Genomic DNA, 139,926 nt, shown 5'->3' on the forward strand with positions numbered 1-139,926 from the left:
ACACACACACACCCCCATGGCCGGCATCTGTGGCAGGGGTGGGTAGTCCATCACTGGTTCTTTGCCTCTGAGTGATTCAGTCTCCATCCTGTGAGCTCCTAAGGGCGGGACGTATATCCTAGCTGCATTTTGCATGGCCCAGCCCAGGACAGGGAGGTGAGTGGACTCTCTCAGTGTCTGATGAATGAATCAGTAGCTGAGAGAACGGACAAAGGCACATGGGCGACCGGATGCTCCACGGGGAAGGTGAGGGCGTGGGTTCTGAATGTGGAAACCCACCCCCCACCCAGCGCCCTGGCACCGTGCCCAGATGCTGGCATGGCGGGAAGTCCTTTCACCCGGCTGGCCTCAGTCTCCCCATCTACACCGGGGACGGGGGGAGTGCACACTTCACTGGACAGTGGGGAGGGACCAGTGTAGTCCCACATGTCCAGGACCCTGCCCTGGCCTGTTTGGGGTAGGACCACAGGGCCACCTGCCCCAGAGCTGCAGCTGTAAAACCCCAAAGCGTGTATTTGTACACCTGTTACTATAACAGCATCACTCATAAGAGCCGAAGGGGCGAGCCACCCCGGTGTCCACGGTCACATGGAAGGACAAACTGGGCTCTTCGTGCGATGGAATATTATTCAGCTTCAAGAGGAGGAAGCTGACACAGGCTACCACATGGATGAGCCCTGAGGACGCTCTGCTCAGCGAGACAGGCCAGTCACAGAAGCACAAATATCACAGGGCCCCACTGACGTGCGGCGCCTGGAGCAGACGGAATCCTGGAGGCAGAAAGCAGAGCGGTGCTCGAGAGGAGCGGGGCTGGGGGTGGGGGCTGCTGTGTCGTGGGGTCGGAGTTTCAGTTTCACAAGCGGAAAAGCGGTCAGGAGGTGCTGGCCACACAAGCACCTGCATCAGATGCCACAGAGCTCACATTTCACGACGCTCAGGAGGGCGAGCGTTACGTTGTGTTTACTTTACCCCAATTTAATTTGCCCGGCGCCCAGGGCAGCGAAACTTCACAGCAGTGGGGTGCTGGAGGGGTGGAGCTCCGGCTGAGACAGGGGAGGAGGGGGCTTTACCCACCGAGCCCACTGGATCTGCTTTGTGGACTGGGGTCTCTCACCCACTGACCCCACCAGCTCTGCCTTGTGGGTCAGGGGTCCCTCACCCACTGAGCCCACCGGGTCTGCTTTGTGGACTGGGGTCTCTCACCCACTGAGCCCACCGGGTCTGCCTTGTGGGTCAGGGGTCCCTCACCCACTGAGCCCACTGGGTCCACTTTGTGGGTCAGGGGTCCCTCACCCACTGAGCCCACCGGGTCTGCTTTGTGGACTGGGGTCTCTCACCCACTGAGCCCACCGGGTCTGCCTTGTGGGTCAGGGGTCCCTCACCCACTGAGCCCACTGGGTCCACTTTGTGGGTCAGGGGTCCCTCACCCACTGAGCCCACCGGGTCTGCTTTGTGGACTGGGGTCTCTCACCCACTGAGCCCACCGGGTCTGCTTTGTGGACTGGGGTCTCTCACCCACTGAGCCCACCGGCTCTGCTTTGTGGGTCAGGGGTCCCTCACACACTGACCCCACCAGTTCTGCTTTGTGGACTGGGGTCTCTCACCCACTGAGCCCACCAGGTCCGCTTTGTGGGTCAGGGGTCCCTCACCTACTGAGCCCACCGGGTCTGCTTTGTGGACTGGGGTCCCTCACCCACTGAGCCCACCGGGTCTGCTTTGTGGACTGGGGTCTCTCACCCACTGAGCCCACCAGCTCTGCCTTGTGGGTCAGGGGTCCCTCACCCACTGAGCCCACCGGGTCTGCTTTGTGGACTGGGGTCTCTCACCCACTGAGCCCACCGGGTCTGCCTTGTGGGTCAGGGGTCCCTCACCCACTGAGCCCACTGGGTCCACTTTGTGGGTCAGGGGTCCCTCACCCACTGAGCCCACCGGGTCTGCTTTGTGGACTGGGGTCTCTCACCCACTGAGCCCACCGGGTCTGCTTTGTGGACTGGGGTCTCTCACCCACTGAGCCCACCGGCTCTGCTTTGTGGGTCAGGGGTCCCTCACACACTGACCCCACCAGTTCTGCTTTGTGGACTGGGGTCTCTCACCCACTGAGCCCACCAGGTCCGCTTTGTGGGTCAGGGGTCCCTCACCTACTGAGCCCACCGGGTCTGCTTTGTGGACTGGGGTCTCTCACCACTGAGCCCACCGGCTCTGCCTTGTGGCCTGGGGTCCCTCACCCACTGAGCCCACCGGGTCTGCTTTGTGGACTGGGGTCTCTCACCACTGAGCCCACCGGCTCTGCCTTGTGGGTCAGGGGTCCCTCACCCACTGAGCCCACTGGGTCCACTTTGTGGGTCAGGGATCTCTCACCCACTGAGCCCACCGGCTCTGCCTTGTGGCCTGGGGTCTCTCACCACTGAGCCCACCGGCTCTGCCTTGTGGCCTGGGGTCTCTCACCCTCTAGACCAGCATCTCTGCATCTCTAGACCACGGGGTGGGCTGCGGGGAGGTACAGCCGTGCCCCTGTGAATCATGTCCTCGGGGCTAAGGGAAGCGGAGGAAGGAAGGCGCAGGGCGCTTTCCCATCAGCGTGGCTAAATTTGCCCCTTGCTAGCCGGGCGGTGTCCTGCGCTGTGGCCTTGGGTCCAGCTGCAGCTTTCCCCAGCAAGGCCGGGCTCCCGCTCAGGCTCCAGGGAGGCGAGGCTTCCCTGCTGGACAGGGGCGCTTCCTGCGTCCTGGGAGCTGTGGCTTGGGGTCCCCTACGCTGACGCTCAGGCATTTAGGCTCCAGAGGGTTCGGGACCCCTGGTCTGCACAGGTACCCATGGGCTCCCAGGATTCTGAGCCGGGGGACAGGAGGGAGGCAGGTAGAAAGGGCTCAGACTCACCCGGACAGCACCTGCATCAGTGGGGACGGGACCAGGAGCAGGACAGAATGAGGGGGCCTGCAGGACGCCTGCTGCTCTGGCGGGTTGGGGGAAGAGGCAGGGAAGGAAGGCTCCCCAGAAGGGGGCCAGCCTGGGTAAAGACGGTGTGGACATGGGGCAGCCCACGTGGGGACACCTCCAAGGTCTCAGCCTGGCTGCCAGACAGTGTGCAGGGAGGTGAGGGCAGGCTCTTCTGCCAAGACGAGGAGTCGGGTCTGCGCAAGGTGGACCCAGAGGGCCCCCGATGAGACCCCCAAGGGGGAGACAAACACCCCTCGACGATGGCAAAGTCACGGGAAAATGGCAAGATGGCACCTCAAGAAATGAAGGAGAGGTACCTCTCAGCCAGCAATGCCGCCCTGGGACGCGCCCCAAGGAAAGGAAAGCAGGGACCTGAGTGGATACGGCTCACCTGTGTTCACAGCAGCATCACTGCCAACAGTCAGGAGGCGGGAGCAGCCAGGTCTCCAGGGAAGGATGGACGGATGAACAGAGTGGTCCAACCACACAGCGGAATAGGGTCCGGTTAAAAAAAAGGGCAGGGCATTCCGACACCCGCTGCAACATGAGGAACCTGGAGGATGCTACGCTCAGGGAAACAAGCCGGTCACAGAAGGACAAGCTCCGAGGCTCACCTGCATTTCTGCGAGGTCCCGGCAGCTGCCAGATCCACAGGGGCAGAAAGCAGAACTGCGGGTGCCAAGGGCGAGGGGATGGGAGGGGCGGAGGGCAGGCGACGAGGAGTTGCTTCGTGGGGACCGTTAGCTGAGAAAGATGGAAAAGGTCCGGAGACAGGTGGTGGTAAAGGTCTCACAGCAACGTGAGTGGACATAGTACCTCTAACGGCGCGCGTAAAAACAGCTAACATGACGTGCTTTAGATTATGTGTCTTTTACCACAATATGAGACACGTTAATGCAGAAAACACTGTACTTGGTGCTGGATAAAGAATGTGGCCAAACCAGAGAAAACCCACAGAGTCACAGGCAGCCGCTGAGAAGCGACTGTAGGAGAGAGCACGTCCTACTTGGGGGTGTTTCCTGGGGGGCGTCAGGAGAGGTGTGCAGGACGTGGCCCGAGGCTTCACAGGGAAGAGCCAGCCGTGGGGCCAGGGTGGCGGGGTGGGGGGGCCGCGTCACAGACTGCTCCCTCTTCAATCCCATTCTTGCAAAAATGAACATCTGATTCATTGCACGATTAATGATAATAAAACAGACTCCAAGAAACTTAATGAGAGCGAGACCCCTAAAACAGGTCACGTCCCCCTATTTGGGACTTACCAGGTGGCGCCAATGGTCAAGAATCTGCCTGTTGATGCTGGAGGCACAATAGACGCGGGTTCAATCCCTGGGTTGGGAAGATCCCCTGGAGTAGGAAATGCCAACCCACTCCAGTATTCTTGCCTGGGACATCCCATGGACAGAGGAGCCTGACGGGCTACAGTCCATGGGATCACAAAGAGCTGGACATGACTGAGCGTGCGTGCACCCTGTTTAAGGTCCCGGGTAGCAGAAGATGGCACCCAGAAATATGTGGGATGAAGGCAGTGGCCATTCAAAAGGGAGGTGCCTGGGGTCCCGCCTGCCGGTTTGGAGGGTCAGCTGCGAGGAACTCTGGAGGATGAGCAGACTCTGGATTAGAGCCCAGGAGGCCTGGGTGTGTGAGCAGGGTCCTCTCAAGCCTCTTTTCTCATTAAAATTGACGGCATTAGTCAGAATGGCTGCGATCCAAAAGTCTACAAGCAATAAATGCTGGAGAGGGTGTGGAGAAAAGGGAACACTCTTACACTGTTGGTGGGAATGCAAACTAGTCCAGCCACTATGGAGAACAGTGTGGAAATTTCTTAAAAAACTGGATATAGAACTGCCTTATGACCCAGCAATCCCACTGCTGGGCATACACACCGAGGAAACCAGAAGTGAAAGAGACATGTGTACCCCAATGTTCATCACAGCACTGTTTATAATAGCCAGGACATGGAAGCAACCTAGATGTCCATCAGCAGACGAATGGATAAGAAAGCTGTGATACATATACACAATGGAGTATTACTCAGCCATTAAAAAGAATACATTTGAATCAGTCCTAATGAGGTGGATGAAACTGGAGCCTATTATACAGAGTGAAGTAAGCCAGAAAGAAAAACACCAATACAGTATACTAACGGATATATATGGAATTTAGAAAAATGGTAACGATGACCCTGTATGCGAGACAGCAAAAGAGACACAGATGTGTAGAGCGGACTTTTGGACTCTGTGGGAGAAGGCGAGGGTGGGATGATTTGGGAGAATGGCATTGGAACATGTATATTATCATGTGTGAAACAGATCGCCAGTCCAGGTTCGATGCATGAGACAGGGTGCTCGGGGCTGGTGCACTGGGATGACCCAGAGGGATGGGATGGGGAGGGAGGTGGAGGGGGGATCAGGATAGAGAACACATGTACACCCATGGCTGATTATGGCAAAACCCACGACAATATTGTAAAGTAGTTAGCCTCCAAATAAAATAAATAAATTAATTTACAACAAAAAACTCAACAGCACTGCCTGCTTCCCTGTGGACATGCCTCCTACAAGGTCAGGTACCTGACCTGCAGCTCTCGCTGTCTGCACACCCCCTTCTCCTGTGACCCGGGAGGCCTGGATGAAAACAGACAGCCCTGGGCTCAAATTTCGGCTTTGCCTCGTCCAGCTGCGATCTCGGCCACCCCTCGCGCCCAACCCCAAAAGCCCTAAGCAGTTCTGAAGAGTCTAGCCAGGTCACAGGTACCTGAGTGCTCAGAGAAGTAACGGACCAAGTGAAGGCGAGCTAGAATCCTACGGCTTTTATAAGACCTGGGAAGACCCACAGGTCTGGGCCCCAGACGTGGCTGGCAGTTAATTAGCAGAGGCCCCGTCCCTCCTCGGCAAGACCACGGCCCACGGGGCCTCTCTCAGACCCTGCCCTGCAATTGCCCTGCAACTCATTCTCCTCTCGCGGCAGCTCGCGGGCACCCAGGGAAATGGCCTTTGTCGAATAGTAATAGGACCTGGGCCTATTTGCTCAAGCAGAGCCAAGTCAATGGGATCTGAATATTTCTGCTTCCAGAGATGAGGGGAGGCTGGACCGGGCTGGGCCTGATGTTCCGAACAGACCTGGATGCAGGTTTGAGCACAGCAGGTCCACAGGTGAGGGCGACCCCAGGTCCCAGGTAAAAGGAGGGCTGTGGCAAAGCGCTGGCTTGCCAGGCAGTCTGGGGATCCATCCTGAACTTCCTTTTGCCCACGTGCCTGGGAACAAGACTCCCAAACTTCCCAACTAGCAGCCTGCGTGTTGAGTGGGTTGGTTGCCCCGGGGAAGAGAATGATCCCAGCAGGAGGCGATAAAAATACCCGACCGTTGGACACCGCTGTCCTGACGCTGGCCAGGTGGCCAGTGACATTCCCCCCCACCCGCCTCTCTGACCCGGAGCCGCAGATCACCGGCCTGGTGCCGATCCTCTGCAGACTGCTGCGGCCTGGAGCGGCAGCTGGAGCTGTGGGAAATACAACGTTCTATTCCTGGCGTGACCCTCTTTCCCAGAACTGGGGCAGGGAGGGGGCCCTGGCCTCCAAACTAGGGGCCACGCCTGGACCCCCAGTGGTCTCTCTGTACACCCGCCCCCCACCCAGCCCCCCCAGGACAGGGTCAGTGTTCCTGTTTCAGCTTGCCGGGCCCCTAAGCCCTCTGCAAGGATGTAGGCCTGGTGTGGCCCTCGATGAGTCCGAGCTCTTGGGGAGGATGAGGCGCCAAGGAAAACGGATGCCCCAGGCACCCGTGTCCCCTCCGCGCCCCTCCCCCCCACTCAGAGTGACCCGTCCTCCCCAGTCCTGGCCACACCTGCACTGGGGCTTTAACCTCCCCTTGCCCCCATTCACAGATAAACATGCTGAGATTCCTTGATGCCCCCACCCCTGCCCTGGCTCAGCCTGCAGCCATGGGGGCGGGTGGGGGTGGGTCTAGCAGACCCTCAGGAGCCTATGGTCTCCACACTTCCTCCCTGTCCCCTCTCTGGATGCCTCGGCCCCCTGTAGCCACATCATCACCGAACACTTCTCCCGGCGAGGTGCTGTACAAGGTACCATGAGGGCAGACGGGGAATCACAGTGTCTGAGAGGCAGATGGCACCTTACCCAGGGCCTAGCATGGGGCAGAGGCGTGAGTGAAACCCCTCACACACGCCCTACACGCTCACCTCTGCCCTTCTCCTACGGCTTTGTCTGACTCCTACATGGTGGGCCATCACCTCCTTCAGGAAGTCTGCCAGGATTTCTCTTTCACGGCAGGTTGGTTCCCTGCCCTCTGTCCGTTCCCCAACAGCCTCCTAGGGGAGTGCTTTTTCTCATGGTGAGTCTTCCCCACACACTGTCCGCCTTTCTCACCAGGCTGGAAGATTTTGTAGGGAAGAACTCCCTCAAGGTCACGTTCTGCACCAGGCCAAGGGCTCCACATGCTCAAATGAAACCACCTCCTCACCCCTACCCCCAGGGATGCTGGGTTGACTGTTGCCTGTCCATGAGACCCAGGGAGGTGGGGAGGGTCTCCTGTGAAAGAGGAGTGTCCTTTCCTGTGTCGGTCGCCCCGGGGAAGGGGCACGTCCTCATGGAGGAGATAGGAACGTTGGTGGGGGAAATTCAGGGAGCCACTTCCTCCCTGAAGACTGCTTTAAGGGGTTCCCAGGAGACAGGCTGAGGCCCCGCTGTCCCTCCATCACCCCAAAATCCAGAGCAGAGCCCTGCTGAGGTCTCCTGGAGGCTGCAGGGGTGCCTGGGAGTGAGGGGGGAGGGTATAGGGGGGCGAGCAGCCCCCTGTGCGAGGGGTGGGCAGGAATTACCCGCAGGGCCCCAGTCTCCAGCGAGATGTCCTCACCGAGTGCTGATCCTGGAGGTGGCAGGCCGTACCTTGAGAGAGGGATCGTTTCTCTGCAAGTCCCTTTCAGAAGGCTGCCCCGCCCCCACCGGTCACCCCACTCTGCCGCCCCCTCCACGGGTGATGACATCATCCTGTCCCATGATGCCCCGGGCCAGTGGGAGGAGCTGGAGAGAGCAGGCAGGCCCCCAGTTCACAAGGTGAGATGTGGAGGAGAATCACAGATGCACGGAGGCGCTTGGAGCAGGGCTTCTGCTGGGCTCGGGGAGCCGGCTGACCCACATTTCTATCAGAGAGAGGACGCAGCTCAGCAGAACCCGGGATCCGGAGGAGCTCCCGCCACCAGCCGGGTCCCTGGAGCAGGTTTCTCAAGGTCACTTGGCCTCTGTGTGCCCACCTGTAAAATGGGCAGTCACGGAGACCACTCCTGCAGCGTCGGAAGGACCCGAGCAGGGATGCTGTGTGGGGCGTTATGATGATCATTACCACCATTCTCTGCCACCAGTGATGCCAGAGCCCTCGGAAACATGTGACCACAGTCCTCAGATCAGAAGACCCAGTAGGGGAGACACGTGCCCCCTAGAGGGGAGGGGCATGGGGGTGCTCCCAGCTCGGAGCACCTCCCCCCTCACCAGCCGTGTGACCATGGGTCCTGCCTCCCGTCTTAGCCCAGTTGCTGTCCCCACACATCTGAAAATCAGGAGCAAGAATCCCTGCCCCACCAGGCTCTGTGGCATTCCAGACGGGGCCTGGATGACCTCTCCACCCGCCCACAGGGACCAGATGCCCCACAAATGGCAGACACTGAGCTCCATTAGACAAATCAATTGCTCCCGTGGGCTCGGCTCCGCCACCAGCTGGGGGCTGGGGTGCCTGAGGTTGCCAGCACACACCCAGGTTATATTTAGCTCTCCGCTGGAGCCCTGCCAGGGCCGGGCAAGTTCTGCAGGGGACGCCGAATTTCAGACCAGCCCCCAACTCCTCATCGGCCACTGTGAAACCTGCTCCAGAGCCCACAGAAACTGCTCTCTTGCTTCTAACAGTAGATGACGTTATCCCAAGAGTATACACACACACACACAAATCCCTGCATTATGTCAGTGCCACTCAAAGGCCTAGAGCCACATGAGAGTCCACCTCCCAAAATAGAGAAAGAACGCCGTCTGGTCCCTGGAGCAGGAGCCGGCTGGTGCCAGGGGGTCAGACAGCTGCTCTCCACTCAAGCCTCTTGAGACCAATACTGAGCACAAGCCTACCCCCCACCCACCCCCTGTGCATCCTTAAAATGAAGAAGCTGGGAAAATAAAACAGCCAAGCATCAGAAGAAAAAAAAGAAGGCAGAGTTGCCCATAACTCTTGCATTTCAGTGTGTTTTCTGCCTGCTTTGTAGATGACACTGTGTATAAAATTGCAGACCCCATATTCTTCATCACCAGTGCAGACACACGCCTTGTACTCCTCCTTGACAATCGTATTAACGACTGCATAACACTTCATCTTTTATCACCAGTTCCGAGTGTGGTCTAGGAACCCTGGGGTCCCCAGGATGCAAGCAGGGCGCCGGCCAGGTCCAAGCCGTGTTCATAGTAAGACCGAGATGTTATTTTCCTCCATCGTTCCCTCTCCCTCCCAAATGTACGCTGGAGTTTGCCCGAGGCCCCGTAACACGTGGCATCACCACTGACAGAACACAGACAGGACACAGGCTTCCGCCGCCGCCTATGAAGCCAGATGATAATGAGGTTTGCACAGCTGTAAAGCAAGGCCAGTCTGTCTCCTGAAGACACTCATAGTTAACACACAACGGGCTGTTTTCCTAATTCAATGAATTAAATATGCTTAAAAATTCTCCATTTTAACGTCTAATACACTTGTTGTTCAGTCAGTCGTGTCTGACCTTTTATGACCTCACCAGGCTCCTCTGTCCGTGGGATTTCCCAGCAAGAATACTGGAGTGGGCTGCCATTTCCTTCTCCAGGGGGATTATCCCGATCCAGGGATTGAACCCACATTTCCTGAATTGGCAGGCAGATTCTTTACCACTGAGCTGCAAGGGAAGCCCTGTCTAATACACTGCTGCTGCTGCTGCTAAGTCGCTTCAGTCGTGTCTGACTCTGCGCGACCCCATAGACGGCAGCCCACCAGGCTCCCCGGCCCCTGGGATTCTCCAGGAAAGAACACTGGAGCAGGTTGCCATTTCCTTCTCCAGTGCATGATAGTGAAAAGTGAAAGTGAAGTCCCTCAGTCATATTCGACTCTTAGTGACCCCATGGACTGCAGCCCACCAGGCTCCTCCACCCATGGGATTTTCCAGGCAAGAGGACTGGAGTGGGGTGCCACTGCCTTCTCCGGTCTAATACACCAAATATCGATAAATACAATGCACTTAAACAAAAGCTCTTTGGGGTCCCCAGTAATTTTGAGTGAAGGGGTCCTAAGCCCTCAAAGCTGGAGAACAGCTGCTGCATACAGGCAGACAGAAGGACAGTAATTTCCTGACTCAGCATCTCTGGCTGGACACTCACCCTACAGAGCCTGTGACCCCTGCAGTTTTTAGGCACCAATCATATCTGTGCTTCAGAACCCTTCTTCAGAAGATTCCAGAGAGCCACCGCCTTCTACTGAAGGCATGAATGTATTCAAGGCTCTATGTATCTCGCCTAGCTGCTCCAAGAGACCGCACACACCCACAGTCAGAGGCCCCTGAGGCCATCAGCTCTGGGGACTGTGGGATGTTTACGTTCGACTGACTTGAGACGTACAATTTTTATCCTCTGAGAGGTCTTTTCTCTAACCCTCGGATCTTCTACAGACCCCTCAAGGAGGGAAAAAAACAGGTTTCAGTCTCAGAAACAGAATGTTTGAGAAGCTGCCTGGGAAAGCCAAATGATGCCCCCCAACAATATACTTGGGTACTCATCCCTAGGACCTGTGGGTGTGACATCATATGGCTAAAAAATGAGGTGGTTGGTCTTTGCAGATGGGATACAGTTAAGTACCCTGGGATGGGAGGGTCACCCTGGGTTATGGGCCCCAAGCGCATCCGCCAGTATCCTCAGAGACAGAGGCAGAGGGAGACTGGCCCACACACTCGGACGGGGCGGCGGGTGATCTGAAGGTGCTGGAGACGCTGGCCTGGAGGTGCGGGTGACGCGGCCACAAGCCAGGGAGTGCCGGCAGCCTCCGGCAGCTAAGGAGAGACGGGGAGGGGACTCCCCCAGCACCTCCGGAGGAGGCCCCGCCCTGCCGAGACTTGGCTTCAGCCCAGTGACTCGGATTTTGGACTCCAGGCCTCCAGAACTGGGAGAGAATACTTCCGGCTGTTTTAGCCCCAAGGTTTACAGAGCTTCACACCAGCAGCCCCCTTCCCATTGGATGCCCCAGTATTGGGGACTGCCTCCCCGCTCTGTCAGCCCCGTTCCCTGGGCATCAGCTCCTAGAACCCTGGGCACCAGCTCCTAGAAAACCCTGCCCTGGGCTGCAGGGTGTCCCCCAAAGGGGCCCGCTTAGGGGCTCGGTGTGTGCACTGTCGCCAGCAATTTTAATTCCTCTCAGCTCCTTTTCAGAGGCCGTCAGCTGGCGGGGTGCTCAGAGAAGGAATCTGGGGGGTCAGGTCAGGGGGCGGGGGCTGACGGAGGAAGGCGAGGTGGCCGCGGCAAGGGCAGAACAAAGCTCTCATGCGGCAGGTGCGGGGCGGGGCGGGAGGAGGGTGGGTCCCGGCTCAGCCGGAGGGGAAAGAGTGAGGCGGGGTGATGACAGGGCCTGGCAGGAAAGAGTGGTCCGGGCGACGCTGAGGTCTGGCAGGGACCCCTGCCCGAGGGAAGCCGGAGGCGGCCCTGGGGAGCCCTGGCAGGGCCACCCGTGGTCCTCAGCAGGCGGACCTGCCCTGTGGTCACGCTCCGTGTGTGCCCAAGGCCCGGGCCACACCCCACGCCTGTCAGAGGCAGCCAGGGAGGCGCCTGGCTGGACGCTGGGCTTCTGCACACAGATCGCATTTCCTGATTTCCGAGGCCCATCAGGGGTGTGTTCAAGGGAACCGGTGCCTGTAGCCCTCAACCCCATGGCTACGCTTCAAACGCTTGGCAGAAGCGGCCAGGCTCAGAGCTGGAGGAGAACGGTGGGATGCGGGCAGCCGGCGAGAAGCGTGTCACGGGGTTGGCGTGGCCACAGCCAGAGCAGCAGCAGGAAGGTGCCGTCTGGGTCCTGGCTCGGCCCGACGGCCCCCCTGCTGCCTGGCCTGACATCCTGTGCTGGGCTCACAGCCCCTGCCCAGCCCAATGGCCCCCTCGCTGCCTGGTCCGGCCCTTCCTGGGTGACTGGCTAGCTCCGGCCACCCTGGACGGTCCGCTGATCCTCCGTGACCTCCGCCCCTGCGTCTGCTGGCCACCTCTCCCACGTGAGTGCCCGGGTCCAGCTCAGCCTTGCTGCCCCACGTCCCCGCACTCCGGGGGTGTCAGACTGCACTCTCCCGGTGACGGTGCCCCTTACAGGTGCTCAGTAGGCCCCCTCGAAGGCAGAGGCAGCCTGAGGGGCAGGCGGTGGCACCGAGTCACACGGTGGCTCCAGAACCCCTTCAGTTTACAGACTGAGGCCGCCCTTCCCGCGTCCTCAAAGCCAGCCGCGCCACATCCCGTCTCCTCTCTGACCTCTGCGTCTGCCACCGCCTCCCCTCTTCTCTGACCCTTCTGCCTCCTCCTCTCGCAGGCTCCTCGAGACAGCACGGGCCCCCCTGGAACCCCCCAGCTGTGAGATCTCTTTAATCCCATCCTCAAGATCCCTTTTGCCATGTGCGTAACATATCCAACCTGTCTGGGGATGAGGCCAGGGGCATCCGCGGGGGCCGTTACTCAGAGATGAAGCAACTCAGAGAGGGGCAGTGTCCACCTGCAGGCCACACAGCAGCTAGGGGCAGGCACACGGCCTCTCCTGAGCCCCCGGCTCCAGGTCCTGTCCACTGGTCCTGAGGATGGAGGCAAGGGTCTTGGATGTTCTGGGTTCTGGGAGGAGGAATTCCAGCATCAGGGCGTGGGGAGGGAGAGAGAAGGTGGCAGGAGAAAACACACTCGTTTGGGGGAATCACTGGCGAGGACAGAGCTCTGCGCAGTCAGTTCAGTTGCTCAGTCGTGTCCGACTCTTTGCGACCCCATGGACCACAGCACGCCAGGCCTCCCTGTCCATCACCAACTCCCGGAGTTTACTCACACTCTTGTCCATCACGCCAGTGATGCCATCCAACCATCTCCTCCTCTGTCGTCCCCTTCTCCTCCTGCCTTCAATCTTTTCCACCATCAGGGTCCTTTCAAATGTGCACAGTAGGTGCTCAATAAACCAAGTGAACAGGCATTCTAGGACAGCCTTGAGCCCTCGAGGGGCTGCCGATGGCAGGCATCAGAGGTTCCCCCGACAGGACTGAGGCTGGGAACAGCGGTGGCCCCAAAAGGCTGACTCTGGGCCGTATCCGGACCCGTGGGCCCTCTGGGGCACAGCGGCTGTGTGGTGATACCCGCCCTCACCCCACCTCAGGGCTCCCCTGCATGGCTGTGGACAGTCACACCGTGCAGTGTGTATGTGTGTTTGGGGGGGTGGTCACGATCCCAGGACCAGCCACCCCCCCCCCAGTCCAGGACAACAAAGGCCCCAGGGTCTCACTGGTTCTTAGGAGCGTTCTGCACAGTCCCCAAGCAGGAACCCCCACAGCCTGCAGTGGCCACCCACCCATCCGAATGCCCCACGGCTCCCCACCTCCACGCCCCAGCCCTCCCTCTTCTGCTTCCTGGGACCACCTCCCAGGTAAAGCCCCTGCAGCCTCAGCCTTGTCACTCAGAACACAAAGGTGGGGGTGGGCCCCCTGGGAGCATTTGACAGTCTGGTCGCCAAACTGACATGGAGGGGCCATGGGTTGGTCCTTATAATTCTTCCTTCTTGGAACTTCACGCCCAACTGCAGCACTAACCAGGGCCTTGGAGATGCCATTTTCCAGCAAGATCCTGGGGCCCCTGACGTCCAAGCAGAAGCAGGAGGTCAGAGCAGCAGGTCAGAGAGGCCTGACCATGAGTCCTCAACCAGGATGAGGGCAAACAGATGCGGGGTTGCGGGGGGCGGGGGCTGGGCATGAAGCGGGGACCTGAGCTCCATCCATCGTCCATCCTCCACTGGAGGCTGTTCACGGAGCCCTGACTCGAGGCAGCCTGTGGGGATTCGGGAGGGGGATCCACTCGGCTCAGCCCGGCGGGTGTGCACGGCAGGGCCACTGGGAGCTGGCTGGAGTCAGGTGGCCGGATCTCTCCAACCCCTCATTCTGTGCGTGAAGAAACCCAAACCCCAGGCCATCCCAGTGTGCCCACTTTGCGCAGGGGGCAGGGTGGAGCCCCGTGCGCGTGCTGAGGACAGCCTCGCAGGACTGAGTTGGGGCTGACGCCCAAAACGCCACTCAGAACCTGGGAGCAGACGGCTCTCCAGGGACTGGGCTTCTCCTGACCCCGGCACCGGGTAGGGAGTGTAAAACAGCATCTGGTGGGCTGGGCAGGGCAGGCAAGAGAACCAGCAACAGAGACAGAGGAGTGAACTGGCTGGCCATGCTAGCTGATGCCACAGCGGACCTTGCAGGCTTTGCCTTGAGCCCTGGGACAGCTGTAACAACAAAAAACCACCCCAGGCCCCTGGCCCCACAGCCCATTACCTCCAAGTGAGAGGTGGGGAAACCGAGGCAAAGAGCAGTTGTGCAACCTGGTGGCTGGGACCCTAGCAGGTGGCAATTGGGACTGGCACTCAGGTGTTCTGACCCCAAAGCCCTCAAGGCATCAAGCAAGACCACCTCCCTTGTTGCTTAGAAATCTCCAGCCAAGGCAACATGGCACACGAAATCCCCTAATACATCACTTTGCAACAGAACTGGTTCAGCCTGGGTCCGGCTCCCCACTAGCCTGGAAGCTCCCCTGTCCCCGCCCAGGGTAGGAGACACTGGCAGGGGTCAGAGCACATCTCTCCCTCCCCAGGCCTTCCCCTGAACTCGGACTCAGCTGCTCTGCTGGCTTGGATACCAGGCAGATGTCCTCAGAGATGGCTTCCCTGGCAGGCTGCGGAGAAAGGCCCTTAACCAACAGGTCCCCTCGGCATGAAGGGCAACGTGCTTCCTGCCGTGAAACCGTCAGATGAGGTCCACGTGGCCCAGAAGGGTGATCTGAGACTTCACGGCTCACATGGCGTGTTTCTCTGAACCGATGATGGCTAAGCCTCAAACCCAGACGATCTCCCCGCTGCAGTGGGGGGCGGGGGCGGGGGGCAGGAGGTCAGAAGAAAGCAGGTCACACCCCTGAGAATGGCGGTGGCCTTTGTTTTTTCAGACTGGTACACTGAGGCCCAGAGAGGGAAGTCAGCCGGCCCAAGGTCACACAGAGGTCCGGCAGGTGGGCCCAAGAGTCTGGGGAGCTCAGACATTAACGGGACGGTTGATGCCGGCGGGGCTGGAGCTGGAGAAGCCTGGGACGGCCGTGAATGCTTCCCCCATCAGGAGCGGTCAGCTCCAGAAGACCCCAAGGGCCCGGCAGAGGGGACAGCAAGGGCCAGGGGTCAAGGTTACAGGGAGGCATGTGACCCTCTCCTGGTCTGAGCAGTCCATCCCCAGGTGGATCCCTGGGGCCGAGCCACGACCCTGGACAGGAGCGCACTGGAGAGGCAGAGCCCGTCCTCAGGAGCAGACAGGGCTGGGCTGGGGCTGGCCCTGCCTTCTCAGCCACGCCGGCAGGTGCCACACTGTGGAACGAGGCCAGGCTCCTCGGCTCAGGTGAGGATGTCGGCTGTGACTCCCCGCCCCACGCTGTCACCAGAAAGCCTCATCGCGAGGCCCCCAGGGGATCAAGCCTCATGCACCCCAAACACTCAGCCACACGCCACAAAGTCACCAACGCAGCCCCTAATGATGCAGGGAGACAGACAGACGGCGCCCTCACCCCCACCCCCGGCTGGACACACCAGGATTCAAATCCAGCTCTCATTCACCAGTGGTGGGGCTCCTGGGCATCCACCTCCCCATCTATGGGCGGGGACACCCCGGCGATCCTGAGAAGCCCTGAGAAGCCCTCGGCAGAGCAGGGCCTGAGGGGGGCCCCATGAGCCACAGCACCGACACTGAAGCAGGGTGCTGCCCGACACCCTAGAGACAGTGGCGACGGAAACATCCCCGGGTAAACAAACACGCGGCACTCAGGTTGCTCTGCCTGTGTCTGAGCGGCCAGAGGCAGCCCGGCGGGTTGGCACCCGCTGACTAGGGCCCACGGCAGCTCGCGAGACCACACGATCACCAGGAAACATGAGCTGCCATCTGAACACCAACCCAAGTTTTCCTGTCCCAACTATTTTCTGTTTCTCCAGCCTCTCCAGCAGCCATGAAATTAAAAAACGCTTCCTCCTTGGAAGAAAAGTTATGATCAACCTAGACAACACATTAAAAAAGCAGAGACATTACTTTGCCAACAAAGGTCCATCTATCCAAAGCTATGGTTTTTCCAGTAGTCATGTATGGATGTGAGAGTTGGACTACAAAGAAAGCTGAGTGCCGAAGAATTGATGCTTTTGAGCTGTGGTGTTGGAGAAGATTCTTGAGAGTCCCTTGGACTGCAAGGAGATCCAATCAGTCCATCCTAAAGGAGATCAGTCCTGAATATACATTGGAAGGACCGATGCTGAACCTGAAACTCCAATACTTTGGCCACCTGATGAGAAGAACTGACTCATTGGAAAAGACCCTGATGCTGGGAAAGATTGAAGGCAGGAGGAGAAGGGGATGACAGAGGATGAGATGGTTGGATGGCATCACCGACTCGATGGACATGAGTTTGAGTAAGCTCCAGGAGTTGGTGATGGACAGGGAGGCCTGGCGTGCTGCAGTCCATGGGGTCGCAAAAGGCTGGACATGACTGAGTGACTGAACTGAACTGAACTGAGCCTCTCCTGCATACCAGGCGCTTGGGACCCTCGGTCCCTATGGGGATCCCAGAAGAGGTAGCATCAGAGGCTCAGAGAGGTCCGAGGATCCTGTGCCAGCAGGCGGCAGAGCTGGAATCTGAGCCCAAGGAATAGCCCGTGTCTGCAGCACAGGGGTCTTCTGACCCGGGGACCAGAGTCGGGCATCCAAGCAGCTCAGGGTCCTGACAGCTGGCCTGGCCCTGAGGCCCACCAGCAGGACAGACCCCTCCCAGAGGCTCCATGCCACCCCGCCAGCTCCGTGCACCACCAGACTTGCCGACTCCCTCGTGCCGGCTCACAGCTCTCCCACAAGTCAGCTGACACTCTGGAGGGCCAGGGTGTCTGACTGGCGACTTGTCCAGAGTGTGGGTCACACCCCCTTTGCTGAGACAGTGAGACTGGGCTTTCCAAGAGTTCACCCAAGTCAGGACTTGGGTCCAGAGAACATGCCGACTGCCCCCAAATCACTTCTTAGGACAGAAACCAGAAAGGATTGAAGTATCTCAGGTGGTGGGTTAGGAAGTGGCCACGGATGCGAAGGACCAGTCTGGAGATGAGGATTCCCAGGCTGTCCAAGAGCTGCCGGTTCCGGGGCAGTGACCATCCTCCTTAGATGCAATTTCAGATGAATTTCTGAGTCTGGATGATTTGTCTTCGGCTACACCTAAGTCAGATGGTGTCCTCCGTGGAAACTGAGCGCTTGTGTTAAGATCCATGCGCTGCCAACTGGGAGACCTCCATTCGAGCAAAGGAGCGGCCCCTGCAGATGGGATCACCCAACCTGACACCAAGTCATGGGTTTTGGAAGCAGCTCGTGCCGGAACCAACACCTGGAACCAACGCCCTCTTGTTTCAGATTCCTCATTGCAAAAGGTAAGCGCACACAATGAAAACAAAACTGGGGAAGGTGACAGGAAGCGTAAGGATGCCGGCGGGGGGAGCACTGGCTCTTTCGCCGCCTCCAACAGAGGGGTCGCCCTGGATGGCACGACGACTTCCTTCTGGCCTGCTCCCTGCTCCGCTTCATAGCATGGAGGTCGCATAGGATGCACCATTTTGTCCTCGGCTGTTTTCTAAATGAAGCCTTTCTTAGGCACTTCCTCCTAACGTGAGAAACTCGCCACGCAGGTAACGAGGACGTTTTCACCACCCGCCTCCCCCAGGAGGGCGCGGTTCAGGGAGACATGATGCTGCTTGCTCTGGTCTACAGCTGCCCTGGGCCTGGGGCAGCACTGGGCACACAGTAGGGGCTTAGGAAACATCTGTCGACCGGACGAAGGACCCATGGCCATGGCCCGTCGCTCCCCACCACATACACACAGCAGGTTTCTGACTTTCTGCCGCTGTTAGGGATGCCGTGGTGAACGTCTCTGCAGTGACGGCCTTGGATCAGAAATGTGTTTCTCTATTTCAGAGGCCACAGAGGACTGGGGCTTGGGCTCTGCGTCTACCGTACACTCTCCTGGCCGCCTTTCCTTCTGCGGGGCTCAGTTCCCTTCCATGCAGGTGGGTGGCTAGGACTGGAGCATCCCCCAGGCCCCTTCCAGCTCCGCGTTCCTGACCCATCAGCCACGGGAAAAGAAGACGGCTGAGCTGCCACCCAGCTTTCCACCTGGGCCTGCCCTCCCCTTCTGGGCTGAGCTGCATCCCTCCCGCAAATCCATAATCCAGTATGACCGGCGTCCTTTTAGGAAGAGAGAAGGACACAGACCCACACAGAGGGAAGGCCACCTGAGGACGCAGGGAGGTAATGGCCACTTGCAAGATGAGGCGAGAGGCCGCAAGAAATCAGCCCTGACCACTCCTCCATCTCAGACCTCCAGCCTCCAGAAGCGTGAGAAGACACAGGTCTGTTGCTTAAGCTGCACGGTCAGTGGGCACCTTGTTACGGCAGCCCTGGCAGACTAATGCAACCCCCCCACCATGAAACTCACCTGGGAGAATCCTGCCCACCAGACCTGTAGCCACCCGGGCAGGACACACGGGCGCCAAGAAAGCACAGACCCGGTACCCACAGGCGGCAGAGTTGGTTCTGGAGCCCCTCTGGGCTCAGGCTCGTACCTCTGCCTCACCTTGCCCTGCCCCCCGTGACTGCATGGACTGGGACGCTAGGAGACCACCACCAGGCTCACCGTCGTCTCCTGGGCCTCACCTGGGCTCTGGGACAACGCCAGCCTTCCCTGGGGAGGGCCGTCAGGGGACGTGCCCTTGTGGACGAGGGAAGCCCCTGACCTGCCAGACGTGCACAGTGGCCAGGCGTGAGAGCCCAGGTGTGCGCCAGCGGTGCACACAGAGCCGAAGGGGCTCCCTCCATACGGCGGGGAAAGCGGGCCACGGGTGGCTGAACAGAACGTAGCTCGCGTGCGCGACCAGGCTTATCTGACGCAGAATGCCAGCTCCTCCCGCCTCATCGTCCTGCTTCCTCATCTCCCCGAACACTTGCAGCGAATGCGCAGAAAAGCAAGTAGGCACGGGGTCTTGAGGCCACACCAGAGCCCTCTCAAAGGTGCCCTGAGTTATCAGACTGAAGGAAGGCACGCCCGCAGCCTGCACAGCATAAAGGACAGGGGAGCCTCCCAGCCGGGGTCACGGTTCGGGTCCCCTTAGGTGCTGACCGTCGGCTGGTCTGGGCCGCTGGAGACTGGACCACATGCTCCCAGCCACGTGCTGGCGCCCAGCTCTGGGATGAAGCCAGCCTTGCCCAGGGAGGGCCGACAGGGGACCTGCCCTTGTGGACGAGGGAAGCCCCTGACCTGCCAGATGTGCACAAGTGTCCGGCACCAGGGACCACCGTCTACTCTCTCCCATCGTGGCTGTGGGTGAAAATTTTACTGCTGTGCAGGTCACGGGCCGGGCCATGAGCGACAGGTGGAGGGTCGGCGTGCCCACTGACCGTTCCAAAAGCTGCACTGACTCAGGCTGAGGTTCACCGATCTGCACAAGCCATCGAGGGAGGACCCACTACGTGCGGGATTTCCCACTATTACCTCATCTTCTCCACGGGGGCAACGATACTGCTTTCAGGAAGCCAAGCTCAGGAAGCGGTCACGCAGTGTCCAAGACCAGCAGGTGGACACTATGATTCAAACCCCAGTCTCCTTGCCCTCTGGTCCCCCCCTTCAGGGCCCCCGGTGCCCACCTACCCCTGCTCCGTGCAAACACAAATGAGGGGGGAAGTGCCAGGGTTCCTTCCAGGCTCCCCCTGATTACAGGAGAGATCGGAGGGATCAATTACGGTCGAGGAGAGCCTAAAATTACCTGGTGCACCCTGCCATTACCCCCCCCCCACATCCACCATTAGATAAATGTGTCTGGAGGCTCTGCCAAGGTGGGGTGCCCTGCTCCCCAGCCACCTCCAAAGAACAGGTTGGCCATTTCAGAAATCCCCTTCTAGAGAAGTCTGCCTCCTCCAGCCTGCCATTTGCTCTCAGCTTCTCTCTCAACTCCCACTGCCTGTGTGGTCCCTCCTTCCTCAACTAGGAGGGGGAGGGGACAGATTCCTCTTGTGGCTGGGGGTGGGGGGCTCCTGGGAAACATAGGTCCCAAGCAGACGGCATACAGTAAATGGTCCCTAAAGGAACACTCCCTCCCTAGCCCTGTTTGCTCCCTACCCTCCCGCCTCCCTGTCCCCAGGGAGGAATGGTTGTCTCTGGTTTCTGCCGGGTGGCCAGGGGTCCATACTATAGTCTGCAGGCGAGATGGGCTCAAGGCAGGACACAAGAGTCAGGGAGCACCAGCTTCAAAACCCAGCCCCACTGCAAGACCTGAGCAAGTGACTCAAGCCTGGAGAGCTTTGATCGCACCCTGGAAAATGGGGTGATGGCCTCTCCCTGCAGAGGAATGTAGGGACAAACCCTCCAGCCAGGGCTGGGCCCCCAGAAGGCTCTCAAAACGGGGGCTCTGGTCACTCCAGAGTCTCTCAGGAGGCAAGGCCCCCCAGCGGTAGGCCTCAGTTTCCCCCAGCGCACTAGGTGGTGGTGACGTGCGATTTTTCCAGCGCCGCACAGAGGCTGTCAGACCCTGCGGGTGCGGCCCCAGAGGCAGCAGCCTGGGTACGCAGTGGGGGGGACGAGGGGCCGGAGAGAGCACGCGCGGGCATCGCGGAGGGCGGCACACAAACTGCGGGCTCCGAGCCCCCAAGTCTGCTCTGGACGAGCCCACGGCGCCGGAAGGGGGGTCGACCTGATGCCCTCCCTCAACCCACCTACCCACCCAGGCGCTGCAGGAGTCACACAACGGCGGCGCCCCCCTGCCGCCAAGCCCTCACCCCGCGACCGGTGTCACACACCTCTCCGACGCAGGGTCTACGGCGGCCGCGCACCCTTCCCCCGGACCCTGCTGCGACCCCGCACGCCGGGGAGAAAAGCAAAGGAGCGGCGCCGTCCAGGGAGCCCAGCGCAGCCAGGCGGTGCGGCGCTCGGGGAAAGCGGTCCCCGGGCGCAGGGACAGGGCGAGGGTGGGGGGCGCGCCTGACCTGCCATACTGCAAAGACCCTGGAGCGCAAGTCGGCTGCAGCCGCGGGGCGGTTTCCGTCTGCAGGTGCAGGCATCCCAGCCCTGGCGGCGCCGCGATCCAGCTCGGGGAGGCCCGGGTCCCCGCACACTCACCCGCGCTCATCTCAGCGGCAGCTCTGAGTCGGGTCGCCGGGGCGGGACGGCAGCCGGACGCCCGTGTCCGCAGGTGCAGAGCCTGCAGGCGGGATGGGCCGGCCGGCCGCCCGCAGCGCCGCCGCAGCCCCTCGGCGCGCCAGCCCCGCCCCGCAGGCCCCGCCCCACAGCGAAGCCCCGCCCCTCCCCGCCCGGAGGCCCCTCTCACCCCGCCCCTATACCGGATGCACTCTGGGAAATGTAGGCCCACAGCCCCGCTCCTCCTTGCTCGGCGCCTCCTGCCGCCCTCAGGGAGGGACTACAGTTCCGGCAGGCTGCGCGGCCCGCGTATGCGCAGGGGGGCGACGCCGCTGCGGCCTCCCGCAGCCCAGTCGTAGGGGTCTCTGCGGAGCTGTCCGCGCGGCCTGGCTGGATGGCTGGCGGCCTGGCCATCGGCGGCTGCCAAGAGCCCACGAGCGGGCCAGGAGCGCGGCCGGGTGAGGTGCAAGCTTGGTGCAAAGAGCCGCACAGGGCCAACTCCCTCCCTCCCCAGTTTGCAGAAGAGAACCGAGGCAGAGGCAAGCGGGGGTAGGCAGGGTTTGCCCAGTTGCCCCGGCGAGGGGCGAAGCCTGCGCTCCTGACCCCGGATCTAGGGCTCGGCGGCGGCGACCCGATGGCCTGCCCCAGGGTCCCGGAGCGCCGCACCGGCTGGCGCCGTGGTCTGACCCCGGTGGCGCAGTCTGCGGGCCCCCATCAGTCCCCCATCCCCAGGAGCCGACTGTCCTCTGTGACGTCAGTAACCTCCTTGGTCCAGCCCAGGGAGGGCCTGGGTCCCGGGTACAGCAGAGGGAAGGCCCTGGGTGGGAGCAAGGGGACCCCTGGGTGGGAGCAAGGGTACCCCAGTGAGTTTCTGATGCTGTTGGAAGGGGTGTTCGGGGGTGGGTGTGGAGGGTCAGGATTGGCCGGTTCAGAACGTGGACTCCCTGGACCTGGCCCGGCCTGGTGGTGGAGAAGAGAGGGCTGGTCCCAGAAACTGTGAACTCTGAGCAGAGCCCAGAGGCAGGAGCACATAACTCTTCCTCGGCCTCGAGCAGCGTCCACCTACTCCCACGAGGGGCCAGCGGGGAGCAGGAAGGCCAGAGGACAGTGGCTCCTGGGGAAAACCGGCCATGGGCAATGCGGCCGGTTGGCCCCAGCCCCGCACACCCTAGCAACCTGGAAAGCCTGGCTGGTCTGGCTGTTTGTGTAGCTGCCTGGCTCCAAGCCTGTCCGCTGGGGCCTTTTGCCCACAACACAAGTGGATGTGATGATGGAAGGACGCTCACAGGGGTCAGGTGCCCTCTTTTCCACCCAACGGCCCTCTCAGGCAGTGCAGACCTGAGCAGTCCCTGGCCCTCTGTGGGCATCAGGGCCCCACCCGTGAAGTGGTCGAGTGCCATCCACCACAGGTGAGAGCATTAAATTCTGGTGGTTAGTCCTGGCGAGGGCAGGGCCTGGCCAGTCAGGGTGGGGGCCTGGGGGGTCTGACTCCCTCATGGGGAGCCTGGTTTCTTCTCCATGTGCATTGTTAGACTGTGAGCAGTCCCCACCTCTCTAGATACTTCTGAAGCCCCCATGGGCTAATGCGCGCTGGGCCCAGCAGCTGCTGAGATCAATAGCTGTGTCTGATATTATCATGCAGTTGTAATCCCTTCTCGGTGACTTGTGTAAGCCAGGCACAGAGTGGGCACCCCCCAGATAGCCTGCTGAATAGAGGGAGGGAAGGAGAGAGGGTGCTGACCCCAAGCACCCGGTACCTTCCAGGCCATCACCCGAGGCAGCAGGGCAGACGCCCACCCAACATCACAGCACCCACCGCCCCCTCGGGTCCCCTTTAGGAAGCTCGCCATCAAGTTCCCCACGGAAAGGGGTGGACAGGCCCTTGCTCCCAAGTCCCTGTGAGTCAGAGGGCGAGTGTGAGTGGCCTGCTTCCAGAGGTCCGCCCGATACGCAGTCACTGGCGGCCTCCCAGTGGAGCCGGCCCCGCCTCTCTGAACAGGCCCCTTCAAATGGGGCAGGGACTGGGGAATTGTAGCCGTTCTCAACTCCTTGAGGCAGGAACCTCAGGGTCATGTGGTTCCAGCACATTCTTTCACTGGAGTAGAAGCGAAGGCCTAAGGAAGTCCTGCCAAAGTCACACGGCAGGTTGGCAGCGAGGGAGAACCCCGGTGTCCTGCAGCCACGCCTCTGCCCCCCCTGCCCTGGCCCGGCTGGCTTTCCCATGGGAGCTCCCTGCGGGCCAGGCCTGCCCGCTCGTCTTCCTCTGGCACGGTGCCCGCGGAGGCTGGGTGATCTGGGTGGACGGAACCAGGTTTCGGTTGTCATCCTTGTGAACCAGGTGTGGCCTCGGGCAACTCGTTTTCCCTCTCTTGTGTCTCAGCTTCCTCATCCCTCAAACAGCACCTGACCCACAGGGTTCTTAGGAGGATCCCATGAGTCATGTGAATAAAACACTTCGAAGTGCAAAAATGCCAGGGTTCAGGGAATGATGGTTGTCATTACATTAATTGAAACAGGCCAGAGAGCAGTATGGGCCGTCACCAGCCCTCGAAGGGTGTCGCCTTTGCTCACCTGTCCTCTATCCAGCCATCCACCCACCGCGTATTCAGTACCTTTAGTGAACTGGGCACCGTTTTAATAAAGAAAACAAATTTGTTTTCAAATTAGTCATCTAATTCATTGTAGAAAGAGCCCTGAAGGAGGGAGTGTCAGAGGGGGCTCCTTGACACGAGGACCTCCCAGACAGGCTCACAGCCAAATCAAGACCCTTCCAACATCTGCTGTGTGTGTTCAGATGTTCAGAGGACCCGCTGGGCCTTGCTGGGTGCCAGTGGCTACCCCCCACCTTCTCCTGCCAGGCTCACGCCCGCGGGTGGAAGGAATGCCCTGAGGTGACCCAGGCCCCTTCCTGCAGGCAGGGTAGAAGCCACACCTGCTGCTCGGCCCATGTACCCCCAAACGTTCCCCTGGGGAAGTCCCCATCTCATTTCACAGGGACCCCCGTCCAGGCTGTCACGGGTGGGTGCCCCGGGTGGCCCCGCTGGTCCTCCACCTGTTCCTTCCACCCTTGCCCCATCTTTCCTGCCTGCAGACTTAGCAGGCTTCCTTTGGTTTCATCTCTCCCATGACCTAGTCTATCTCCAGGCTTGGGGAGAGGACACGACCTGGCCAGGCTGCTCTCAGGGCAAGTGCAGAGGGGTTGACTTTCCAGGGGGTCGGCCAGGTCCCCTGGCTGCACCTCCGGCAGCAGCGCTGGTCTGCATCCCTCCCGGGATGGGCCTCAGGGCACTCAGACTTCCAGCTCCAAGATGAAGATGGGCACTCGCATGTTTGGCCCCTGCCCTGTGGCCCGGTGCCCTCTTTGTCCAAACCTGGGCTCCAGGGAAGCCAGGGGTCTAATCAGGGCTGGATGGCAGAGCCCTGGGTCATAAAGGACGGTGTGCCTAAGTGCCAGCAGGCAGGTGCCAGGCAGCTGAAGGGGCCTCATGGGCAGAACCCAGGTAGGACCCTGGAGAAGACATGGGCAGCTCCACATCTGTTTCCTGACCACTGGCCAGAGATGTGGGTTGTGCCTGTGATGGAGACTGCAGACCAGGGAGGGGCGGCCCAGCCCCGCCCCGCCCCAGGCCCAGCTGGTCCTACGGTCAAGCCTCTCACAGCAAAGCCTGCTCTCCTGCGGGCACCAGGCTATAATTTGGAAGTTCTGTCCCTGGTGACCCAGAGGTGATCACAAAACAGAAGCGATCAAAGCCTAAGTGTCCCTTCTCAAGCGTCCGCTAGCGCCGTGCTCGGCTACACAGCACAGCCATCCCGGGGGTGCCTTCGGGGAATACGTTTCCTGTGTGGGCTGCGCCAGGTGAAGGTTCCAAAGAAATGAGTCCAGTGACCTACAGGTAGGCAAAGGCCTTTTCTTGACAAACACCCTGGAGGCAGATACAGGCATCTGCTGCAGCTCCGAGGGCCTGGAAAGCCCTTCAGAATTAAGGCCATCTGTCCTGAAAATGTTTACTGCCCTTTTGTGGGTCCTGAAGGCCTTGGGAAGAGAAGGATGTTGAGGGATGAGAGATGATGGGCACAACGCTGACCGTGTGGTCCGGGGCCAGTGGGCATCTGTGCTGCTTTCTTGAGGCCTGCCCAGGAGAGGCTGGGAGGGAGAAAGGTCGAGAGGGGAGGGCTGCTTAAATGGGGCGCAAGAGCCTGGTGGAGGGGTTTGTCTCACCCCCAGTGGGGCCAGCCTCATACTCAAGTAGGAGGAGCAAGGGCTTTGAGGGACTTCCCCGGCAGAACAATGGTTAGGACTTCTGAGTTTCCACTGCCATGGGCCTGGGTTTGATCCCTGGTCAGGGAACTAGGATCCCATAAGCTGCACAGTGTGGCCCCAAAATGGGGGGGTGGCGGATGGCAAAATACAGATGAGGAGGATGCCAAGGGTCAAGGCAGGTGAGGCAAGCAGTCAGGACCACGGTTGCAATGCTCCGGGACCGCTCTGTGCCAGAGAGCCCCCTATTACTATCCTCAGCCTCATCCTTGCACCCATTGAACAGATGGGGGAAATCGAGGCTTCGCTTGCCCAAACGCAAACTAGTCCCCTGCAGAAAAGCTGGGATACACAGCCAGGCTCTTCTGAAGGGTGAGCCGTGGGCCCTGGCATCTCTCCTGGGTCTGCTGGGCCTTCAAGGAGCGCTGAGGAGGTCAAGAGACGAGGCGGGGGGGGGGGGCCGGAACTGAGGATAACGAGGTCGGACCATAGGGACCTGAGGCACTGGAGCCAAACCATGCCAGGCCCTCTCCCCCCTGGGCTGGGGGATGGCCCACCCTCACCTGAGCTCAACGTCACCCACTGGACTCCACCAGAGAGGCCCTCCTTGGAGAAGACCCCGAAACCCCAGCTAAACCAGGGGCCACCTCCACTCCCCAAGGCTTTGGCTGTCCTTGCCAGGTTGCCGTACACTCGTATTGTTTACCCCTCTTGTCCGACTCCCTCACCAAATGTCAGGCTGCCCAGGCAGGGCTTATCAAGGGGTCTCCATCACTTCCTGGGGTCTCCAGGGCATCCCGGGGTCTCCAGCGTGGAGGAGCGTAACCACTGAACTCCAGGGCATGTACCCCTCCAGGAGCATGTACCCCTCCAGGGCATGCACCCCTCTGCCCTGATGCCCCCTTTGCTGACTCTCACTCACAGCAAAAAAAAAGAGGTGAGCCTCCCCTTCCCCACATTCCTGACCTCACCCTGGGTCTGCCAAGACTTCCCGCCAATTGCTTCTCCCTAGAGAGTGCGCGGTGTGGCTGGGCTCACTTGGGGCCTGGTCTAGAAAGGCACCACCCTGGAAACCCAGCCGTGCAGACATCCTGCACCTGGGAGGCCCCAGTCTCACAGAAGAGCCACCTCCAGAGACTCCAAACCACCCAGGGCACCTCTGGGCCTTTTCTTGTCCAAGCCACGTGGGTTTCTCTGTCCTTTCTTCACCTCCAAACCCAGCCCAGAAATTGATTCACTTAACAGCCAAATGGAGAAACAAATGAAATATGATTTCATTGTGGGAGCTTTCCAGCCACTCAATAATTTAAAACCAGGCCATATGAAACCAGGAGTAGAAATGACACATGACTCACTCCTTGGAGCCTCACTCCTTCAAACACGGGTCCACACACCTGGATTATTCTGTAAATTCAGATCCAGCTTCAGCATCCCATGCCTGTCACTCACCCTGAGTTATCCAGGCGGGACAGAAAAGGCCTTGTGCGTTCATCGTCCGTGACGGCTGAGTCTGCTCCGTCATTTGGATGGCCTGGCTAACTCCGAGCACTTTGCAGACTTGGCACCATTTCGCCATCACAGAGAAATTACATGAGAGGGTTCATTACAAGTAATGAAGTAGGACGTCGGGGCCTGATTTGGGAAAGGATGCACCGTGGGCAAGACTTGGATTTTTGGCTAGTGATCAAGAAGCCATTTCTCTAATTAAATTTGGTGCCTGTGCAGCAGAAAACAGACGAGGGGAGTTAGGAGTACGTGAGGGAAATAGTGGAAGGGCAGGGCCAGCTCATTCCCGGACGCAGTGCATCGCGCAGGGCGTTGACTGAGCACTTCCTGCATACCAGCCCCTGTGCTGGAGATGAGAGAAGAGCCGGGCTGGTTCAAGGGGTAACTGGAATGCAAGGTGGCCTGGTGTCCTGGGGCCGTGGGACAAAGCCCCACAAACGGGGGCCTGAACAACAGAAGTTTGCTGTCCTAGTTGGAGGCCAGACGTCTGAGATCAAGGTGGTGGCAGGGCAGCCCCCTCCCTAGGAGCTCCTGGGGAGCCTCCTCCCTTGATCCTGGGAGGCTTCTGGGTCTCCCGGGCACCCTTGGTGTCCCTGGGCTTGGAGCTGAGATTCCCATTGTGTTTGGGGGGCCTGCCCTCCTCCAGCATGACCTCATCTTAGCTAACGACGTCCGTGGAGACTGTATTTCCAAGTAAGGTCAAGTGCACAGGTCCCAGAGGGTGGGACTTGAGCCTGTCTTGGGTAGCGGAGAGGGAGGGGGACACGGTTCAGCCCAATGTCACCCACACAAGGGCCTCCTGGGAGTAAAGCTTAAGTTCTGAGGCCCCCTGGTTGGTGGGAAGAGAGACACCAGGTCACACAGGGATTCCCAGCCACTGCAATCATCTGGACGCCCCAGTCTCTGAAGCCATCCCCTAAGACATCGGTGTTTGTCATGTTGCTGAAGCCACATCCCATTGAAATGTCTTGGGCAGGGTCTACCTCCAGATGGCTCAATGCTGGGATCGCTCTTGACCTAAGCTGCAGGACAGTGCGGGAAGCCTCCCCCCAGCCACCCCGCCACCTGCTCCCCACGCCACCCCACCCCCGGCCTGGCAGGGGAACTGGAGGAATTCCTGAGAGTGTCTGGCTTCCTTGACCCCCATCCGAGATGGGAAGAAAGGCGACACCTCCCAGCTCTGTTCCAGGCAAGACTCAGCAAGAAAAGCGCATGAGCTGTGTGTCAGGGAAATGCTTCAGAGGTCAGCCTGCCAGGAAGGAGAAGCAGGCTCACCGTGGGTATTCCCTGGGCCCCCAGTTCTTCACCCTGTGGGGGCCGGTTAAAAGCCAGTGTTCAGTTTGTGAATGATCATCGGCAGCATGGTCTATATGGGGGTCCCTGGTGGCTCAGATGGTAAAGAATCCGCCTGCGATGCCGGGGACCCGTGTTCAATACCTGGGTCGGGAAGACACTCTGGAGAAAGGGAACAGCAGTCCACTCCAGTGCTCTTGCCTGGGAAATCCCATGGACAGAGGAGCCTGGCGGGCTACAGTCCACGGGGTCACAAAGAGTCAGACGCGGCTGAGCGATGCACACACACTGCCTGTATAGCCTCCTTGGGAAGAGGCCACAGACCAGGAACCCCACTTTGCAGCAAAGAGTGTGTGACGCTGAGTCCCAGACCATGAGCTCTGCTTGTCCTGCCCCCGTCCCCAAAGTAAAAGACATCTCTGGAAGCTGCCAGCTGATAGAACGGCCCCCTCCAAGGCGCAGTGCGGGGACCGCTCCCAGTGGGTGGCGCCCTGTTCGCCAGGATGCAGTACGTGCTCAGAAAAGCAGGCAGTTCACGGGGCCGGAACCGAGGCCAGGGCGCTGCTGGCCCTTCCAGCGTCGTCCTCCGTGGCCCCCTGGAAGGGTGCGTGCCGCTCATCTCTGCGGTCTCGAGCTCTGCTGGACCAGGGGTCCCGGCTCCGCATGCATGGAGGGGACCCTGGCTTCCAACAGGAGATGGAGCAAAGACTCCTTCGAACTTGAAACTGACCGCTCGTGGGGACCTCAGAGCAGTGGACCAGAAGGCAGGGCCGCTCTCCTGCGGGTGGGAGTGGGGCGTGGTAACTGAGCGTCATCAGGAGGTAGGGGCGCCGGTAGAGCGAGCGCAGCGGGAGTGAGCCTGGCACCCCGAGGACCATAGCGGCACCCCTGGGCTCTTCCACCGAGGTGGCAGTGGGCGCAGGGGAGGCGAGCAAGGACCACCAGCGGGGAGGGCTGGTGAGGGTCTGGGCCTCCAGAGACCTTGCTGGAAGTGCCGGCCCAGGGCGTGGAGGAAAGAGAGAATGAGGGTCCCCGGGAGCCCCACCTGAAGCCACAGGGCCACACCCTGTTGTGCTGAACCTCCTGAGCGAGTCTGTAGAGACCACGGGCCTCCAAGAGGCAGCCTGGGGGCCTGGCTTTGACGAGGGTGGTGAGCAGGGTGAAGCCACACCGGAGCTGGACTGTGGGGCACGTCGGGCGGGCTGCCCTGCACTTTGCTTCGATTCTGTCCTGGGCTTTGCTGACACGTGTCCCGGGTGCCTGCGAGATTGCCCCGCATGCCAACCCAGGGGGGCAAGGCCACACTTGACCGGGTGCGTGTGAGTCAAGGGGGTGTGCAAGTCTCTGCACCCACGGCCCCTCTTCTAGGCTCAACCCCCAGGCTTGTTCCACGTGGCTCCTTAGAAGATCTCAGTGGGATCAAGGCCCCGGTGCCTGCGGGCTGACCAGATCAACAGTGTCCATTCATCACTGCCCTCTGCCCTCTCCCCAGGACCCACTCCTGTCCCCAGAGTCCCTTTCACAGTAAACTTCCTCTTCAAAGCCCTGTCTCCCTTTCTGGAGTGGAGTTAGGGAGGGAAGACCAGGCTACGACGTGGAGGGGTCGGAGCCAGCAGGACAGGAGGCTGCCTGGACTGGGAGGGGGTGGTGGGGTGTCCTGAGGAGCCCCGAATGCCAGACGCAGATCCCGGGGGACCAGACTCCCTGGGGAGTCTCAGAATCAGAGCGGCTGAGTCCTGTGTCTGAGTTTTGAGTGACTGTGATCGTGAACCTGACCTTAGGAGAGACAGGGAGACGGCAGAGACCGCAGACCCCACGCGTGTGGGGCGGGGGAAGGGAGACGGAAGTGACCGAGGAGGAGGTGCAGGTGGGGGTGGAGGACGGAGCTGGCCGAGGTCTGAGCCTGGACTCCAGGGAGCGATGCGAGGGCTGTTTTCTCCCCAGGATGCTCGGCGGGCGGAGGACATTCCGGCTGCACGGGGGTGCGAGGGGATTCACTCGTGAGAACGGTGGATGCTGGAGAGCTCTAGAGCTCCATTTTCTCAAGGAACCCTGGATGAAAAAGGCTCAAGGGAAGGAAAAGTCAAGGGATGTTTCCTTGGCCTCAGAGTCCTGCCCCCTGGTCACTGAACTACTTTTTCTAAGCCCGTCCCAGGCTGCTGGGAGGGATGGGGTAGGGGGAGGGGGTGTGGTTCTTGCTGATAACAAGTAATCTGACCTGCTCTCTGAACAGCAAACCATCTGCCTTCTTGCACTCGGTGAGAAGGAGAGACACCCAGCTACAGAGGCAGAGAATCAGTGGCAGCCCCGAAGCCTCCAACTTCTGGAAATGAAAGTGTTAGTTGAGTTGGTCCCTCAGTCGTGTCTGACTCTCTGCTGACCCATGGGCTGTAGCCCTCCAGGCTCCTCTGTCCATGGGGATACTCCAGGCAGAATACTGGAGTGGGTTGCCATGCCCTCCTCCAGGGGATCTTCCCAACCCAGGGATAGAACCTGTTTCTCTGTATTGGCAGGCAGAATCGTTACCATCTGAGCCATCAGCAAAGCTCAACTTCTAATCAGGGAAAACCCCGCACGTGGGCTTTCTGAGCAATGACGCCCACAACCCAACCACCAGCCTCAGAGAACGGATTTCCCCTTGTCATGCTGTGGTCCCTCTCTGGGCCTCACTCTTCCCATCTTTGAAATGGGAACAATGCGAGGGCCCTCACAGGCTGGCTGGGATGCACTGATGAGGTGCTGTGAGCTCAGTGGCCCCCAGTCCCACAGGCAAATGGGGCGTGAGAGCCCCTCAGTGTCTCTGGCTCTGGCAGCTTCAGCCCTCTGGCCGCCGTGGAGCACCCGCACACGGAAGTCCTCACCGTGAGCAGAACAACCACCATACTCAGTGAAGCGCCCTCCCTGTGCCTGGGGGGCTCAAGGGGACAGCCCACCCCCAAGCTATGAGAGCCTTAGGGCCTGACCCTAAAGAAGATCCTTGGGGGGGGGAGTGGCGGGGAGGGGGGGCCGCATGTCAGAGAAAACCCAGAGCTGGAGAGGTTTTATTCTGGACTATTGCAACAGGTCAGTCCTTCAACCCTGAGTATTCATTGGAAGGACTGATGCTGAAGCTGAAGCTCCGATACTTGGCCACCTGATGCGCAGAGCTGACTCATTAGAAAAGACCCTGATGCTGGGAAAGATTGAAGGCAGGAGGAGAAGGGGACGACACTGGATGAGATGGTTGGATGGCATCAGTGTCTCAGTGGACGTGCGTTTGAGCAAGCTCCGGGAGATGGTGAAGGACAGGGAAGCCTGGCGTGCTGCCGTCCATGGGGTTGCAAAGAGTCGGACACAACTGAGCGACTGAACAACAATAATTGCAATGGGGGAACCAGGCTCAGTCCTGAATACAGGGTCATGGGGGTCATGGCCCAGGGGCAGGTGGGGGCAGTGGATGGAAAATCACTGAGGGAGACCACCAGGTTGAGGACGGTTCTGGCTTAACAGCCTGAGGACGTCCTTGCTGAAGGCTGGACATCAGGCATCCACTAGGGGGCGCCGGGGGTGAGGCATGAGACCGGTTTCGCCGGTTCTGTCTTTTGAGGACAAGGCTGGAATGAACACTGGGCCACATAAAACAGATAACTAATAAGGACCTATAGTATGGCACAGGGAACGCTGCTCGATGCTCTGTAATGACTTAAATCTGAAAAGAATCTCAAAATGTGGATCTATGTATATATACGACGGATTGACTTTGCTGTACGCCCGAAACTAACATAGCATTGCAAAGCAACAATACTCTAATAAAAAGTTTTAGAAAGGGCTCAGAGGGACTGACTAAGATTTAGTCAGAGTTTTGGTCACGCACATGCATGTCAGATCCAAAGGGCCCTGCAAAGGCTTTGAAAGCTGAACTGACCCTGAAGCCACCGTCCACACAGACCTGACTGGGACGTGGGGTCCCGCCCACAACGTGACTGCTTCTAGGGAAAAGCATTGCTTTCACAGGTCAGAGAGTGTTTGGAGAGGTGACAGAATTGTTTTCTATTTTCGTGGGTCGAGATGTGTTCAAACTAGTAACGTGGGACACCAGAACAAAATAAATTTTTCTCTAAGTAAAATTTGTTTTAACTTATATGCAGGGTACACCATGTGAAATGCCAGGCTGGGTGAAGCATAAGCTGGAATCAGGATTGCCGGGAGAAATATCAGTCACCTCAGATATGCAGATGACACCACCCTTATGTCGGAAGGCAAAGAACTAAAGAGCCTCTTGATGAAAGTGAAAGAGGAGAGTGAAAAAGTTGGCTTAAAACTCAACATTCAGAAAATTAAGATCATGGCGTCTGGACCCATCACTTCATGGCAAATAGATGGGGAAACAGTGGAAACAGTGACAGACTTCATTTTTTGGAGCTCCAAAATCACTGCAGATGGTGACTGCAGCTTTGAAATTAAAAGACGCTTACTCCTTGGAAGAAAAGTTATGACCAACCTAGACAGCATATTAAAAAGCAGAGATATTACTTTGCCAACAAAGGTCCGTCTAGTCAAAGCTATGGTTTTTCCAGTACTCATGTATGGGTGTGAGAGTTGGACTATAAAGAAAGCTGAGTGCCGAAGAATTGATACTTTTGAACTGTGGTGTTGGAGAAGACTTTTGAGAGTCCCTTGGACTGCAAGGAGATCCAACCAGTCCATCCTAAAGGAAATCAGTCCTGAATATTCATTGGAAGGACTGATGTTGAAGCTGAAACTCCAATACTTTGGCCACCTGATGTGAAGAGCTGACTCACTGGAAAAGACCCTGATGCTGGGAAAGATCGAAGGCAGAAGGAGAAGAGGGCAACAGAGGATGAGATGGTAGGATGGCATCACCAACTTGATGGACATGAGTTTGAGTAAGCTCCAGAAGTTGGTGATGGACAGGGAGGCCTGGCGTGTTGCAGGGCATGGGGTCACGAAGAGTCATTCATGACTCAGCGACTGAACTGAACTGAAGAACAGCAAGAATTAAGGGCCCTCCTTGCGCTGGGCGCAGGGCATTGCTGAACTTTATTTATAGTGCTTCCCCAGCTCTGTGTCATGATCCTCTCGTACAGGCCAGGAAACAGGCTGACGCAGGGAGGGGTCTTCCCAGGTCACGTCGCTGGGGGCCAGGGCTCGGGACCAGAGACCCAGATCTACACTGCATTCTGTAGGGCCTGGCACATAGTAGGCGTGCAGGGCTGGGCTGCGGTCTGGACGAAGAACTGCACCAAGGCCCATGCAGTCCCTGCAGCCATCCAGCCCGCCCACGGAGTGAGCAGGACGTCCTCCCGGGTCGGGGGCTCCTTCCTTCCCTGCGGCTGGTTGACCAGGGTCTTCTTTTACTGCCACTGTTGGCTGTGCTGGGTCTGTGCTGCTGGGCACGGGCTGCTCTCCAGGCGTGGCGTGCAGGCTTCTCACTGCCATGCCGTCTCGTTGCCGAGCACAGGCTCAGTATTTGTGGCGCCCGGGCTCAGCTGCTCTGCGATACGTGGGATCTTCCCAGACCAGGGATCGAACCTGTGTCCCCCGCACCAGCAGGCAGGTGCTACCCACTCTGCCACCAGGGAAGTCCTAGCCAGGATCTTATACAGCCGTGCTTACCTGGCTGTCGCTGGAGCCGCACATGGCTGCCCAGGGCCAAGGTGACCAGGCCTGCCCTCTCGGAGCTGGAGGCTGACAGCGGCGGCGACAGCCAGCCTGGCAAAGGCGGCCCCGAGGAGGCCAGGCCTGAGCGGGGGAAAGCAACCAGCGGCCCTGGGAAGCCCTCTCTCCCTGCCTCTCCTGGGGCTCCTGCCCCCCCACCCCCACCTGTGGCCTTGCTCCTGCTGGCTTGCCTGGGTCCCTGGAAGAGGTGGCTCCCAGGAGGGCCACAGACCAGGCTTCCGCCCGGCTGGGCCGCTGCCGTGACCCCGGGCAAGCTTCCTGACCCCACAGAGCCTCAGCTCCTCCCATCCACAAATGGGGGTGACCGTGTTGGCCTCACGGCGGGGTTGAGGTTGTGGATACAGTAGAAGAAGGGCAACCGGCAGATGGTTGTGCAGTAACACAGGATCTGACTGTGAGAGCAGGGCCTGGGGGCTGTCTATTAAACAGCTTCATTTCTTTATCCTGGCTGCCCTGGGTCTGCACTGCCACACAGGCTTTTCCCTGGTCGTGGAGAGCGAGCGCCGCCTCGCCGCGGCTTCCCTTGCAGAGCCTGGCCTTGGGGCGCGTGGGCTTCAGTAGCTGCTTGCGGGCTTGGGCTTAGCAGCTGTGGCTCCCGAGCTCTAGAGCACAGGCTCAGCAGTGTGGCTTTGTTGCCCTGTAGCGTGTGAGATCCTCCAGGACCGGGGACGGAGCCCGTGTCTCCCGTTTTGCCAGGCAGATTCCTTACCACTAAGCCACCTGGGAAGCCCGGGGAGGTTTTATATTGGTTGAATAAAGTTGGATTCAGATGAAAGGTCACACTAGGGGAACTGGGGCCTTCCAGACAGACTCCTGGGGGCAGGCGGGCGGGTCGGGAGAGGCCGAACAGACACGTGACATGTGCTGTGCCATCTGGTCCACGGGTGGCCCACCCCACCCCTGGGCTCAGCAAGCTCAGAGAGGGCGAGCACCGTGCCTGCAGTCACAAAGCCAGCCACCCTCAGAGCCAGGGGGTACGTGCGTGCCGTGAGCTCAGTCCTGTCCGACTCCTTACGACACCAGGCTCCTCCGTCCGTGGGATTTTCTAGGCAAGGATACTGGAGCAGGTTGGCATTTCCTCCTCCAGGGAGCAGAACCAGGAACACCACCCAAATCAAGTGCTTTCTCATCCCAGGTGCTCTTTTTTGTGAATAGTGGTGACTAAGGAGGCCTGCCAGAGTATTTTGTCAAGTCACTCTCACCCTCGTCCTTCCAGAAAATCAGGTCCTGTTTGTCATTTGCTTTCCCAAGGTGCAGAAAAACAGACCTGGGGCCTCCTTGTGCTTCCCTCTCCAGAGCGATGGGGGTAGAGAGTGATGCTAGTGAAGCAGCTACCACCTGCCAAAGACTCGGCCCCGGAGGAGTGGGCACCAGTGTCAGCGAAACCATCGCGTGTGCTTTACCCGAGTCACGCTGTCTATCTTCCTGGCAGCCCCCAAGGTTGCCCCCATTTCACAGATGAGAAAACTGAGACCCTCCCCAAGGTCCACCCAAGGCCAGCAAACGGCAGAGCAGAGAGGTGCACAGACCCTAAGTGCGGCTGATGCCACCGTCCATGGTCTGAACCAGCTCGTCAGCCTCCCCTCACTGAAACACAGATGGCCTTTCAAGGGCTAGTGATGTTGAAAGTGAAAGTGAAAGCCGCTCAGTCGTGTCCCATTCTTTGTGACCCCCTGGACTTCACAGTCCATGGAATTCTCCAGGCCAGAACACTGCAGTGGGTAGCCTTTCCCTTCTCCAGGGGATCTTCCCAACCCAGGGATCGAACCCAGGTCTCCCACACTGCAGGCGGATTCTTTACCTGCTGAGTGACCAGGGAAGCCCAAGAATACTGGGGTGGGTAGCCTCTCCCTTCTCCAGCAGATCTACCCAGGGACTGAACCCAGGTCTCCCGCGCTGCAGGCAGACTCATACCCGCTGAGCCAGCAGGGAGGCGTGTGCCGTTAGCGGCCCGCTAACATTTCTTATCACACAGTGTCTGCGGATCCAGGGCTCTTGTGAGGCTGCAGCTGGGGCATCGGCCGGGCTGCGGTCTCCTCTGAAGGTTGCTGGTGAGGGAAAGGATCGCTTCCAAGCTTGCTCACGTGTGAGCCCCCTTTCCACAATGGACATCCTGAAGGTCAGAGAGGCTGTGTCTGACTCAAGGAGACACAGCCCGCAGTGTCAGAACCAGGGGAGATTCTCCTGTCCCACGCCGCCCCGCCTCCTGTGAACGGTGGGTGTGTGAGACGCAGCCAGGGGGAATGGCGCTTGTGGTCCCCAAGCGAAGGACCCCTGCTCTGTCCTCCATGGACCTGCTCCATGGATATTGCCCTCCTGAGTCCTGGCTTGGCCGGCTCTTTCGGCATCCCTGCCCTGACCTCACAGATGCAACTCAGGCTGGGAGGGGGTGTCTGTCTGCCCGGGTCTCTTGCTGGGCGTCTGGTGGAGCTGGGACTCCAACACGTCATCATTCTTCCCCATCACCCAGCTCCTCATCTGGAGAGCAGAGACCGCTAACGGCTCCAGCACCTCACCTTGACTTGGTTAGCCGGTGACTGGTCACCCTGAACAGGGCGCCAGGCACCAGGCTGGCCACGGGTCCTGCCAGTGGGGTTGGCGGAGCCCCTGGCGGTGTTAACTGATGCTCACCCCTTTCAGCAGCCGGGTGATGTTGGGCTAACTCTGTCTCCTCATGGCTCCTTCCTGAGAGGGTGAGACCAGAACATCCACCAACGAGAGCTGCTTTGGTGACCAGGCAAGGACCTGTGTGACCCATGTGCCTGGGGACAGCGTCGCCACTGCAAGCCATTAATATGTGCTGTGCATGCTTGCTAAGTCACCCAGTCGTGTCCAACCCTTTGTGGACTGGGGCCCACAGGCTCCTCTGTCCATGGGATTTCCCAGCAAGAATACTGAAGCCATTTCCTCCTCCAGGGGATCTTCTCCCCTGATAGAACCCACGTCTCCCGAATTGGCAGGCAGGTTCTTTACCACTGAGCCACCTGATACGCCTTCAGTTCAGTACAGTTGCTCAGTTGCGTCTAACTCTTTGCAACCCCGTTGATTTCAGCGTGCCAGGCCGCCCTGTCCATCACCAACTCCCGGAGCTTGCTCAAACTCATGTCGATTGAGTTGGTGACGCCATCCAACCATCTTACTCTCTGTCGTCCCCTTCTTCTCCTGCCTGCAATCTTTCCCAGCATCAGAGTCTTTTCCAGTGAGTCAGTTCTTTGCCATCAGGTGGCCAAAGTATTGGAGTTTCTGCTTCAACATCAGTCCTTCCAATGAATATTCAGGGCTGATTTCCCTAAGGATGAACTGGTCTGATCTCCTTGCAGTCAAGGGACTCTCAAGAGTCTTCTCCAACACCACAGTTCAAAAGTATCGATTTTTCAGCACTCAGCTTTCCTTATAGTCCAACTCTCACATGCATACATGACTACTGGAAAAACCGTAGCTTTGACTAGACAGACCTTTGTTGGCCAAGTAATGTCTCTGCTTTTTAATATGCTGTCTAGGTTGGCCATAATTTTTCTTCCAAGGAGCAAGCGTCTTTCAATTTCATGACTGCAGTCACCATCTACACTGATTTTGGAGCCCCCCAAAATAAAGTCTCTCACTATTTCCGTTGCTTCCCTCTCTATTTGCCTTGAAGTGATGGGACCAGATACCATGATAGTTGTTTGAATTTTGAATTTTAAGCCAACTTTTTCACTCTCCTCTTTCACTTTCCTCAAGAGGCTCTTTAGCTCCTCTTCACTTTCTGCCATAACGGCGGTGTCATCTGAGTATCTGAGGTTATTGATATTTCTCAATCTTGACCTCAACTTGTGCTTTGTCCAGCCCAGCGTTTCTCATGATGTACTCTGCGTATAAGTTAAATAAGCAGGGTGACAATATACAGCCTTGATGTACTCCTTTCCTGATTTGGAACCAGTCTGTTGTTCCATGTCCAGTTCTAACTGTTGCTTCTTGTCCTGCATACAGGATTCTCAGGAGGCAGGTCAGGTGGTCTGGTATTTTCATCTCTTTCAGAATTTTCCACAGTTTGTTGTGATCCACACAGTCAAATGCTTTGACATATTCAATAAAGCAGAAGTAGATGTTTCTCTGGAACTCTCTTGCGTTTTTGATAATCCAACAGATGTTGGCAATTTGATCTCTGGTTCCTCTGCCTTTTCTAAATCCAGCTTGAACATCTGGAAGTTCATGGTTCACATACTGTTGAAGTCTGGCTTGGAGAATTTTGAGCATTACTTTGCTAGCACATGAGATGAGTGCAATTGTGCAGTAGTTTGAATATTCTTTGATACACATTGCTGCTGCTGCTGCTGCTAAGTGGCTTCAGTCGTGTCCGACTCTGTGCGACCCCATAGACGGCAGCCCACCAGGCTCCCCCGTCCCCGGGATTCTCCAGGCAAGAACACTGGAGTGGGTTGCCATTTCCTTCTCCAATGCCTGAAAGTGAAAAGTGAAAGTGAAGTCGCTGAGTCATGTCAGACTGTTAGCGACCCCATGGACTGCGGCCCACCAGGCTCCTCCGTCCGTGGGATTCTCCAGGCAAGAGTGCTGGAATGAGGTGCCATTGACACACATTACCTGTCACCAAAATCGCAGTGCTATTGTACGATGAGGAATCGGGGCTTTAACAGGTGGAGAAGACCAGGGTGGTGGCGGGTGGTTATAAGAACACAGCCTTGGGGGGGCTCCTCCTGAGCCCACTGTAGGGGTCTTAGCCCCTCAGGTCCCAGAGGGGTGACCTGTGTGGTGCTTCACGCTCGGTCTTCCACTAGAGGGCAGTGGTGGGCAGGGCTCGCCCCTGGGCTTGGACTGAACACGAAGGTGGGGACCCCCAGGGATCTAATCTGACGTGGAGAGGTGAAAGGGAGAAGACCCAGTGGGAAGGGACTTACTCAAAGCCACTCAAGGAGAGCTACTCCCCTTCCCCAGCCTCCCTGGGGCTCATCCACGCCTGCGCCTCTTCACAGTGGAGGTTGGTGGGGGGGGGGGTGGCTACACCATGAGCAAAACTGGAGGGCGGGGCGCTGAGGGTCGCGAGCCCAGGTCTGCTGAGGACACCCTCGGGCTCAGAAGCTTGCTCAGGAAGGCCTCCATGTCTGAACGTGCACCCTAAGACAGTACCCTATCCACTGTGCTTTTTCTGATCAGAAAATAGCCATCTTCTGTTATAGGAGTGATACACCCTGAACATACGGAAAGAGTCTAACGAACACTTAATGGCCCCGACCTCATCACTCTGATGACCACAGAGAAGAGTTTTGCATTCTTCTGACCCATTCTCGTTTACTCGAAAGAGCATTTTCAAAACCAAAACTGGGCTTTAGTCACCCACGATGTTTTGACATCCCCTCCTCTGGCCTAGCTTTGCAGGTCATGCGTGCCAAGTGACTTCAGTCATGTCCGACTCTTTGCGACCCCGTGGACTGTTACCCACCAGGCTCCTCTCTCCCTGGGATTCTCCAGGCAAGAACACTGGAGTGGGTTGCTGTGTTCTCCTCCAGGGGATCTTCCCAACCCAGAGATCGAACCCAAATCCCGTTTTTCTCCTGCACTGGCAGGCAGGTTCTTGACTGCTGGCCTTCCTTGAGAGCTCAGTTGGTAAAGAATCCACCTGCACCGTAGGAGACCCCAGTTCAATTCCTGGGTCGGGAAGATACCCTGGAGAAGGGATTGGGTACCTACTCCAGTATTCTTGGGCTTCCCTGGTGGCTCAGCTGGTAGAGAGTCTGCCTGCAATGCGGGAGACCTGGGTTCGATCCCTGGGTTGGGAAGATGCCCTGGAGGAGGGAAAGGCTGCCCACTCCAGCGCGCCCTGGGAAGCCCTTGCAGACTACTTTGAGAATATTTTCATGTTGTCAGTGTTGACCCTGCCACCACATCAGCTTCCTACTGTCTGTGGTCTGGGATAGGCCCAGCCCTGGAGGAAGCCCCAGGGGACATCACAGGAGTGTGCTGAGACAGCCCCCGTGACCCTGACTCAGGAACCACGTTCATATGGCCTAGGGGTGTCGCCTCAAGCTCTGATTCCCGTGTAAAGCTGCCTTGCTGCCGCTGGGGTCATGCCTGTTGCAGTCTCAGGCCCTGCCCCTGTTAGCACGTCGCCCTGGCTGCAGGGCACACTGCTTATCCCAGAAGGTGTGAGACCAAGCGCTGTCCCTTTGACTCAAGATTTTGTTTCCCCGCCGTGAGTATCTCGGCCTGTCCAGACTCGCTTGTCTTCTGCAGCCTTCTAGCTTCTTGTAGGTCCTCCTCGCTCAGAAGGGGTCATGCCTGCCCCTCAGGCCACCATCCACCCTTCTCTGCGGGGCTTTCCCGGGCGTCTCCAGGCTAGGGAGACTCGCCCAGCTGACGGCCCTGACTCCCCCGACACCCCTCCATCCTGGATTGCCAGGGTGGCCTGGCCCGCCCTTCAGGATCACAGCTGGTAAAAAAGAAGTTGCACTTGGCTTTCATTTCTTTAAAGTAAGATTTCCAAGATGGTCTTCAAAAGGTTAAGACAGGAGTCTGGGACACAGGTGATTTGTTTAAGTGAATTCTGGCCTCCGCAGCACCAGTCCTCATGGCGAGATGGCCTGCATTTTTCATGCCCATCAGGGAAGCCCTGGGGTTCCCTGCACCAGTTCCGAGCCCATCACAGCCAGGTGCAGGGGGATGGATGTGAGGCTGCTGAGGGGGTTCTCAGAGAGGAAGGAGAGGCGTCAGGGCCCCCCACGCGGGCTCACGGCAGCCTTGGGCCCCTTCACCAGCCCCACCGAGAGGAGCAGTGATACCTGCAGTCTGGCCGGAGCGGAGGCATCCGCTCTGGAATTGTGGTCCCCAGAGGTCTCCCGGCCCAGCCACTTCCCACTTGCAAATGGGGAAACTTAGTTTCCCCAGAGAGACCTGTGAATTGCCCCACTGCACCCCAGGACTGAAAAATATAGGGCTCCATGGGGTTTCCCTGGTTATCCAATCATTGGGACTCCATACTTCCAATGCAGGGGGCGCAGGTTCGATCCCTAGTCAGGGAACTAAAAATCCCACAAGCAGTGTGGTGCAGACGAAAAGAAAAGAAAAGACAGGGACCCATGAGAAAACTAGCAGGGTTACGGGGGTGCAGGAAACAGGTCTCCAGCACTAAAGAAGTTCCAGACCTGAGACCTGAGAGGCGGGAAATCACCCGCCTGAGAGGTGGGACCCCAGCTTGGGGACTTCCATGGGGAGAGTCTGCCCAAGCCACTGGGCTGCTCAGGGCCTTGGTCTCCACTGTGAAAAGGGCCCTGGCCGGGTGCTGGGAATCTAAGCCTGAGCTGGGTGCCTGGTCCCTGCTAGCCCTCGACCTGGGGAAGGGCCCCCGAGGAGGGCGGCCAGGACCTAACTACCTCTCAGCCCCCGTCTGGCTTCCCTGGGGCCAGGGACCGGCACCCTCCCCAGGCCGCTGGATGGGGTCTGTGGGTCAGCCTAGGCCTGGGGCCAAGCCATAGGACAGAGCATAGGGGCGGGGCGGGGGCGCGACTGAGAATTCCAAGGGTCTGAGCTGCTTCCTGGGAATCAAGCCACCAAGCCATGGTCTAGGGACAAGGGTCAGGGTTCAGCACTTGCAGGTCGCCAGCCAGGAGTGGGGGGCGCTCCCAGAGCCCACGGGACAGCATGCCCTCTATGAAGGTGCAGCGGGCCCTTGGTGAGCCGCTGGGGAACACAGCCCTGTAGGTCCAGACGTCCCGACTTTTCAGAACAGCCAGATACCTGGTTTAGGGTGGAATCTCTACTTCCCACTGTTGAAAATGAATCAGAGGTCTTTAAGCCCATCACCTGTGGACCAAAGATGGCTGACACCTGGGGACGCTGCCGCAGCGTGGGCCCTGAGGCCAGAGCCCCGGCCTCAGACAGGCCGGACCATGAACCCAAGAAAGCATGGGGGATGGTGGGGCTTCTGGACAGGAGTGACAGCGGCAGGGGCCACAGGGACAGCTGTCAGGTGTCAGCCCGGAGGGCGTGTGGGGGCGAGCCCTGTGCTCTCATCATGAGTCAAAGCAGAGAGAGTGTCAGGCACCTCGTACCGCATTCACCCACTCGCCCATTCAATCGGGCAGCCTCAGAGTGGACGGGCACTGAGCGGCCAGCTCGTGTCCAGCCTCACGGCCGGCTCAGGCCCAGCCCTTCCTGCCCAAGCCAGCGCTCCTCCAGGACAGCGCACGGCACCTCGTGCGGCCGGGTCAGAGCCACAGGGTGATGATACAACTGCACATCTGGTGTGTGTGCGTGTAATGTGTGTGCGCGCATTGTGTGTGTGTCTGTACTGTGTGTATGTGTGCGTGTGTGTGGGTGTATGTGTGTACTGTGTGTATAGGTGTGTGTGTGTATGTATGTGTATGGGTGTATGTGTGTGTAGGGGTGTCTGTGTGTGTGTATTGTGTGTATGGGTGTGTGCGTGTATTGTATGTGGGGATGTATGTATGTATATGGGTGTGTGTGTGTGTCTGTGTGTGTATATGTTTGGATGTATTGTGTGTATGGAGGTGTTGTGTATGGGGGTGTTGTGTATGGGGGTGTGTGTGTATGGGAGTGTGTGTATGTATATGGGTGTGTGTGTATGGGGGTGTGTGTGTATGGGGGTGTGTGTGTATGGGTGTGTGTGTATGGGGGTGTGTGTGTATGGGGGTGTGTATATGTATATGGGTGTGTGTGTATGGGGTGTGTGTGTATGGGGGTGTGTGTATGTGTATGGGTGCATGGTGTGTATGGGGGGGTGTGTGTGTATGGGGGGGTGTGTGTGTATGGGGGTGTGTGTATATGGGTGTGTGTGTATGGGGATGTGTGTGTATGGGTGTGTGTGTATGGGGGTGTGTGTATATGGGGGTGTGTGTATGTATATGGGTGTGTGTGTATGGGGGTGTGTGTGTATGGGTGTGTGTGTATGGGGATGTGTGTGTATGGGTGTGTGTGTATGGGGGTGTGTGTATGTATATGGGTGTGTGTGTATGGCGGTGTGTGTGTATGGGGGTGTGTGTGTGTATGGGGGTGTGTGTGTATGGGGGTGTGTGTATGTATATGGGTGTGTGTGTATGGGGGTGTGTGTGTATGGGGGTGTGTGTATGGGGGTGTGTGTGTATGGGGGTGTGTGTATGTATATGGGTGTGTGTGTATGGGGGTGTGTGTGTATGGGGGTGTGTGTATGTATATGGGTGGGTGTGTATGTGTATGGGTGCATGGTGTGTATGGGTGTGTGTGTGTGTGTGTGTGTGTCTATGTGCACGTGTGGGTGTGTGTATGTGGATGTATTGTGAGTATGGATGTATGTGTGTGTGTGTTGTGTGTATGCGTGTGTATGGGTATGGGAGTGTGTATATGTGTGTATGTGTGTGTGTTTATATCTGTGGGCAGGGCTTAATTTTGGGCCCTCAAAACTTACTAACGCATTTAATTCTCACAAACGTTGATGAGGGGGGCCGTGTACCTAGCATCTTCCATTTCAAAGACAGGAACAGGAGGCACAGAGAGGTTAAGAGTCTTGCCTCAAGTCACACAGTCCTGGAAGGCCGCCGCCCTGCTGCGGTTCAGGGATCTGAGAAGGGCCAGGGGGCACGTCTGCCACAGGCCCCCAGTGACTCTGCCCGCCTATTTGGATGTCTGAAGACATATCATTTGGGACAGGGGTGCCCCTTGCTGATGACAGGGCCAGCTGGGGTTCATTAACAATCCAGATTTCCAGGCCCTGCCCTGGCAGGTGCTGACCTGGTGGATCTGGCGTCAAGGATCTGTAAATTCAAGGCCACCCAGTGCCTGGTTAGAAGCTCGCCTGGGACTTGCTCCCTCCGGACGCCTCAGGACCTGCTGCTGGTGTGGCCAGGCCCGGCACAGGGGGCCGCTCGGTGGACCTTTGCTGAGCTCCTAGCTACAGAAACCCGGCCCCAGCAAGAGCTGTGAGCAGGCCAGCACCCAAAGGCCCAGCCTCCTACCCCTCTGAGGCACAGACACCAAGAGGTGGCACGTGTCACCTGGTGTCCCCACGTCCCCTGGCACCCAGGCGGTCAGGAAGCCAGGTTCCTGCTGTTGGCGCCTGCAGGCAGCTCCTCCCCGCCCGGCTGGGGAATGCTAAGCCGGGAATTGCTGACTTCCACCACCACCGATAAGGAGGAGGAAGGTCATGGAGGAGACCCGGCCCCTTCCCGGCAGGGCGGGCCGGCTACAGGCGCAGCCAATGACCCGGGCTGACAGCCCTGGCCACCTGATCGGAGCCTGGAGGGGCAGCTTGCTGCAAATGTGTGCCTTCCTGCCGGGACAGGCATCACGCGGCCGGGACCATCGCGAGGGGCCAGAACAGGAGCAGAGGCAGGTGCGGGACCCCAGGAGCCTCCCTCCTTTCCTTCCCCAGCAGGGTAAGTTCCAGACCGCCTACAAAGCAGTCCCCAGCCCCGTGCGTGCGTGCGTAGGCTCACCTGTCAGGACAGGGGAAGCCACGGGAGGGTGTGCATGGGCGTGCGCCCCGAAACCATCCTGGCTGGGGAGAGGCGGGGCAGTGCTCAAGCGGCTCCGCGTCCGGGGAGGGGCCGCGAGCCGTGAAGCCGGACCTCCTCGAGAAGCTGCACGCCTCTCCCCGGTGGGGGTGGGGTGGGCCTCTTTATGGCCCCAGAGGCTGCAGCCCCAGAGATTCCCATCTTGGCTGAGCCCCTGGCCTGCGAGTAAGGGACCCGCCTCCGAGCCTCAATTTGCCATCTGTGACATGGCAGCACGCGTGTTGGGGCCAGCAGAGTGTCCCTAGGCAGTCAGTGGCTGAGTCCAGGGCCAATGGCCCTGGAGAGGAGCGGGAGCCCCGGGGCTGGAGGGCTGGGGTGGGGGCCAGGTCCCTCACCCCTAAGGCTGTCCGCCCTTCCTGGCGATCAGCCCTGGGTGGGGGGGTCTCTGCTCCCTCTCCATCCCCCAGACCCCACCCCAGTCCCCCAGGGGCCAATGTCCCTGCAGCCCTGGGGACAGCCCCTCTGTCCAAGAGGGCCTTTTGGACAAGGAAGGGTCAGAGGGGGGGAGGGGGGAGCAGCTCTGTGTCCGGGTCCTGGGGTGCACTGCCAACTTCATACAGATGGACCAGTGGTAAGGGGACAGCTCTGTGGCCCAGGCGAGGCCGTGCACCTCCGACCCTTACACCCTGTGAGCCTGATGACCCTTCCTCCTTCCCCCAGGGGGCTGTGGGTGTGGCCCCGGGGCAGAGTCTCAGGTGACCCGTGGAAGGGCCGGGCCCAGCGCTGGTTTTCCAGGGTGAGGGCTGGGAGGTCGGGGGTGGAATAACTCACAGTGGCTGGAAGTGGGGTCTCCTCCGAAGGCCTACCTTGGCCTTCCTGGTGCCCCGGGGATGGCAAGGAGAGCCAGGCTCGGCCCCTCTCACCTTCCTCGTGCAGCTGGGGGAGGCATGGTGCAGAGGCGCGCCAAGGCGGGCCCAGGGCCACACAGCAGGTTGGCCTGGGACGTGCCCTCCAGGGTCTTTGGCCTTTAATTGTCCTCTCTGTACATTTCCAGGTGGTTCCACCTTCCTGGGCCTTAAAAAAAAAAAGATGATTTTTTTAAAGAACAGTTTTAGACTTTCAAAACAATCGCAAACAGAGTGCCCAGAGTTCTTGCAGCCTCACGCAGTCTCTGGCACATTTGCAATGGCTCATGAACCAGAATTTGTTCATTATTCCTGAGGAAAGCCCATGCTTCATTCGGCTTCCCTGCGTTTCCACCTAATGTCCCTTTTCTGTTCTAGGACCCCATCCAGGACACCATGTGACATTTAGTCATCACACCTCCCAGGGCTCCTGGGCTGGGATGATTGCCCAGACTTTCCTTGTTTGTTTGTTGTTTAAATTTTATTTTATTGAAGTACAGTTAATGTACAGTGTTGCATTAATTTCAGCTGTACAGCAAAACAAATCAGTTTTATGCATATATATACACACACACACACACACATTCTTTTTCATATTCTTTTCCATATGGTTTGTCATAGAATGTTGAAGAGAGTTCCCTGTGCTAGACAGTAGGACCTAGCTGTTCGTCCAGGCTGTATATAATAGTTAGCATCTGCCAGCCCCCAAACTCCCACTATACCCTTCCCCCATCCCCCTCTCCCCCGGCAACCTCAAGATTACTGTCTGTGTCTATGAAGCTTTTTCCATTTCATGGATAAGTTTCTGTCGATATTTAGATCTCACATGTAAGTGTCTTTCCGACTTACTTCACTTAGTGTGACACTCTCTAGGGTCATCCGCGTCGCTGCGAATGGTATCATCTCGTTCTCTTTAATGGTTGAGTCATACCCCATTGTATATATGTACCATATCTGTTGATAGGCATTTAGGTTGGTTCCACACCTTGGCGTCTGTGAATAGTTGAAACTACTATGAACATAGGATTGTATGTATCTTTTCTTAAAAATTTATTTTTGGCCGAGCTGGGTTTCGTCGCCACATGGTCTCTCTAGCTGTAGTAAGTGGGAGCCGCTCTCTAACTGTGGTGCATGAGCTTCTCATTGAGGTGGGCTCTCTTGTTGCGGAGCAGGGGGTCTGAGGGGTTCAGGCTCAGTAGCTGTGGCACACGGGCTTGACAGCTCTGCAACACGTGGAACCTTCCAGATCAGGGATTCAACCCACGTCCCATGCATTGGCAGGCAGATTCTTAACCACCGCACCAACAAGGAAGTGCATATCTCTTTGAATTAGAACTTTTTCTGGATATATGCCCAAGTGTGGGGTTGCTGGGTCATTCGGTAGTTCTACGGCTTCCCAGGTAGCGCCAGTGGCTAAAGAACCTGCCTGACGCGAGTCTGATCCCTGGGTCAGGGATATCCCCTGGAGAAGGAAACGGCAACCCACTCTAGTATTCTTGCCTAGAGAATCCCAAGGACAGAGGGCCTGGCGAGTGTGGGTCCACACGGTGGCAAAGACTTAGACACCACTGAAGTGACTTAGCACAGCATAGCTCAAGGTAGCTCTGTTTTTACTTTATAAAGAAAATTCCATACTGTTTTCCATCATGGCTGCACCAGTATACACTCCCACCAACAGTTTAGGAGGGTTCCCTTTTCTCCACGTCTAATCTAGCAAGTTTTTAGTAGACTTTTCCATGATGGCCATTCTGACTCCGATACTTTGGCCACCTGATGCAAAGACCTGACTCACTGGAAAAGACCCTAATCCTGGGAAAGATTGTAGGCAGGAGGAGAAGGGGACGACAGAGGATGAGATGGCTGGATGGGATGGCTGGATCACTGACTCAATGGACATGAATTTGAGTAAACTCCAGGAGTTGGCGATGGACAGGGAGGCCTGGCGTACTGCATTCCTTGGGGTCACAAAGAGTCGGACACGACTGAGCCACTGAACTGAACTGATTCTGACTGGTGTGAGGTGATACCTCATTGCAGTTTTGATGTGCGTTTGTCTAATAATTTATGATGCTGAGCATCTTTTCATGTGCCTGTTGGGCACCTGTATAGACTTTCCTCATTTTAATTTTTTTGAGGAGTTTTGGTTTGGTGCTTTGTAAGATCAGTTCAGATCAGTTCAGTTCAGTCCAGTCGCTCAGTCGTGTCCGACTCTGCGACCCCATGAATTGCAGCACACCAGGCCTCCCTGTCCATCACCAACTCCCGGAGTTCACTCAGACTCACGTCCATCGAGTCAGTGATGCCATCCAGCCATCTCATCTTCTGTCATCCCCTTCTCCTCCTGCCCCCAATCCCTCCCAGCATCAGAGTCTTTTCCAATAAGTCAACTCTTCGCATGAGGTGGCCAAAGTACTGGAGTTTCAGCTTTAGCATCATTCCTTCCAAAGAAATCCCAGGGCTGATCTCCTTCAGAATGGACTAGTTGGATCTCCTTGCTGTCCAAGGGACTCTCAAGAGTCTTCTTCAACACCACAGTTCAAAAGCATCAGTTCTTCAGTGCTCAGCTTTCTTTATGGTCCAATTCTTAGATCCAGACATGACTATTGGAAAAACCATAGCTTTGACTAGATGGACATTTGTTGGCAAAGTAATATCTCTGCTTTTTAATATGCTGTCTAGGTTGGTCATAGCTTTTATTCCAAAGAGCGAGTGTCTTTTAATTTCATGGTGCTTTATAAAATGCCCCCACTTAAGATTTGTCTGATTAGACAGAAATTATGGCTTGCATAACTCGATGAGGCTATGAGCCACACTGTGTAGGGCCACCCAAGACAGATGATCATGGTGGAGAGTTCTGACAAAACATCCAGTGGAGAAGGGAACGGCAACCCACTCCAGTAGTCTTGCCACAAGACCCCCATGAACAGTATGAGAAAGCAAAAGGGTATGACAGTGGAAGGTCAGCCCCCTAGGTCAGAAGGTGTTCAGTATGCTACTGGGGAAGAATGGAGGGCAATGACTAATAGCTCCAGAAAGAATGAAGCAGCTGGGCCAAAGCAGAAACAACACTCAGTTACGATGGGTCTGGGGGTGAAGGTAAAATCTGATGCTGTAAGAACAATATTGCATAGAACCTGGACTGAATTAGGTCCATGAATCAAAAGGTAAATTAGATGTGGTCAAGTGGGAGATGGCAAGAGTGAACATCAACATTTTAGGAATCAGTGAAATGGGCAAATTTAACTCAGATGACCATTATATTTACTACAGTGGGCAAGAATCCCATAGAAGAAATGGAGTAGCCATCATGGTCAACAAAACAGTCCAAAATGCAACACTTGGGTGCAATCTCAAAAACGCCAGAGTGATCTCTGTTCATTTCCAAGGCAAACCATTCAGTATCATGTCTATGCTCCAACCACTGATGCCTAAGAAGCTGAAATTGACTAGTTCTATGAAGACCTACAAGGTGTTCTAGAATGAACACCAAAAACAAGGTCCTTTTCATTATAGAGGATTGGAATGCAAAAGTAGAAAGTCAAGAGATATCTGGAATGACAGGCGAGTTTGGCCTTGGGGTACAAAACAAAACAGGGCAAAGGCTAATGAAGTCTTGTCAAGAGAATACACTGGTCACAGCAAACACTCTTTTCCAACAACAGAGACGACTCTATACATGGACATCACCAGATGGCCAAATCAGATGGACTATATTCTTTGCAGCCAACCATGAGCGGCCTGGTCCAGGTCATCAGCTCCTTATTGCAGAACTCAGGCTTAAATTGAAGAAAGTAGGGAAAACCTCTGGACCATGCAGATATGACAGAAATCAAATCCCTTATGATTTACAGTGGAGGCGATGAACAGATTCAAGGGGTTAGATCTGGTAGACAGAGTGTCTGAAGAATTGTGGACAGAGGCTCATAACATTGTGTAGGAGGCAGTAACCAAGACCATCCCAAAGAAAAAGGAATGCAAGAAAGCAAAGTGGTTGTCTGAGGAGGCTTTACAAATAGCTGAGGAAAGAAGGGAAGCAAAAAGCAAGGGAGAAAGAGAAAGATACACCCAACTTCATGCGGAGTTCCAGAGGATAGCAAGGAGAGATAAGAAGGCCTTCTTAAATGAATAATGCAAAAAAATAGAAGATAGCAACAGAATGAAAAAGGCTAGAGATCTCTTTAAGAAAACCGGAGATATCGAGGGAACATTTCATGCAAAGACGGGCATGATAGAGGACAGAAACAGTAAGGACTTAACAGAGGCGGAAGATTAAGAAGAGATGGAAAGAAAACACAGAAGAACTATACAAGAAAGGCCTTAATGACCAGGATACTCACAGTAGTGTGGTCACTCACCTGGAGCCAGGCATCCTGGAGTCTGAAGTCAAGTGGGCCTTAGGAAGCATCACTATGAACAAAACTAGTGGAGGTGATAGAATTTCAGCTGAGCTATTTCAAATCCTAAAAGATGATGCTGTTAAAGTGTTGAACTCAATATGCCGGCAAATCCGGAAAACCCAGCAGTGGTCACAGGACTGGAAAAGGTCAGTTTTCATTCCAATCCCAAAGAAAGGCAATGCCAAAGAATGCTCAAACTACCAGACAGTCGTGCCCATTTCAAATGCTAGTAAGGTTATGCTCAAAATCCTTCAAGCTAGGCTTGAGCAGTACATGAACCAAGAAATTCCAGATGTTCAAGCTGGATTTAGAAAAGGCAGAGGAGCCAGAGATCAAATTGCCAACATTTGTTGGATCATAGAGAAAGCAAGGGAATTCCAAAAACCAAAACCAAAACCAAAACAACCATCTACCTATGCTTCATTGACTGTGCAAAAGCCTTTGTGCAGATCACAACAAACTGGAAAATTCTTCAACAGATGGGAGTACCAGACTACCTTACATATCTCCTGAGCAACCTCTTTATGGATGAAGAAGCAACAGTTAGAACCTTACATGGAACAACCCACTGGTTCAAAATCAAGAAAGGAGCAAGACAAGACTGTATACTGTTATTTATTTAAATTATATGCAGAGTACATCATGGAAGATGCTGGGCTGAATGAATAGCAAACTGAAATCAAGATTGCTGGGAGAAACATCAATAACCTCAGATATGTTTCTGTCACCACAAGCCAGGCTTATCGTGTGTCTGTCCTGGCCCAGTCCTAGAATCGGCCGTTTCTCCAAGTATTCTGTTTACTGGCGCGCGGCTTTAGGAGCCAAGGTGTTTTATCTGCTCTCTGTGTGTGCTTGCTGCACTCGTGTCTTTTAGATCCTCTCGGCCGATATATATGTGCACCTAAACCCATGGAGAGACACACGAGTATGTGTACACATATCCCTGTAAACACACACATCTGTAACTTAGCCTGTACAAGTTGCTGTTTGGTCACTCAGTCGTGTCCAACTCTTTGTGACCCCATGGACTTTTCCTTGTCCTTCAGTATCTCCCAGAGTTTGCTTTGTTTCATGTAATTGAAGCGGTGACGCCATCCAACCATCTCGTCCTCTGTCGTCCCCTTCTCCTCCCACCTTCAGTCTTTCCCAGCATTAAGGTGTTTTCCAATGAGTCAGCTCTTCACATCAAGTGACCAAAGTATTGGAGTTTCAGCTTCAGCATCAGTCCTTCCAAAGAATATCCAGGACTGGTTTCCTTTAAGATGGACTGGTTTGATCCCCTTGCAGTCCAAGGGACTCTTTAAGAGTCTTCTCCAATGCCACAGCTCAAAAGCACCAGTTCTTCGGCACTCAGCTTCTTTCTGGTCCAACTCTCACATCCATACATGACTACTGGAAAAACCATAGCTTTGACTAGATGGACCTTGTCAGCAAACTGATGTCTCCGCTTTTTAATACACTGTCTAGGTTTGTCATAGCTTTTCTTCCAAGGAGCAAGCATCTTTTAATATCATGGCTACAGTCACCATCTGCAGTGATTTTGAAGCTGAAGAAAATAAAATCTGTCACTGTTTCTACTTTTTCTCCATCTATTCGCCATGAAGTGATAGGGCCGGATGCCATGATCTTAGTTTTCTGAATGTTGAGCTTTAAGCCAACTTTTCACTCTCCTCTTTCACTTTCATCAAGAGGCTCTTTAGTTCCTCTTCACTTTCTGCCGTTAGAGTGGTATCACCTGCATATCTGAGGTTATTGATATTTCTCCCAGCAATCTTGATTCCAGCTTGTGATTCATCCAGCCGCTATAAGTTGGTGTGTGTATGCGGATACTAACCTGTCTATATACATATATCTGTAAGTTTGCCTGTATATACGTGCATTCCAACCTGTGCATACACGCACATCTAACGAGTATTTCTACATGTAACACGTGTATCTCTGTCCCGTGAAATTCAAGCCCGCACTGGTGTCTCCATCTCTCAGCCAGCACCCCATGGGTCATTCCGGCTTCCTCTCCTGGGTTTCTGTAACTCCTGCTCCAACAGTGAGAAACCCGTCTATCACCACCAACCACCATTTACTTAGCTGTCGACATCAGACTGCTGGACACGTGAACAGAAGCATTAAGATTTTGAAACCCAGGCCCCGTACAAAACATGGTGACCAGCTGGAGCCCAGGACACAGAGGTGGGGCCTTTACTTTCAGTCTTCAGCCTCCACTCCTCGCCGGGCTTGGGGGCAGACGCCTCTCCCCTCCGGTCACTGAGGCGCTTCTTTCAGAGTACAGTTCACAGCTTTGTTGGACTCGGCTTCCATCCTGGGATTCCCGAGTCGTCTTGAATCTGTTGCGTTTTCATTCATGAAGGTTCGCTTGTGCTATAAAGTTTAAAGACTTTGGAAAAACGCGAGGCATCAGGTAGCGACCATCACAGGACCACCCTGGAAAGTCCCCGGGGCTTCCCTGCTCAGCCCTCCACGCCGCTGATGTATTGATCCTTCCAGCTTATTCTCACAAAGGCAGGGAATATGAAAATATTCTCCCCCCCTTCCGAACACAGAAGGCGGCGCCCAGAGCACTCTGCTGCTTGCATTCCTCACTTGCTGTGGCTCAGAGGCCTTCCCTTGCCGACGTCCTGGCACCAGCTTCACGCTGCTCGTGCCAGTCTGGAGCGTGAATTTTGTGGCACCTGGGTCATTTCCAAGGTGTCACTGTTACAGAGCCCCACTCCCTTGGAGCCCTGCCCTGTCAGAAGCGGACAGTCGTCTGCAGAGTGTTCCCACAGGTGGGGCTTCTGGGCAAAGGGCACTGTGATTTTATAGGCGCTGGTAAGCCGCCCTCAGCATGGCGAGGCCCTGCCCTCCCCGCAGCCCACTGACGGTGTGCCAGCAGACTTCAGGGAGGAGCTGGGAGGTGACAGAGCGTGTCTTGGGACCCCTTTGTCTTTCTAGTTGGGGGCACTGAGCCTCTTTTCATATATTTTAAGGACACAGACAAGTAGGAACTGGGTGCTTCCAGTCTGCCCCGTTTTCTGTGGAGTCATTGCTCTCTTCCTCCAGCATGGCAGGTGAGAAAGAAAGAAAGGAAAGTGAAGTCGCTGGGTCACATCCGACTCTTTGCAACTCCATGGACTTTAGCCCGCCAGGCTTCTCCATCCATGGAATTTTCCAGGCAAGAGTACTGGAGTGGGTTGCCATTTCCTTCTCCAGGGGAATCTTCCCAACCCAGGGATCGAACCTGGGTCTCCCACATTGCAGGCAGATGCTTTACCATCTGAGCCATGGGGTCTCAGGTGAGGTTCAGTTACAAATACCTGCTGGGAGAGGGCAGGGTCCAGCCTGACTCAGAACCAAATCCCACAGCAGATTTTGTTTGTTGAAAATTAAGAGAAAAGGGACTGAGATAAACAGCAGACAAACCCCAGGTGAAGCTCAGCCTGCAGAAGCCCCTGGCCCGTCCTCAGAGCTGTCAAAGTCACGAAAAACACGGAAGATTTGACAGCTGGTCCCAGCCCAGAGGAGCCTAACGAGACGAGATGCTTAAGTGCGAGGTGGTGTCCCCAGTGCCCTCCGGGGATGAAATAGGGCACTAAGGAAAGGCCAAGGGAAGCGAATGAAGCCTGAGCCCCCACCACGTGTCAGGAGCCACGGCTGGCTCTGAGGCAGGGACCAGGTGGAAGGGGAGGCTCGCAGCCGACCCTCAGTGAGGGGTGTGCAGGGAGAAGGTTGGTGCCCACGGGAGGCAGGGGGCAATGGAAGAAGCAGCTTGTTCCACTCCTCCTTATTCTCTCCTGGAACCGGGAGCAATCTGGGAGGGCTCCCAGAGGAGGGGATGGTCAAGCAGGGCTTGGTAGAATGTGTAAGACTCTATCAGGCTGCCACAGGGAAAGGAAGGTATTCTGGGCAGGGGAGCAGCTTGAGCCAAGCTCTCCCCATGAGAAATGGCCGAGTGCAGTGATGCACAGACGGCTCCCTTCTTCCTGCTCCCTGACCGGGCGTGGGTGCAGTGGGCAATGATGCGAGACCCCAGGCAGAGGGCTCCTGGCCTCTTCTGGGCCTGTAGTATCCCTGGATCTCCAGCAGGAATGTGTGTTTCATGTGGCGGGAACCCCCTGGCCTTGCCTGTCTGACCCTTGTGTTCGTGATGAAAATCTAAAACCCAGACTCTGGGGTAGGGGGTCTACTCAGGCAGGAGCCCAGTTGGCTCCCTGTCACAGGCTACACAGTCCTTGGGGTGGTGAAGAGCTGGACACGACTGAGTGCACACATGTGCACACACACACAATCAGCCTCCCATGAGCCGAACCCGCCGTCCCAGGCCCTGAGGTTCACCGGGCCTCCAGCCCTGAGGGCCTTTGGCTTCCTTGTGGGCCCGGCTGCCCGAACGTGGGTGCTGTGATGAGGTCTGTCACCCCCTCCTGTCGTTTGGCCCCACTCATGGGCACCTTCCTTCCCCTTCCTGGTAAGGGATGACAAGCCCTGCTCCTTGCGGCCACCACCCGCCCTCCCTCCTCTCGCCTTACCCTGCCCTGCCCTCTGGCCACGCTGGGACGTCCACCCGAGCCTCCCTTGCCTGCTCTGACCTATCCTCCAACGCTGTTCAGGTCGTGTGGCTGCTCAGTGGTGTCTGACCCTGTGCAACCCTATGGACTGGAGCCCGGCAGCCTCCTCTGTCCATGGGGATTCTCCAGGCAAGAACGCAGGAGTGAGCCACCTTCTCCGTGTGACCCCATGGACTGTGGCCCATCAAGCTCCTCTGCCCACTTAATTCTCCAGGCAAGAATACTGGCACAGGGTGCCATTCTCTTCTCCAGGGGATCTTCCTAGGGATCGAACCCAGGTCTCTTGCATTGCCCATGGACTCTTTATAGTCTGAGCCACTAGGAAAGCCAAGTCAGGTCAGTTGCTCAGTCGTGTCTGACTCTTTGCGACCCCATGGACTGCAGCACACCAGGCTTCCGTGTCCATCACCAACTTCCAGAGCTTGCTCAAACTCATGTCCATTGAGTTGGTGATGCCATCAAACCATTTCAAGCATCAGGGTCTTTTCCAATGAGTCAACTCTTTGCATCAGGAGGCCAAAGTATTGGAGTTTCAGCTTCAGCATCAGTCCTTCCAATGAATATTCAGGGTTGATTTCCTTTAGGATGGACTGGTTGGATCTTCTTGCAGGCCAAGGGGCTCTCAAGAGCCTTCTCCAACACCACAGTTCAAAAGCATTAACTCTTTGGCACTCAGCCTTCTTTTTGGTCCAACTCTCACATCCATACACGACTACTGGAAAAACCATAGATTTGACTAGACAGACCTTTGTCAGAAAAGTATGGTCTCTGCTTTTGAATATGCTGTCTAGGTTGGTCATAGCTTTGCTTCTAATGAGCAAGCATCTTTTAATTTCATGGCTCCAGTCACCATCTGCAGTGATTTTGGAGCCCAGAAAATAAAGTCTTTTCACTGTTTCCATTGTTTCCCCATCTGTTTGCCATGAAGTGATGGGATTGGATGCCATGATCTTTGTTTTTTGAATGTTGAGTTTTAAGCCAGCTTTTTCACTCTCCTCTTTCAACCTTCATCAAGAGGCTCTTTAGTTCTTCTTTGCTTTCTGCCATAAGGGTGGTGTCATCTGCATACCAAGGGAAGCCAAGCCCCTAAGCAAATGTCACCATCTCCAGGAAACCTTTCCTGACTACCAAGCTGAGTTACTCTCTTCGCCTTTGCCACCCTACCCTGCCCATGTACAGCCTCAATTTGGGTCTGTCTGCAGTTTTCCTCATGCTAATTCCGGGGCCATGGGTTTGGGGGAGGAAGGCCACAGAAGTAAAATGCCCATTTCCTTCCGTCCTGGCGAGGGAGCCTGGTGTTGACATGACCTGTCACCGCTGAAGTCAGGCAGTGATTGTCAGGCTTTCTCCCGTGAAATTACCCTTCTCTTCCATTTCCATGAAGTGCTCCCCGGAAGGAAGTCACCTGCCCAGTCACCCCTAAGGACTGGGAAGGGAGATGCCCCTCCCGGGGGGTGGAACAGCCACATAAATCCCTTGGAGCTCTGAGACATGGGAGAGTCACCTCCTCCTCCATTTACCTAGGCAACCTTTGATTTATATTGGTATGGACTTAGGGATATTCCTTTTATTGCTGATGTTCAGTCGTCCAGTTGTGTCCAACTCTTTGCGACCCCATGGACTGAAGCCCACCAGGCTTTTATAACTGGGGTTATCATCCAATACCTACTTAATTGTGTTCCTTAGATTGTCCCAGCTTCGGCCGTTGTGAGCTCTTGTCCGGACCCCGCCCCCACTGGCCTTGATGGTAATCATCACTCTCTTTCATGGGCCCCTCCTGTGCCTCCTCTGTGGGCCCCTCCCTGCATCTCTTTGACTTGGTCCCATCATTGTGCGGGCCTGTAGATCTACCAACTATCCACCCATCTGTCGTCTGTCTATCTATCTGTCTCACTTCCTGCTTTCTGGGCCTGTAAGGTGTCCCAGACTTGCTTACATTTCCCGCCAGAGAATCTGCTTCACATGCTAAGGCCTGGCTCGGAGCCCCTCCTCCAGGCAGCCTCCCTGGCTGTCTCCGGGCAGCTTGGGGGCTGTTTGGTGGCCCTGGCCTCCCTGTTCATCCGCCATCACAGTCACTCTGTTTCCTTGGCTATCTTTGTGACTAGGCTGAGAGCTCCCGCAGGCAGGGCCATCTGATTCATCCATCCACCCAGGTCCCCAGTGCCCAGCACTCGGCCGGGCACAGGGTGGGGCTGGGCAGTGCTGCCAGCAGCCAGACCCTGCCCCCACTGGCTCTGATGATGATCATCACTCTCCTTTGTGGGCCCCCTTCCCCACACTGGGCGGGTGCTGGGCCCCAGGCCAGGGCGGACAACGGAGGCCAGAGAAGTGGGCTCACCCAGCTTCCCACCTGGACGGAACCTGTGCTGCTCACCACCTTAGCTCGCAGCAGGCAGGGTCAGCGCAGCTCAACAGGGCTGGTGTGTGAGGGGCTGGCACCACAGAGCTGCCCTCTGAAGGCAGAAGAGCTCTGTGTGGGGAGGGAGAGGAGGCTGTGCCTACCTGCACGGTGACGGGAGACCCTGGGCTCCCACCTGGATTGGCGCCAAATCAGTGGGTGCTCCGACCACTCCTCCCCACCATTCGGCCTGTGAAACCTACAGCTGGGTGGCTGGATGTATGAAGGGTGCAGAGAGGGCCGCTGCTCAGAGCCTGCAGTGGCCCCGTGGATAAGACCTGAGTGAGTCCCTCCCATCCAGCTGCCCCCTGGAGAGCCAGGAAGAAAGTGAGCGCCTGGAAATGGGCGGGAGATAGGGGGTCAGTGTCCTGCACGGCTTTGCCTGATCAGAGGCGGTAACTTGTGGGGCTGCCCCTTCTGCGTGTCTGGGACAGGCAGGGCCCCTGCACACAGCTCCTGTTCAGGCGCCAGTTAGTCATTCAACAGACGGTTGTAGGTTGCCTGGATAAGAGCCTTGAGGATCCTGAGTGTTAATACAGTGGCACCTGGTTTCAGCCCAAAGGTGCTCGGGGCCCTCAGGGCTGGGGAAGGGCTGGCTTGTCCACGTCAGGCGATGCAGGAGGGAGACTCGGAGACAGACGGGCACCAGTGTCAGCACCACGACGAGCAGGCGCAAACGCGGAGGAGGCAGGGGTCAGAGCGGGCTCAGGGAGCCCCAGGCCCCCAACTGTTTGGAGAACAGGGCAGCTTGAACGTGACAGGTCCGGGGAAACTGAAGGACCAGATGCCAAGTGGCTGGTTCCGCTACTGAGACATGGGGGAAGGAGGGGTGGGTGGTGGGCCATGAGGCACTTATCCAGTTCCACCGAGAGCAAGGCCTGGCTCCGCTCTCAGGGCTGAGTGGCACCTGGACCATCTGAGTTGGGCAGATGGCTCTGAAGTCCTCTACATTCGTGCTCACCCCTAAGGGCGAGTGCAGACAGGGCAGAGCGGCGGGTGAGCGGGAGGAGGGTGTGGTCAGCTGGGCAGAGAGTGGCCGCTGAGGGGCCGGTGAGTTGCAGGCGGAGACAAAGCCAGTGGGCTTAGCATCCTGGAAGGTGCTGGCAGCCTGGATGAGGGCTACTTTGGGGAGTGGGGAGTAGGCGAGGCCAGGCTCAGGACGGAAAGCAGAGCTGGCTGGGGTGGGGGCTCTGGAGGTTTTGCTGGGAAGGGAAAGGAGATGGGAAGCAGCCAAACGAATGGAATGGGGGCTGAACCCAATGCAACGAGGCGGCATCACCCACGTGCAGTTCAGGCACAGCTGAGAGTGACTCTCAGGGGAGTCCTGTGAAAATCCCTCCCCGAGCCCTCCTGCCCTGCTTGGCCTGCCGTGAATGATCTGTGCCCCATTTCCATGAGGGGGTCTTGGCTGGGAGGACACTTGCCCCCTGGGGAAGCCTCTCTAAATTGTGTGCTGGGGCTGGATTAATGTTTGCTTAGCCAAGTTCAAGCTCCACCCCCTGGTTCCTGGGCTGGCAGGAGATCCAGCTTTCCAGGGGGATTGCCGTGCCCTGCTTCAGGAATACCGGTGCTCTGGACCTTGTGAGGGCCTGTGGGATCTGGGTATCCCTGGGGTCTTGTTTATCACTGAGCGACCTCCCCAGGCTCCTGGGGAAATGGCAGCGGGGAAGCCGTCGCCACGCATCCCAGTCTGGGGCCTCCGACTCCTGTCGCCTCCAGGCACCCACCTCCCAACCCCCACCACTACTCAGGGGCCACATGGTCCAGGAGAGTGGGGCGAACCTGTCCTCTGACAGGAGGGCCCTCAGAGGCCCAGCCGCTGCCAGCCTTGTGGCCTCTCAGAACCTCGTCCCTCATTAAAAAAAAATCATTTTATTTATTTATGGCTGTGCTGGGTCTTCACTGCTCTGGGCTTTTCTCTACATTGTAGTTGCTTCTCCTGGTGTGGAGCACGGGCTCTGGAGCATCTGCTCTCAGGAGCTGCGTCGCGCAGGCTCAGCGGCTGTGTCACGTGCGCTCAGCGGCTGCATCACGTGTGCTCAGTAGCTGTATCACGTGCACTCAGTAGCTGTACACGTGGGCTCAGCGGCTGCATCACGTGTGCTCAGTAGCTGTATCACGTGCTCTCAGCAGCTGTATCAATTGCGCTCAGTAGCTGTATCACGCGGGCTCAGTGGCTGCATCACCTGCGCTCAGCGGCTGCGTCACGTGCGCTCAGTAGCTGTATCACGCGGGCTCAGTAGTTGCTGCTCTGGAGCACGGGCTCAGCATTCGCGGCTCCCGGGCTTAGTTGCTTTGCAGCAAGTGGGATCTTCCCAGACCAGGGACTGAACCCACGTCTCCTGCCCTGGCAGGCAGATTCTTTACCAGTGAGCCACGAGGAAGGCCCCTTATCCCTCCTTTTTTAAAGTAAGGGGCTGCCTTGACCGCTACGGATGTGACAAGAGGGTGTGCCAGTCCGGGTCATGCTCCCGTGTAGGCTGGTCCTTTCTGACCAACTCCCTCTGAGTGCCCACGTCAGGTTACTTAGGGCATTGATGAGGGAGCACCCCTCTTCTAAACACAAAGGAGTCCCAGGCCCTGGCCAGCTCAGGGGCTGAGGCGGGGAGACAGGGCAGCAGAATCAGTGACTCCTGGGCAGAGGGCGACGCCTGCCCGGATGGAGCCTGAGCCAGGTCAGTGGGGGTGGCGTCTTCAGTCCAGGGGAACTGCTGACCGCTTCCTGCAGGCCTTCGACCCGGCCTCGGGGGGCCTCCGGTTGTCTGGACAGCCTGTTTGGTCCCGATATTCTTGTTTTGCAAAGAGCGGTTCCTGAAATCACGGGGCCTGGAGGTCTGCTTGGCTTTGACGGGGGCGGGTCTCAGCCACTCAAGCCAGAAACAAGGAACACAGACAAGCCCCTCTGGGCACACACACAGGGTCGCGGCCCTTTCGGCGGGCCCAGCGGCAGCCGGGTGCCAGGCTCCAGGCCAACTCCAGGCTTCTTGCTCCATCCCGGGCCCTGACCTCGGGCTTGGGCGTGCAGGGGAAACTGTCAGAAAGGGCATCTCAGGAGAACTGCTGGGGAGATCCGGGTGGGGCTCAGAAATGCGCGGGCCTCGGAAGGCACGTCACAGATGTGTCTTACAGTCGGGGAACCAGAGGCTGGGAAAGACGACGGGAATGCTGGGTCCACTCCCTCCTGCGACCTTGGGCGATGGCCTTTCTCTTCCCAAGCCTTAGTTTCCCTATTTGTAAACCCAAGGGACTTACTTTGACCTGTCTTTATTGGGAGCATTCTTTGCTTTCTTTTTCCCAGCTGCACCGTATGGTGTGTAGGTCCCTAGTTCCCTGACCAGGGATCAAACCCAGGCCCCCTGCATTTCGGGAGCGTGGAGTCTCAACTGCTGGACGCCAGGGGAAGTCCTGGGGGCTTTCTTAAGGGCTGGTTCTTGGTGACCTTTGACAGTTTAACAGTTCCATCCTAACCAGAGGGAGGAGAGAGGCAGGACGCCGCGCCCGGGACTGTCCTGAGCCGGCGTCCGGCATAGAGGGTCTTCAGCCATCTGGTTGTGGCTTCACCCGCTCCCTAGTGAGGCCCTTGCTCTCCTGACAGTGAACCGTACACAACCTGGTTCCGGGCAGGCGTCCGGGTCGAGGGGGTGAGGGAGGGGGGTGCCTTTGTGCTGACTCCTTCCTGCATCAGCGGCGGCGGGGTGGTCCTGCGATGCTTTTCCAGGAATCCCCACCCCACCCCTTCTCTAGAGCAGGGCCCACAGCCAGGGCCAAGTCCCGCCCCCGATTTGCAAATAACCTTTTCTTGGCGCACGGCCAGGCCCTCTCATTTCCGATCACCCACGTCTGCTCTGGGGCTGTAACAGTGGGACGGTGGCAGAGCCAAACCTCGCTGCTCTCTTTCCAGAAGGCAGCTGCTGCCCCTTGCTCCGGGGCCACCTGTGTGCTTGCTGCTCCTGCCCAGGCTGCTGGAGTGAACGAGCAGGGGGTAGCAGCTGTCCTCCCACCCCACACCCGCCCCCTCCCTGGGGGCCTCTGCATTCCTGGGATTCTCTGTTTATGTTTTATGGCCCGTTGCAGATTAACCCTCAGCCCCCGCCCCCCACCCGGACATCTGCAGTCCCTGGAAGTGGCCGTGGGAGGCTTGACAAGCTGCATGCCTGGAGCAGGCCAGGCGCAGGTACTCTTCTGACGGGCCCCACTCCGCAGGAGGACCTTTAGACCCTCTCTGCCTAGTCCCAATTCCTCCAGATTCAGCCGAGGAGCCTCTGCCTCCAGGAAGCCTTCCTGGATTTCTCCCTCCTCTCCTTCCCCTCTCTCTCTGGCTGCGCAGATGGTAGGACACCACCCCAGTCTCCTTCCAGGTCTGTAAACCCCAACTTATCTGAGACCCCTCGTGTGTGGGTACCTGAAGGCGCAACTGGGGTGATGGAGCTAAGACGGTGGGTGGCAGGGGTGGCTCTGAATTCTGAAGAGCAGAGCAATCACCAGGTGGAGTGGGGATCCACGGAGAGGCTGGACCGCGTGGCCAGGGAGGCTGTCCAGGGGACCCCAGCTGGGCCTGGGGGGTTGGGCTGGGTCACCCCTCCAGGCTTGAGACTGCGCTGACATAGTTCCACACAGTCCCAGGGGATTGAAAATGTTCTGAGATGGCGTGACGGAATTAGAAATTGCTTTTTGTCTTTGTAGGACCACAACTGTTGCTACTTGCCCCACGAGTTAAAAAGATAAGCAGAGGGTAGCGGGTGGGGTGGGGTTTCCCAGGTGGCCCAAGTGGTAGAGAACCCATCTGAGAATGCAGGAGACTGTCAGAGACTCTGGTTGGATCCCTGGGTTGGGAAGATCCCCTGGAGAAGGGAATGGCAACCCACTCCAGTATTCTTGCCTGGAGAATCCCATGGATGGAGGAGCCTGGCAGGCTACAGTCCATGGGGTCACAAGGAGTCGGACACCACTGAGCTACTTGGCACGCAGCACACACAGAGGGCAGGGCACCCCTCAGCCCCTGGCCCCTAGCTCAGGATTACAGCCCAGGCTGCTGTCTGTGGTCCAGGGGTCAGGCGGGAGCCGTCCTGGGAGCTCACCTGGAACTTCTGCCCACGATGGCAGAGGAGAGTCCAGGCAGGGTACAGTGGGCAGGGGTCACTCAGCCCCTCAGAGAAGGTTAAAGAGATGCTGCAGCTGGGTCCCTGGGGAGCAGGTGTAAACATTCCAACAGGAAGTCCTTGGGAGCTCTTCCTCTGACTGTGTGAGTCTCATGGCTTAGGGAGTCGGGGGTCCGCCTTTTCTCCCCTGAAGGCCTTGGCATTGTCCTGGGGGCCGTGTGGTCCAGGGCAGTTCCCGCATCTCTTAAGTCCGTTTGCCGCTCAGGCCAGTGGGATAGTGGCAGTACACTGGGGTGGCCACAGTCCATGGATTTAGTATTTTTAAGTGAGTGATAACTGCACAGTGATGGTAAATCGCTGCGAGGGTCAGAGTTGCTGACCTAGGAGGGTACTCAGAGATCCCCAAGCCCCACTCGCCCATTGGAAAGGGGGGAGCTGAGGCCCAGGGGGTGACAGGCTCCCTCAGAGGGACCCGAAGGCGGGGTTGGGCTGGGGTTGAGACTAGCCTCTCACACGCAAGGCTGTGTGGGGCTGCCCTGTGGGGCCTCCTCCAGGAGGGATCCCTTACTTGAAAGACCCCCACCTGAAAGGCTTACGTTCTTCCTCTGGAAGTCTATTCGGGTACAGTTGCAGACTTGGGGTGCACTCTGTGAGGCTGGTGTGCCGTATGCAGAGTTGGTGTATTCTTGCAGAGTTGAGTAACATTCTGAGAAATTGGAGTTCAACATGTAGAATTAGGGTGTGCTGTGCAGGGTTGGAAAGTCACTTTTCACTTTCATGCATTGGAGAAGGAAATGGCACCCCACTCCAGTGTTCTTGCCTGGAGAATCCCAGGGACGGGGAGCCTGGTGGGCTGCCGTCTATGGGGTCGCACAGAGTCGGACACGACTGAAGCGACTTAGCAGCAGCAGCAGCAGTGCAGGGTTGGAGTGCTCTTGCAGAACTGAGTTACATTCTGAGGAGTCGGGGTGCAACACGCAGAACGAGGGTGTGCTGTGCAGGGCTGGAGTGCCCTGTGTGGAGTGGAAGAACGCTAGGCACGGCCGGGGAGGCTCATGGAAAGCCCCCGGCCTTGAGCCAAGAGCACAGCTGCAGAGGCAAACAGGATGCGGGTCTCGGGCCGCTGCGGGGCACAATGGCCAGGAGAGGAAGCGAGACCAGACCCTTTTATGGATATGGAGCCGCCGGGGGCCTCTTTCAACACAGTTTCCAGAAAAACAGAGCGGGAAGGAGCAAGCAGCTTTCGTTCCACACAACATGGGGTTCTGGAGGGCTGGCTGGGGAACAAGGGAGCCCAGCTTCACAGACAGAGGCTGAGAGGAGCGGGGTGGGGGTGCACCCAGGGCACACCATGGCTTAGAGAAGGGAGGGTGCAGGGCCCAAGCTTAGCTCTTCTTCTCAGCCCCCGAGGCCCCACGGAGCCCGGGGCCAGCCCAGGCCAGGGGCCGGTAGAGATGGGGACTTCTGACACCCTGATCCTTCCCTGCTGCCTGGGGAGCCTGGTCCCCTGCTCTCCCCTTGCAGGGGTCCCTGGAGAGGCTTGGGTATTGGGATTTGTTAGATGCAGAGACACCTGCGTACAGCTGACACCCTGTGGAGGGATTCTCGCCTCTAGACTAACCCTCGTGACAGCTCAGAGCTAGACCAGACAGTCAGATCCCACCCGGGGCCTCCCTGCCGGCCCATGATCAGCACGGCCGTGCCGGCCTTCCAGGAGGCATCCGTGGACGTGGCGGCCTGCCACGGCGGTGCCTGCCGAGCTCGGACCCTGAGGGGCAGCCTGGCTGGAGACAATGGGCCTGGAGCTCTGCCCTCTGGGGGAGGAGGGGAGTCAAGGTGGGGGACAGATGATGGGGACAAAGGCGTATCCACAGGTCGCTGTGCAGGGCAGCGTGGGCATGGATGGAGGAGACAGGCCTGCCCAGGAGGGCCGTTCTCAGCAGAGGCGAGTGCAAGGAAAGCCAAACTTCTCCAGGGCTGAGACCGCTGCAGCGGGTTCCTGGCAATGGGGTGGGTGGGGGTATCACCGTGCCAGGCCCATGAAGCGGAGGCAGGCGGGCTGGGGAGGTGGACAGGCCGGTGTCATGGGGAAGAGGGCAGGTGAAGAGGGCCTTCGGGGCAAGACGGGGCCTTCGGGGTGGGCAAGAGAGCGGAGTCTTAGAAGACTGCAGGTTGCCAAGGTCAGGCAGCCCGCAGGGAGGATGCTGCGGTCAGGCAGGCGGGTACCCCAAACACCAACTCATGTCCCCGGCCTGTTCCCCACTCCCGTGGGCGTCTAGCACCCTGGGCAAGAGGGCAGCCTCCGCAGGTACGTCCATCAGAACCTCTGAACACGCCCTTGTTTGGAAAAAGGGTCTTGATGTGATCGATCCGTGTAAGGATCTCAAAGTGAGATCCACCCGGATGACTTGCAGGGCCCCGGAGACGGTGCGGAGCATCCTTCCAAGCGGGAGTAAGGGAGACACACAGGGAGAGGCCGCGTGATGGCGGAGGCAGAGGGTGGGGGACGCGACCACAGGCCCAGGACAGTCTGGAGACACAGGAGCTGGGGGAGGCGGGAAGGAGGCTCCCGGAGCCAGAGGGAGCCTGGCCCTGCCGGCACGTTGACTAACTTGGCCCCAGAGCTGCGAGAGAATAAACCTCTGCCATTTTAAGAAGCCTGGTGTGGGGTACTTCGTCACTGCCTTCCCTGGATGCTCACATCGTGACCATCACGGCTAGAAAGACTGCTGCTCCTGCTCCATGGAGAGGGCAGGAGAGGGGAGGAGAGAGGTTGGCGGGGCTCCGACAGGCCATGCTCCCTCGGGGGAAGGCGAGCTGCTGGGGGAACAGCTGCCCCCTCTGCTCTGGGGCCTCCTGGTCCCCCGGGGCCCATGGGGTGATGTGAAACCCTCCCCTGCTACTCCACCTGGCGTCACGGGGGACCGTGAAAACAGCCCCCTGCAGCCTCTGCCTCCCGCCTCGGGGTCACCGAGCATGTCAGTGGTGTGTGGCCTGGGGCTGGGCTGGGCTGGGGATGTGAGGGGCCGGAGCGCTGGGCCCAGGCCTGATGGGGTCCCCCCAGTGGCCAGCACTGCCCGTTGAGGGGCTGAGTCTTCACACTGGCCCTCGGTGGGGACCTCTCCAGTGTGAGGCAGCCACAGACCCGTGGCGTCTCCAGCTGTGCCTCTCACGCTTGAGCTCTGGCCCATTGAGGAGGGGAGGGGAGGTTGTGACTTTGGGGTGGCCAAGCATAACGCCAGGAGTTGATTGGATAAAGGCGGACGGCGCGGGAGAGGGGCAACCAGAAACAGCCCGCTTTGGGCTCAAAGCGGATCTCAGCCTGAATGAGAGTGCCCTCAGGGAGCAATCGTCTGGAGACAGGCATGGTTGTCACCCTGGGGTCAATTTCTAGTGACAGAGGCTGGGGACGCTGCCCAGACCCCAGGACAAAGAGCGAGTGCTCCGAACACCAGCAGTGCTGGGGTCAGACACCAGGCTCAGGGATCTCAGTGTCCGTCAGACCTGGTTCCCCACTCACCCTCTGGTTGTCACCAGCCTTGGACCACATCATCTCCTGAGCCTCAGTTTCCCTGTCTGTGAAATGGGCACATTAGCACTTAACTTAGATATTGTTCCTGGTCAGGAAGCCAAACCATGCCTCTCCCAAGCTTGGGGCGGAGAAGGTAGCCTCCTGGGTTTGAGCTGGGGCCAGCAACCGGAGCCCACCCTCTGCCTCTGTGAGGGCCTGAGAGCTGATGGGAGCCCCAATTCAGTTCTTGCTGCTTGTCGGACAGCCAGGAAACCTAGCCCTGCCCCCCAAGCTCAAACCCCTGCTCTCAATCCCAGGTCAGGCCTGGAGCCGGTGAGAAGACAAGGAAGGAAGGAGAGCTTGTAGGCAAACCCCCAGCTTTCCCCAGAATGTGTTCCCATTGATTGTGTCACTGGGTGGGGCAGCAGTGGGAAGAAACCACGTGTCTGTCTGTGTACACACGTGTGGACACATGGATGCACATGTATCTGCATGCACGTGTGCACACGTGTGCATGTATGTGTGCCCATCTGTGCCCACACACGTGCACGAATGTCTGTGTGCAAGTATGTGTGTGTGCACCTGTGTGTAAACATGTGCATGTGTGCACACATGTGTGTGCGTTTGTGTGTGTGCACACGTGCACAAATGTCTGTATAGCATGTGCATGTGTGTGCGCGCGTGTGTGTGTGTGTGTGTGTGTGCAGTAAGTGGAAGAGGAAGAGAGAGCAGGGCTGAGGTTGGCCCAGGGCAGCTGTCCGACTTCCCCAATCCTGCCAGCCAAGGGGGGAGCCTGGGTGGCCCCTGGCCTCCACCTCTGAGCTTGGGCACCAGGCAGCGGGCAGGCGGGTCAGGGCCTGGAGCCGGCCCAGGCCAGAGCTAATGATCAACCAGCCCTGGGAGGCGGCGCAGCAGCTCAGGCCTGCCTCTCGCCAGGCCCAGGCCCAGGCCCAGGCGCAGGGAGGAAGTGGGGCGGGAAGCAGGGGGCGGTGGCGGCCGCTGTGCAGTCCGACGGGCTGTGGGCGGCGGAGACAGCCTGCGAGGCCCGCCAGCAAGGATCCGGGAGCCGCCGCCCGGTGCCCGCTGTCCTACGGAGCGGGGCGCAGGTACGGGGCTCTGGACGGGTGGGTGAGGGCAGCCGAGCAGGCATTGTCCACAGACCTGGGTCTTGCCGCAGGTGGATCTGAGCCATCTCTTGCTTTTCACTTTCTCGGAGAGTTTTCTGAGCTTTCAGGATTGGGAGGGAACAGAACTGGTGTCTGGAGAGGCCAGAAGACCGTGGGTGCTGGCTAGTGGAGCTCCGGGAGGGCCCCGTGCCCGCCGACAGCTACTGTCCCAGTGCTAATGTCAGGTTTGCTAAAGCACCGCCGCTCTGAGATCTCACCTGACCCCACCTCCCCTCGGCCACTCAGACTTGCGTCCCGAGGGTCTGCCCAGGACACAGGAGCTGTGTTGCCAGCAAGCAGGGTTCCGGGCCCAGGGGGCCTCAAGTGGGCCCCCACCCTGGGTTGGCGCCACCTCTGGCAGATACCACAAGTACCAGACCAGGGTGGCATGGCAGCTGCGACCTGGCCACTCTGAGGTCACCGCCCTGGGCCTCCTCTGCATCAACCAATGGGACAGGTGACTTAACTGGGAACCCCGGCCGGACAGCTCTAGGGAGACCCTGACCCAGGCCCTTTCGTGCCAGCGGCTTCCCTCGTGGCTCAGACGGTAAAGAATCTGCCTGCAATGCGGGAGACCTGGGTTCGATCTCTGGGTTGGGAAGAGACCTGGAGCAGGGCCTGGCAACCCCACTCCAGTATTCTTGCCTGGAGAATCCCTGTGGACAGAGGAGCCTGGTGGGCTACAGTCCATGGGGTCACAAACAGTCGGGCATGACTGAGCGACTAAGCACCTGGCCTGGACTTGTGGTCCCGGCCGCAGTGACCCCTCTCCCCGCCTGCAGTGACCCCTCTAGGAGCCCCAAGCCCCGCCTGTGGGGGTTCCACACAGACGACAGATGGGAGAGTCACGCTGGGAGGAGTCAGTGCTGCTGGTCACTTGGGTGTGACCTCCCCCAGCGAGGGCGGGGGGCTGTGGCTGAACTCATGGACGGAGGCAGTGTGGGGGCCAGAGGCGGGGTGTGCCCAGGTTCAGGGTAGGTGTGAAGGGCTGGGCTTGGGCCCACCTGGTCCATAGCTGCTCATGGAGCCTCGATGGCCTCTCTGTGAAATGGGCCCATCACACTCCCCCAGGCGTCACGAGGACAGAGTGAGGATGCTCAGCTGTGCAGGGAGGTGGCTCCCAACAGTGACGGCGCTTCCTGTGTTTATGCCTGAGGTCACTTACTCCTCCCGAAACGCCCGCTTCCCAGCAGAGAAGGGAAGTGCAGGGACCCAGGGCGACGGCTGGCCTGGAGCTGCTGTAATGAAGGGCCACAAACGGGAGCTTCTAACACAGAAGTTCATTCTCCCCTGGTTCTGGAGACCGGAAATCTGAAGCCTCGGGGTGGGCAGAGGGCCCTGGGGGAGGGTCTTTTGGCTCCTGGTGGCTGCAGGCATCTCTGGGCTCATGGGCACGTCACCCTGCTGGCCTCCATCCTCAGCCGGGGTCCCCGCTATGTCTGTGTTCCTCCTCTTCTTACAAAGACCCCTACATGGAGGGCCCTCCAGCCCAGTGAGATCGCATCTTATTATTACTATTATTTTTAGTATTTATTATTTGGCTGCCCCAGATCCCAGCTGTGTGGCACGCTATCATCTTCAGTTGTGGTCTTCGGACTTAGTTGCGGCATGTGGGATCCGGTTCCCTGAGCAGGGGAAGATCCAGCCGGAGCCCCCTGCACTGTGAGTGTGAGATCGTAGCCACCAGGCTGGCAGGGGCATCCCCAGTGACCGCACCTTAACTTCATCCTGTGTCCAAATAAGGCCATCAAGTCTGAGGTCACTGGTGGGTGTGAATGTGGGGGTGTGCTGGTCACCTTCTGTACTGAGGTCCCCAGACAACCCTGAAAAGATGCTTCCTGGGGAGGGGGGCAGTGTCTGCGTGGTCCTCGAGGCAGGACAGGTTTGGATGCAGTCGGGGACACGGGCAGCCTCTCCGGCTGAGTAGTGCTATTTTAGGACCCTCCCCGGGGAGACAGAGCCCACTTCCTCCTGCGGGCTGTGACTAGGAACCCCAGGCTTACCACTGTCAGCGGCAGGCCCCTCGCTGAGCAGGTGGGAAGTCCCCTGAGCCCCAGAGCCTTCCCTGTTCTTGAAAAACTGTCCCTGAGCCGCTGGGGGCAGGCCCGTGGGCCTCGAATGCAGGCACTGGTGGGCTGCTCCTGACTTCTTGGGGGACAGGTGGGCAGGGGCTGGGGGAAAGATGCCTTGGATGTGGGTTGTGCGAGCCAGATGCCTGGCAGCAGAGAGTGGGGGGCGAGGCACCCCAGGTGGAGGCTAGAGAGACCCCACAAACAGGACCCTAGCAGGACGATGGATCCGCGTGCCCTCCCGAGATGCTGCAGGACAGTAGAGGAGGGCAGATGGTGGCCTGGTCCCCACCACCCTGTGGCCAGGGGACCTCAAGGAGAGGTGTGGGCTTTCTGTGTCCAGAGTCAGGAGGGGAGGGTGATGGGCTGGCTAGGCTGGGGGTGGGGGTGGGTGTCAGATGGACGGCGCTGCCTCCTGGAAAAGGCTGGGAGGTCTTTGTGTGACGGGGTGTTGGGGGGACGGACCCCGGCAGCAGGAAATGGGGAGCACAAGGCAGGGGGGCTTGAAACGAAGCTGGACATTGACCAAAGGTGGCTGGAGAGCTATGCGGCAAGGCTGTGTCCCAGAACCCGAGGGTCCATGCTGCTGCGCCCTCTGGACAGGGAGCCACCTCCAGCCTGCTCCCTGCTCCCTGGGGGTGCCTACAAGGGTGCCAGCATCCCCTGGGTGCCACTTGGCCTGGTCCCTGGCCCTTAGAGGTGGTTGGGGGCTGGGGACGAGGTCACAGCCAGACGGCCCCCTATGCCCTGCTTTTCTCTACAGCTTGGAGGCAGGCTAAGGGGGACCAGGGTAATGCCTGCCAGAAACACAGCCTTTCCTACTCCTGTGTTAAATCCGTGAGAGGAGTGAAGCTGGTTCCGGAGAAAAGGAATCAGCAAGCTTGAGATGAGCTAAAGTAGGCCTCCCCAGCCCGGGAGCTCTCTCGTCTTGTGTGGGGGGAATAGAGGGTCTAGGGGGCAGCGGGCCTGGTGAAGCCCCTGTGGGCCAAGGAACCCCCTTGATGCCCCAAGGCCCCCTAGGATGTGAGCCAGTTTCCCTGAGTCGCCGTTGGAGGGGTGCCCCCAGGGGTCATACCCAGAGGCTTTGGGGGCCACTGATGAAAGGGTGTCGGGGACGGTCTGGGAGCCCTGGGTGTAAGGCAGTGGTCCTGCAGGAGCCCCCACCTCGAATCCCCGACGGCCAGGGAGCAGCGTGGTCAGGGCAGTGCTGAGCTCACGCCCCTGTGTGTTGGGTCCATGAGCACGGGGGGAGTAGGGTCTTCTTCCTCTGGGATCAAGGGTTCAGAGCCCCAGTTGCTGCTCAGCAGCTTCCCGGCTGCATGGCCTTCCTGAGGTGCCCACGACTCTCCTGCTCCACACTAGCCTGTTGGGGTGGCCCGCGGCTCTGCTGGCCTGCCTCCGTGGACGGCCGACACTCCACGCCCTCTCATTCTCTGCACGCCTTCCTGTCCCGCACGGGTCCTGCCTCCCCGGGGGCCTTCTCAAAGGTCAGACTACCTCCCCTCCACTTGTGGGGTCAGCAGACTCTCTCTCCCTCTCCCGGAATGTGCCCCATGGAACCAACACCGCCAGACCCCCGCCCATTCCAGCAGGCCTGGGTCACCCTCCTCTGTGCCCCTCGTCCCTGCCTGGCACAGAGCTGGCCACAGGGCAGAGGTCGGCAGGATCTGTTGCAAAACAACCAAAGGCTTTCGAGTGTGAGGTTCGACCTCCTCTGCCCACCCTGCAGGCAGAGCTGACGCTGAAGGCTCCTAGGCCCAGCCCCCTGCAGGGGGTGAGTTCAGGGTCAAGGCCAGTTCTCAGGGGACAGCAGCAGTGCACAGGGAGGGGTGGGCCTGCAGGCACCGCCTGCCCCCTGCCTGCTCCCCCAGATGGTGGGACGGTCCTCAGCCCAGCGCCCTCTCTGAGGGGGTCTCTGTTGGCTCCGGGGGTAGCATCCTGTGAGAACCTTCACCTGGTGGCGGGAGCTTGTGGGTTTGGTGTGAGCGCCTCTGTTTGCCTTTTAAAGACAAGGATGTGGGCACTGATGGGATACGTGTGGGGGTAAGTGAGAGAGTGTTAATGTGAGAGTGTGTGTGCGCGTGTGTCTGTGCACATGTGTGCACGTGTGCATGTGAGTGTGTGCACGTGCATGCATGTATCTCTGTACACGTCTGTGCACACGTGTGCATGAGTGTGTCCACGTGTGTCTGTGTGCACACGTGTGTGTGTGCGCGCACGTGTGTGTAGGGGGTGAGTTGCCCACCCCTCCGAGCCCACCCCGGTCCCCATCTGTAGAAGGGGACAATGTATTCTCCCCACTGGGAACCTGGCCAAGACGCCTGGCGCGTGCAGGTGGGGACAAACTCTTGCGTGCCCTCTGGGAGCCTGCAGACAGTCTCCGCCGTCCCGGAACAGTCTGAGGCCCGCAATTCTGAGAATAGTCTGCGCTGAGTCTAATGGAGGTCAGCCCCCTGATCTTGTTGACAATCCGAGGCGGTAAATGAACCCAAGGCCCCTCGCAGGTCCCTCCTCCAGCGTCTCCTCCTCTGTCCTTTCTGCCCAAACTCAGGAATGGACCTTTCAAGGAGGAAGACGCAGTCCTCTCGGGGCTTAAGTGCTCTGCTGGCTCCTCTTGGCATCTGTGGAGACTTCAGTGCCCTGGGCACTGCCCCCCCCCCCAATCTGGAGCAGCCCAGGCCCCTGTCCTGTGCCCCAGGCTCCCCCAGCCCCCGTGGCCACTCGGTGATGCTGCTGTCGGCCTCCTCGTCTCCCGCCCGTTCTCTGCTGCAGGGTCCCAGGTGAAGCTGGGAGGCCGGCCGGGGGCTCCTGGGGCCCTACCGCCCTGGTGGGCCTGTCTGGGCTCTGAGTCCCACGCTGCTGGCCTGGCGTTCTCTGGGTCTCTGGGGGCGGGGCCTACCCCAGCACCTACCCCGAGGTGGATGGGTCTGGAGTCCAGGCCTGCTCTTCAGCAGGCAGTGTTGTTCCCAGGAAGGGTCTCATAAGTGTGCTCTCCCGTCTCTGCGCATCCTGCTCCGTGTGCAGGGACTTCCTGCTGCCCTGCTCGGGGTTTGGGGTGGAGCTCCCCCGCGCCCGTCATCAGAGCGCAGCAAGACTCCACGAGAGACGGGCTCCCTGGTCAGGGCTCCTGGCCCTGCTCTCGTCCGCCCTGCGCGTGGCTGAGCAGGGCCGCTCCTCCTTCCCTCGGTCCCCAAGGCAGAAGCTGAGGGCGGCGTGATTGACCCGCATCCCTGTGGCTGCAGCGGGCTCGGGGGGGGGGGGTCTGCCTCTCCTCCCCAGGCCTGGAAGCGGCTCCATGTCCTTCTCTGTCCTCAGATTTGTGACCTGTGCAGACCCTCACTTATCCTTTTTTTCCTCAAATTTTATTTTTATGTATATTTGTATATTTATTTCACTGCTCCGAGTCTTAGCCGCAGCGCACAGGATCTTCTGGTTATAGCATGTAAACTCTAACTGCGGCATGCAGCTTCTCGTTTCCTGACCAGGGACTGAACCCGAGCCTCCTGCGTTGGGAGAGCGGAGTCTCAGCCACAGGACCACCAGGGAAGTCACCGTCTCTTGATGGCCCCCTGTCTGGGGAAGGCCCCAGGGCACCCGGGCACGGGGAGCGGCCTCTAGTTCCTCCCTGGCCATTTCCTCCTTCCCTGCCTTCTGCCGCCCACTGCCTCCTGTCTTGGGGACAGCCTGGGACCCGGCCCATTTCCTGCGTTCCTTCCAGGGGCTCTGCTGGGTGCAGGTCTCTTTTAGTGGGAGACCCCCCAGGCCTCAAGATTAGTTATAAGGAGCAGCAGGAACCCCTGGGAACTGAGGCTGGAGTCACAGGGCCCCTGAGCCCCATGGGAAGTGTGCTGTCTCCCCTGGGGGGGGTCTGTCCATCCCAGCCCTCGCCGGGTGGAAGGCATGGTGGGCTTACCCCTAGACCCTGGGGTCCTGGGGTGTCCCTAAAGCACAGCTGTTCTGTCTCCTGTTTCCACATGACTGTTTCACATTCCTGTCCAGGCACTCGTGGGAAGGTTCTGAGCAGCCTCTACCCACCAGGTTCTAAGCTGTTTGCTCGGGTCTGTGATGGGCAAGAACGGGCACCCCTCTGCCCGCAGGGCCCTCCAGCTGGAAGCAGACATAGGCTCACGCCCCCGATGGAGTCTGCTCCAGGTGACTGTGCTGTTCGGGGAGGAGGCCCTGCCCGGGAAGGTGCTCAGGAGCCCGCCAGGCAAGGCGGAGGCGCGCTCATCTCTAGCGCCCTAACTCGGGGGCAGCATCCACGCTGATCCCGGCCACCCAGAGAGGCCAGGACTGCTGCTGATCCCTGCCCTATGCTCTCCCCACAGAGGCCAGCCCGGCATGCTGAGCCCTTGGCACTGAGGCTGCCACCGGCCATGGAGGGCCCAGCGGAGCCGGCTCCGAGGGGGAAGGGGCCCGTGGGGCCCTCGGGGAGCAGTGGCAACTGCGGGGTCCGGGAAGCGGCCAAGAGCACGTCCGTCATCTGGGAGCAACCACAGCCCAAGGAGGCCAAGGCCACCGTCCGAGGGGGTGAGTGCACCGTGCGGGTCCACCCCCCACCCACCCCAGAACGGAGCCGGGCTTCGCACCGTCAGCGCCTGCGTTGATGGAGAGTGCGCGAGGGCTGTGGGCCCACCTCGTGCTTCTCCAGGGTCACATCAGTGATAAACTGGCGAGACAGGCAGGCAGGGGTTGGGAATCCAGGGACACAGCCCCACATGAGGTCACAGCTCTTGTATGACTTTGGGTCCCCACCGTCCTGCTCTGTCCTTGGCTGTGAACCCCCGGGGTTACTCAGGGTGGGGTGTCCCTCCTCCCCTCCCAGTGGGCAGACCCAGCCCCAGGGTTGGGGGTGGCGAGGAGCAGTGCCTGGGCCAGGCCTTGGGCAGGATTACTTCCTGGAAGGAGAGGATGCGGGCTGAGACGAGGGCAGAGGCGCCTCTGACTCCCATCTGACCGGCCCGGGTGTGCGCAGGAGGGGCTTGGACTCAGGCTGGGCTGCCGCTGGGGAGGAGCTGGGTCCCATCCTGATTGCCGCTGGATCGCTGCTGGACGCGGGCCTCAGTTTCCCCACTTGGAAACCTGCGGGGTGGCCTAGGGGGTCTGCAGGGCCCCTGTCTCCAGAACTGGAGGAAGGAAGGGAAGGACAGGGAGGAAGGCCCCGAGCCAGGGGCAGCCTGTCCCCCGTCCTTCCCCCATCTTCCTGTCGTCAGATCCTCACCTCCACCCCGGTCACCTGCGTAAGTCGCTCACAGAGGCTCTAGGGCTCGGCACGCAGCAGGTGCCCGATGAGCATCTGACGAATGACTGACGCTTTGGGAGAATGCAACAAAACCACGTGCTTGGCAGCAGGCCCAGCACTGTGCGTGGTTGGTGACTGGCGGTGTTTTTGCTCTTGTTCTCTTGGTCCTTCGTGGTGTAAATGGAGGTAGGAAGGGGGGTGGCCATTGAGGAAACTGACTCCTGCGGTCAGACACCTGCCTGGCCCAGAAGAGGGGCTCCAAGAAGTGGTGGGCGCCTGGCCCGGGGATCTCATGGGATTGTGGCCCCACCCAGAGCTCGACAGCAGGAGACGGTGGGACTGGGTCCTGCCAGAAACATGTGAGCCTTTCCAGCCTCCTGCAAGGTAGCCAGCGCCCGAGGTGCCGTAAGTGCTAGAGCACGGGATTCCTGCCGTCCAGCGCTGTGACCGAGCCAGGGGCATCCTGACCACGAGCCCGGTGTTTCTCGCCCCTGCAGCCCCACAGCACAGCTGGCATCCGCCGGCGCCAGGATGGTCTAGGAGCACCCCCAGTCTTCCCAGGCTCCCCAGCCCCGAGCAGCCAAGGGGCCAGTGGGCTCCCACCACATATACCCGGACCCCTTACCCTTTTCAGCTTCTTTTGCAAACGGGCAACAAATTTACAAGAAACAATACCAAGAATTCTCACTTAGCCCACCCAGGGGTTTTCCCTGGTGGCCCAGTGGTAAAGAATCTGCCTGCCAGTGTAGGAGATGCGGGTTCGATGCCTGGGTCTGGAAGATCCCCTGGAGGAGAGGAAATGGTAACCCACTCCGGTATTCTCGCCTGGGAAATCCCATGGACAGAGGAGCCCAGCGGGTTACAGGCCATGGGGTCCCAGAGTCAGGCAGGACTGAGTATCTGAGCATGCGCACCACCCCGCCTAGACCCCTCAGATGTTAACACTTTGCTTCTCTCTCTGCGCTCAGGCAGGTGTTGTGTTTTCCCAGGACGGGCTCGGGGTCCATTGCGGACACGACTCCCCTCCTTCCCCACTGCTGGGTGTCTTTCCTAAAACCAGCACCTGCTCGTGCAGCCGCACAGTGAGACGATTCCAAACTCACTTTTCTGGCTTAGACAACCTGCATCAGACCTCGCTGCGATCTTGCCATCGGTCCCCGTAACCGCCTTTCCACCAAGCAAAACCCTGGTCAGGCCTTGCGATCTGTGGTGTGTGTGCCTGGAGCTTCTTTAGCTGGCAGCTGGTCCTTCGAAGATTCCAGGCGGTCAGCCTGTAGAAGGTGCCGCAGTGTGGAGACGGATGTTCCTTCAGGACGGCAGACCGGTGCTTCGGGCAGAAATGCCCAGTACCTTCGGTCCCTCTCGGCGTCCGTGGGTCTGGGCCCTGGTGACGTTCACATCTCACGTCGCTCACTCGATTAAGGGGATGCTTGACCGTGTAAACGTCACTGTCAAAGCCATCCGTCTTCCCTCTTGGCGTGAGTAAGGAGCCTGTGGGAACGCTGTGACTATTCTGTCCCCCTCCAAACTCACCCATGTCAGTCGCTCAGTCGTGTCCGACTCTGTGCGACCTCATGGACTCTAGCCCGCGAGGCTCCACCGTCCATGGGATTCTCCAGGCAAGAATCCTGGAGTGGGCTGCCATTCCCTTCTCCGGGGGATCTTCCTGATCCAGGGATCAAACCCAGGTGTCCTGCACTGCCAGCCGTGTCTGAGCGGCAGGGAAGCCATGAAAACAGTCGCTCAGTGTTGACTTTCTAATGCTGCGTTCCGCCTGCCTCCTTTCTAACTGACCTTCACTGGAGCAAAGAACTGTCCCCTCTCCCCAGTTCCTCGCTTATTTTAGCCTGGGCAGGCTCAGAGGTCTTTATTTTATTCTCTGGACTCTATCGGTTGCTGTCCTTAGTTATTTTGAAGTTCAAATGGCCCCCAATTTGGTCTTGTGACATGTCTCCAACATCCTGTGGGCACCACCTGCTTTCTGGGGCCCCAGGATGCTCACGTCTCATCTCTGCTCTCCCTGCCCCAGCCCTGGAATCGGCCACGCCTCAAGGAGCCCCAGGCTCAGTGGGAGGATGGAGTCTGAAGCCGAGATCGGAGTACCATGTGCTTATTTGGACTCGACAGGCATTTTTGAGCCCCTGTTCTGGAGACCCAGAGAAAGCAAGGACTGGAAATGGGCTCTGACCACACAGGCCTGGGGCTGGTGGACCGCAGGTGGGGAGAGAGCAGGAACGAGCCGGTCCCGTTGCCCTGTCCAAAGTCAACGGGCAGCACCCCAGCACTGAGCAGGGATGTCCCTGGGGTGATGAGGAGGCCGCAGCAAGGTTCTGCAACCCTCCTCAGACCCACAGGTGTTTCTCGGTCGGATCACCCTCCATCCGAAAGTTCCGGTCACTCATCCCATTTTACGCATGAGGAAGAAGTGCAGGGCAGGGACGGGGGCTCTAGCCAAGATGTAAGCAGGGAGCTGGCCTCGAGTCGGGGGGCTGGAGTCCAGGGACCCCAGCAGAGGACTGACCTCACAAGGCCGAGAGGAGCCATGGTCCCCCAGCTAGTGGCTGGTGGGGCTGGATGAGGGTGCGACCCCGTCCACCCAGACCCCGCGCTCCCCCAGGATGTCACCTCCCCTCTGTGGTCAGCAGGACAGAGGCCTCCAGAGAAGTCCTATCGGAGAAGGAAACGGCAAAACCCACTCCAGGATTCTTGCCTGGAACATTCCCTGAACAGAGGAGCCTGGCCGGCTACAGTCCACTGGGCCGCAGGGTCGGACACGGCAGAGCGACTAAGCAACCCAGCAAAGAAGACCTGAGACCACCCTGGACGGCGCATCAAGAGCAGAGATGCCGCTCTGTGACCACAGTCCACGGAGGCGAAGCTGGTCCCAGTAGTCACATATGGATGTGGCAGGAGGGCCCTAAAGAAGGCCGAAGTGAAGTCAAAGTTGCTCAGTCATGTGTGACTCTTTGCAACCTCATGGACTATACAGTCCATGGAACTCTCCAGGGCAGAATACTAGAGTGGGTAGCCTTTCCCTTCTCCAGGGGATCTTCCCAACCCAGGGATCGAACCCAGGTCTCCCACGTTGCAGGCAGATTCTTTACCAGCTGAGCCACAAGGGAAAGAAGGCTGAGCGCTGAAGAACTGATGCTTCTGAACTGTGCTGTTGGAGAAGACTCTTGAGAGTCCCTTGGACTGCAAAGAGATCCAACCAGTCCATCCTGAAGGAGATCAGTCCTGAGTTTCCGTTGGAAGGACTGATGCTGAAGCTCTAATACTTTGGCCACCTGAAGCAAAGAGCCCACTTATTGGAAAAGACCCTGATGCTGAGAAAGACTGAAGGCAGGAGAAGAAGGGGACAACAGTGGATGAGATGGTTGGATGGCATCACCGACACAATGGACATGAGTTGAGCAAGCTCTGGGAGACGGTGAGGGACAGGGAAGCCTGGCGTGCTGCAGTCCATGGGGTCACAAAGAGTCAGACATGACTGAGCGAGTGAGCAACAGGCAACGCAGAAGTCCACGTCTTCCTCCCCACAACCTGCACCCGCAAGTTAGCTCATGTGGCAAAGAAGTTCGCAGAGAGGCTTAAAGCTCTGGAGACGGGAGGTTACCCTGGGGTGGGACTCAGAGAGAGACTGAAGGTGCTGGCGCTGCTGGCTTTGGAGACGGAGGAGGGGCCAAAAGCCAAGGGGTGTGGTGCCTCTAGAAGCGGGAGCAGCAAGGAAACAGATTCTCCACCCAGGGCCTCCAAAAGGAACCACTGCTGCCCACCTTGTTTGGCTCCAGTGAGACCCTTCTCAGACCCCAGATAACACTGTGCAGTTTCCAGAAGCCGCTCGGGTGGGGTACTTAGTTACTGCACAGAAGGAAGCCCGCGACCTCCTCCGGACCCTGCTGGCCTCTGTGACCATGGGGGAAGGGTGCGAACGGTGGGTTGGAGGGGCGTGGACAAACCTGTCCTCTAGAAATACCCGGGGTTGGTGCCTGTGCAGTAGCTGAGGCTGTCTGTTCTCACGTCAATCACAGGACCCTGCTCTGCTACTGACGCTGCTCCGGCCTCTGGTGTCTCTCAGCGGGCTGCTGGGCCCTCCCCTGGCCAGATGGGGTCCTGCCCCACAGGTAGGCATCCCCACGCAGCAGGTTAAGTCTGTGCCCGGCTCACGAATGTGGGCTCCCTGGGCGTCCCCCTTCCCTCCAGCCTGGACCGTTCTGTGGACTCCTGGCTCAAAAATGTCTAATGGAGGCTTCTCTAATGTGGCTGCCGGATGCCTGCCTTGAGGTCACTGCGGGGGTGGGTCGGGGCTGTTGTTCAGACGCTCAGTGGTGTTTGGCTCTTTGTGATCCCGTGGACTGCAGCACGCCAGGCTTCCCTGTCCGTCACTGTCTCCTGGGTGGGGGCGGGGCTTGTTAAAGGCAGACATTCCTGGGACTGTTCTGACGCTGGGAGGTTGCCGTAGGGCCCAGGACGCTGCATTTTCCCTGGGGGACAGAAGGCTGGGGTGAGCCTGCACTTGCAAAGACCTTCTCTGGACTGTTTGCCTCTGCCCGAAGAGGAGGGCTCCTCAGTAGCTCAGACAGTAAAGAAATCTGCCTACTATGCGGGAGACCCGGGTTCGATCCTGGGTTGGGAAGATCCCCAGGAGAAGGAAATGGCAACCCACTCCAGTATTCTTGCCTGGAGAACCCCACGGACAGAGGAGCCTGGTGGGCTGCCATCCACGGGGTCGCAAAGGGTCAGACACGACTGAGCGCCTAGCACACAGACACGTAAAAGAGGAGGCGATGTCACCCTGGAGGCGGGAAGTGAGTCCCAAGGAGCGACACCCTGGGGGCATGGTGAGTGCGGAGGGCCCCCGCCCCGGGAGAGGCATCCCAGCTTCCAGGACAGGATGGCGGGACTCTCGCAGGAGCCGATGCTGGGAGGCGGACCCAGGTGCAGGAGGGCAGCAAGGAGTCCTTTATCCTGAGACCCCGCCCCCGAGCGCTAGCTGTGGGGGCGGGGGGCACAGAGACCCCAGGGTCGTTGGCCGTTCACCTCTGCCTCGAGGGTCGTCTGTCATCCAGCCTTTCAGGTGGTCAGTGCTGCCTTAGGGGTATTGAGCCTTGAGGCAGGCTATCATGGGAGTGAAAGTGCAGCCCTACCCTCTTCGGGAGGGTTACCGCTTAGACTGGCTGAGAAAAGCTGACTGGCTTCCTGCTGGGGGAGGGGCCCGATTCCAGATCCCAGAGTCTCCTGCTGGGGGTGTGTTGAGGGGGGGAACTGGAAATTTCCAAGGCAGGTGCAAGGCTTACTCCGAGGGCTCTCCCCTTCCACCATCTCTCTTTCCCTCTCCGCTCTCACCTTATCTCCCCAGCTTTGGAGCCTCGGGGGGAAGGGGTAGGGATGGGCAGGGGCTGTTTGAGCTGAGATCGAATCCTCCAGCAGCCAGCCGGGCAGGCACTGTTCTGGGAGTGTGCCTCAGGGGAAGGAATGGAGAGTGCAAAGGCCCTGGGGTGGAGTGGCTGGCGTGGGGTTAGTGGGGGACACCTGGATGTCTCAGAGCAGCAGAGAGAAGATCGCAGGCTGGCAGTGAGTGGGAGAAGGCCGGGCGGCTCCAGGCTGTGCCTGAGAAGGTGGAAAGGATTTGCATTTTATTCTTTCTGAGATGGAAAACCACTGCCGCTGTGCTAATACAGTAGCCGGGTGTGGGCATTTATGCTTAAACTTAACATCAGTTCAGTTCAGTTCAGTTGCTCAGTCGTGTCGACTCTGCGACCCCATGGACCACAGCTCGCCAGGCCTCCCTGTCCATCACCAACTCCTGCGGTTTACTCAGACTCATGTCCATTGAGTCGGTGATGCCATCCAACCATCTCATCCTCTGTCATCCCCTTCTCCTCCTACCTTCAATCTTTCCCAGCATCAGGGTCTTTTCCAATGAGTTGGTTCTTTGCATCAGGTCGCCAAGGTGTTGCAGCTTCAGCTTCAGCATCAGTCCTTCCAGTGAATATTCAGGACTGATTTCCTTTAGGATGGACTCGTTGGATCTCCTTACAGTCCAAGGGACTCTCAAGAGTCTTCTCCAACACCACAGTTTAAAAGCATCAATTCTTCAGTGCTCAGCTTCCTTTATAGTCCAACTCTCACATCCATACATGACGACTGGAAAAACCATAGCCTTCACTAGACGGACCTTTGTTGGCAAAGTAATGTCTCTGCTTTTTAATAATAAATAAAAGAAAGACTTCGGTTCCTTGATGACACTGTCCACATTTCAAGAGCTCAGGGGCCCATGTGGCTGGTGGCCGCTGTGGGACGCTGTAGAGAGCAGGCACGCTCATTGCTGCAGAAGTTTCTAGGGGCTGGCACTGCCCAGGGTGCTGAGAGCCGGGGCGTGCCATAAGCCAGTCCTGGTTGTAGGGGACCGTCTGGCTTCTGTAGACCAGAGGACCATCTGGAGTGAGGGCCAGGGCGCAGATACTGCCCCAGCAGACCGAAGGGGCAGGGCCGTGGTGGGTGCGTGTGCTGGGTTCAGCCTGGCTTTGCAGGTGGATCAGTGGGGCTGGCTGCTGGGCCCTCGTGGAGAGTGATGGAGGCAGGTGTTGCTAGCCTGAGCAGGGCTGAGACTGCGGCCCTTCTGTAGCTGGTGAAGCAAGGACGAGGTGGGGGCCAGAGAGTGCTGGCAGGGTGTTTCCCGGAGGTCAGGTGCCCCGTTGGAGCTCAGGCTGGGGAGAGATCGGGGCTGGAGGTCACGGTGACTTGGGGGCCATTTGCTGAAGGCCAGACAGATGCTGTCCTGCCCTGGGGTGATGACACAGTCCGCTTCCTCCCATCTGTGTTCGTCGTGGGCAGCACGTGACTCATTTACAAGGAAAGGAACTGGCCTCAGGGGAGACAGGCTGCCTGCGAAGTTTTCCCAGGTGGTACACGTGGGGTGGGAACCCGGGCCCCCAGTTTTGCGGCCCGGGGGGCTGGCGGGGGCGGGGGAACATCCCAAGGCACCCCGCCCACCTTGATCTGCCCCGCACTTCCAGACCTGACCTTGCAGCTGCTGGCGGTGCGGCGAAAGAGCGGGCTGCCCGACCCCAACCTGCAACAGGCCCTACGGGGCCGGCTCCGCCTGCTGGAGAATGAGAGCTGCGAGGTGGCCCGTGCCCTCGGGGTGAGTCTGGCTCCTGGGGGTCCTGGGTGGGAGAAGGGGCGCTGGATCCACACTTGCAAATGGGGCAGAGGAGGACGGCTCGGAGAAGAAGGTGGTGGGTCTAGGAGGAGGTCCGGAGACTTTGGGCTGAGAGGGCCATTCTTCACTCTCACGTGGTGGTCAGGACACAGGACGAAGAAGGGCCCTCTAAAGCGGCAGAGGGCGGTCATGCAGGCGGCTGGACACAGGGGCAGCACCTGCTGGGCCCCCAGCCCCAGTTTCTGCATCCACGCAGTGACTCTAGAGGCCCAGGGACCCGGGCCAGGAGGCTGGACCCGGGCTGGCGTCCTGCATCCACCTGGACTTGCTCAGGAGCCTGGCTCAGCCTCAGCTTCTCTGGGACTCAGTTTCCTGGCCGAGTCTGACCGTGCACTCAGCCTGGCCTGGCCTTGGCCGACGGCCCCCTGGACTCTGTGAATGCAACCTCCTCAGCCACTTACTGGGATGCTTAGAACCGTGACCCCACAGAGCCGCCGTGAGGGTCAGCGGACTGCAAGCACGGTGCCCCCAGCACGGTGCTCGACAGCGGGGGGTGGGGGGTGATGCCCCTGGGATGCCAGGGCTGGATGGCTGGTTAAGGGTGGGGCCTCACTTCTGAATCCCAGTGGAGATGAGAATAGGGCCCCCTCTCCTCTAGGCGCCTTTCTGAGGCTGTTCGGGGTCTTCACTGGGTACGCGGGCTTCTCTAGCTGTGTTTCTGTACGCACAGCTGGCAGGCTTCATTTCCCTGTGGCATGTGGGATCTTGGTTCCCCAGCCAGGAATCGAACCCACGCTCCCTGATTCTTAACCACTGGACCACCCAGGAGAGTCCCGGCTGGTGCTACCACCAGGAGGGTTCTTGGGACAGTTGTCAGGAGAGGGGACGCTGGGTTTAGGATTGGAGTCGGAGTTGCTGCTGCGGGAGGGGACAGGAGGCGAGGCTGGGGCTGTGCAGAGCTGAGTGGAGGAGACCCTGGTGTCATTGGTGTGCAGGGCGTGAGCCAGGCCCTTGAGCCACCGAGGGGGCCTGGGGGCCGCCAGCTCTGGGAAGGGTTGGAATGGCACTGGGGAGCCACAGCTGGTCTGAGAGGAGCAGCTTGGCTGTAAAGGAATCAGCTGTGCCTCCCCGCCCCCCTGCCCCACGCCACCCCTGCCAAGGTCACTCCCGTGAAACGTTCCTGCTGGTGGGCAGACCCCCCAAGCCCCTGGGACTGTTTCTCACGTCTGTTTCTCCTCTGGAAGGAGCTGTCGGCCAGGCTGCTGTCCATCCACAGTGACCAGGACCGGATGGTGGTGACATTTAAGACGTTTGAAGAAATCTGGAAGTTTTCCACCTACCACGCTCTCGGTAAAGCAGTGACCCTCCCAGGAAGGGTTCTGGGGCCCCCGGCACGCACTAAGCCCTTTGTGTTCCCAGTCGGGGCTTAAGACTAAGTGTGTTCCCGACAGCTCTCCACGGGTCACCTGTCCTTGGCGAGGATCGACACGATGGGCAGGGCTGAGCGTGGCTTCCAGGGCAGCCGAGCTCTCCCTCGCCGAGCACAGAGGAAAGCGGCGCCAGCCTCAGCCCGCGTGCCTCTTTCCAAACCTTCTCCTGCTCAAAGCAAGGCTTTGACTGGCTAGGCACCTCTCCTTGGGGACCTTGCTGCTCCATCCCCGCTGAGGGCTGAGAGCCAGAGCAGGGCTGTGCCCACCCGCCGTGTCCTGGCCTCCTTGAACACTCTTGTCCCAAGTCACAGAGGAGGAGACTGACGGTCCTAGAGGACGTGATGAGTCCAGAGAAGTTGTCCACGGTCAGGGCCTGTCCTCTCACAGCCTGGAGGGTCAGCCCTGAGGCCCGGCTCGGGTAGTGGACAGTACCCTGAGTCCCCGTGGGCAGAGTGGGCTGGCCCCAGGCCCTGGTCAGTCCAGGGCTCGGTCAGCCCTGGACCGTGAGGGCCTCTCCCCACACACCCAGAGCCCGCTGGTGACCAGGGCTGTCCGCTCTCCTAGGCTTCACTCATCACTGCCTGGAGAACCTGCTCATGGACCAGGCCTTCTGGCTGCTCGAGCCTGACGAGGACCAGGAGACGGCCATCCAGGTCCAGGTGGATGCGGACGCCTTGAGGCTGGCGTACGAGAGCCTCCTCGTCCAGGAAGGTGAGCGACGTGATGTCGGCGGCTCCCCACTGGTCTGAGAGGGCCCGGGGCCCCAGCAGCAGGAGGGCCCTGGAGGAGCGGACACTGAGGGGACATTGGGCAGGGAAAGCTCCCAAAGAAATAACAGAAAAGGGGCTTTTGCCAGCGACCCCTGAGTTCCTGGCCTGGCTGTTGCTCTGAGTACTCCGGGGGTCTCACAGTCGAGTTCCAAGGCTGCCACGAGCAGGGCGTTAGCAGTCAGTCCTTCCCGGCTGCAGAGAGGATGGGAGGAGGCCAGCTGCAGCCAGACTTGCTGGGGGGTGACGGGGGGCGGGGAGAATCCAAGCTGGAGGGGTCCTCGGGATCATGCACCTGGCCCCCTCACAGCACAGTCGAGTCCCAGAGAAGCTGAGGCTGAGCCAGGCTCCTCCTGGCCAAGTCCAGGCGGATGCGGGACGCCAGCCCGGGTCCAGCCTCCTGGCCTGGATCCCTGGGCCTCTAGAGTCACTGCGTGGGTGCAGAAACTGGGGCTGGGGGCCCAGCAGGTGCTGCCCCTGTGTCCAGCCGCCTGCATGACCGCCCTCTGCCGCTTTGAAGGGCCTTTCTTCGTCCTGTGTCCTGACCACCACGTGAGAGTGAGGAATGGCCCCCAGCCCCTCAAGCGGCCTCCGAGGGGTCCTCAGGCAGACGCGGCCACTGCACTGGACCCTTCAGCCCCGAGTCCCGGCACGTCCTCGGAGGAGGAGGGGGCAGCGGCGGCCACTCTGGAGCCGTTGATTCCGTTCCATCAGTAGGTACCGACCTTTGTTTCTCTGCCTCCTGTGGGTCCCGCACGCTGGCAGGCTTTGTGGAGACTGCCTCAGGCCGGGGTTGATCATTGGCCAAGGCGGGTGGATGGGGACCAGTGTGAGCCCCAGGCAGACACGGCCTCCATATTTCCACCATTTTCAATGTGTAGCCTCAGGACGGTCACCTGCACAGCAGGACAGTGACACCTCCCCAGCAAGACTGCTCTGGAATGAGACGGCCGGGGGTGTGCGGCCTGGGGTTCTGGCTTCATGTTCTGGCTCATTCCAGAAAGCTTTTGAGGGAGCCACGTAGCCTGTGCCCATAGTAAGGGGGCACGCAGGGATCTATGCAAATAAGAACCAAAGCAGGAAAAGCCTGGGGAAGGCGGGGACAGGTAGCACACAGGCTCCTGTTCATGTGCTGAAGTGGGCGTAGACTGGGCTTGAGCTTCCTGGCAGCCAAACTGAAGAGAGAAACTAGATCTCCTTGTTTTCAGTGAAATAGTCTGTGGATGATGGAGGGAGGTCTTCAAGGATGCCAGCCTGTGGGAGGGCAGGAGGCACCTGGGCAGAGGGCTTGTGGCAACCTGGGCCTGTAGGGCACATACTGTGTGTGTGTGTGTGTGTGTGTCTGTGTGTCTGTGTGTGGGTGGGTGTATCTGTGTGTGTGCGTGTGTGTGTATGTGTGTGTGGTGTGTGGGGGTATGCAGGTATGTGTGTGTGTGTTGTGTGTGGGTATATGTGTGTTTGTGGTACATGTGTGTGTGTGGGTGTGTGAGGTGTGTGTGTGTGTTTTGTGAGTGTGTGTGAGGGGGTGTGTGTCAGTGTGCAGCTATGTGTGTGTGTGAGGTGGTGTGTGTGTATATGTGTATGTGGTGTGTGTGTGTGTCTGGGTGTGGGTGTATGGGGGTGTGTGGGTGTGGGGGTGGGTATGGGTGTGTAGTGTGTGCGTGTATGTGTTTGGTGAGTGTGTGTGTGTGCTGCGTGTTGATGTGCAGGTATGTGTATATATGTGTGTGGTGTGTGTGTGGTGTGTGTGTGGTGTGTGGGTATGTGTGGGTTGGTGGTGTGTGTGTGTTTGGTGAGTGTGTGTGTGTGTGTGAGGTGGTGTGTGTGTGTATGTGTGTGTGGGTGTTTGGTGAGTGTGTGTGTGTGTTTGGTGTGTGTGTATGTGTGTGGTGTGCAGGTATGTGTTTGTGTTTGGTGAGTGTGTGTGTGGGTGTGTAGGGTGGTGTGTGGGTGTGTGGGGTGGTGTGTGTGTGTGGGTGTGTGAGGTGGTGTGTGTGTGTATGTGTGTGTGTGTGTGGTGTGTGGGTATGTGTGTGTGTGTATGTGTGTGGTGTGCAGGTATGTGTGTGTGTTTGGTGAGTGTGTGTGTGGGTTGGTGTGTGTATGTATGTGTGTGTGGTGTGTGGGTATATGTGTGTGTGTGGTGTGTGGGTATATGTGTGTATGTGTGTGGTGTGTGTGTATATATGTGTGGTATGTGTGTATGTGTGTGGTGTATGAGTATACGTGTGTGTATATGTGTGTGGTGTGTGTATGTGTGTGTGGTGTGTGGGTATACGTGTATGTGTGTGTGTGTGTGGTGGCTGTGTGTGTGTGTGTTGGGGGCAGTGTCTGTGCAGTAGGAGCAAGTGGTGGGCTTTGCCCAGGCCCCTGCGGCTGTGCCCTGTGCGGTCTGCAAACGGCTCTAACCTGCCGGGATCTGAAACCCCCTCTCATCCTGCTCCAGGTGGGCGCTCAGGGTCCCCAAGGACTCCGTCAATGACCCCCTGGGTGGACCCGTGGCGCCGGACGTCCAGCTGATGGGTAAGTGTTCTGCTGGTCCTCCTCCCCTGGGGAAGAGGGGGCTGAGGTGGGTGGGCACCTGCATTCCAGAAGCTTCTGGCTCCCTTCAGTCCTCCCCAAGCCAGAAAAGGTGGCTCGGATCCTCTCCAGTTCCTGAGACGATAAGGAGGCTCAGAGAGGCCCACCGGCTGGCCTAGACTCACGCAGGGTCCCTGGCTGCTCTGCCTCTACTGAGGAACGCCCACCCACCAGCACCCCCGAGGCCTCTGCTTTCTTGCCAGGGCCGCGTCAGACCCCTCGGAGGACCCTCAGACCATGGGCGTGGGGCGGGCAGGGGTCTTCTTTGGAAGAAACAGCCTGGCCCCTTTGTGCGTTAGTCATTCAATTATGTCTGACTCTTTGAGACCCCGTGAACTGCAGCCCACCTGTCCCCTCTGTCCATGGGATTCTCCAGGCAAGAATACTGGAGTGGATAGCCACGCCCTCCTCCAGGGGGTCTTCCCGACACGGGGCTCGAACCCGGGTCTCCCGCATTGCAGGCGGATTCTTTACCATCTGAGCCACCATCAGGCCCACTGCGTCTGATCCAACCCAGACTGACTGGTGTCTGCATGGCCTGTGGACCTGTTAAGTGAACATTTTCAGCTGGGTTTGCCCCGTTGGGCCCTGGGCCAAGTTGATCAACGTCTCCAGGCCTCATGCTCAGGGTGGGGATAAGGCACCACCTCCCAGGACCGCGTGGACACCCAGCCCTGCAGTCTCATGACGCTGGCCGGGTACCTGGTCAGTCCTCAGCAGAGCCGCAAGCTACCTGGCCAGGGACACCAACGGTGTGCTCGAGGGCTGCCTGTTGGCCCACCCAGGCCCCTCCCGGTCCTGCCTCCCTGCACTGACCACGTGTGGCCTCCTTCCCGCAGCCACAGGCCAGGCCTTGGCCGTAGCGGACTGCCAGGGCTCAGGGCCCGAAGAGATGACCTTCCGAAGCGGCGACCACATTGAGATCCTGGGCGCTCAGGTGCCCGGCCTGCCCTGGTGCCTGGGCCGGCACGCGGCCTCTGGCCAGGTCGGGTTTGTGCGGACGAGCCTCATCCGTGTGCAGGGCCAGGCGTCTGAGTGAGTGGCTGAGGCCCTGCCCCTTCCTCCTCCTCCTCCTCACCTCTGTCCCCGGGGCCTGACTTCCGCTTCCTGTCTGGACCCTCTCCTGCCCTTGCCCCAAGGGTGGCCGGGGCTGCCCCGAGACAAACAGGTGTCCACGTGCACGGGTGTCCCGAGGCTGTGGGGCCGGTGGCACAAAGTTGAGGGCTTGAAACAACGGACTAGAGGCCAGACGTGAAAATCACGGTGCTGGCAGCGTTCCTGCCCCTCGGGGCCCGGGGGGACCCTCCCCGCCTCCCCCAGCTCCTGTGGCTCCAGGCGGCCCTGGGCCTGTGGCCACATCACCCCCCCCTCTGCCTCTCTGCGTGCTTGGGTTCTGTCTCCTGTTTCTCGTAAGGATAACCCAGGATCATCTCTTCACACCAACACCCTTGACTGGATCCCGTCTAAAAAGGTCTTATTTCCAAATAAGGTTACCTTCTGAGGGTCCAAATAGACATGGATTTGGGAGAAGGGAGGACACTATTCAACCCAGTACACCCTCCACTCCCCTTCATAAAGCCCTCTGAAGCTCTGGATCTGACCTTCAAGCCCCCCTGAGACCCAGGCCTTGCTGACCCACATTTCAGGGGCCACTGCTCTGACCATCCACTGGCCCCTAGTCTTGTCTGCCATCTCTGGAGGGTGGGTGGGGGGCGGCACCCTTCCTGGCTGTGCTTCCTTCCTCGTGCAAGCCTCCCCACCCCATCTGGGGAATTCTGAGCCAGGCCTATCCAGTCACCTCCAGGTCCCCACCACCTGGCCCTAGGCAGCACAGAGGAGGAGGGAGGTGACCTTCAGAGAGTGGTCAGCAGCATAGGTACGTTCTCAGGCTTTTGTTAAGATGTCAGTACCCAGGAGTCAGTGTGTAGAAAAGACCTGTTATTGGTCCAGAAGCTGCCCCTGGGTCCATCACGAGATGTTTGTCCCTAGCGCCCCATTAGCCCTGAAATCCTGTTTCATTCTTGTCTGGCGCCTCGGACAAACCTGAGCCTCCAAGACCAAGTCTCGGCTGCCGCTCCGCCATCACGACATGTCCTACCGGTCGCTCTGTTCTCTAACTCAAGGGTCTGTCTGCTCCAGAGCCTCTTCTGCCCGCTCATCAGAAGCAGGTTGAAGCTGGGCTGGGCTCCGATGCTGATGCTAGAAACCAGACCTTAGTTCCCCAAAGCGTGCTGCCCCCAAGGCTCCATCTCAAACTTCACCAGCACCGATGGGCTTTCCATGTGCCCTGGGTGGTGGAACTCCCAGCACAAGATGGTTGCCACCGTCTCTGGGGAGACCACAACGTCTCAACAGACAGCTGGGCCCCATGTGACTTAGACATGTCCTGAGCTTGCCAAGGGTCTGTGCTGCAATTGTTGTGGGTCTGAGCTGGTCTGTTGCCCTCCGTTCACCCAGAAGGTTGACGGGGCGCAGTGCCATTGATTCCATTTACAACCAGAGAAGCGCCAACAACCCCTCTCATTCGCTCAACAAGTACTTTCTAAACGTCTTTCCTATGCCAGATCTGGGTCTTTCACCTTTTGTTTAGTGAACATTCTGGTGGCTGTTCTTTATTTCTTTTATTTTGTCGTAATTTCAGGCTTAAGGAAAAGTTGCGAAAAGAGGGTAAAATTCCTCTGTGTCCTTCACCCAGTTTGCCCAGATGTTAACATGTTATGACGCCTACTTTCTCCTGTTTGTTTTTTACTTCATTTTTTTTTCTTCTAAATTCTTTGGGAGTCAGTTGCAAACACGATGTTCCTTTACCCCTAAATAATGCAGTGTGTTTCCTGAAACCAGGACATCGCTTGCATGAGCACAGCACAACTGTCAAAATCAGGAAACGAACACTGATAGAATTGTTTTCCTCAGATCTTAGATCTGGAGGGTTGTTGTTGAATTATGACGCTGGGATTCTTGGCCCCCGGAGGAGAAGAATTCAATCTGGGGCCAGAGACGAGGCTTGATCGCTCAGAGCTTTAGTGTAACAAAGTTTTATTAAAGTATAAAGGAGATAGAGAAAGCTTCTGACATAGGCATCAGAAGGGGGCAGAAAGAGTACCCCCCTGCTAGTCTTCAGCTGGATGTTATATAGTCATCAGCAGTCTGTGAATGAAAGAAAGGAATGTCTCAAAACTTAGAATGGCACCGGGCCCCTCACCCATAAGATGTATTTTGGGATAAATTTGGCTCCAAATGGTTTATCTTGGGCCATAAAAGGATTAACTTGAATCTTGAAGAAGGGCAGAGCACCATACAAATAGCTTCATTTACACAGATGAGAGGAACGATACCAGAGTATAACACACTGGCTTATCAAGGAGGTTCTGAGCCCAAAAGGCAGATCCGACTTGAAGACAGAGTCTGGGGTAAATGCATAGTACATTAGCATCAGTTCAGTTCAGACACTCAGTCGTGTCCGACTCTTTGCAACCCCATGAATCGCAGCACGCCAGGCCTCCTTGTTCATCACCATCTCCTGGAGTTCACTCAGACTCACATCCATCGAGTCCGTGATGCCATCCAGCCATCTCATCCTCTGTCGTCCCCTTCTCCTCCTGCCCCCAATCCCTCCCAGCATCAGAGTCTTTTCCAATGAGTCAACTCTTTGCATGAGGTGGCCAAAGTACTGGAGTTTCAGCTTTAGCATCATTCCTTCCAAAGAAATCCTGGGGCCGATCTCCTTCAGAATGGACTAGTTGGATCTCCTTGCAGTCCAAGGGACTCTCAAGAGTCTTCTCCAACACCACACTTCAAAAGCATCAGTTCTTCGGTGCTCAGCCCTCTTCACAGTCCAACTCTCACATCCATACATGACCACAGGAAAAACCATAGCCTTGACTAGATGGACCTTAGTCGGCAAAGTAATGTCTCTGCTTTTGAATATACTATCTAGGTCGGTCATAACTTTTCTTCCAAGGAGTAAGCGTCTTTTAATTTCATGGCTGCAGTCACCATCTGCAGTGATTTTGGAGCCCCCAAAAATAAAGTCTGACACTGTTTCCACTGTTTCCCCATCTATTTCCCATGAAGTGATGGGACCAGATGCCATGATCTTAGTTTTCTGAATGTTGAGCTTTAAGCCAACTTTTTCGCTCTCCTTTTTCACTTTCATTAGGAGGCTTTTTAGCTCCTCCTCACTTTCTGCCATAAGGGTGGTGTCATCTGCATATCTGAGGTTATTGATATTTCTCCCGGCAATCTTGATTCCAGCCTGTGTTTCTTCCAGTCCAGCGTTTCTCATGATGTACTCTGCATAGAAATTAAATAAGCAGGGTGACAATATACAGTCTTGACGTACTCCTTTTCCTATTTGGAACCAGTCTGTTGTTCCATGTCCAGTTCTAACTGTTGCTTCCTGACCTGCATACAGATTTCTCAAGAGGCAGGTCAGGTGGTCTGGTATTCCCATCTCTTTCAGAATTTTCCACAGTTTATTGTGATCCACACAAATAAAAGGCTTTGGCATAGTCAGTAAAGCAGAAATAAATGTTTTTCTGGAACTCTTTTGCTTTTTCCATGATCCAGCGGATGTTGGCAATTTGATCTCTGGTTCCTCTGCCTTTTCTAAAACCAGCTTGAACATCAGGGGGTTCACGGTTCACGTATTGCTGAAGCCTGGCTTGGAGAATTTTGAGCATTACTTTACTAGCATGTGAGATGAGTGCAATTGGGCGGTAGTTTGAGCATTCTTTGGCATTGCCTTTATTTGGAATTGGAATGAAAACTGACCTTTTCCAGTCCCGTGGCCACTGCTGAGTTTTCCAAATTTGCTGGCATGTTGAGTACAGTACTTTCACAGCATCATCTTTCAGGATTTGAAACAGCTCAACTGGAATTCCATCACCTCCACTAGCTTTGTTCGTACTGATGCTTTCTAAGGCCCACTTGACTTCATATTCCAGGATTTCTGGCTCTAGATGAGTGATCACATCATCATGATTATCTGGGTCGTGAAGATTTTTTTTGTACAGTTCTTCCGTGTATTCCTGCCACCTCTTCTTAATATCTTCTGCTTCTGTTAGGTCCAGACCATTTCTATCCTTTATTGAGCCCATCTTTGCATGAAATGTTCCCTTGGTATCTCTAATTTTCTTAAAGAGATCTCTAGTCTTTCCCATTCTGTTGTTTTCCTCTATTTCTTTGCATTGATCACTGAAGAAGGCTTTCTTATCTCTTCTTGCTATTCTTTGGAACTCTGCATTCAGATGCTTATATCTTTCCTTTTCTCCTTTGCTTTTCGCCTCTCTTCTTTTTACAGCTATTTGTAAGGCCTCCTCAGTCAGCCATTTTGCTTTTTTGCATTTCTTTTCCATGGGGATGGTCTTGATCCCTGTCTCCTGTACAATATCACGAACCTCATTCCATAGTTCATCAGGCACTCTATCTATCAGATCTAGGCCCTTAAATCTATTTCTCACTTCCACTGTATAATCATAAGGGGTTTGATTTAGGTCATACCTGAATGGTCTAGCGATTTTCCCTACTTTCTTCAATTTAAGTCTGAATTTGGCAATAAGAAGTTCATGATCTGAGCCACAGTCAGCTCCTGGTCTTGTTTTTGCTGACTGTATAGAGCTTCTCCATCTTTGGCTGCAAAGAATATAATCAATCAATCTGATTTCAATATTGATCATCTGGTGATGTCCATGTGTAGAGTCTTCTCCTGTGTTGTTGGAAGAGGGTGTTTGCTATGACCAGTGCATTTTCTTGGCAAAACTCTATTAGTCTTTGCCCTGCTTCATTCCGCATTCTAAGGCCAAATCTGCCTGTTGCTCCAGGTGTTTCTTGACTTCCTACTTTTGCATTCCAGTCCCCTATAATAAAAAGGACATCTTTTTTGGTGTTAGTTCTAAAAGGTCTTGTAGGTCTTCATAAAACCATTCAACTTCAGCTTCTTCAGCGTTACTGGTTGGGGCATAGACTTGGATAACTGTGATATTGAATGGTTTGCCTTGGAGACGAACAGAGATCATTCTGTTGTTTTTGAGGTTGCATGCAAGTACTGCATTTCGGACTCTTTTGTTGACCATGATGGCTACTCCATTTCTTCTGAGGGATTCCTGCCCGCAGTAGTAGATATAATGGTCATCTGAGTTAAATTCACCCATTCCAGTCCATTTTAGTTCACTGATTCCTAGAATGTCGACTTTCACTCTTGCCATCTCTTGTTTGACCACTTCCAATTTGCCTTGATTCATAGACCTGACATTCCAGGTTCCTATGCAATATTGCTCTTTACAGCATTGGACCTTGCTTCTATCACCAGTCACATCCACAGCTGGGTATTGTTTTTGCTTTGGCTCCATCCCTTCATTCTTTCTCAAGTTATTTCTCCACTGATCTCCAGGAGCATATTGGGCACCTACTGACCTGGGGAGTTCCTCTTTCAGTATCCTATCATTTTGCCTTTTCCTACTGTTCATGGGGTTCTCAAGGTAAGAATACTGAAGTGGCTTGCCATCCCCTTCTCCAGTGGACCACGTTCTGTCAGGCCTCTCCACCATGACCCGCCCGTCTTGGGTTGCCCTGCAGGCATGGCTTGGTTTCATTGAGTTAGACAAGGCTGTGGTCCTAGTGTGATTAGATTGACTAGTTTTCTGTGAGTATGGTTTCAGTGTGTCTGCCCTCTGATGCCCTCTTGCAATGCCTACCATCTTACTTGGGTTTCTCTTACCTTGGGCACGGGGTATCTCTTCATGGCTGCTCCAGCAAAGCACAGCCGCTGCTCCTTACCTTGGACAAGGGGTATAGCTTAAGATAAACATTTCCATAAGAAAAAGGCATTGATTGGTTACCTTCAGGTGAAACCAGGTGTCATGGCAACACAGAATTTTAAGAGAAACCTCCTTTTAAATTTGTATAGAGAAGGGAAAAAATATCGCTAGTTTGTTTCCTCCTGCCGCTTAAGGGAGATAAAAATGTCTGACACTTGCAGGCTATTTCCTCCATTTGGAGACCCCTGGCCTTCCTGCCTGTTACCCTCTCAGATCCTACTATTTTTCCCAATGATCCTCGCTTTAGCCAGAGAAAATTCCAGACCCCATATTATCACCTGTCTATCTCTTGAGTCTCATCTCTTTGATCTGAGACAGTCCCTTGGTCTCTTTGTCCTTTAGGACACTGACTTTTTTGAGGAATACAGGCTTATTATGTCCAACGTGTCATAATCTACCCTAAGGGTTTCTTTAACTTCTCATAATAGCTCCCTCTTAAGTTTCGAAGTACATTTGAAAGTTTCATATTTTGCTGCTAATTTGGTTCTATAAGCAGAAGTTGCCTCCCCCCACTCCCTCCCTCCCTTTTTTCCTTCCTGTTTTTCCTCTCCTGACTTTTCTGAGTACATGTGTGCTCTGTACCCGTGTTGTGCAAGGAGTTCTGAGAGATTGCAGTGTGGAGGGATTGAGTCTGTCTGCAGCTGCCATGGCCTGTCTCACAGGGGAAGGGGCATTTAAGGTGGGGTTTTGAAGGCTGCTCAGGAGCGCCTCTTCCAGAAACTGATCAGCGGCATGTGTCACAGCCTTTCCTCTCCTGGGTGTCTGCCTCCGGCCCGAGCAAGCATCCTTGAGGGCGGGATCTATTTTGTTTTATCTTCAGGTCTTCATCACTGGGCAGGGCTTGTCTGCCAAGTGAGGGAGGGAAAAGGGTCTTCATACGAAATGTGTACTTGGAAATGTGCGATCTAACATGCAGTTTATTTTTTTCCAGCTTGGAAAATGTGATTTTTCTCAGTGAAGAAGAAAGGTCTTTCTTTAGCCGTGAAGGACGCTTTTCCGAGGAGGAGGCCAGGCAGCTGCTGAGAAGGACATCCAGCACGAATGTCTGCACGGTGTACAGCCTGGGTAGGTGGGGGGGACACGGGGGTGCTCCTCCCACCCCTCAGGATGCCCCCGGGGACCTCTCAGGACCTGCAGCGGGCTGCACCTTGTCTGTTTAATCACTCAGTCGTGTCTGACTCTTTGTGACCCCGTGGACTGCAGCCCGCCAGCCGCTCTGTTCATGGGATTCTCCAGGCAAGAACACTGGAGGGTCGCCACACCCTCCTCCAGGGGGTCTTCCTGACCCGGGCATGGAACTTGGGTCTCTGGCACTGCAGGCAGCTTCTTCACCGTCTGAGCCACAGGGACAGACTGTGATTCAGAACAGTGTTCTTAGGGCAGATTCCCGGAAAGGCCACGAGGGTGCAGAGCTTGCCCCCGGCTGACACCCCTCAGCCCTGTTCCGTCCGCTCTGCTCTGCGAGGCTGGACGGTCCACTCTGCAGAGTGCGGCACAGCTCTGGCTTCGTCCACTGTTCGCGGCGGCAACCCCACCCTGCTGCCCTTAAGGAATCTTCCGCCTCCTCCATCGTTCCCAGTATTGAATGCCAGCCCCTGGGCACTTATACAGACATGCTGGAACTGCCTTCAGGGCAGGTGGGGGGTGACAGGAGAGACAGAGAGAAGGAGCAGGGTGACGGGCTGGGAGATGCAGGGAGGTGGGGCCCGAGCCTCCCAGCCCCGGGGACGGGTCTCAGCCGAGCCGCTTCTCCACTGCCTCCAGGCACCAGCCTGACTGCCTGCTCCGCTGGGGCTGGGGAAGCAAGGGGGCCTAGGACTGTGGTACGAACAGAAGAGAGAGGAGGCGAGTCGGCAGCCACAGCTGGAGGTCATGGGCAGAGGGGACGGTGTGGGACAGGCCTACCCGCCACTCCCTGGGCCCTGGGGATGCAACGTTTCAGCTCATCTGTCCCTCCTGTGGGAGGGCAATAAATGCATTTGGACACATCCCCACAGATGTGTACACATACGCATGCATACTCACATGAGTACACACAGACACACCCAAACACACACCTACACACGTGTATGTGTCCATGTGTACACGCTCATGTGAACACACGTGCACTCACACATATAGCCACACACCCACACGTACTACACACATGCACACACACATGTACACACACATGCACACACACGTGAGCATATGTTCACGCGTGTCTTTCATGCCTGCCTCCTGACAACGTGTTATAAGAATTTTCTCACCAATGTTTGGTTTAAACTGATGGATCTCTCTTCCTTTGTTGTTCAGTTGCTGAGTCGTGTCTGACTCTCTGTGACCCCATGGACAGCAGCACGCCAGGCTCCCCTGTCCTTCACTATCACCCTGAGTTTACACAAACTCATGTCCATTGAGTTGGTGATGCCGTCCAACCATCTCATCCTCTGTCGTCCCCTTCTCCTCCTGCCCTCAGTCTTTCCAGCATCAGGGTCTTTTCCAATGAGTTGGCTCTTCACATCAAGTGGCCAAAGTTTTGGAGTCTCAGCTTCAACATAAGTCCTTCCAATGAATAGTCAGGGTTGATTTTATTTAGGATTGACTAGTTTGATCTCCTTGCTGTCCAAGGGACTCAAGAGTTTTCTCCAGCACCACAGTTCAAAAGCATTAATTCTTTGGCACTCAGCCTTCTTTACGGTCTAGCTCTCACATCTGTACATGACTACTGGAAAAACCATCGCTTTGCCTAGATCAGTCTTTGTCGGCAAACGAATGTCTCTGCTTCTAATATGCTGTCTAGGTTGGCCACTGCTTTTCTTTCGAGGAGCAAGCGTCTTTTAATTTCATGGCTGCAGTCACCATCTGCAGTGATTTTGGAGCCCAAGACAATAAAGTCTGTCACTGTTTCCGCTTTTTCCCGTTCTATTTGCCACGAACTATTTGGACTGGAGGCTATGATCTTCATTTTTTGAATGCTGAGTTCTAAGTCAGCTTTTTCCCTCTCCTCTTTCACCCTCATCAAGCGGCTCTTTAGTTCCTCTTCGCTTTCTGCCATTAGAGTGGTACTATCTGCATGTCTGAGGTTGCTGGTATTTCCGGCCAGCTTGATTCCAGCTTGTGAGTCACCCAGCCCAGCGTTTCGCATGACTCACTCCACATACAAGTCAAATGAGAACTGAGGCCTCGGCGGATCAGCCCTCAGCTGGCCTGGCCCACGGTTTCTTCCCTGCTTAGGGAGCCTGTCGGGGGCCTCACTTGCTGCGGTGGGGTCCTCTCCGCTGGATGCCGCATGGCTGACAGCACTTCACACTCCCCTGTCTTTATGCAGCGCCTTCTCTCACCTGGTCTCCATGGCAGCCAGGAGGCGGGGGCTGAGGCGTGGGAGAGCGCTGGTGGTAGGGGGAGGGGGTGCAAGTCCAGCTCTGCCGCCCAGCCCCCGGGTGAGGGCAGCCGGAGGAGGCCGCCTCTTGGCGGGGGTGGAGCCCTGCAGGGGTAGGGGTGCATCCTGGAAGACATGGCTTCTTGGCTGACGCCTCCCGCCTCGGGCCGGACCGTGCCCCTGCTGAGCGCTGGCGTCAGGGGTGTTACCATCCTAGAGCTGCCCCCCGACTCGGCCCCAACCCAGAGGGCGCTGGTCCCAGGGTGATGCTGGCCTTCTCTCTGACTTTTCAGACACATCAGAAGAAGCTGAGACGCAGCAGCAGCAGGAAGAAAAAGGTACATCCTTCCCACATGGCCTGGGAGCCCTTGGGGCGTGGGGCTGGGCCTCGGGGTGGAGCGGGCCGCGGAGCTCACTCCTCTGTGGGGAAGGGCTGGTGACATGCAGTCTAGCCTTGGGGGGAGGTTGGGTGAAGTGGAGGTGAGGCTCCCCCCCGCACTGTCCCCATTGTAGGTGGGGTGACCTCTCCACTGCCTGGCCCATAGCCTGGCCCCCTGCACTGTCCCCAGCAAAGAAGCACATCCCCGCCATTGCCTGAAAGTGAGAAAGTCGCTCAGCCATGTCAGGCTCTTTGCGACCCCATGGACTGTAGAGTCCATGGGATTCTCCAGACCAGATTACTGGAGTGGGGAACCTTTCCCTTCTCCAGGGGATCTTCTGAACCCAGGGATCGAACCCAGGCCTCCCGCACTGCAGGCTGATTCTGAGCCTTAAGGGATGGGCTTATGCCTGACTCTGGGTTTCTTTCTTTCTTTCTTTTTTGGCTGCACCAGGTTTTAGTTGCAGCTTACAGACTCTTAGTTGGGGCATGTGGGAGCTCGTTCCCTGACCAGGGAGCGTACCCAGGCCCCCGGTATTTGGAATGCCGAGACTTAGCCACTGAACCACCAGGAAGTCCCTGGTTTTCTTTCATTTAACCCAAAGTAGCTGACTTTCCCCATGTGCTGCTTGGAGGAGTGCAGTGGATGGAGAGGGCGTTACTGTGGAGCCTTACGTTGGAAAAGTCCCTGCTCTTTCCCATGCCTGCCTCTCCACCACAGCAGAGGGTCTGCTTCAGGGACAGCCTGGGGACGCACGAGCCGAGGACCCTTTGAGATTTCCTGGGGATGGGATCCATCCACGCGCAAACATGGAAGGGCCCTTGGAAGGAGGGCCGGAAGCAGCCCCTGGGTCCTAGGGCTGTCCCGGGGCCCTCCCCACTCCCGGATTTCTGCAGGCTGCCTTCAGGAGGACCTCAGCTGTCAGGGGCAGGGTAACAGGGATAATGCAGGAAGACGCCCATGGGAGACCACGCGCCTCCACTAGACGGGGCATTTTTTAGCCAATCAAGTACACGGTCGAGTTGTACGTTTGCTGCTCAACCGGATTTAATTTTTTTTTCTTTTAATTCCTAGCCTTTACAGACTAATAGCTTTGAACACACTTTTTACAAGCGAACTTGAAACTGAAGAGTCTTTACCTCCCGCTTCTTTCCTTCCAAATTCCCCTTCAAAGCCCGTGTTTTTCCAACAGGAAACGTAGCTTGTTTGCTCCTCAAGCCTGGACGTGCCTCTGGGTGCTGGGTCCATCCAAGGCCAACAGGCCCTTGGCAGGCAGGGCAGGCATGGGCATCTCCTGTCCCCAGACTCTTCAGCAGTTGTTTTTAACCCTTTAGTAACCAGATTCCCAAACCAGCCCAGATGAGAGGGACCCTGGGGTCTGGGAGCCGTTCCCAGTGTTTCCCATCAGAGGGGCCCCCGTGCTAGGGCCGGGCAGGTGAACGCAGACTCCACTGTCAGTTCTGAGGGCGCTTTGGAGCTCACGCTGGTCAGTAGCTCTGGTTGGCTACAGCTTGATGTCTTGGGGGTTCCTGCGCGTGGCCGAGAGGAGAGGACTACTGTGAGGCACGTTAGTTGGTAGAAGCTTGGCTAACCACCTCCGTGTCCTCCCGGAAAGTCACCCCTATAGCCCTGCAGTGTGCCCAGCAGTCCACGGCACCTCAGATGCCCAGGGCAGCCTTATGGAGGAGGCGACAGGGACGTTACCGCCAGGGGAGGGATGCCCCCGGGCCTGCCTGGACTCAGATCCCACTCTCACCCATCCGGGCATTTTGGTCATTTGCAGAAATGTCCCCGCCTTGCCTGAACCCAGAGCCACAGGAGATCCTGCAGATGGTGAAGAATGTTCTAGAACAATGCAAGTCCTGTCAGGGCTGCCCCAAGGAACCAGGGTCCCCTGGTGTCCACAGGGCATCCAGTGGTGCGGGCCTGCCGGACACCGAGGAGCCCTCCTGCCTGGATGTAGGAGATGACTGGGCTGACCCGGAGGCCCTGGGCTCGCAGCTGCTGTTCCTGGACGCACCCGGGTTCCAGGCCGGTTTCCAGGGCCTGTACGACCTCTCCCCTCCCGCGCTGAGTGGCGTGTTCGGCGGCTTCAGTGACGAGGAGGAGCTGGTCAGGTGGCTGGCCGAGGCCCGCGGGGTGGCCAAAAAAGCCGGGCTGCCCATGGCCCTGGCCAGGCTCTGCTTCCTGCTGGGACGGCTGTGCGTGCGGCAGCTGAAGCTGTCCCAGGCCCGCGTGTACTTCGAGGAAGCCCTGGGGGTGCTCGGGGGCCGCTTCGGGGACCTGGTCCTGGTGGCGGCCGTGTACACCAGCCTGGCCTCGGTCCACCTGCGGCAGAAGAGCAAGGAGAAGTGCGCACAGGTGGTGCCCAAGGCCCTGGCCCTGCTCCTGGGGACGCCCAGCCACGGCGGCAGCTCCGAGGCCGGCTCCGGCCTCCTGAGCCTGGCCCTGCGGAGGGCCATCGGCAGCCGCAGCCCTCAGGCCGAGGCCCGCGCCTGCTTCTTGCTGGCCAAGCACCATGCCCGCCTCAAGCAGCCAGAGGAGGCCCTGCCCTTCCTGGAGAGGCTGCTACTGCTGCTACCCGGGGCGGCGGGGACCCCGGGCGCCTCCTGGCCCATGGACTGCTACCTGCTGCTGGGAGGCATCTACAGCCAAAGGTGCCTGCCGCACCTGGCGCTGAGCTGCATCAGAGTGGCCTCACTGAGGGCACAGGGCTCGCTGCGCAGCGCACTCCGGAGCGCGGCCCTGGTCCTGCAGAACAGCCCGCGGCTCCCCGTCCTGCCCGCCCAGCTGGCTCACTACCTCCGGCGGGCGCTGGCCTCCCCGGCCTCCGGCTCCGGGCGGGCCCTACATGGCCCCGTCTACGCCAGCCTGGCCCAGCTGTACAGCCAGCATGGGTGGCAGGGCAGGGCCATCGCCTTCATGGTGCAGGCCGTGGAGACAGACGCCCGGCTGGGTGGCCGCACCGTCGTGGACCACCTGGTGGCCCTGGCCTGGCTGCACGTCCTTCACAGGCAGAGCCCAGCAGCCCTGGGCATCCTGGAGTCCCTCCTGGAGGCGGCGGTGGCCACCCCGGACCAGGAGGGCCTGATTGCCAACATGACGGCTGTCGCCCTGAAGAGGACCGGCAGGACCCGGCGGGCGGCCGAGGGCTACTACCGCGCCCTGAGGGTGGCCCGGCGCCTGGGCCGCCCGCGGAATGAGGCGGTGGTCCTGGCCAACTTCGGGGCCCTGTGTCTGCAGACCGGCGCCGGCGGGCTGGCCCAGCACTACCTCCTGGAGGCCGTGAAGCTCTTCTCGCGGCTGCCTGGCAGGGAGGGCGGCCCGGACTTCACCCGGGTGCTGCTACGGCTGGGGGACCTGTGCACCCGCAGGGCGCTCGCCCGGCAGGCCAGGTGCTACTACGAGTGGGCCTTTCTGGTTGCCGTGGAGATGGACCACTGGGAGAGTAAGTGTCGGGTGGGCGGGCTGCCTGGGAAGCAAGGGCTCCTAGCATTTCTGTTCAGAGCATCCTGGGGGTTGCAGATCAGAGGCGAGTGGTCGCTTCTCCACCGAGAATGCAGAGTGGTGGGAACCAGCAGGTGTTTTGAGGTTCCCCATGCTGGGCCAGATGTCCCCATGGCAACCAGCTCATCCCGGGTTGCCTGGGACCATCCTGCTTTCTGCACTGAAAGTCCCGAGGCCGGGAAAATCCTGGCAGTCTCGGGCAGACAGGAAGGGGGTGACCCCAGACGCAGCCCAGGCCAGGCAGGGGGGCAGCCAAGCCACAGCGGCCACGTGGGCCTGGCATACTGGGTGCTTTGCTGGCGCTGTATCCTTAGTGTCTCCCAACAGCCGGGCACCCCAGACACCTCCCCGGCCCAGAGCGTGCGGGGCAGCTGCTTCATCCAAAGGTAGCTGCTGCGAGTGGCAGGCTCTGGGCGGGGTCCACCAGCAAACACGCCCAAGTGGCCCTCACGGGGGCTGCGGCCAAGCCGCAGGAAACCGGCGCTCGGGCCACGAGAGCCACAGAAGCAGGTGCTCAGCTTGGCGGTGGGGCGGCTCCAGGCCCCAGCTGGGAGGGGGCCGGCTGTTTAGTCTGGGACCCGAGGGATGAGAAGAATTTAGCCAAGTACGGGAGGGGGCCTGGCAGGAGGCACAGCAGCCTGTGCAAAGGCCCTGGGGTGAGTGACTGGGCCCTGCAGGGCGGTGCCAAGTTTGGAGTGAGTGGCTCACGTGGTGGGTGGTGGGAGCCTCAGGTGGGAAGCTAGGCACAGGCCCAAGACCCCAGGCTGTGGTTTGGCATTTTCCTGAGAGCACTGGGGCGCTACTGAGGGATGTAGGATCTGTTCAGTGAGGCTGGAGGGGGAATCCCCTGGACCTCCAGGAGGAGCCAGGAGCTGGGTCCCCCGACCTGCCCTGCAGCCTTGGGCAGGTGCAGGCGGTGGTCACCAAGGGCACATGGCCCCCCGGTGGCTGCTCAGAAACCTTCTGTGACGCCCCCACACCCCCAACCCAGGCACTGGGGGACTCAGACTTGGGAGTGCAAAGCTGGGGGACCCAGGAGGTCCTCCAGGGGGTCAGGGGTCTGCCCCTCCGCCATATGGAACGGGGAGGGGACTGGGGGCAGTGCTGACCCCCAGCGTCACCCATCCTTGCGCTGGTTCCGTTTTCAGTCCGTTTCACTAGTTTGTGTCTTTCTAGGGTTCATTTCACTTAGATCGTCTCATTTGCTGGCGTACAGTCGCTCACAGCTTCCCCCTTTCTCCCCGTGAGATCCGTGGTGATGTCCCATCTATCCCTCCTGATTGTAGTCATCTTCGGCTGCCTCCTTTCTTTTCTTGGTCAGTCTGGCTAAACTTTTGTCACTTTTGTTAACCTATTCAAGGAACTGTGATTTGGTTTCATTGTTCTTCGTTTTTCTATTCTCTATTATCTTATCATCTCCTCTTCAGCTTTGATTTTTCCTTTCTTTTGCTTGCCTTGGATCGAGTTAGCTTTTTCTAGTTTCTTAAGGGTGAACTTTAGGTTTTTGATTTGAAATTTTTATTCTTTTTTGGTTGTTTATCTTTTAAAATACTTAGCTATTTGATTGAGCTGGTCTTAGTTGCAACATAAAAAATCTTAGTTGCAGCATGCAGAATTTAGATCCCTGACCAAGGGCTGAACCCAGGTCCCCTGCGTTGGGAGTGCAGAGTCTTAACCCCTGGACCACCAGGGCAGTCCCCAGTTTCCCTCTTGGACCCACTGGTGATTTGGTGGTGGTGGTTTAGCTGCTCAGTCGCGTCTGATTCTTGCGACCGACCCCATGAACTGTAGCCCGCCAGGCTCCTCTGTCCATGGGATTCTCCAGGCAAGAATACTGGAGTGGGTTGCCATTTCCTTCTCCAGGGGATCCTTCCAACCCTGGAATCAAAGCCGGGTCTCTCTGCGTTGCCGGTAGATTGTTTACCGACTGAGCTACAAGGGAAGCCCAGTGATTTAGGAACACGCTCTCCATTTCTACAGATATGCGAATGCTCCAAACTCCTTAGTGCCACTGATCTCTGATTCCATTCATTGCTCCTGGAAGCTATGCCTCCTGTGGTTTTGGCCCTTTAAGTTTACGGAGGACGGTTCTGAGAGGCAGCCTCCAGTCTGTCCTGGAGAACGTCCATGGGCACGTGGAGGACGCCGCGTTCTGCTGTTGTTGGGGGTGTGCTCTGCGCTCTGTTAGGTCTGGTTGGTTCGCGGTGTCATTCAAGTCTTCTCGTGGCTTGTTCACAGCCGGGTCATTTTCAATGGTGCAAGTTCCCAATTGTTTCCATTCCTCTGGCTTTAGAACAGGCGAGTAAGGCTGTGGGCTCTGAGCCCGGCTTCACGAAGGAGCGTTGGCTGTGGAATGCGGGAGCCAGATTTGAATCCCGTCTCCACTGCATGCCCTTTGCTCCAGCGTTGGACTCAGCTTGCCGGTCTGCCTTGTGGGGATGCTGGTGGTCCACTTGGTGGGAGCTTAGCCCCTGTTCAGGCTTCCCTGGCAGCTCAGTTGGTAAAGAACCTGCCTGCCAGTGCAGGGGGCAGGGATTTGAGCCCTGGGGCAGGAAGACCCCCTGGAGGAGGAAGTGGCACCCACTCCAGTGTTCTTGCTGGCGAATCCCATGGACGGAGGAGCCTGGTGGGCTACAGTCCACGGGGCTGCAGAGTCGGACACGACTGAGCAGCTGAGCATGCTCGCACACAGCCCCTCTCTGTCTGGGAGGAGCTTTGTGAAGCAGAAACATGTTCCAGTCCATCAGGGGAGCCCAGTCGGGACCGCCCAGCCTGGGAGTTCTCCAGTGACCAACACTGTCCCTCGAGCGTCTGTGACATGCCCTGCCTGGCCCCGTCCTGGCTGCTGGCCGGCTGTGTGACCTCGAGCCGGACACCCAGCCTGTCCCCATGTGGAGCGACCCCAGCTCACAGAGGCGGGTATGCCACAGGGGCCGTGGGCCCTGGAAGGCCGCTGCAGTGCCTGACAGGGCCTCTCCCTTCCGTCTCCCGCCAGGCCAGCTGCTCGCCGTCCAGCGGCTCTGTCACTTCTACGGCACGGTCGTGCCCAACGAGGCCCGGTGCGTCGTCTACCACGAGTTCCAGCTCTCGCTGGCCCGCAGGGCGAACGACAAGGTGCTGGAGGGGCAGCTCCTGGAGGCCATAAGCCAGCTCTACCTGTCCCTGGGCACCGAGCGGTGAGGGCCGGCCCCGGGGCGGGGAGGGTGCGGACACCGTCCCAGGACATCTGTCTGTCCTTAGTGGCAGTCGGGCACTGAGCCAGCAAGCTCTGTCTTGTCCCCAAGGGCAGGAGTGAAGCATGTGTTTCTGAGTCATCCTCCCTTCCGTGGTAGCTTCTAGAAGCTGGCCCCAGCCTGCCCTGAGTGTTTTCTCGCTGGCCCAGCACTAGGCCACGTAGTCTGGTCCTTGTTTGTCCCCTCACATGTGAGGACAGTGACCGTGTGTGCCTGGAGGGTCCTAGTCCACAGGAGACAGTGACTGTCCCGCTTGCTTCCCCAGAGCAGGGTTTCGGGGTCACCTGTGAAACCCACCCAGAGTGTCCTGCCCGGGGGTGGGGAACAGATAGCTGGACCACACAGCTCACAGGCTGGCAGAGTCTCATAACACCCCATCCAGTGTGGGGGCTCCTTGAGAGCAGAGAAGGGGCTGGATTCCCTGGGACTCAGGAGGGATGCCTCTCACCCTGGGGGCCTCAGTTTCACAGCAGGACCAATGGACCCACAGCCTTGATCAAGGCTCCTCAGAGTGGGGTTCCGGGGTCAGCAGGTCCACCTCACCTGGGTGCTGGTGGGAGGTGTGCATTCCTGGGCTTCCCAGGGGGCTCAGTGGTAAAGAACCTACTTGCCGATGCAGGAGATGCAAGAGACACAGGTTTGATCCCTGGGTCGGGAAGGTCCCCTGAGAAGGGCATGGCAACCCACTCCAGTATTCTTGCCTGGAGAATCCCGTGGACAGGAGAGCCCGGCGGGCTACAGTCCATGGGGTCACAGAGAGTCACTCTTGCCTGGAGAATCCCGTGGACAGGGGAGCCTGACGGGCTACAGTCCATGGGGGCTGCAAAGAGCCGGACGCAACTGAGCACACGCGCGTGGCAAGCCTCAGCCCAGACCTCCTGAGCCAGCAGCTCCGGGAGCCAGGCCCTGCCACCTGTGTCTGACCAGCACCCTGGGTGGTTCTGATGCTCCGTCCGTGTCAGAACCCTTGGCCTGGATGGGCTCTACGTTTCTGCCCAGGGGCCACAATCCCTGCTGTGTCTGGAGGTGACGTGGGCCTGTGTGTGTGCAGGGAGTCAGAGATGAACCGCTCACTCCTTAAGGCCCCAGGGCTGCCTGCTTCCCTCCCTAAGGCCTCCTCACCTTTGTTGGATGAGGACCGTGTGTTGCCCTGGTCTCCCATCAGCCTGGACGCGCAGGCTCTGGGCCTGGCCCCCCGACGCCCCAGGTCCAAGGTGGCCAGACGGGCCCCCGGAGAGAACCTGGTCCCCTCCATGCGGCGGGGCGGCCCGGGAGGCCGGCTCTGAGCACCCACCTCTGTCTAACCCCAGGGCCTACAGGTCCGCCCTGGAGTACACCAAGCGCAGCCTGGGGGTTTTCATCGACCTGCTGAAGAAGGACAAGGAGGCGCACGCCTGGCTGCAGGCGGGGAGGATCTACTACGCGCTGCGGCAGAGCGAGCTGGTGGACCTGTACATCCAGGCTGCGCAGAACGCCGCCCTGTACACGGGGGACCCCGGCCTGGGGCTGCAGCTCTTCGAGGAGGCCGGAGACATCTTCTTCAACGGGGCCTGGGACCGCGAGAAAGCAGTGTCCTTCTACCGGGTGAGCACCGCCCCGTCCCGTGGGTCCAGGCGAGTGGGCTTCAGGGGCGACCCTCCTGGGGGGCAGGACCTCCCCACCTCGCGCACAGGCTCAGCTTCCGGGTGGTTTGGTCAGAGACCATCCCAACCCCCAGCCCCAGCCTGGGCAGAACAGAGCAAGAAACGCCCGTCGGAGGACACGCCTCCCAGAGATCCACACAACCCTGGGAGGCAGGGCCTGCCCGCATTCCACAGAGGAGGAAACCGGCTCAGAGAGGCGCAGGGGCAGGTCCAAGGGCACACAGCGCATCAGATAGAGGGCCGCCGGGACCAGGGCTCACATCTGCACGTGCCTCCCGGGGAGGGCGGCGTCTCCGCCTCTGTCTGACCAGCTTGCATGAGGCTGGGCCCCAGGGTACAGATAAAAGTAGCCTCTTTGGTGCACAGAGGGTGTTGGACCCTCTGGTCAGGCCCCCTGCACCCAGGAGGAGCAAGGCTGGTCTAAGGGCGCGGTGTAGCTTGACGGGCCAGGCTCACACCCCTTGCTCACGCCCCGGGGGCCCCGGGGATGGCACACTGCTGAGAACTGATGGTGTGGTGTGGAGGGAGGGTTTCCCTGGTGGCGTTAGCGGCACCGCACCCGCCTCCTAGTGCCAGTGCAGGAGATGCAGGAGACATGGTTTCAGTCCCTGGGCCGGGAAGATCCCCTGGAGGAGGGCGTGGCAACCCCCTCCAGTATTCTTGCCGGAGAATCCCATGGACAGAGGAGCCTGGCGGGCTAGAGTCCAGGGAGTTACAAGAGTCAGACACGCCTGAAGCGACCTGGCACGAGAAGCTCCAGGGGGCTCACGGGGGCAGACCCAGGGGCCCTCAGGAGGGCATGGGCCTGACTGCCTGTTGCGGGAGGAGGAGGCCAGACCTGCCCTCTGTCCCCTCAGGACCGGGCACTGCCCCTGGCGGTGTCCACGGGGAGCCGGGAGGCCGAGCTGAGGCTCTGCAACAAGCTGTCTGCGCTGCTGGCTGAGATGGAGACGCCCCAGGAGGGCCTGGAGTTCGCCCACACAGCCCTGGCGCTCAGCCTCACCCTGGGTGAGCCCCGCACCCCACCCCAAGGGCCCCCCACCCCTGAGGTCTAGGCAGGGCCTCAGTTCCCCAGGCCCGCAGGCTCCTCTCTCCCGCCCTGGGGTCAGGCTGCTGAGACGGACGGCAGAGAACCTATCCCGTCCCGCCTGAACATCATCATCTCTGTGCCCCCCGCCTTGTGCCCCCCTTGCTGGCCAGGGGGCCGGCCGGGGCACCCTGCACCGCGGACATTCCGGGACACGCCAGGCAGGGCCGCCTGGTGCCTTTCTGCCCGCTATGCCCTCCTGTCCTCCCCTCTCCACTGGCCCGCGGGCCCCGCTGCTCTCTGCCGGCGAAACCCCGTTCTCCTCTCCGGGGGCCTGTCCCTCCATGCCCGGCTCTTCTAGGCCGTCTGTCTTCCCTGAGGCGAGGAGCCCGACCGGGCCGAGCACACAGTAGGTGTGCCCCTGGGGGGGCCTTCAGGCCTTGCAGAGCTCACCCTGGAAGGGGGAGGATTTTGCAGGCAGCCTCATCTGGTGACTCCCTGCCGAGGACGGGGTGGAGGGCAGCTAAGGATACAGCAGGGAGGCCAAAGGTCGTGTCTGCAGAGGCACAAACTGCAGGGCTTCTGGGTTCTCCCAGTCAGAACAGTAAGCGAAGCTCCCTGTGCAGGGGACTCTGCGCAGGCCTGGGCTGGCGGGTGTCCTGCTCCATGACTTTGCCACAGCCCAGAGGTGCCAGGAGAGCGGGCATCACTAGGTGCCCCTTAAAGACGGGAAGAGGAGGGCATGGCAGCCCACTCCAGTCTCCTTGCCTGGAGGGTCCCATGGACAGAGGAGCCTGGTGGGCTACAGTCCCTGGGGCTGCAGAGTCGGACCTGACTGAGGCGGCTTAGCACAAGTGGGACGTCAGTCTGGGGCCGGGAGGGGACGGGCTGGGGCTGTGAGATGGCATCCCCTGCCCTTGGCATCCCCAGGGGATCGGCTGAACCAGCGGGTGGCCTGTCACCGGCTGGCCGCCCTGCACCACCGGCTGGGCCACAGCGAGCTGGCGGAGCACTTCTACCTCAAGGCGCTGTCGCTCTGCACCTCGCCACTGGAGTTCGACGAGGAGCCCCTGTACTACGTGAAGGTGTACCTGGCGCTTGGCGACATCATCTTCTACGACCTCAAGGTTGAGAGGGGTGCAGGCAGGGCCGGGTGTGGGGCCTGGGGGCCGTCACCCGGCTCTGGGCGTGAGGGAGGCATTGCGGTCCTCTTCCTCAAGTCCCGGGGATCTCCCTGGAGCTCTGGGCCCCCCTGTGAGCTGCAGGCTAGGCCAGTGGACACCGTCCTTGCTTCCAGGCGGGTCAGGCCTTGCCCTCAAGAGCTCAGGGTCAGTGGGGGAAGCTGCCACTGGGTAAAGGGCGAAATGAGTGTAGTTGGGTGGCGGGGGTGGAGGGAGCTTCTGGATGGGGTGACTGCAAAACTGTGTCTTGACTGCCCAGCAGAAGTGAACCACAAAAAATGTAGGAGGTGGATAAAGACATTTCTGGGGTGGGGGAAAGTGAGAGATCGAGAAAATGAAAGTTGCTCAGTGGTGTCCGACTCTTTGCGACCCCCGTGGACTATACAGTCCATGGAATTCTCCAGGCCAGAATACTGGAGTGGGTAGCCTTTCCCTTCTCCAGGGGATCCTCCCAATCCAGGGATCAAACCCAGGTCTCCCGCCTTGCAGGCGGCTTCTTTACCAGCTGAGCTGCAGGGGGAAGTGTTACCATTATTCCCAGAGACCCATGTTGCAAGGCGGGCCTCCCAGGCGGTGCCAGCGGTAAAGAACCCGCCTGGCAGTGCAGGAGACGATGGAGATGCAGGTCGATCCCTGGGTTGGGCAGATCCCCTGGAGGAGGGCATGGCAACCCACTCCGGTATTCTTGCCTGGAGGGTCCTCACGGACAGAGCCGCCCAGTGGGCTTACAGCCCATGGGGTTGCCACTAACACTTTCATTTTTAGGTTGCAAGGTACAGCCCACACCATGACACCTCCTCCAGGAAGCCTGCCAGTCTGTGCAGAGCTCTTCCTTTCTTCCTTCCCGGAACCCTCATATCACCTGGATTGGGGAAGAGGGCGTGTCCTCTTTATCATCTCGCTGCACAGAGAGGGAAACTGGGGCTTGGGTGGGGCGTGACTTGCCCCAGGTTTTACGGCAGGGACACCCAGCACCCTGGCTGAGCCCCTCCCTGTCGGGGCTGCAGTGGTGGGAGCTGGGGCCACTTTTCCATTCGTCTGTGAACCCTGCAGTGGATGAGACAAGGGCCTGGGGGTGTCTCTTCTATTGCCCCTTCCCCCTTCCCCCCTGCCCATACAGGCAGACATCACCGCTACTCTGGGTCTAGCCCTGCCCCTGCACGGCGTCCCTGATCTGTGTTGGTTGAGAAGTGAGGGTGCCCCAGTCCGGGGCTGAGTTCTCCACTTCCCCCTCCCCAACCAGCAGCAGTTAGGAGCTGGAGCGGCCCTGGAAGACCCTCTACTGTCCCGGGTAACCCCCAGCTCCTTAACTAGGCAGGCCTGACTGGCGACACCTGCTGGCCATAAGTCGTCCCTGCAGCCAGCTGTGTCCAGTGCTGGGGATTCCGTGGGCAGCGGTGACCTCTGCAGCTGAGCCCCTCCCCCCGAGGTCCAGGCCCCGAGCTGCTCAGGATTTGTGCGGTTCGCTCTTCAAGTGCTTTGCTGCAGCACAAGCTGGTGCCCCCACAGGGCAGGGAGGGGACCAGGCTAGGTGTGGGCAGCTGATTATGGCAGAATGAGGGGCAGTGGGCTGGGGCTTCAGGGACTGGGACCCTGCAGCCCTGTGCAGAAAGGGGGGCCTGGGGGCTCTGCCCTGGAGGTGGGGGCTGCTGTGGCGTCTTCACCGACCGACTCTCTTTAGCCCGTGTGTGTTGTGTCATAGCAGAAGGAGCAAGCCCTGGACTAGGAAAGACGTGGGTGTGAATCCTGGACCTGCCACCCACCAGCTTCTACACACACATGTGCACAGGAATGCACACCCCCCCTCCGCCACCCACTCTGGCCAGTTCCTTCCATTTAGTTGGGATGCCGCCTCCTCCAGGAAGCCCTTCCCTCCCGCCCCAGGCTGAGTGAGGTGCTTCCCAGGCTCGCACAAGCTGCCAAGCTTCCCTGTGCTTCAGGGCCAGTCACACCTCTTGTTTCCCAGAGTCAGCTGTGTTTGGCGCCCTGCCCTCTCCCCCCAGCACACACACACACACACACACACACACACACACACACACACACACACACACACACAGGGTCCCCCCGCCTGGCCAGGGGACAGTGACTGCTACACACGCCTGCTTCTGTTGTCTTCCGGGTCCTTGCTCTGTGCGGGGGCAGTGGCAGGCCAGGGCTGGTGACTGTTTCCTCTGTCCTGGGGAGCCCCTGTGAGCAGAAGGGGACGGGCAGGTTTGGGTTTAGTGCCTGCCCTTGGGTAACCTCCGGGGGGGACGTGGGGACTGGGGTGGGAGGCAAAAATCGGCAGGGGTGAGGGGACGTGGGACGTCCCAGCCTGGGGATGGTGCATCCAGGGCAAAGATGCGTCTGAACTGGGAGCCCGTGTCCTGGAGGAGGTGGGGGTCACGCCCCCTCAGGGTGGCGGGATATTCTGAGAGGTGACGCCTGGAGCTGCTTTGCACCGGGGATGGTGCAAAAGGCCGGGCATGCTGGCATCAGCATGGATGTGGGCTGCAAGGGTCAAGCCAGGCCACCCTGGGCCACATGGCCCTGCAGGGACCTCTCAGACCCCAGCCTCCCAGACCTCAGCTCAGCCCAAGGGGGAGACACGGATTATCTTTCAGAGGCCCCGGGGGTGAGCAGGAAAGAGGCTTCTGGGAGGAGGGGACCAGGTACTACAAGGTCCGGGGCCCCGGCTCCAGGGCCAAGGCAGGGAGTGGGGACCGGGGGTCCCAGGGCCACCGGGATGGCAGTCCAGGCTCCCGTAGATGCAGGGGGCTCCTCCCTGGGGGAAACATGCAGGGCCCGTCCAGAGGCGCCAAAGCTGGCCCGTCTGGGGCAAGCAAGTGGACTGCCCGCCTGGAGCGCTGTCGCGGGCCCAGCCCTGGAGCTGCCCTGGCCGGGGCGCCTAGCCCAGGGAGAAGCTCCCCCGAGGCCGCCCTCCCTGGCGCGGTGCTGTCCCCTCGGTGACTCGCCGTCTGTCTCCAGGACCCGCTGGACGCGGCCGGGTACTACCAGCTAGCGCTGGCGGCAGCCGTGGACCTGGGCAGCAAGCGGGCCCAGATGAAGCTCTGCGCGCGCCTGGCCTCCGTCTACCACCACTCCCTCCTCGACCGCGAGATGTCCCTCTTCTTCTACCAGAAGGCGCGGGCCTTCGCCACCGAGCTCAGCGTCCGCCGGGGCCACCTGGTCCCCGGGCCCCCATCCTGAGCCCGGTGCTTGCAGGCGCGGCCTCCGGCTGGCCCAGGGTCTCGGGGGCTGGCTTCCTGGGAAAGGGAGGCACGCGGTCAAGGGGCCAAGAAGCAATAAATGTGTTTTGCAGAAAGCCTTCTGGAGTCCCCAGGCTCCCCCATCCCTGGACTGCCTCCTGGGGAGTATGCGGGGATCAGGGCCTGTCCCCAGGGGGCCGTTCCACTGCTGCACCCCATCCTCGGGTGTGGGCAGGTAGGACTGGGGGTCCAGCCGTCCCAGGCCAGGCCCCCCAAGCTGGTCAGCTGTGGGCCGTGGGATTCCCTGGGCACCTTCTCCCTTCCCTAGACCCTCAGCAAGCGTCCAGCGCTGGGGCCCCTCTGCTTTGAATGCTCGAAGCACACTTCGAGGTCAGGACTGTCTGTCTCCTGATGAACGGCTGAAGAAACGGAGGCACGGAGAGGTTAGGTGCGTTGCCCGCAGTCACACAGCAGGTTGGAAGGGGCAGAGAGCCAGAGTCCGGTGTGCTCAGCCCTGCGCCAGCCTGCTAGCCTGCCTCACATCATGTGTCCCGTTAGGACCTGAGGGCAGGGACCTACCCCAGTCGTCTCTGCCCCTTGTCTGTGACGGAGACAGGAGAAGGGGCTCCAAGTGTTCCCGCGCTGTGGATCCTCCGGCCCAGCCTGGCCAGTCCCACCTGCAGCTTCCAGTCAGCCATCGGGACACACGGTGACACGGCCTCCAGCCCACGTGGCAGCCACTAGGTGCTGAGCGTAGTTAGAGGCTTATCTGGACTGCTGACCCCAGCCCCGCCCGCCCCCTCTCCCGTCCCTCCCAGCAACCCGCTGAGGGCTGGGAGTTCAGGCAGGGCTGAAACCGGCTCCTGACCCACAGACAGGGTGCTGAGGCTCGGAGGCCAGGGGCAGTCCCATGGCGCGCTTCCGGGATCCTCCTTTCGATGACGTGAAATGCACATCCTCTGTGTGCCTAGGTGTGTGCTTAATCGCTCAGTCATGTCCGACTCTTGGCAGTCCCGTGGATCTCCCGTAACCCTCCAGGCTCTTCTGTCCATAAATTCTCCAGGCAAAAACACTGGAGTGGGCTCCAGGGGTCAAACCCAGGCCTCCACACTGAAGGCAGATTCTCCACTGTCTGGGCTGCCAGGGAAGCTCACACGTCACGCAAACCCGCCGTTAAAAGTGAATGACTCAGTGGCATATGCTACACCTGCAAGGCTGTGGAGCCACCGCTGTCCAGTTCCAAAACATCTCTGCGTCCCCAAAGAAGCCTCCTGGGCCGCCGAGCAGTCACGGCCCCTCCCATCTCTCTCCCCAGCTCAGTTCAGGTCAGTCGCTCAGTCGTGTCTGACTCTCTGCGACCCCATGAATCGCAGCACGCCAGGCCTCCCTTCCTCCCATCACCAACTTCCAGAGTTCACTAAGACTCACGTCCATCGAGTCTGTGATGCCATCCAGCCATCTCATCCTCGGTCATCCCCTTCTCCTCCTGCCCCCAGTCCCTCCCAGCATCAGAGTCTTTTCCAATGAGTCAACTCTTTGCATGAGGTGGCCAAAGTACTGGAGTTTCAGCTTTAGCATCATTCCCTCCAAAGAAATCCCAGGGCCGATCTCCTTCAGAATGGACTGGTTGGATCTCCTTGCAGTCCAAGGGACTCTCAAGAGTCTTCTCCAACACCACAGTTCAAAAGCATCAATTCTTTGGCGCTCAGCCTTCTTCACAGTCTAACTCTCACATCCATACATGACCACAGGAAAAACCATAGCCTTGACTAGACAGACCTTAGTCGGCAAAGTAATGTCTCTGCTTTTGAATATACTGTCTAGGTTGGTCATAACTTTCCTTCCAAGGAGTAAGCGTCTTTAATTTCATGGCTGCAGTCACCATCCGCAGTGATTTTGGAGCCCAAAAAAATAAAGTCTGACACTGTTTCCACTATTTCCCCATCTATTTCCCATGAAGTGATGGGACCGGATGCCATGATCTTTGTTTTCTGAATGTTGAGCTTTAAGCCAACTTTTTCACTCTCCTCTTTCACTTTCATCAAGAGGCTTTTTAGCTCCTCCTCACTTTCTGCCATAAGGGTGGTGTCATCTGCATATCTGAGGTGATTGATATTTCTCCCGGCAATCTTGATCCCAGCCTGTGTTTCTTCCAGTCCAGCGTTTCTCATGATGTACTCTGCATAGAAGTTAAATAAGCAGGGTGACAAGATACAGTCTTGACGTACTCCTTTTCCTATTTGGAACCAGTCTGTTGTTCCATGTCCAGTTCTCACTGTTGCTTCCTGACCTGCATACAGATTTCTCAAGAGGCAGGTCAGGTGGTCTGGTATTCCCATCTCTTTCAGAATTTCCCACAGTTTATTGTGATCCACACAAACAAAAGGCTTTGGCATAGTCGATAAAGCAGAAATAGATGTTTTTCTGGAACTCTTTTGCTTTTTCCATGATCCAGCGGATGTTGGCAATTTGATCTCTGGTTCCTCTGCCTTTTCTAAAACCAGCTTGAACATCAGGAAGTTCACGGTTCACTTGCTGAAGCCTGGCTTGGAGAATTTTGAGCATTACTTTACTAGCATGTGAGATGAGTGCAATTGTGTGGTAGTTTGAGCATTCTTTGGCATTGCCTTTATTTGGAATTGGAATGAAAACTGACCTTTTCCAGTCCTGTGGCCACTGTTGAGTTTTCCAAATTTGCTGGCATGTTGAGTGCAGCACTTTCACAGCATCATCTTTCAGGATTTGAAACAGCTCAGCTGGAATTCCATCACCTCCACTAGCTTTGTTCATAGTGATGCTTTCTAAGGCCCACTTGACTTCACTTTCCAAGATGTCTGGCTCTAGATGAGTGATCACATCATCATGATTATCTGGGTCGTGAAGATCTTTTTTGTACTGGAATGGGTGAATTTAACTCAGATGACCATTATATCTACTACTGCGGGCAGGAATCCCTCAGAGGAAATGGAGTAGCCATCATGGTCAACAAAAGAGTCCGAAATGCAGTACTTGGATGCAATCTCAAAAACGACAGAATGATCTCTGTTCGTCTCCAAGGCAAACCATTCAATATCACAGTTATCCAAGTCTATGCCCCAACCAGTAACGCTGAAGAAGCTGAACGGTTTTATGAAGACCTACAAGACCTTTTAGAACTAACACCCCAAAAAGATGTCCTTTTCATTACAGGGGACTGGAATGCAAAAGTAGGAAGTCAAGAAACACCTGGAGTAACAGGCAAATTTGGCCTTGGAATGCGGAATGAAGCAGGGCAAAGACTAATAGAGTTTTGCCAAGATAATGCACTGGTCATAGCAAACACCCTCTTCCAACAACACAAGAGAAGACGCTACACATGGACATCACCAGATGGTCAATATTGAAATCAGATTGATTATATTCTTTGCAGCCAAAGATGGAGAAGCTCTATACAGTCAACAAAAACAAGACCAGGAGCTGACTGTGGCTCAGATCATGAACTCCTTATTGCCAAATTCAGACTGAAATTGAAGAAAGTAGGGAAAACCGCTAGACCATTCAGGTATGACCTCAATCAAACCCCTTATGATTATACAGTGGAAGTGAGAAATAGATTTAAGGGACTAGATCTGATAGATAGAGTGCCTGATGAGCTATGGAATGAGGTTCGTGACATTGTACAGGAGGCAGGGATCAAGACCATCCCCATGGAAAAGAAATGCAAAAAAGCAAAATGGCTGTCTGGGGAGGCCTTACAAATAGCTGTGAAAAGAAGAGAGGCGAAAAGCCAAGGAGAAAAGGAAAGATATAAGCATCTGAATGCAGAGTTCCAAAGAATAGCAAGAAAAGATAAGAAAGCCTTTTTCAGCCATCATTGCAAAGAAATAGAGGAAAACAACAGAATGGGAAAGACTAGAGATCTCTTCAAGAAATTAGAGATACCAAGGGAACATTTCATGCAAAGATGGGCTCGATAAAGGACAGAAACGGTATGGACCTAACAGAAGCAGAAGATATCAAGAAGAGGTGGCAAGAATACACGGAAGAACTGTACAAAAAAAAAGAAACTCTCTCCCCAGGACCCTCATTAACAGAAGGAAACAGAGTCAGGAGACCCCTGGCTTGTTTCTGTGCCCAGGAGGCGGAGCCTGGAAGGCCCAGAGTCGGGGGGAGGTGGGCAGGGGCGCTCCAACATTCTCTGGTTCTGGGGTCCGGAGCCCTGAGCCCCAAAGTTCTCTCCCTGCTTGGACATACCTGTAGGGCAACCCCCCCCCCCCCACTGCCCAGGCCTCTCCCGCCAGGGGGCAGCAGAGAACTTCCCAGAAGCAGCAGCTCCCAGGCGGGAGGGAGCAGGCCCCAGCAGCAGGGCCAACAGACTTCCCTGTAACCCTGACCCTGGGCTGCCTTCTCTGAGGGCTGGGTGGGTTTGCACAGCGGGCGGAGGCCATGCTGTAATTGAAAACATGAAGACGTGACAGCCCGTGCTGGAGGCGGCGGGAAGCCCCATCATGGTGACCCCGGGGTAACAGCGCTCTGAGGTCACAGGCTTGCTGGGCAGCTGCCCGGCCGGGCCTGCAGCCGCGCCACGCGAGGTGGGGACAGGGCCACTCCTGGTCCACCACCTACCTCGGAACCCGCGGCGTCCCTGGCCGTCCAGGAGCCGTTAGGTTTCCGCCGCTCCCACCTGGGGTCCCAGCCCCATGCCCTAGGCCCCTGGGGGGCTCAGGCAGCCCAGGACCCCTTGCTCTAGGGCGGCAGACCTGGAGGTCCAGGTGAGGCCCAGTCATCCAACCTGTGGGTTCAAATCCCAGCTCCTCCCGTAGAGGCTGTGGGGCTTCGGGCAAGAAGCTTTACTTCTCAGAGTCCCAGTCTGGTCGCAACTAACACACGGCTGATGATCGCTGCATCTGGGGTTGAAATGAGGATTTGAGAAGCCGAGGGCTCAGCTCAGAGCTGGGGCTAATAGTGGCCTGTTTCCTATTAACGGTGAGATTGCCAAGGGCCGAGCGCCAGCACCCGCAGGCTACAGAACCCGGAACCAGAGCGTGAGTCACTCTGATCAAATTGCCCAGCCTTTCAGACCCTCCATCTCTTCTTCGTCTGTATCCAAAACCAAACCCCATGGCAGGGTCCTGAGCATGAAGAGAAGCTGTGTACCAGCACAGAGGAGGCACGCACCACAGGGCCGCCTGGTCCCCACTGGTGGCCGAGGCACGGAGCGGGCAGGTGGAGGCCAGCATTTGGCCGCCGTGGGCCCCGGCCGACTGCTGCAGTGGCCAGGGCCCCGGGAAGCAAGGCCCCTGCCTCCTCATTTGGCAGAGTGGTGGGTGTGGGACAGGCGCGCGTCCGGCACAGGGACGTGCAGCCCAGGGGCCCTGCCACCCCAGTGTCTCCACTGGGTCCATCCAGGCACCTTCTCACTTGGGTTCACTGCACAACTACTGTGTGCAAGCTCAGTAACCCCTGCGGGCCAGGCATGAGCTGAGCCACAAGTGGCCCCTCCTGGAGGAGACCCTGGGGCTGAGGATAAAATCACACTCCCTGCAGGGGGTCCCTGAAGGCTCTCCCACACACTTTCCCAAACCGAGAAGGAAATCAGCCTGCCCAGGGTCACACAGCACCCTTCCTGACCGCAAGGCCCCGGAGCTCCCCGCCAGCATGCTGTCTCCACCGTTGGAGAACCAAGTGCAGGCTGGCACCCAGTTTTGACAAGAAACCGAGGCTCTGAGAGGGAGAGTGACTGTCTCAAAGCTGCACAGCACCAGTCATCTCCATCACGACGGTGGAGCCGCAGTGGCCCATCACCTCCGGACGACGGGCGGGCCGAAGCCGCAAGGTGGGGGTGTGTCTCAGCACGAGCTCGCCTCAGAGAGGAGGGAGCTGTCCGTCAGCAGAAGGGTGCAAGCAGGCCCCGGAGGTCTCCCTTGCGAATGGAGAGGTGTCGCTAGACCGTCCTGAGAGTGTGCAAGGGATGTGAGATGCCCCTCAGACTGGGGTCTGCGTTGCCTGTGACCCCACCACATTTTCGGGGAGCTTGACAGCCGTCAGCTTGTGCTTCTGTGGGGGTCCGGCGCCTGACTCGGTGTAGGGGGCGACGGCTGTCAGTCACAGGCTGTGTGGTGGTGGGACCCGTCTGCCACAGCCGGGCTGGGGTCCGTGCGAGGTCAAGTCTGGACCTTGCCTCCCTCCACCCTGCTGTGACCTGGAGCACCCAGCAGAAGGTGCCTTTCCTGTGTCAATGTGCCCTGCCTTCCGTGAGCCTCAGTTTTCTCATCTGTAAAGGGGGTGGGTTGCTCGTCAGACTGTTAACAAGACTGTGTGCTAAGTCGCTTCAGTCGGGTCTGACTCTGTGACCCCGTGGATTGTAGCCTGACAGGCCCCTCTGTCCTTGGAACTTTGCAGGCAAGAACACTGGAGTGGGTTGCCATGCCCTTTTCCAGGGGATCGTCCTGACTCAGGGACTGAACCCACGTCTCATGTCTCCTGCACTGGCAGGTGGGTTCTTTACCACTCATGCCTAACAACAGCATAGCTAATATTTTCCCCCATCGTTGACAGTCAGGGTTGATGTGAACCAACGAGTAAAGACGAGGATGTCCTTTCACCCAGAGGGAAGGCAGGACGCTAAACTGGCCAAGATAACCCCCTCCTCTTGAGTGAAACTGAATGTGATGGGATTTCCCTCCCTTAGTTAGGTTGGTGGTGGTGGTGGTGGTTTAGCCGCTAAGCCGTTTCCAACTCTTGAGACCCCATGGACTGTAGCCTGACAGACTGCTCTGTCCATAGGATTCTCCAGGCAAGAATACTGGAGTAGGTTGCCATCCCCTTCCCGTTAGTTAGGTTATGTATGTGCAAAGGTGAAGGTTTTGCAGATGTAATTAAGGTCTCTAATTGGCTGACTGAGTTTCCCAAACAAGGTGGGCCTGACCTAATTGGGTGAGTCCTTCAAAAGTGGGCCCAGCCTTCCCTGCAGAGAGCTGTGATGGCACAGAAAGGACCTACCAGCTTGAAGAATGCCATGGACAAACTTCCTATGGAGGGGGCCACGAGGTGAGGAGCTGACCGGCTCCCAGCTGGCAGCCCTCCAGGGTAGGGGGACCTCCCTCCTGCAGCCATAAGGAGATGCATTTTGCCAATGACCGCATGGCCTGGAAGGGGCTCCTGATTCTCAGATGAGATCACAGCCCAGACTGATGACATTCCGCTGAGACCCCGAGCAGAGAACTGACCACAGAAACTGAGATAAGAAGCAGGCGTGTTGTGAGCCACTGTGCTTGTGATCACTTGTTACAAAACACACAGACAACAAATACTGAGGCTGAGCCCCGGGTGTGCCTGCAACCTGGAGCCCCGCCTGAAAGGACCCACATCCAGCAACATGCCAGCTCCCCTCCCCCAGAGACCTCCACCCTCACCTGCCCACTGCCCACACCCTCCAGGCTCTACAAGTCCACACAAGAGGCCCTGAGGCTCAGCTCCTAACAGCAGGAGCTGAGGACAGAGGGAGACAGGGAAGCCTGGGTATCAGGACCCCAGGCTCTCAGCCGCCCTTCCGCAAGGCTGAGGCCCCCGGGGAACGTGGACTTCAGGGCCTCCCTCGCGGAGCAGAGGGCAGCCTTCCAGCAGGGCCTGGGTCTGTGGGGATGCTGCGGGACATTGTTCCCCCCACCCCAGGGGCAGTCACTTCTGGCCGCAAGCAGGGCCCTTGCTCGCCCCGGGGCCGTGCTCAACAATTTCAGAATCATCATGGCTTTGGGCTGGGTTTGCCCTGAATCCCGGGAAGGGGACGTGCAGGGTAAGGGTGTCTCCAGGAAACAGGGGCATCCACGCTGGAACACACAGACGGGGGTGAGCTCCGCATCTCTGATGGCTCCAGGGAGCCCCACATGCAGGGTGAGGAGACCTCTCCCGGGATTAGTGATCTGGGGAGGCCGTGAGGCTGAGGGAGGACAGGGCTGGGATTCCAGAGAAGGCCGGGGAGGAGGAACACCCTTACAACACTGAACGCTGATGTCTGGGGCTCCGGCAGGCCCGCCCCTCGGGGAGGGCGGCGAGGGTGGCAGGGCCGCTCACCAGGTCTGGGATGGGCCCAGGAGCAGGGCCCCCTGCCCTCCACCCCGTGGAGTGGCCCCTGCCCACCTCCTGCACCCCACACCCCACATCTCGCCTGAGCCAGCTGCTGCCACTCAGACTGGCAGCCTCCTTGAGGCTGGCTGGGAGGGAGCCGGTGGAGTGTGGTCACGGTCATGCACAGCAGGCTTCGCTGTCCAGCAAGAGCAGACACGCCTGTTCTTGACACGGCCTGGATCCCGGGGCCAAGGGGGAAGGCGGGCGGGCCTGGAAATCTGCTCCCCTGGATGCGCCCGGTGGGCCCCGCCTGGAACAGGGCGGCTGACGCGGAAGGGCCCCTCCATGTCGGGATGGGCCCTGGCTGGAAGGACGCCGGGGCCGCCCTGAGCTCAGCTGCCCCTCCCGCGACCCTCCACCAGCCTCCACATCTCGTCGGGTCCCCGGCCAACACCACGGGGCAGAGCAGACGAGACCCCCAGAACCGCCTCGGTGGGTGCAGTGGACACATTCTGCACCCTGTCACCCAGCCCGCGATGAGCCCTCTTACAGAGGAGGAGCAGGCCCCCAACCTGGGAAGGGGTCTCCACCGTATCTAGTGGAGCCTGAGACGTGGTCCCCGAAGGTCAAGGGTGAGGCCGGGTGGCCCCACCGCCCCTTCTCGTCAGCATCGTAGTGGAGGTCCCAGAAAGTGCAGCGAAACAAAGGCCAAAGGAAGAGGTTCTGGGTTTGTTGAAGCAGCAAAGGGACGGTATCACCGATGCTGCCAGTGGTTTGCACAGAAAACCCCCGGAGAGGCTCAGACAGCTTTGGAATTAGCAAGAAGCCAAGTCTGCAGGGAAAAGTGTGACCCGAAGTCAACTCTGTTCCTGCAGACCAGCACCCACGAGCTAGGAAACGCTCTGAAAAGCCATGCGATTCGGAGTCCTTGCCCCGCCAGATCCCATGGTTTGTTATGAATACAAAGTCATTTCATGGATGCGTGCTTGTGTGTGCGTGCACGTGTATATGTGCGTGTACATGCGCGCGTGTATGCGTGTAGGCATGCGTGCGTGGGGGGATATTTTCTCAGTCATGTTCAACTATGTGACCCCATGGACTATAGCCCACCAGCCTCCTCTGTCCGTGGGATTTCCCAAGCAAGAACACTGGAGAGGGCTGCCATTGCCTTCTTCAGGGGGTCTTCCCCACCCGAGGATCAAACCTACATCTCCTGCACTGGCAGGCAAATTCTTCACCAGTGAGCCACCTGGGAAGAGCCATTTCATGGATACAGGACAGGAATAAATAACTGGAGAAAAGCGTGCAGGCCTGCAGGGGGAAGCTGGATGCTGTAGCTGCCGCAGAGGGACACTGAGCTGCCCACCGGTGAAACAGCGTCCTGACCACACAGCCCCCTCATGCCCACTGCCACCAGGTTAAAGACCACAGGACGGAAAGAGGAACTGATGTGCTCCTCTAAAGGAAAAAAAAAAGGAATTTTCCTGAGCTGGCACGGGAAGGATGTCTCCAGAAAGACACGATAGCGCAAGAGGAACAGAAAGATGCTTGTTCACCATTAAAATCGTAAACCACTGCATGAAAAGAGTGGGAGCCGCCCAGGCATGGCCAACGCTTTGTGACCCCATAGTCTATGCAGTCCATGGGGTTCTCCAGACCAGAACACTGGAGTGGGCAGCCGTGCCCTTCTCCAGGGCGTCTTCCCAACCCAGGGATCAAACCCAGGTCTCCCGCATTGCAGGTGGATTCTTCACCAGCTGAGCCACCGGGGAAGCCCAAGAACACTGGAGTGGGTAGCCTAGCCATTCTCCAGCGGATCCTCCCAACCCGGGAATCGAACCTAAGTTATCTTGCATTGCAGGCAGTTTCTTTACCAACTGAGCTATCAGGGAAGCTCAGGGGGGAAAAGCCACAAGCTTGGAGAAGATGTTTGAATGAGTGTATCCAAAGCAGTGTGTGTGTGTGTGTATTTAGGAGTATAGGAAGGCTCAAGGATTCATCAGACCTGATTGAGAAGCCTAACATGCTTGTCTGCTTGGCCGCTTCAGTCATGGCCAACTCTGCAACGCCATGGACTGTAGCCCACCAGGCTCCTCTGTCCATGGGATTATCCCAGCGAGAATACCGAAGTCGGCTGCCATCTCCTCCTCCAGGGAATCTTCCTGACCCAAGGGTCAAACCCGAGTCTCCTGCAGCTGCCTGCACTGGCAGGCGGATTCTTGACCACTAGGGCCGCCTGGGAAGCGCAAGAAGCCTCACAGTGATTAGTAAACAAAAAAACCGAAAGCACTGGCTGTGTTTCAGTAGCACTTGACATGGAATGGACTTTGTTTTTAATCCCAGAAGGGCTTGGCTTGGACAGTTCAGAGTAAAAGCCAAACAGATGACACGTTTTATGATTAGGAGCCTAGATTAACAGATGGGAAGAGGAGCCACTTTACAGACCTGTCAGGGTGCTACAGGCCTCACCAAACGCTGGTGAGGATATGCAGGGATGATCCGGCTCGCCGCTGATGGAAATCCAAAATGGTGCAGCCACGGGGGGAAGCAGTTTCTTAGGAATCTCAACATCCAGCAGTCAGGCTTCCTTGGTATTTACCCAGAGGAACTGAAAACTTATACCCACACAAAAACCCACAGATGCATGTTAATAGCAGCTTTATTCATAACTGGGAAAACTTGGAAGCAACCAAGATGCCCTTCAGTCGGTGATGATGGATAGAGAAATAGCTAGCAATCAGAGCTTAAAAGAGACGAGCGATCAAGCCTCTGAAAAACATGGGGGGTGGGAACTCAATTGCATAGCTCTGAGCGTCAGAAGCCACCACTCTCAAAAGGCCACAGACTGCACGAGTCCAGCTAGCTGACATTTTGGCAAAGGCAACCGTGGTGTTGGAGGACACTCTTGAGACTGCAGAGAGAGCCAACCCATCAGTCCTAAAGGAGATCAACCCTGAATAGTCACTGAAAGGACTGAGGCTGAAGCTGAAGCTCCAATACTTTGGCCAGCTGATGCAAGGAGTTGACTCATTGAAAAAGATCCTGGTGCTGGGAAAGATCGAAGGCGGGAGGAGAAGGGGACGACAGAGGATGAGATGGGTGGATGGCATCACTGGCTCAATGGACATGAGTTTGAGGAAACTCCGGGAGATGGTGAAGGGCAGGGAGGCCTGGCGCGCTGCAGTCCATGGGGTCGCAGAGAGTCGGACACAACTTAGCGACTAAAGAACAGCAAAATAGAAACAGTAGAAAGAGCAGTGCTTGCCAAGGGTGGTGGGAGGAGGGGTGGAGAGGCGGAACGGAAGCTTTCAGGGCAGGAGCCTCCTCGGGATGACTCTAACGATGGGAACGTGTCACCTCAGATTTGTCCAAATCTCTGGAACTGGCAACCCCAAGAGTGACCCCCAAAGTGAACCGCGGCCCTGGATGATGGTGACGTGCCCGTGTAATTCACCGGTTGTAAGCAGGTGCCGCTCTGGCAGGGGAAGTTGGGGCTGCGGGGGTCTGTGCAGGAGCTGGGGCGTGGAGCGGCACATGGGGACTCCCAGCATCTTCCCCTCGACTCTTCCGTGAATATAAAGCTGCTCTTAAAAAATGGGCTAATGGTCCCCTGAAGGCCGGCTGTGGGGGGGGGGGGGCGGTGAATCAAACAAGGTGACTGAGCTCCGGGAGGGCCCCAGGGCCTGCCCTTCGTAGCTTTGGGCATCTTAGTTCCCTGACCAGAGACTGAGGCTGGGTCATGGCTGTGAAAGCTCCCTGTCCTAACCACGGGACCACTAGGGACCCCCCTGGTCCTCTGGTAATTAAAACCTCCCAAACTCCCTTCGGGAAACTGGAATGGGCGGAGAGAGGAAGGAGGCCCAGCGTGGGTCTCCAGGTGCGGAGGCGGGGGCTGCAGTGGCGGCCAGCCAGGGTGTCCCCCACCCCAGTCTGAGGACAAGGAAGTGTTGAGAGGGCTCCAGGAGGCCCGAGGCTTGCAGGACCCCTGGGGGACGTGAGCGGGGGCCTCCACGTAGGGAGCCCCGGGCAGGACCATGGCCATCGGCAGAGTGGCACCCGGGACTGGAGGGTGGGGGGTGAGGTCTTCCCTGAAAGCAGAGCTGTCTGAGAGCCCCTGAGAACTGAGGGGCCAGGCAGGTGCCGCTCAGGGTGGCCGAGTTCAGATCCTAAGTCTAAAGCCAAGAGTAACTTGGTCACGGTCCATGGGTTCGCAAGAGCCGGACACGACTGAGCAACTGAACTGAATTGAAGTGAACATGGTCATGGGAATCAAGCAAGCACGGTCCCTGCCCCAACTTTCTCGTAAAGCAGTTGGAGGTGGGGACCTGGCATCAGAACGAGTTAAAGCTGGGACTTCCCTAGAGGCGCAGTGGTTAGGACTCCCCACTTTCACTGCAGGGGCCCCAGGTTCGATCCCTGGTCAGGGAACTAAGATCCAGCATGCCTCGCAGCACAATCCAAAATAAACCCAAAAAGCTCCCCAGATGACTCTGAGAGTAGCCAGAGTGAGAGCCCCAGTGTCTCCGGCCGTCTGGGGCCATGCTCCCCCGCACTTAGGGGCTCATAAGTGTGAGGCCTGGCCTTCCCTCCTCGCCCCGACCCCAGCACAGCTTTTCCAGGGCTCCTAGGCACCTGGGGAGGGCTGCAAGCATTGGTCCAAAGTAAGTCCTTCTCTGCAGGCTTCCCGCGCTGGCTGGGGGCCCTTTTGGGAAAACGGGACAAGTTAGGTACACACAGGGGTCTGGATGGCAGTCAGTCCTTTTTTAAAACTTTTCACTCGCATACAAGAACCTCATAGTTCCCTATGGAAGCTGTAACAGATGCCCACAGACGGGGTGGTTTAGGACTACAGAATGCTACCCTCTGGGTTCTGGAGGCCAGAAGTCTGGCCTCACCCCCGGATGCCCTCGGGCAGGATGGCGCCTTGCCTGTTCCAGCAGCTGGGGCTGCCAGCATGCTTGGCTTGTGGCCGCATCAGGCCAGCCTTCAAGGGCAGCATCGCATCCTCAGACGTCCCTGTTCCATCTCCACACCCCCGCCTCTCTGCCTCCCCCACGCAAGGACACTTGTGAACGCACACAGGGTCACCCAGATAAGCAGGAGGCTCACCCATCTCAGGACCCTTGATTTAAACACATTTGCCATAAAAGGTCACAGGAGCCAAGGTTTGGGAGTGGACGCTTTGGAGGCTACCATCCCGCCTCTCCCTGGAGGAGGCAATGGCCACCCTCTCCAGCACTCCTGCCTGGAGAATCCCACAGACAGAGGAGCCTGGCTGGGGTCACAAAGAGTCGGACGCAGCTGAGTGACTAACACACACGTCCTGCCTGTTACGTCTGTCAAGGGCAACTCGAGCACTGCTGCTGCCGGCAGCTTCACACAGCCGGGTGGAGGTGTGGATCCCACCAAGGGCCACAGGGAAGCGGGCGGGGAGGGGGCGGTCCGTCCACACCAGCAGCCTGGGATAGGCAGGCAGTCTGAGTCCCCGCCGCCGCCCCCCACCCTGGGCAGGAAGGAAAGGGTGTGGCCTACAGCCTGGGAACTTGGGTCCTGGGTGGGGGCCACTGGCCCTGTAGGAGGCAGGAGGAAGGAGGGCAGGCGGGTTTCCTCTGGGAAACCTCAGGCCCTCCAGCTCCGGTGAGCATCCCTGAGGGCTGCTGTGCTCCGGGTCTGGGGTCTGGACTCTGAGAGTTGGGTTTCTTTCCCTTCGGGAGGTCTGTGTGTGTGTGTGTGTGTGAGAGAGAGAGAGAGAGGTGGGGGAATGAAGACAGACAGGAATTGGGGGGAGAGATTGCAGCGGAGAGGTATTCCCACCCACGTCTGCCTGGTCCCATTGCCTTCCTGGAGGACACTGACCTTGCCTCTGACCCAGGAAGTAGCATCTCCAAGAAATGCCTGCCTGAGGGGCCAGACAGACCCCAGAAGGGAGCTGTTCAGGGGTATCAAGGACTTTTGACACACCCACCGGGCACATGAGGGGCTGAGGTGAGCCCAAGGTCGGAGGGGCGAGCCCAAGGTTGGAGGGGCATGCCCGAGGTCAGAAGGGTCCCCACTCTGGTGCTCAGAGCTACACATCTGTGAGCAAGTCAGCCCCCTTTGGACCTTTGTTTTTCTCCTCTGTACCATGGGGATAGCGATGCTGATTTCAGGGATTACTGCAAGGATCATGTGAGGGTGTGTTTGCTAAGCACGAGCCCTCAGTAAATGGCACGGTTCTTATCTTTTTCTGGGAAAAGCCTTGAGGAAAGAACAGAGGGATCGCTATGGCACTGGGCCGTAATCTGCCCGTCACATCCCCTTTGCACGTGCGCGCTGCCTCCTCTGCCCCAGGGGCTCCTAGTCACCCTCCAGCACCCACTGTGAACGGCCCCTTCTGTAAAGCCCTTTCTGGGTGCAAGGCCTCCCCGCTGGGACTCCACCTTGCCGTCTACACCTCGCCGTCCAGCACTCTTCACGGGAGATGGTCGCCACCTGTTTGCCCGCCGGGGTCCTGCTCACTGTGAGGTCCAGGGTGGGTCCATCCACCGTCTATGCCAGCCCGGCTCTGGCCCAGCTCCCAGGAAGCTCAGGCACAAGGCCCGGGGGTGAGGCCTCCTGACGGAAGATGGGTCCTCGAGCAGTCAGCCTTCTTCCGTGAGGCTGGTTTGGAAGCAGGAGGGAGTCATCCCTGGGTTGGGACCAGAGGGGAGCCCTCTGGGTGCGCCCTGCCAGCCTCCCTGGGCCCCAGCAGCAGATGCGTTTTGCACAGCTAAGAACAGGCTTTGGACCCACACGGAGGGAGACTTGGCGGATTCCTGCACAAAACAGAAAGTTCTTTTCTCAGAAATCCCTGAAGCGCCTCTTCCCCGGGCTGTATTTTTCACCGTGAGTTGTTGTCATATATTTTTTCCACTGAAGGATGGGCCAGGCAAGCAGCTGTTGGATTTCCTGCTGCAGCGCCTTTGCCGGGCTGCTTCTGTGAAGTACGCATTTGACAAACACCCGTGTGGAAATTCCTGCCCTGAACCACCACACGCGTGCCGGGTGGGCGGTGGGAGCCGAGGCTTTTTCAGGATGAAGCACCTGCAGAGACCATGTGGCTGCAGCCTCTCTGGGAAGCTGAGGCCCAGGGTTGAGAAAGATGGAACCCAGACGCCCAGGTGGCGACCGTCTCCTGTGAAGAGCACTGCTCAGTGAGGTGTAGAGGGCAAGGTGGAGTCCCAGCGGGGAGGCCTTGCATCCAGAAAGGGCTTTACGGAAGGGGCCGTTCACAGTGGGTCCTGAAGGGTGAATAGGAGCCCCTGGGGGAGGAGGCAGCACCCACGGGCAAAGGCGCCTGCAGCTCCTGAGTACCCAGCCTGCACCCGACGTGGTTTGTCCCGGTAACCCTGGGCTGGTCAGGGCCTGGAGTGGACTCACCCTTGTGGGAGGCGGCGGGAGCCTGGCCCGTGTCCAGCAGGGGCTGGGAGGTGACTTACCCTCAATGCTTTGCTTGTCTCATTACCCGTGTATTCATTTACCTGTTGCCTGAGGACCCTGGGCCCACAGCTAGTGGGAAGAAAATGTCACTGCGATAGGGGGTGAACAATTAATGGCAGGTGTTATCTGCCTACCGAGCAGGCTAAGCATCTAGCTCTGATCTCCAGGAGGCCGGGAGCCCCTGAGGACAGTAGTGGGGTGTTGAGCGGCAGCCCCCAGACTCAGGTCCGCCCTCAGGTTGTGACCTCACTCGGATCCAGGGTTTTGTGGGTCACCTGTTATGGGCGCCCCCAAGTTCCAACACCCACTGGCTCAAAGCCCGCCGCCCCCACTCGCATGGGGGCTCTTACGGTCCAGGGACACCCAGCCCAGTGTTCCCTGCACAGTCACGCCCTCCTCCAGCTGGCGGGGCCCGGGGTGGGCGCACTGGGGTAACCAAGAAGAACGGCGTGACCCTCTGCGGGGGGCAGGGGTGGACGCCCCCGTCTCTGCCCTCAGGCAAGGAGACAAAGCAAGGAGGGGACACAGGGAAGGGGCTGGAGATCCCACTGGGGGCCGGGCAGGCTTCTGCCGGGGGCGGGGGGGCGGCGGGCGCCCGGCTCCATGTGACGGCGACGCCTCCAGCTCCTGACGGCACTCAGCGCTGTCCACGTGTCCCCGAGGCTCACGGGTGCCGCGTGTGGACGGACGCAGGGGCCGCAGACGGAGGGGCATCCGGGGCAATTCCAGGCAGAGCCAGGCCAGGGAGATGCCCCGGACCAGGGCTGGGAGTTGGAGGGTGACGCCGAGGGTGAGGCCAGCCCCTCCAGCAGCCTCCAGGGGAGGGTTTGGGGAAGTGCAGTTGCGGACCAGACCCCAGGCCTTCCATCCTGGACACCCCTCCCAGCGATGGCTTCCGAGGAGGCTCACCCAGCCCCAGGAGCTGGGCTGCAGGTGGTAGCGTGCAGCAAATGGTTCAAGATGAGACTTCACGAGGGCAAGGGTGCACCCAGCCAAGTGCTCCGGCTGGAGGAAAACACCACCAGCCTAACCTTTCTGCAAAGCAAGGTGGCTCCCCGTGCCAAGTCTTCAAGGCATTTACACCAGTGACCCTGCAGCTACTCAGGTGGGACTCCTTCCCAAAGAAGCAAGCGAGATGCCCGCCAGGTCCACACCCAGGTGCTTTCATCCAGCCTGATCGGGGCCAGCGCCCCACGCGAGGAGGTGGGATTGACTGACAGATGACATCACCCATGCAGGCTAGGCAACACGTGGCCTCCAGAAGCAGGCTTCCGACAACGTTTAATGAAAGGGAAAGGGGTCGCTCCGGGATGTGACTCGGTAAACACGACGCGCGTCATGACAGGAGCGCCCGCTGTACACGCCCTGCCAGTCAGTGGCCCCCGCTCCCCCAGCCCCAGCTTTGTCTTCCCTGCTCTGCCCTGCGTCTGCGGGGAGAAGACCCCTTCCAGGCCGCCGGCCAGCTTCCAGCTGAGCTCAGGAGAGCAGAGGGGTTAGGGATGGGTGACGGGTACGGGCAGGCACGCCTGGCCAGGTGGTCCCAGACCTCAGGAACCGCCCCCACCCCCGGCCCCCAGGGCGGTGGCAGCTCCGTGCCCTGCTGCCGCTCGTCTGCAGCTCCATCACCACCCTGGTGCCCATCACCAGTCTGAAGTGCCAGGAGTGCTTTCTGTCTTCCCAGCAGGACGTTGTTTAACTTTCTATTTTGAAATGATTATTGATTTGCAGGAATTTGCAAAGAGAGTGCATGCAGAGACCTCCCGTGTACCCTTCACCCACTTTCACCTTAGGTAACCGCTTCGCAGAGAGAACTCGTGTGTGTGTGCACGTGTGAGTCCATGTCCCGTCAGCACAGGTCTAGATTCTGACAAGCATCCCGCAGTGAGGACCCAGAGCTGGTCCCGCCCCCCACGACCACCCCCTACGGCTCACCCACCTCCCACCTCTAAGCCCCGGCACCCATGGCCCTGTTCTCCATCCCTGTGATTCTGTCCTTCCCGGAAGGTGATGTCAAGGAATCACACGGCGTGTGAAGCTGTGACAGAGACCTTGTCCTCTCCACGTGATGCCCTGGGAGCCACCCAGCTTGCTGCTGCTGCTGCTAATTCGCTTCAGTCGTGTCCGACTCTGTGCGAGCCCACCAGGCTCTCCCATCCCTGGGATTCTCCAGGCAAGAACACTGGAGTGGGTTGCCATTTCCTTCTCCAACGCATGAAAGTGAAAAGTGAAAGTGAAGTCACTCAGTCGTGTCCGACTCCTAGTGACCCCATGGACTGCAGCCCACCAGGCTCCTCCGCCCATGGCATTTTCCAGGCAAGAGTGCTGGAGTGGGGGGCCATTGCCCAGGTTGCTGTGTACCAATAGCTCTTTCCCTGGCATTGGGAGAGGCGTCCACAGTGCAGATGAGATGGACCGACAGGCACGGTTGGCTTCACCACCCACATAGGACCCTGGGTTGTCCCCACTCTGGGCCACTACCCCGAAAATCTCTCTGAAGGATGACCTGCAGGTCTCACATGAACGTGAGTCTTCCCTCTCTGGAATGAACACGCAGGAATGTGAAAGCTCCGTCATGCGTACATGTTTAGTTTAGTGGATTTTTTTTTTTTTAAGAAGCTACCAGATTATTTTCCAGAGTGGCCGCACCATTTTACACATCCTGGCAAGGCTGTGACCAAGCTGCGTGCCTCGGAGAAAAGCAGTAATGATGGTAGTCGGCGGTTGCCTTTGTCCAGCACACGGTTTATTCTTCCTGAGTATATTTCCATACGCTCTAAGTTTGAGATACACGTGTATTTTCTAATGTACATTTTTGTTGTCAAAAGATGCATTCATGAAAATACTTTATAAAATGAGAAAATGTTCATGAAATCGTGTTTTATTTTTAAATGAAGACACCGCAAGGTCTCTCAGTAAAATCTAAACTGTGTAACAGACACATACCCAGGCCCCAAGACTCACGACCAGAGGAGGGCCCCCCACCTGCCGACAAGGACCCACCCTGGCGGCTGGGGCTGGGGTCGCTATTCATTCCCTGGAGCTGCCGTGACCGAGTGCCACAGATGGAGTGACTTCAAGCAATAGAAGGGCCTCCTAGGTAAAGGAGCCGCCAGCCAACGCAAGAGATGTAGGCTCCAGCCCTGGGTCAGGAAGATCCTCTGGAGGAGGGCACGGCAGCCCGCTCCAGTATCCACGGACAGAGGAGCCTGGGGCGCTACAGTCCACGGGGTCGCAAAGAGTTGGACACGACTAAGCAGTGAGCACGAAACAATAGACACTGATTTTCTTACCGTCTCAGAGGCCGAAACTCCAAATAAAGGGCTCTGCAGGGCCGGGTCCCTCCCGAGGCTCGTGGGGAGGAGACCTCCTGCCTCCTCCACCTCCTGGGGCTCCCGGCGTTCCTGGGCTTGTGGCCCATCATGCGCTCCGGTCTCCGTCTCCATCGCCACGTGGACATTTCTCCCTCCTCTGTGTGTGTCTTACAAGGACTCCCATCCCTGGGATTAGGACCCTCCCAGGTAACACAGGGGGACCTCGTCCCAAGACCTTTAACTTGATTACATTTGTAAGGACCCTATTTCCGAATAAGGAAGTTTACATCCACAGGGCCTGGTTTCCCTCTTTTTTAAGTTTTATTTTATATTGGAGTATAATTGAATATTCACTGGAAGGACCGATGCTGAAGCTGAAACTCCGATACTTTGGCCACCTGATGTGAAGAGCTGACTCACTGGAAAAGACCGTGATGCTGAGAAAGATTGAAGGCAGGAGGAGAAGGGGTGACAGACGATGAGATGGCTGGATGGCATCACCGACTCGGTGGACATGAGTTTGAGCAAGCTCCGGGAGTTGGTGATCGGCAGGGAGGCCTGGCGTGCTGCTGTCCATGGGGTGGCAGAGAGGCAGACACGAGTTAGCAACTGAGCAATGAGAGCTGAAAACCCATGCTCTGTTAGCCTCAGGTGATCAGCAAAGGGATTCCATCATACATGTACATGTATCTGCTCTTTTTCAAGATCTTTTCCTGTTTAGATTATTACAGACCACGGAGCATCATTTCCTGTGCTATGCAGTAGGCCCTTGTTGGTTATCTGTTTTGAATATAGCAGTGTGTACATGTCCTTCTCAAACTTATAATGTATCCCTCCCAGTCTGGGGCTTAAGAACTTGGATCGATAATTTTCAGGGCCCCACCATCCAAATTCCTTCTAGGGGGTGACTCTAAAAACTGTGTGTCTATTCTTTGCTACTTTCTAGATGAGCCACAATAATATGTTATCATTGGAAGCAGCCAGTAGGATTAATAGGAAATAAGTTGCATAATAATAGCTTGAGAGACAGCCAGCAACAGGGAGATAGCTGAGGAACACAGGTGGCAGGGCCAGACTCCTGGGGGCACAGATGTGCCCGTTTGCCGGCAGCATCATCACACAGGCATTTCAGGGGTGCGCAGGGACAGGGTGGGGGCCCCGTGGCCCGAGAGGATGGGGCCGTGGTGGAGGTGAGGTGGGATGTCGGGGGCAGCAGACGGGAGGCCCTGACGTGTTTACCGAGCGCGGGGGTCAGCCTCGGTGGTCAGCTGTGACCACTGGGTGAGGTCAGCATGGCGGCCCACGTTGCAGGAGAGGAAACGGCGTCTTGGTGGGTGGGTGGCTGCTCGGGGCCGAGGGCTGGTGAGCGGCAGGGCTGTGACGGGGATGGGGCCCCGGGCTCGAGGACGCTTTGCAACACGGACTCTGGCCAAGTGTGGACAGGACCCTTGTCCCCTGGTCTTGCCTGGTGTGTGCAATGGCGCTCAATAGATGCTCCTGGACCCACCTGCTCGGGCGCAGCGCTCGTATCTACGCTGTCCCCGTGTGGCCGGTGGCCAGCTGGAGAGGCGAAGCCCTGGGGCGGGGCTGCGGAGCTCCAAGCCCCCCGACTCTGCTCTCCCTCACTCAACGATGCCTCCCTGGGCCTCGGTGTCCTCACCTGAGACCCGGACCAGCTCAGCTCCCGTCTGTGGTGACAAAGGGAAGAGCAAGGTTTTGTCCCCGGAAGCCTGGCCTTCCCAGAACCACGGTCAGCACTGCGCTCTGAGCATCCTGGCCCCTGCCTGGGCCCAGCTGGACACCCAGGCCTCCCCCGTCCACCTCCCCCTCCTCCCCCTCTCCTTCCTCCCCTCCCCCTCCTCCCCCTCCCCCTCCCTCTTCCCCTTCACTTCCTAACCTCTCTCCCTCCTCCCCTCCTCCCCCTCCCCCTCCTCCCTTCCTCCCCTCCCCCTCCTCCCTCTTCCCCCTTCACTTCCTAACCTCTCTCCCTCCTCCCCTCCTCCCTCTCCTCCCTTCCCCCTCCTCCCTCTCCTCCCCTCCCCCTCCTCCTTCTTCCCCCTTCACTTCCTAACCCTTCCTCCCCTATCCAGTTCCTCCCCCTCCCCCTCCTCCCCCTCCTCCCCCTCTCTCCCTCATCCCCGTTCTCCCCCTCCTCCCCCTTCTCCCGCCTCCCCCTCCTCCCCTCCCGAAGGAGTCCCAGGACAGGAAGTCAGGGGAGAGCTCTCTTGTCCAGGCCCTGGGAACAGGCTGCCTCAGGGACCAGGACTGTCTGCTGGGCAGGGCAGTGGCTGGAGTGTGGATGCCTACACACAACCAGGGAGAGCGTGCACACACACCACACCCACCACACACACACTGCACACACATGCACACATACACACACGCACCCCTGAGCACACATGGACACGCACCACACACCCAAAGCCGTACATTCACCACACCAGCACACACATTGCACACACATGGACACGTGGGCACATGTATGTGCACATGTGCGTGCACACACATCTCTTAGAAACCACTGTTCAAAGTCTTACCCTCCATACGTGTCAGTGGAGAGAGGCAATCAATAAAGGAAAAATTCACCCAGGGCCGCTCCACCAGGGTTCACATGGAGAGTTTCCTTCCGGATTTTGATAGAAATGTACAAGGCATAGACCCAGGCTGATTTTTACCAACGTGGCCTCCTAGGAGGCCACCAATGTCACACCAGTCTTCAGGGTCATAAATAGCACCGTGGGAGACTCACAGCCAAGCCTCAGTTGTTTATTGATAAATTCCCAGGAGCCCATCGTGAGCAGCATTTTACCTACACAAGAATCAGTCTCTGTCCACCCATCTGTCCAGGAGTCCCCGTTCCTGCACAGGCGCCCAGCACAGGGGGAGAACACAGAGGGTGCCCCCAGATGAAGTGGGTGTTCCACTTGGCTGGAAAGTGGCGTGGGCAGAGGCCTGGAGGTTTGCCCTGCGGCCGAAATCTCCCCAGGTGCTTTGGAGGAATGGAAGTGGGAGGGCAGGCTGACTTTCGCCAGGGCACGAGGCCCCTCACTGCCAGTAAAGGAGGTGTGGGCTTTTTCTTTCTAACTGTAGTGAAATAGATACAGCATAAAACCTGCCTTTCAGATCACTTTTAGGTGCAGTTCAGGGGCATTAAAGACATTCACAATGCACACCGCCAGCAGCGTCCACCTCCAGACAGAAGTGTCACTGCAGGCAGCCTGGCCATGCTGGGAGGTAGGAAACGGGGCTGGAGAGGCCCAGGAAGTGAGAGGAGGACCCTGAGCTGCACCCCGGGTCGGCCCAGGGCCCCACCCCGCGCTCCAGAGCATCAGGCCCAGAGTGGGGAGGGAGAAGGGGTGTGGGGAGGGGGCATGCCTTGGGGCTGAGGTCACTCGGGCTGGCTGGGCCGGCGAAGCGGGAGCCCATGTGCTGCGTCTGCACAAACTCAAGGCGGGCTGGGGGTGGCCAGAGCCGGCTGAGGGCGGGGTGGGCACCGAGGCCTCTTGGGGGCAGGGAACCGCGGGCCTCGGGGCTGAAGCTCCCAACCTATCCGCAAGGAAATTATAGGGAAGAGCCTGGCGGAGTTTGCGAGGAACACATCCTCTCTGGGGCTTGGGTTAAAGAGGCATCGTACTGGCAGCTCAAAGCACCACAGAAGTGCAAAGCCCAGTGCTGGGCACCCTGGGCCAGCGCAGGGGGGAGCCATGCTCTCTCAGCTACTTCGCCCCTCCCCTCCACAAAACAGCCCTTGCCACCCTCAAGGACACGTCAGCCCACCCTCCCACCCCCTGGCATCCCAGCTTGGAATCTTTGCGTGAGCCCTCCTCTCCATCTCTGCCTTTCCCTGCACGTCCCCTGCCCACACTCTGACCACAGAAAGCCAACTTCAGGCTCCCCAGGAGACTGACTTCAGAGAGGGGTAAGGTCCTGGTGGTCTCCAGGGGGTCAGGCACTCAGAACTGTTGCAGAGGCCATGTAAGCAAGCCACAGGGATGGGCAAAGGGTGCTGAGACCCTGGCCTCCCATAGCAGATGACTGAAGCTGGGCCCCTGCTGCTCGCCAAACACAGAAATTAACTCAGAATGGATCGCAGACCCAAACAGAAGAGCTAAGTCTACAGAACTCCTAGAAGAAAATACAGGAATAAATGTTCGTGACCTTGGGTTAGACAAAGGCACCTTGGATAGGTCACCCAAAACACAAGAAACCAAAGGAAAAATAGACAAACTGGACCCCGTCCAAGCCAAACCTCTGGGGTTCCCTGAGGGTCCGGTGGTTAGGACTTTGTGCTCTTACTGACAAGGGCCTGGATTAGCCCCTCGTTCAGGAACTACGATTCCCCAAGCCGTACAGCTTAAACAAAAATTTGAAACTTTCGTCCTTCAATTCAAGTGTTAGGCGTCCAGTTGTGTCCAGCCCTTTGCAATTCCCATGGACCATAGCCGGGCTCCTCTGTCCATGGAGTTCTCCCGGCAAGAATACTGGAGTGAGTAGCCATGCCCTTCTCCAGGGAAGATATTCCCAACCCAGGGGTTGAACCCAGGTCTCTCATGTTGCAGGCAGATTCTTTACCACCTGAGCCACCGGGGAAGCCTTCAAAAGCTACCAGTAAAAAGACAGCCTATGGAATGGGAAAAATATTTACAAATCATATATTTGATAAAGGGATTTTATCCAGAATGTATAAAGAACTCTTACAACTCAGCAAAAAAAAAAAAAAAAAAAAAGTAACCCAATTTAAAGATGGACAAGGGATCTGAATAGACATTTCTCCAAGGGAAATATTCAAAATGCCAATAAACATGAAAAGATGCTCAACATTAGGGGAGTGCAAATCCAAACCACAGTGGAATACCACCTCATATAGAGTAGGATAACTATACGAATTTTTTAAAAGACAGAAAATAACAAGGATGGGCAAGGATGTGGAGACATCAGAGCCTCACCGCTGGTGGGAACATAAAATGATGCAGTCTCTTGGGAAAGCAGGCTGGCGGTTCCGCAAATGGTTAAGCATAGAGTTAGCACCCTTCCCTGGTGGCTCAGCTGGTAAAGAATCTGCCTGCAGTGTGGGAGACCTGGGTTCTACCTCTGGGTCAGGAAGATCCCCTGGAGAAGGAAATGGCAACCCACTCCAGTATTCTTGCCTGGAGGATTCCATGGACAGAGAAGCCTGGCAGGCTACAGTCCATGGGGTCGCAAAGAGTCGGACACGACCTGAGCAACTAACACTTTCTTTACCGTATGACCCAGCAATTCCACTCCCAGGTATGTATCCAAGAGAACTGTGAAGTTATCTCCACATAAACATATATGAATGTTCATAGTATTTTTCCATAAGAACCAAAAATCTGAGCACAACCCAAACACCCACTAGTGGATAACAATGGCTTATAAATGGACATACAGTAGGTGGCATACCCATGAATGGAATAGTACCTAGCCATGGAAAGAAATGAAACACTGTTACGTAATGACAACATGATGAACCTTGAAAACCTTACGCTAAGTGGAAGAAGCCAGTCACAACAGGACCATGTGTTGCGTGATTCCATTTGTGAAATGTCCAGACCAGGCAAATCCAGAGACAGAAGCTAGATCAGAGGTCATCAGGGGCCCTGGTGAGGGGAAAATGGGGAGTGACAGCTGCCAGGTGCAGGGTCTCTTTTTCGGGTGGGAAATGTCCTAAAGTTAATCGTAGTGACAGTTGTTTCTGTTGTTCAGTCGCTCAGTCGTGTCTGACTCTTTTTTGCAACCCCATGGACTACGGTACGCTTCCCTGTCCTTCACCATCTCCCGGACTTTGCTCAAACTCCTGTCCACTGAGTCAGTGATGCCATCCAACCATCTCATCCTCTGTCGTCCCCTTCTCCTCCCACCTTCAGTCTTTCCCACCATCAGGGTCTTTTCCAATGAGTTGGCTCTTCGCATTAGGTAGCCAAAGTATTGGAGCTTCAGCTTCAGCATCAGTCCTTCCAATGAATATTCAGGACTGATTTCCTTTAGGATGGACTGGTTGGATCTCCTTGCAGTCCAAGGGACTCTCAAGAGTCTTCTCCAACAACACAGTTTAAAAGCATCAATTCTTCAGAGCTCAGCTTTCTTTATGATGAGCTCAGCTCTCACATACATACGCAACTACTGAAGAAACGATAGCTTTGACTAGACGGACCTTTGTTGGCAAAGTGATGTCTCTGCTTTTTAATATGCTGTCTAGTGATGGCTGTACATAGTGAATATGCTAAAAACAAACACCCACTGAACTGTACTTCATAAAAGGGTGAACTGTATGGCATATGAATCACATCCCAACAAAGTTGTTATATATTTTTTCAAACCAAGGTTAGGGGAAATTCCCTGTCAGTCCAGTGGTTAAGTCTCTGAGCTTCCCCTGCAGGGGGGCATGGATTCAGTCTCTGATCGGGGAACTAAGATCCCACAGCTAAAAAAAAATAAATAAAACCAAGGGGGATGGTTAGAAACTGAGATTTCAGAGGTGAGCAGTTTCTGGTGATATGAGATCCAGGATGTGGCGTGGGGGCTGAGGAAGGGTGGAAGAGGAAGTCCCTGCGGTGAGGGGTCCTGGGAAGGGGCCACAGGATGCGCGTCCACTCAGTCACTGGGTGGGATGGGGACTGACATTCGGGTTTGGGGAGGGAGGGGTGAGCTAAGGACGTGGCAGAACCTACAACTTGAGCTAGGAGCCGCCTGCACCCTGGAGCCGGCTCGGGCCAACACTGTGCCCTCTCCCACCCCCTTCAGGGATGCCCCCAGCCAGCCAACACTCCCGGTCCAAGGAGTGCCCGCGTACTTGCCAGGCTGGCTGGCAGGATGGGGGTCCACCTGGGAGAGCCTCCCCAGATGTCCAGCGTGGCCAGGCTCTGGGCTCCAGCTCACAGGCGGTGCCCTGGGAGGGACTGCCCAGGGGCAGAGAACCCACAGGGGCTGTGGAGTTGGACAGACCCAAGTTCAAATCCTAGCCTTGGGTAAGGGTCGGTGATCTATCATTCTCAGATCCTCGCCCACGCAAAGGGAACCTCGTCGTGGGGACGTAAAATAGACAGCTTCCGGCACATGGCAGGCAGTCCGTTCAGTGGCGTAACCCCCACCAAGTGGCTGAGTTCTTGTGAATCTATGTTTATCGTCAGGATTGGCTGGGCACAGACCCTGAACAGCAATCTGAGCTGTAGGTAACACAGGAAGCTCAATCAAGCTGACTTCAGCATTACTTGGCTCAATCATCTGACAGCTGAGAAACAGCTTCAGGCGTGGCACGATCCAGGCTCAAGACCAGCTTGCTTTCTCTCCTTTGCTCAATCCAGGCTGAAGACCAGCTTGCTTTCTTTCCTCTGCTCATTTCCGCTCCTCAAGCGGCTCCATTCCAAGGCAGACTTTTCCCTCAAGACCATCAGATGGCGACTGGTCACTCTTCATGGCTCCCACACGGAGGAAAAGAGTCTGTGTAGAAAGAAATGCTTCTTCCTGACAGTGCCAGTGAATGATTGATCCGTCATGCAGATTGGCTCTCATTGGCTAAAGGACTCGCCCCTGAACCAATCACCATGGAAGGGGGGTAGGATATGCTGATGAGCTCAGCCAATCAGGGCTCACCCCTGAAGGCACTGGGGTTCAGACCCACGTGAGGTTCAGGATGGTCAGGAAACCAGGCTCCACGTGATGGATAAATGATAGGCAGTTCCAGAAAGGCACCAGGGTCTGCCTCCAGAGCTTGTACTGTCACCGGGTGGGCTGAGAGGCAGAGGGGAGCCCAGCCTGGCTCAAGAGACGTGGGTGTGAGGGTCTCCCGGGCCCAGGAACAAAGCAGGGCAGGCTGCCCTGGCAGGTGTGCAGGAGGGGTTCCCATCCCTGCCAGGGGTGCAGGTCATCAGGAGGTTGCCCGGAGGCCCTCTAGCCTCTCAAGGGGCTCCCGCAGGCCCGGACCACCTCACCTTGGCTACTGTGTGACCTCAGTCTCCAACTGGGCACCCCACAAACCAGGGCCCAGCCGTGAAACCCGTGGGCCAGCACCCTGTCTTCCGTGCCCTGGCCGTGTGGCCCTGCAGGAGCCACTTCCCCTTCTCTGAGCCTGTAACATGGGGATGGCAGGAGCTTCTCTGCAGGGACCCCGTGAGGGGTAAACCTGGGCGTGGAGCATGCTGGGGAAGAGCGTGAATGTGGACCGTTGAGGGGGCGGGGGCCTGGGCAGCACCTGGGCCCCATTTAGCAGCTTGAAAGCTTGGAGGGGAGCCCCCAGAGGGCCAGAGGCGGCCTCCTCGCCCTCAGCTCTGCAGCCCTTCCTCTCTGGCTCGTCCTCGGTGCAGCAGGCTGCCAGGAATGTGTGGAAACAGCTCAGGGGTCCCGAAGGGCAGCGTGGCCCAGGGGCTGGGGGAAAGTGGCGCGAGATCCCCACCCAGCCAGCCGGCCTGACACCCTAGGGGGCCAGTGTGAGTCTCTGGGAATCTGCTCGGCCACAGCTCTGGGGAGGATGGAGGAGGGTCTCAGGCTCCTCAGAGAGTGGCCAGAGGCCAAGCAGCCTCCAGGACAGCTGCACCGTCAGCTGGGGTGGGAGGGGGGTGAGCCGGCAGTCCAGGGAGGGCTGCCTTGCTGGACAGGATGGACAATATGTACGTTCCCAGGCGTGGGGAGGCAGTCTCATCTAGGGGAAGTTTCACATCCAACTCCTATCAGCTTTGGGGTGGGGCGGGCAGGGTCATTTCCAAGAAAGTCTTGGGCTGTAGACAGTCAAAGCTGAAAGCTGTTGTCTTAAAAGAAGGGAAAAGGACAAAGCCCTGCTGGCCGGGTGGCCCTGATTTCGTCATTTCATTCAGCTGGGGCCCCTTACAGACGTCTGTCCGCTCCTTATTACCAGCTCTGCTTACCCAGTCCTCAGTGTCTGCTGGCTCTGAACCAGCTCTTGTAGGAGAGGCACGTTGCCTGGGTTCCCATCGCGACCTGTAGCTCCCTCGCTTGCTCTGTGACCTCGGACAATTACTGACCCTCTCGGTTCCCTCTTCATCTGTGAAATGAGCACGTCAGCCGGAGCACGTGGTCAGGGTCAGATACAGGTGTTTGGGCTTCTGCGTAGTACAGGCTCAGTCCGTGTGACCTTCTGTTATCAATTAGCCTGGTGTCTCTGCAACCCACCTCCCCTTCCTGAGCCTCGGTTTTCCCTTCTGTAAAATGGACGTAGAACAGAAATGTGGGGTGAGGTAAGAGCATGAGCTTTGGGGTCAGACCCACCTGTGTTCTAACCCTGGGTCCATCATCACCTAATGCCTTTGGGGCCTTGGAAAACCACAAGCCCTCCCGGCTTGGTTTTCTCCTCCCATTTGGTGGGTATAAATAGTGCCCACCTTGTTGTATCCTCCCTGGAACTTAAAAAAAAAAAAAAAAAGCTCGCAAGAAAGGGCAGACCTGGCCCAGCCTGCAGGGCTCTGGAGTGGCTGTCTCCCGGGGCTGGGGCCTGGCCCCGGGGTGCAGGGGGTGCCTCCCCTCCTCCAGGCCGTTGTCCCCCCAGCCCCCCAGCTGCTCCCCTGACTCGCTCCCTCTGCTCCTCTGAGTCAGCCACCCACTTACTCAGTCCTCACTGCCTATATGTGTTCTCTATGCTCACCACAAACCTAGTGGCTGGAAACCATACATGTTTATTTTCTCCTGGTCTCTGTGGGTCAAGACCCCGGCACGTTTCAGCCGGTCCTCACTCGGCGGCCCACACCCCCGGCTGCAGGCTCAGCAGGGGGAACATCTTCAGGCCCTTCAGGTTGCTGGTAGAATTCCTTTCCTTGTGGGTAGGGCTGAGATCCCCACTATCTTGCAGGCTGTTGGCTGGGGACCACGTAGCTCCTAGAGGTCACCCCAGATCCTTGCCTTGTGACCTCCTCCACGGGTCCCTCACACTTCCAATCTTTCTACACTTGTGTGTCTGACTTCAGAAAGCACCCAGGGCCTTTTAAGATTAGGCCAGGCCCACCCATATTCAAAGAGAGTGGGAAGGATGTGTCCGCCGGGGGCAGGAATGTTGGGGAGCATCTTACAGCTCTACCTCCTGCCTCTGATGGTTCTTAGGAGCCCCAGGAAGGTTTCCTTTTCATTCTCCAGATAGAGAGAAAACTGAGGCCCAGGGTCACACGGGAACTAAAAAGAGAAGGAAGAACGTGAGGTCCAGCCTCTGATGTTTGCAGTCTTCTTCTGGAGATGAGGAATCAGCGTTTTCTCCCCAGCCTCCTGGGGTCCAGCAAAGCCCACAGGTGGGAGTTGCAGGAGCAGCACTTAGCTCAATCAGAGAAAGAGCACTCTAACAACAGAAAAGACTGCCTTGATGGGTAGTGAGCTCCCCATCACCAGGGGTGTGCAAGCAGAGTGTGCAAGCCTGTGAAGGGTCAGTCACAGGGCAGCTCCTTTCAGCTCAGTCTCTGAGGCATACTTTCCTGCCATCTGGGACGGTCATCTGGTTGGGAAATGCTGAGCCCAGCAGGAGGTGATCAGAGCTGGACTGCCGGTAGCCCCCAACTCTGCTGCCTTCATGACTGAGTCGGGGATGGAGGTGAGAACCACTGTAGGACACACTGAGATTTTTGCTAGGACTGCGAGGGAAAAGGACCCTCAGAGTATGTGGGTCTGGTTCTGCTGACAGCTGTCCTGCAACCCCCCGGGCCAGTGCTGCGGGGAGCACAGCCTAGATGGGCCACAGGACACTAGAAGCTCCTGGATCAAGCCACACCTGATGCCAGCCCACCGGGACCTGTGGGGAAGTTGCACACATATGCCCTCTTCAGCTGAAGCCAGTTGCAGTCAGGCTTTCTTTCATTTTTTTGCATACAACTTGGGGCCAAAGCATCAGCTTGCCCCTGGGACCCTGACACACCCTGCTCTGGCCCACCCGGGCCCTCAGGTAACCCCACGCCACGCTGC

General features: G+C 57.9%; 1 protein-coding gene across 6 annotated transcripts; it reads left to right on the forward strand.

The window, feature by feature from the left end:
• The first annotated feature begins 44,373 nt into the window (after window positions 1–44,373).
• On the forward strand, window positions 44,374–110,331 carry SH3TC1 (SH3 domain and tetratricopeptide repeats 1). Of its 6 annotated transcripts, none has more exons than XM_068974809.1 (17): window positions 44,374–44,493; window positions 73,004–73,205; window positions 77,949–78,041; window positions 80,937–81,064; window positions 82,327–82,432; window positions 83,077–83,223; window positions 83,800–83,992; window positions 85,726–85,802; window positions 86,699–86,894; window positions 93,609–93,742; window positions 96,332–96,376; window positions 98,202–99,866; window positions 102,921–103,101; window positions 104,469–104,742; window positions 105,659–105,809; window positions 106,759–106,955; window positions 109,980–110,331. In XM_068974809.1, exons 2-17 carry the CDS (start codon window positions 73,052–73,054, stop codon window positions 110,199–110,201), a joined length of 3,963 nt encoding a protein of 1,320 aa, XP_068830910.1. In that variant the 5' UTR covers window positions 44,374–44,493; window positions 73,004–73,051; the 3' UTR covers window positions 110,202–110,331. The 6 variants fall into 6 exon arrangements, 5 of the variants coding, with proteins under 5 accessions (XP_068830910.1, XP_068830913.1, XP_068830911.1 ...); XM_068974810.1 differs by lacking the exon at window positions 44,374–44,493 and adding an exon at window positions 66,469–66,546; XM_068974811.1 differs by lacking the exon at window positions 44,374–44,493 and adding an exon at window positions 67,838–67,930.
• Window positions 110,332–139,926: the final 29,595 nt, after the last annotated feature.

Source organism: Capricornis sumatraensis, chromosome 7, assembly GCF_032405125.1.
Source record: "Capricornis sumatraensis isolate serow.1 chromosome 7, serow.2, whole genome shotgun sequence".
Taxonomy (NCBI): domain Eukaryota; kingdom Metazoa; phylum Chordata; class Mammalia; order Artiodactyla; family Bovidae; genus Capricornis; species Capricornis sumatraensis.

Excerpts from the sequence above, each read along its gene's own strand:
- SH3TC1 (XM_068974809.1), top strand. The coding sequence starts at position 73,052 with ATGGAGGGCCCAGCGGAGCCGGCTCCGAGGGGGAAGGGGCCCGTGGGG. Across the intron at positions 78,042-80,936 it reads GATGGGGTCCTGCCCCACAG|ACCTGACCTTGCAGCTGCTG; the intron begins GTAGGCATCCCC and ends CCGCACTTCCAG. Across the intron at positions 104,743-105,658 it reads AAGCAGTGTCCTTCTACCGG|GACCGGGCACTGCCCCTGGC; the intron begins GTGAGCACCGCC and ends CTGTCCCCTCAG.